Genomic DNA, 134,566 nt, shown 5'->3' with positions numbered 1-134,566 from the left:
GATATAGATAGATAGATAGATAGATGATAGAAAGATAGATAAATAAAGGGGGACCACCTACCTCTTGTGGTTGTAAGGATAAAAAGAAATAATATTTGCTAACCTTAAAGAACCATATAAATGTTTGCTAATACTACTACTACTTTTTTAAATATCAGTAAAATTATTTTATTGAATAAGAGTAATTAAAGACAAATCGAGTGCTAGACCTGAAGTCAGGAAGTCATTCATCTTCCTGAGTTTGAATCTGTTCACATAAAATTACTTAGCTGTATCACTGCTAATCACAGAACTTTAGTTACCTCAGTTACTCATCTGTAAAATAAACTAGAGAAGGAAATGGGAAACCACTCCAGTATCTTTGCCTAGAAACCTCAAACAGTCATGAAGTCGGACACAACTAAAAACAGATGCAATAAGCATTACATTATGTGTCAGAGATATAAAGAAAAATAAAAGACAGACCCTGCCCTCAAGAAGCTTAGATTCTAATAGGGAAGATGACATGTACCTAAGTAGGTATTTGGCAGATACATACAGAATAGATACATGATAACCTTAGAGAAAAAAATTCCTGTAAAAGGTGGCATTCAAGGAAGTCAGGGATTCAGGAAGGGAAAAGTAAAGAAGGCATGGGGGACCTCAGGAATGAGAGCATGAAGATGGAATATAGAATTTCTAGGGTATAATATGCCATAGTTGAACTATAGGTTGCTTGGAGGGGAGTAATTCATAAGAAGCTTGGAACAATAAGAAGGGTTGTAAAAATCTTCAAATATCAAACAGAAGAGTCTTTATTTGATTCCAGAGGTGACAGGGATGCCCTGGAGTTTATTGAATAAGTGAGACATGATCAGATTTACACCATAGAAAAATTTCTTTGGCATCTGTGTGGGTTGAAGAATTGAGTTGGGGAGTCCAATTAGGACCCTATTGTAACAGTTCTGGAGAGAGTGGTGAGGCTCTAATGAGGGTGATAACAATGAATGGAAAGAAGGAAACATTTATGAAAAAATTATGTAGATAGAAACTTGCAAATTTGGCTGCCATCACTGAGAGAAGAAATCCTGAGGAGAAGGGACCTACTTTCCTTGCCAACACCAAAACCTGTCATTGACCAAATGTCACAGAAGGAAGGAAAGAAGGATAATAAGAAGAAAGGAAGGGGGCATCTAGGTGGCACAGTGGCTAAAGCACTGGCCCTGGAGTCAGGAGTACCTGAGTTCAAATCCGGCCTCAGACACTTAATAATTACCTAGCTGTGTGGCCTTGGGCAAGCCACTTAACCCCATTTGCCTTGCAAAAACCTAAAAAAAAAAAAAAAAGGAAGGAAGGAATATCTCATAGCAAATATACATATTCAACAAAACAAATGTGAACATTGGACGTATTTAAAAAATGAATGTCTTGGGGCAGTTGGTGCCACTGTGTATAGAGTACTGGTCCTGGAGTCAAGAAAACCTGAGTTCAAATCCTGCCTCAGACACTTAATAATTGCCTAGCTGTGTGACCTTGGGCAAGTCACTTAACCTCATTGCCTTAAATAAATAAAATTTTAAAAATTTAAAAAATGAGTATCTCATTCCTCATATAAAATCTGTCCCCTCACTGAAAGGAAGTAGAAATCTTCAGCCCTATAGTCTTGCAAAACTATTTTTCTTTATAATGCTGTTTTCATTATATACATTTATATATTATAGAAATTAAATCCTTTATGTGATAAATGATATATTTTGTATATTACAAATTACATATAATTTTAACATATAAATTATTTTCCTAGTTCTCATTTTATTCTACATCAGTTTATCAAGGTCCTCCCAGTTTTCTCTGAAACTACCCATTTTGCTATTTCTAATTTCTTATAATGCAAAAAAACCCCTTTTACAATCATATACCAATATTTTTAATCATTCCTCAATAAGCAGACACCCCCTAAATGTCTAATACTTTGTCTGAATTTCCTTAAATATTTTTATACATATGAGTTTCCTTTCTTTGATCTCTTTAGGGTATGAGCCCAATAGTGGTGTCACTGAGACAAAAGATTTTCACAGTTTGCTTTCAAGTTGTTTTCACAATAGCTGAACCAATTCATACTTCTAATGCAGAGAATTAGTAGAGAATTATGAATGTAGCAAGAAACAAAATCTGTAATCTTTTAATACTGTTAATATCAGGGTGTGGGAAGGTCTTCTCTCTTGAATATAAATTGACTACCATTGTTTCATGTAAAATTTGTGTCCTGTCTCCTCATTCTCAACCCCCAGCCATCTGAAAATCTGGTCCCTTAAGGGGGACCTTTGCCCTCAGTGCCTAGATAAGGGGCAGGGCTATAAAACCTGAGGTGGACCTCTACTCAGGTCCATTCCTTTCTCTCTGGCCCAGTCAAATCTGCTTGACTGTTCTTTATCTTTGTCTCTCTTTACCTATCTCCCTCTCTCTGTCTCACTCTCTACCAGGTAAACACAATTAACCTTTTTTTGTCTTAAGTGCTTGCTGACCCTTTGGGAGGCAAAGTTTTTTTATAATCTGTTTATTTTGCTATATTCAAAATAAAATTCTGAGATGTTTTAACATCCCAGAAAGAGCATGCAAATTCATTTGCTTTTTCAAGTGGCTCCCAAATGCCTATGCTTATCTGGTGATCCCAGATCCCAGCAGCAACACTTCTACCAAGAGTGTATTAATGTGTCTGTTTTTCCATCACCCCTCAAAAATTGATATTTTCTTTTTTTTCCATCTCTACCAGTTTGATGGGCATGAGAAAGAACTCAGAATTGCATTACTTTGCATTTTTCTAATTATTAGTGATTTAGAGCATTTTTGAATTGGTTGTTGATAATTTGGATTTCCTTCTTTAAAAATTGTCTGTTCATAACATATGACCACAGTTATATTTTAGATATGAAATATCTTGGATATGAAACTTTTCATATCTATTTCATAGAAACTTATTACAAAGATTTTTACTAATTACTATTTTCCTCCTAATTTTACTAGTCTGATTTTGTTTATGCAATTTTTTCCTTGTTCCTCTCATTTGATTGTGATATCACCATTTATGTTTAAGATTTGCATTCACATAGAATTTATCTTGGGTGGCTAGATGGTGCAATGGATAGAGAACGGGCACTGGAGTCAGGAGTACCTGAGCTCAAATCCAGCCTCAGACACTTAATAATTACCTAGCTGTGTGGCCTTGGGCAAGCCACTTAACCCCATTGCATTGCAAAGAAAAAAAATAAATAAATAAACAAAAAAAACCACGTAGAATTTATCTTGTAATACAAAAATAACAAAAATGAAATCATAGTAGCTTGCGTTTACATAGTGCTTTGTATGCAAAGTGTTGTACAAATGAATTCAATTTATCCTAGTGGAAACCTATGGTGGGAAGGGCAAGTGTAGTCATTGTCCTCTTTTTGAAGATGAGAAAGCAGAAATTTAGGAGGGTTAAGTGATTTGCCTAGCTAATAACAATAATAATAATAATAATAATAAGCTAATGTGTCAGAGGCTGAATTTGAATGCTATATCTTCTATATACAATTTTTGTCAAACTGTTTTCTAGTTTTCCCAGAATAATTTAATAATTTTTGTAATATAATAAGTCCTTACTCCAGGAACTGGGTTCTTTGTTTCTGTGCTCATTTGTTTATATATAGTAACCTAAACTTTTCCACTGGTGGATCTTTCTGCTTTTTGACTATTACTAAATAATTTTACAGATTACTGCTTTGCCACACAATTTGATATCTGCTACTGATGGACCTCTTTCTTATTTTATTTCATTACTCCCCTTAAGATTCTTGAACTTTTCACTCTTCTATATAAATTTGTTATTTTTCAAGATTTTAAAAGTACAGAATTTAAAAACTAAGTTAATAGTTGGTATTGTTGGGAGGAGGGAAGGCAAATAGGCGGCACAGTGGAACAGAACACTAGGCCTGGTGTTAGAAAAACTAGAGTTTAAATGTGATCTCAGACATTAACTAGTTGTGTGACCCTAGGTGAGTCACTTAACCCCTGACTGTATAAAACCTAGAGAAGGAAATGACAAACCATTCCACTGTCTTTGCCAAGAAGAGCCCTTGGACATTGGTTCATGAAGAGTCAGTTTTATAGTTGATTCTTATAGTTCTTTCGTATATTCTATTTAGCATAGATATCAATTGCCCCCCCATCTCTCTCTCTGTCTCTGTCTCTCTCTCTCTCTCTGTCTCTCTCTGTCTCTGTCTCTCTCTCTGTCTCTCTCTGTCTCTCTTTCTCTGTCTCTCTGTCTCTCTCTCTCTGTCTCTCTCTGTCTCTGTCTGTCTCTCTCTCTCCTTTCCAAAATAGAAAACATTCTCTTAGCTTTTTCCTCTAGCCAGGGAGAGGGTGTGCTTCCTGCTCTTCAGTCTTAGCTCTTGGAAAAAGATTACACTCCTCCAGATGGCTTGACCAAGGTAGTTTTTCTATGCCTTTTTTCTTCATAGCATCCTCATTGCCATAATGCCAGAAGTCCTGTGAACTTTGAGTAAACACCTCCTCTGTTGCCATAGCTACTTCAGATATCCTGAGTTTCCTTGGAAATGTTGGCTATAATGGCAACTAGGGCTGCATATGAATACTTGTTTTTCTTCAACAGAGAGAACTCCTTGATATCAAGAATTGTTGGGGTGGAGGAGGGGGGATGTCTTTATATTCCCAACACAGCACATGCTTGGCTTTTAACTTATACGCTGATTGATTAATTGATCTTAAGAGTTTATTAAATACGTACTTTGTGCCAAGCATTTGTGCTAAGATAAAGGATATAAAGAAAAATGGTAGTACCTGCCCTCAAATATTTACTTTAGTCATACACCCATGAAAAAAAATGAGAGCATATAGTCTAACCACTCAAACACCAATCAATTAGGAAGCAGCTAAACTCTTTGATAATATCATTAACCAACAGCTTTTTAGGATGAGCTCTAAGATCCTAATTCTTTTGTATCCTTCAGCCTAACCTAATGCCTAACACTTATCAACTGTTTAATAAATGTTTAGTTGGTTAATTGACATGCATTACCTACAAAAATTTTTATAGACCTTTCCCTGAGCAGTTGGGAGTCAGTGAGTTGTGTCATGTGATTTGCTCCCTGAGTTCATCCCACATATTTCTGTAATGAAAACTCACTTCTTTGTCTACTTGCTGATGTCCTGCCTCTGATGGTTTCTTCCAGTCCTCTAGTACTAGGGAATTCCCATGGCAAATTTCTCTTCCACTTTAGAAGCTAAAAAGCCAATGCTCACATAAAATTTACTGTCACCACATGATTGTCCTCTTGTCTGCCTCTGTACAGGTTGCCTGGGTGTACTGATTTTTCTGACTTGGAGGCAATATTATGCTTATATCTTGAATAGATTGAAATTTTTTTTCAAATAGGACTGGCACTTCATTGACAACATGCAGTGGTTTATATTCATCAGAGCCTGGATGTCTATTGTCTGGTTAACATAAGCATTTTCTTTGGAAAATTTCAAGGTCATTTTGATGCATGAAAAATATGAGTAAATTTTATTATTCATTCTTCTAAGACCAAATCCTTCTAGAGAAAGAATTCTTAACTTGAAAACATATATACTCAGATACATAGACACATATATTGTTACAGAGATACATAGATAGATAACCACGTTTCATTTTAATTAACATTCTTGGCAGTCTTCTTTATTTTAATTTATTTTATTCATTTAAAAATCTTTTTTGAAGGAATGGTCCATAAATTTCAGTAGATCATCAAAAGTGACCCTCCCAAAAAATATTGTAAAAACCTTTTCTAGAATCTGTAAAGGAACTTTCTTCAAATGTCTTACATTAAATGACCAGAACATGATGATCATATGCTTCTGTCTCTCTTTTTTCTCCTGTTGGTGATATTCATTAGTTCATTTGGCTTGATCTCTTCTCCTTTATCCTATTTCCTTTCCAGGTGAAATGGGTTTACCCCTGGGTTCACTCAACAGATATTTTTGCATGTTCCTTCAGTTGATTCTGCATCTGCAGGGTTGTTTCCCTGATTAGTTTCCTCGGAACATACTTGAGCAAATGTTCCCAAGGTAGGTGGAGTTGCTTGTCTCTGAAAGAGGGCTTCTTAATGGGCTATATCTATTAGTTTATGTAATTCCATATGGTTTTTGATGTCACAGGTTCATGGTCCATGATATGTTCTGACTTCAGTAAATTGAGTTGACAAAGGGGCTAAGTCAGATGACCCAATGTGAGGAATGTAGGGTGTGTGTCTTCACAGGGTGTGGGGGGGGCCCTTAGGGAATCCATTACAAAGGAGGAATGGCTTAGCCAATCACAAAACTGGGAGAGTTTTCCTAATCCCATTCCAGAGATGGCAAAGCCAAGACTTGGATCTTGGCCTAATGCAACTGAGTTTGCACAATTAGGTAATTGAATATTATCCCACACACCCTCTGTGATGATTGGGATTCAGCAGCATATCATGTGTTGTATGATGTTGGTGGGGAGAATCATATTAGGGGCATGTCATGGAATGGGTGGACCTCTTAGACTGTAACTCAAACTCTGAGAGCCTATGAAAATCCAAGAGGGAGGGGAAAGAGTTTCTAAAGACCATAAATTACCTGTTCCAATGCTACCTTGTACTTCATATCCTGCTGAATTCATGAATAAAAATCTACAATTTTCTCTCACTCTAGCAGGTTTTTCTTTCATTCATTTATAACACCCAACATAAACATATTAGAAGGATGGAGGTGTACTGTGCAGAATGTAGACCTTGTTCTTTGAAAGACACCCTGTCTAAAGTGAGTCTTTCAAGGGTTTTTAAAGATGGCCTACTAAATCTAACAAGACATGAATGAGAAACTAAGTCATCCAGAAGGATTAAGAGAGAATAGGAAAGATTAGCAGCTAGCCCAGTGGATGGAGCACCTGTTCTGGAGTCAGGACCTGAGTTCAAATTTGATTTTAGATAGTGTGACCCTAGTTAAGTCACTTAACTTTGATAGCCTCAATAAATAAAAATAATTTTAAAAAAGAAGATTAAGAAGGAATTTCTTTAGTTACTAAATCTTAGGGTAATATTTAACAAGATTTTCCTTAGAATCTCCAAGAAAAAGGAGAAAGTAAAAACTGAAAGAAATTGAAATAGCTAAGTTAATTTGTTTTGAATTTCTAACTAATAATTCATCAGATTATAGATTTACAACTGAACAAAGGACCTTGAAGATCTTCTAGTCTAACCCATTTCATTTTACAAATGATGAAATTGGACCTTAAAGAAATACATTCATAAACAAGTCATACAGGTAATAATCACCAGTATTTGAGCCCAGATCCTATGACTGCAAATTCATCTATTTTCACCCCATCACCACCTCTCCTTTTTTCACAGCCTTCACTAAGGTCTTTCTCATGTGTTTCCTTTTGGTGTATAGCTTTCAAGAGCTAGCTCAGCATGAGCACAGATCTCTGGCAGGTCCAAATAAGCTCTGAAGTCAGGTTCAGCTTCTATCTGTGTCTGTGACCCAGAGACCAACCTTGCTAAGTACAGGGAGGTTCATCACCAAATTATGGGGTTTTTTTTATTTTAATTTTCCCCCAATACATTGTAAAAACTAATTTTGGCACTGAGTTCCGAATTCTCTCCCTTTTTCCCACCTTACCCTCCCTTGTTAAGAAAGCAAGTAATTTGATATAGGTTAAAAATGTGTGGTTACGCAAAACATTTCCCAATCAGTCATGTTGTAAAAGAGAACATAGACCCCCTCCAAAAAAAAAGAAACCTCAAGAAAAATAAAGTAAAAAAAAAGTATGCTCCAAACTGTATTCAGATACCATCAGCTCTCTCTCTGATGGGATAAATAGTATGCTTTATCATAAGTCCTTCAGACATGAGCACTGCTGAGAAAAGCTAAAACATTCACAGCTGAACATACTACAATATTGCTGTTACTTTGCATACAGAGCATTTCAATTTTCAATTTTCAATTTCCAAGTCTCACTGAGAGCATCCTACTCATTATTTCTTATAGCAAAGAATAGTATTCCATCACAATCATATACCACAACTTGTTAAATCATCACCCAACTGACAAAGAATGAATTTCTCTGACCCAATAACTGATAAAAAAAAAAAGTCTATTAAGATATTAGAATTTTGGGGCAGCTAGGAGGAGCAGTGGATAGACCACCAGCCCTGGAGTCAGGAGTACCTGAGTTCAAATCCAGCTTCAGACACTTAATAATTACCTGGCTGTGTGGCCTTGGGCAAGCCACTTAACCCCATTGCCTTGCAAAAATAAAAAATAAAAAAAGATATTAGAATTTGTATTGGTGGAGAAACATTGAAATGTTGAAAATAAGAGTTAATTTGTTAAGTAGCCCCCCTCATGGGTAGCTAGATTTGACCTTGAACTGGAGGCTCTGAGTTTTCATTGATGCCAGTGAAAAGAAATAGAAAGATCTGGGTTTCAATCCCAGTTCTAAAAAGGCTGATAAGTCTGATAAGTCACTCCTCTAGGGTTTAGTTCCCTTATTTTTAAATAGAGGTAGACTTTGCCTTTCTTTTTATTCTCATGATTTAGTGTAGTGCCTAGCACATGTTTAATCTTTAATTAATGTTTGTTGACTGACTGACTAAAGGACTTCTAAGTCCCCTATCAGTTCTATATTCATGCTGTTATGAATTCTGTTTTTTAGAATCCCATGTATCTTATCTTTCCTACCGTAGTTGGAGCTTCGAGACAGGTTTTTTTTTAAAGGTAACTTTTGAATATCTTAAATGTCTGCCTTCAAAGTAAGCTTCCTTTCAAATAAAAGTAAATTTATAAATATTTAGACTGTGCTAAATACTGAGGATTCAAAGAAAGGTTAAAATAGTCCTTGCCTTCAAGCAGGTCACATTCTAAACACACAAATAACATATGTAAATTACGATATAATGTTGTTCTTGTTATTGGTCTTTTCTTTTCAAAGGGACCCTTTGGATTTAAGTGAGTCAGAGCTATACAAAGCCATCAACCTCACTCTCTCAGAGTGATGGAAGTCCAGTGACAGGACAAAAGTCAAGAAGTCTTTTTTGTGTGGATGACCCTGGCATCTTTGATATCTGAGCAAGCTCCCCATAGTGCCTGTTTTAGCTGTTTTCATGGTCACTGAAATTGTTCTCATCTGTCCATTCCAATGGGAAGCCTTTACATGCTTAGGATAAACATCCACCTAACTTAGCACAGGCTTAAGGCCTCTTAGTTACTCTCAACCTGCAGACAGGGTTTACCAGGTTGTGGTCATTGTACATGCTACAGCTTCCTGAAGCAATAGATGAGAATCAGATGAAAGGTGGACATAAAGGTGGATCAGTAGCCCTAAGAGGGACTTGGCAAGCTCCCATATCAGAAATTCTAGTCTTCCTGAAACACCCCATACACCCCAAATACATGATCTATTCAGAATGCGGAAGAAAGGTAATCTGGTAGGATGAGGTGCTAGAAGGTGGGAGAAGTGGGAAAGGCCTCCACAGAAAGTGGAACTCAAACTGAGACTTGAAGGAAATTGAAGAAACTAAGAAGGAAAAAGATGATGAGAAAAAGCATTACAGACATGGGGGCAAGAACCAATGCAAAAGCACCAGCCTGAAACCATGTTCAAGTAAAAGCACATAGGTCAGGATAGTTAAATCAAAGAGTACATGAAAGAGCAGCATTTAAGATTATTGGTAAGGTACCATGGAATCATGGTACAAAAAATTCAAATGTGAAGCAATGGACCTTAATCAAAGTGTACCAAAAGTCTTATTGCCACCTTGAACTCTAATAAGCTTAAAACTGCCCTAATTCTTTTGAGACACCCTACCAAAGACTAGAGGGCTAGAGTTTGTCTACAACCTCTTCCCAATCAGGGAGCCATATTTTATTGGTTTCACTTATTGCCACTAGATGGAGCAAGAAGCTCATTCTTTCAATTTTTGGTCTTCTCAAATTAACCATGGTGCCCTGGCAATCTGGAAAACCCTCATAAAAACTTTTGGCCCTCCCTTTGTACTAGAGAAGTTTGAATTTTTCTTTTTTCAATTTATGAGATGCTTACAATACATTATTATAAAATTTGGGTTAAGTATTTGATTATAGGCTCTATGTCGTCTGCTAGCTTTCATATGTCTGTGGCTTTGCCAAAATTCCATAATAATTCCAATTTAATTTCTCATGCTGACCTACAATATATCAAAACAAAAATGGAGAAAGTTGTGATGTGTAAGGGATAACTGCACTTTATTCCAGATCCCCTGACCTCTGAGGGATCTTTGAAGGTATCAGAAGGTAGGTCTGTCTGAGCCAGGGATCCTGTTAGCAATCCTCTCCACCTAAATTTGGCCTATGGAAGATTAAAGCTTGAAAAACCATTGCCTGCCCCAGTCATCTTCTACTTGTATTATGTGGTGTCAACCATGACCTGGGGCAACAAATTCAGTGTGGTAGAGTGAAAAAAGCCCTGGACTGAAAATCAGGACACAAGGATTCAAACTATTTACTAGCCAGGTGACTGGGAAGTTATTTAACTTCTCCAGGCTTCAGTTTCCTCATCTGTAAAATGAGGGGATTGGACTAGAAGATCATTGAGGTCCCTTCCAGCTCTGGAGTTTTCATCAGAACTGACAGGTAAGAACTTCAGTTTCCTCATTTGTCAAATAAGAAAACTGAACTTGCTCTGATATTCTGCTTAGACATTCAGACATTTCAGAGCTCTGCTATTCTATCTTCTTTGATAAATAGTTTAGAAGAGAAGAAGCATTGTCAAGGAAACACCAAGAGTCTACTTCCTCCACTACACTGTGAATAAAGGAAGTAAAGCTTAAAATATGATCTCTTCCCTCCTAAAGTTTGCCTTTGAAGAGAGGCTTAAGACACAAACACAAAAATCTATAATATACAATATTATCAATTGATCAACAAATATTGATTAAATACATACTTTGTAGCTGTTCTCATACAGTTATTAAAGAGATATAGAAAAAAGTAATGTGAGATCTAACTGGGAAGTTGTCACAGCAGGAGTATGCTGGAACCAACTGGATAAGATAAGATCCCTTAGACAGAGAGTTCATTGTTAAATTTTCAGTGTGAATACTTACCCTTCAGAAATCAGTCAACATTCAAATGAGGGTTGGTCTACTTTTTTGTTGATTGTCTAGACTTAAAAAAGTGATGGAGAAAATGTTAATAAGCTAGATTAAAGTTAAAAGTGCATCTGGTTGTTAAATGTTGACCAGCATACACAGCTAGGATCTCAGGAAAGAATTGTAGATTTCAGAGAAGAACTGGACCTTAGGTCTTATCAAATGGACCCTACTCATTTACAGGTGGAGATTTGGACAGGAAAATCTAATAAAGATAAAGGGATGATGTCGTTGTTTGGAACCCTGATTATTATCTCCAGAGAAAGATGAGAAGGGTTTTGGTAAATGTTTAATAACCAGTACTCCAGATATATGTATGAATGTTTGTGTGTGTGTGTGTGTGTGTGTGTGTGTGTGTGTATCCAAAATATGTTTAATATTTAATAACTTAATATTAATATTATTCCTCATTATTAATATTTTCCTCATGATTTTATTAAGTTTCCATCACTTTTTTAAGTCTGGGCCATCAAGAAATTGTATGGGACAAATGTAACCACTTAAATAAATTTTGGAGATTTCTCAAGGTATGAAGAGAAAAAGCTTTATTCAGTTCTTGAGAAGTGGACCCTATTCAGCCTTAAAGACAGAGAATGAGGCAAAGGGACCAAAGACCCTAAGGGTCATATATCCTAACATGATCCCCCCTCTTCACACATGCACACATACACACACTGACCTATGCTCATTAGGAGGAACACGGTCTTCACAATCTAAATGCATAAACTAATCTAAAGAAAAAAGCATATAATTCAAACAGAGACAGGATTACCCCTTCAACCCCAAGGATATCCCAGAAGTTGCTTATCAGGGGAGGAGGGGCAGAAGAGATATAACACACACACACACACAGTTCAACTATTTTGAATCTATAATATTCTACTGAAGAAATCTCACTCAATCCCTCCTCTTTATTTTGATGAGATTTCTTCAAATTTCTGTAATATAAACTCACATTGTTAGTCCATCTGGTCATCATCTTTATTAGTTATGTTGTTAAGAGGAATCCATCCCTGTCCCTTTACAATCAACATTTTTGTCTGATTGGGAATGATTGTCACCATTTTATTAAGACTATCCTGAGCCACTTGTGTTATCAATTGAATTAAACAGGGCAGATAAATTGGCAGTAAGATAATTCCACTAAGTTCGATTAAGGCGAACAAAAGAATCTACTTCCACCAACTCCCATTAAACCAGGACCACCAAGAATTACTAAAGGGAGAGTTCCAAGTTTGCACAGCAACATGGGCTAACTTCCTAATGTCTTTAGTGATCTCTTTAAGCAATTATCCATTATCATCAGCATGTGGATAGATTCAATCTTCAACTAATAAGTAATCCAGTACCTATCTGTGTTGTAAGACTGCCTCTCTGGTTTGGGTGGCTTGATCAGTCAAAAGATCTAGGGCCCTAGTTGTTGGATTAGTAATAATTTTGACAACTGCCTGGAGCCTAATTATTCTGTTCAGCATTTAGATAGGGGTCCTATATCACCAGCTTCCATCCTGTGTCCAGGCAGTAGGCCCTTAAGTCTAGATAACAACATCCTGATCAACCCTATGACCAACTCTTTAGACAACTGGGTGTAGGTAGTAATCCTAGAAATCCAATAATGTCCCTCTAGTGCTGATTGGTCTTCCAGTAATATAGTTTCCAACAAATGGATAATACTGATCCTCCTTACTTCCAAGGGACCCTCTTAAATAGGCCATATAATCATCATAATAATAGGTACATTTCCAAAGTTGCTGTACCTCCTTCCACTGCAAGTTTTTATACCAATGTCTTTAGAAAGGTCTTCCTAGCTCCAAAACTGATCAAAATAAATTCCTGATTTTGTGCCATTGGACCAACCCCAAGAATAGCTAATATACATAGTGATATTCCTTAAACTATTTTTCTTTCAAATGGTCATTCCTACATTTTCCTTGCAAGTCCACATTAGCTTGTAATCATAGTTTCCCTTAACAAGTCCCCAGTTTGTGCATCTTTACAAGGGATCCAGGTACCATCATCAATCTAACATGAGTCTGAGGCCACCTATCTCTAAGTTGTACAGTCCAGAATATATGTAGCCTGCTTATGGACATGTCTAGACATTTGCTACTCCCCAGGCAAATATCCTGGCCAGTCGGTTATAAACAATAATCACCGTACTGAGTCAGTCATATGCTGCTGGTGTTTCTCTCCTCTGGATCAGAATCCTGTGGCACAGTGCACCTCTAACCAGGGACTGAGAATCTAGGCCCCTGGGGTACTGCCATCCATTAATCTCCCTCTTTCTCTCTCAATGGAGAACATTTTCACCCTACCTTCTTTCCTCCTTTCCATAAGGAGAAGTGCATAAGTAGGGGTGTCACACAGAGTCAAGGGGAACTTACAGATAAACAATGTATACATAAGTGAGAAAGGTGGAGATAATTGGTCCAATGTCTCTCTTCTCTTTTCTTCTCCCCTGGAGACATCTAATGTCCTTCTGTATCTTCTGAATCTGTTCCAAAAAGTCCTCTCCAGCTCTAGTGACTAGTTGAGACCTTGTCTTCTGGTAAAGAAACTGCTTAACATCTTATTCAGGTCAAAATACATGTTTCCATCACAAAACAATAAGATTATGGAATTTATTACAATTTATCAATTTGCCTTATTTTCATATTGATACTCATACTTCACTTTTAACACAATAAACTTACATTAGTATTTTACTACATGAGCAAACTCTCAATGAGAACTATCACATTGACTCAAGCTTGTAACATATACCTTCAATAGTCATCTTTGTTCTTTTTGGGGTTTTTTTTTCCCTTGGCAAGGCAATGGGGTAAAGTGGCTTGTCCAAGGCTACACAACTAGGTAATTTGAACTCAGATACTCCTAAGGGCTGGTGCTCTATCCACTGTGCCACCTGGCCACCCTAGTCATCTTTGCTCTAAGAGTACCCAGCATCTGGTTTAAAATAAAACAATTTTAACCTTTGCTCTCATTACAAACATCCTTAACTAAAATGATTTTTTTCCAAAATATTTCCAATTTTTCTTTTCCCTGTATACTTATCTAACTCACATTCCTTTCCTTAAATTAGACCTTGAAACAGTAATTGTCCTGAAAATTTCCCATTCTTCTTTTACTTAAATATCCCTTCTAAATAAAAAAATTAAGGAAACTTACTTTCTATCTTAACATGTAGCTGACAGCAGATGTCAGAGTCAGACACCTAACCTATCTCTGGCTATTAGATCCAATTCACCTAAAACTTCTTTTTCTAGTTGCTTAGTAACTATAAAGATCCAGGACATTAAAGGAAAATTCCTTTACATTGAATGTCGGTGTCCAAGCAGAGGTCATGTGGGTAAGTCAAATGTCTTAGGCCACACAGCTAGGTAATCACTAAGTGTCTGAGGCCCCATTTGAACTCAGGTCTCCTGATTCCAGGGCCTAGTGCTCTATCCTCTGCACCACCTAGCTGTCCCCTAACATACAAATTACTTTTCAGAATTCTTTAAAACCATTAGATCATCTTAAGTAGCTTTAAATTTCCAACGTGCGTTATTAATTTCAATATAACAGAAGAGGAATAAGAGTAACACACAAATTACTAGATTGTACAAAGCAATCCTTCCATTATTAACATAATAACACTTTCCTTTAACGCAAAGGTGTTACAATAAAATTTAAAATTCCAAACCATTTAACTCCTTGCAATGATTACAATAGTATTAAAATAGTTTATAATACCAAACTAATTTAACAATCTAGGTTAATTCCTCCCATTCTTTACAAATTTTGTCTTTTCAAAATCCTTCCCAAAACTCTAGTTCAGAAACTTTAAAAACAATGAGAGTCATCACTCAGGCCACAGTGGCCAGAGCAGATATTCATTAAATGTGATTTTCTTTCAATAAACATGTCTCCTAACCCCTAGATTTTATATTTTTTCTTTACCAATCACATATCCCACCTGTGGAGGGGTCTCTTTCCCTTTAAGGCTTAAGTACTTGAAGTCTCCTGTCCCCCCCACCCACCCTGTTCCCCCCACCCACTCTCAGTCCTCTCAGGTGGACTCAGTCTAGAGTTCAAGTCTTAATAAGATGGTGGACGGAGATGGAGACCACCACATGTCTAATCCACCACCCCCTTCCCCCAATCCAGTGAGAAAGCTTGGGATCTTTCCCATATACTCAGAAGGTTAAGAAATCTTCTCTCCTATAACTTCTCAATCTTTCCCTTAAATGTTCTTTCTCTCTTAAACTCTTCTAAACTCTCCCCAAACCACAGCCTTTTCTCTTTAAGAATCCCTCTCCCCTTTTCCTCTTTACCTCTACACACCAGCATCACTACCACCGACTTCGTGAGGGAGGGACTGATTTCCATGTGGGGGCCACTGCATACCTACTTCCTTCTCCCCCACCTTCTGAAACTCCTCGGTCCAACTCCCAGTTTCCCCAGTTGAAAACTTAAGCTGAGTCCTAAGACCCAGAAATACTCAACACAGATATTTATGCAAGACAGAACATAGAACAAGCACAAACATTTCTTTGGAGTCCCCAACCCCCAGGTTTCCCAGGAGATCTTGGTTGGGCTTGAGGAACAAGAGCCCCTGATTTTCCTAGTCCTCTTCCTCAAAGGTCATGAGGGGCATGATCTGTGTCTCCTTCTCCAACTCAGGGCATTCCCTTTAAAATGTCCTGCTCTATCACATTTAAAACATTCATTCCATTCACTCCTCCCTTTCCCTTGTGAAGAGGACATTTAAGATTGACATTAATTCTCCCCATGTGAAGAAAGAAGTTAGGGCCTAAGAATGGTTCCAGTTGGTCAGATAGTTCTAGTGGATCCTTTACTAATGATTTCATCTCTTTTTTGAATGCCCTTACTTCCAATGTACTCATAACCTATTCCCCCTCCCTGTCCTCCTATTGGCACCTCTCATAATGGAAACAAGGACAAAGACTTTTGATCAGTTAATAAAGGGAGATTCTCTATATCTCTTTTGCATTACTCCAACTCCTTCCTTAATTTAGAAAATATTTCTTTTTCTCCTTTCTCCAAATTTACCCTTTTCTCTTGGGCTCTAGAGTCAGGGGGTGGGGTGTAGGGCAGAAGCAATATTGCCAGGGGATCCCACCTATGTTTCTTATCTCTAAGTTACTTAGAAATAATTTAGTATACCCAATTATCCAGCATGCTGCATATTCCACCTCCTCTTTGTTTAAAGGTACCTTGTTCACAAAAATATTTAATTTACTCTTCCTATAGGGAAGGGTTTCTTCCTTCCCTCCCTTAGTCTTATTCTCTTGATTCAAAAACATCTTTTCCCCAGGAAGCCATAAACTGGCATATACTACTTCCTCCAGGTGAATAGGTTTTTTTTTCCAATGACAAATATGTTCAAATTTTGATGCACCCACTCTTCAACAGTGTCATAAAGAGGCCAAATATTTCCTTCTCCTATAACCTTATTTCCCCACACAAGACAACAATACTTAGTCATTTTCTTCTTACTTTTCCCTTTATATTTTGGTAACTTATTCCAATCATTTAATCTTCTCCCTAAGGGACAATCTACCAGTACCTCAATCTTCTTATTCACCTTATCTACCTTCGGGGAAGGCTTAGGACAGGGCCCTTCCCATTTTAAATATTGACAGAGACCTCCCAGGATCAAGTGCCTTTAGATCCAAGTCTCTTACCCCCAAACTGGCAGGGATCACCCCCAACCTTCAGTCATCCAAATGGTCCTGACCCTCCAGGAATCTAGTGCCTTCAAATTCCAAGGTCTTACCTCTTTGGACCCTATTCACAGAAGTTGCCAACTGTTCATCCTCACTAACCAGTCAGGATTTTGCCTCAGATCTGCTTTTCTCTTCCTACAGAGTCTCTCCAATTTGGGTCACTTGCACAGAGGAGAAACCAAGACTCCCAGACAATGGGAAACTGCTGAATTTGGGCAGGGGCGCCTTCGCCTTTTGCCAAATTCTGAGAGGCCACAGCCCCCGATGGGCATGCAATCACAAGACGAGCCCCCAACTGCATGGGAGATTTCTCAAAGTATGAAGAGAAAAAGCTTTATTCAATTCTCGAGAAGTGGACCCTACTCAGCCTTAAAGATGGAGAATGAGACAAAAGGACAAAAGACCCTAAGGGTCATATATCCTAACACGATTTCTCCCCCCCCACACACACACACACACTGACCCATCCTCATTAGTGGGGAATGTGGTCTTCACAATCTAAATACGTAAACTAATCTAAAGGAAAAAAGCACATTAATTCAAACAGAGACAGGATTACCCCTCCAGTCCCAAGGAATGTCTGAATTTCAACAGATAAGCCAGGATCAGTTGAATCTTTACATTTCAGTCATGATACCCCAAAAATTGCTTGTCAGGGGAGGGGGGGCAGAAGAGATATAACACACAGTTCAACTATTTCTAATCTATAATACTCTACTGAAGAAATCTTAGGCCTTAGCTCACTCAAAATAAACAGATTGCTCACACTGAAAGATTAATAGTACGCCTGGTTAGATCTGGTTCCAGCATATCCCTGCCAAGAGATGTTTTTGGAGTTAAATGGTACTTGCAGAACTTACAGGGCTTAACCAAAAATTGTATTGATTGACAATAATCTGGTTGGAGTCCTTGGTGTTGCTTTGCATTTGTTGTGAAGTGTAATATGGTTCAATTCTGTTATTGTTATGGGGTTCCAGCAGAGGAACTGGGGCACTGGAGACTGATATAAGAACTATATTTTGGAATTCCCAGAATAAAATCTTGATGTGGAAAAAAATAAGTAAAAGAGGAAGATATGGGAATTAACCCTCTCCCAACATTAAAATTAGCCCATAAAACTGAGAAATCAATGTGCTGAACTATTGCATATGTGCAGATATCTGAGAAAATTGAGACCCAGAAAGTCGAAGCAACATATTTGAAGTTACTTAGGTAGAAAGCAGGGAAGACATTACTGACAGCCTGGGGTTTCCTTCACAACTTCCATACAGTAGCAGATGCCAGATTTGACATATCAACATCATAAACAGTCATATTAATATAAAAATCTTTTCTGGGGATTTGAGTCAATTTAACTGCTGCTAACTAGCTATGATCTTTCAGATGCCTGGTTCCTTTTCCATTGTAGTCAATGGCTACTTGAGTTCAGTTCTGCCTATGAGGAATCATTATTCAGATTCAGAAAAGCATGGGCAGAAATAAAACAAAAATGTATTAAAAAGGTTACAAGACATAGGAGAGAGAGAGAGAGAGAGAGAGAGAGAGAGAGAGATAAAAGAGCAGCCAAACAGTGTTGTCTGGACCATTGTCAGAGAAGACTGAGTTGGCTCTGAACTGGAGTCCAGCTCAGGTTTTTATATCTTGCCTCTCATCCAGAGGGCAAAAGGTGAACTCCCTTTCTCTTACTAGACCCAGAATTAGGTAGTGCCAAGTGCCTTGGCCTAGTGCCTTCAAATTCCAAGGTCTTACCTCTTTGGACCCTATTCACAGAAGTTGCCAACTGTTCATCCTCACTAACCAGTCAGGATTTTGCCTCAGTGCCAAGGAGATCAGGATACAAATTTTACATTAAACAATGAATCAATGGTACTTTAAGAATGGAGAGTGTCTCCACCCAAGATTACAATGGTTTTTGTTACAATCATATTACTCTACTTCAAGTCAATTTACATGCCACCTAAATTTTATCTGTTTCATTCAAATTCTCTTCATCTTTTTCCTACATCATCACAATCTCAGAAAATCTAATCCTGGAAGACTCATAAAAAAGAGGACTTTTCTCAAATTAGAAAGTATTCCTATAAAGAAACCTTTTTCTATAAATGTTCCTATGAAGAAATTTTTGCAGACAGGAATGCTGAACCAAGACCCTTTTGTTGCTGACAGTTATGTATAATAACAATAAGAATGTATAATAAAAGGAGAGATTAATAGCCTTGCTGTCTTTACCTGTTCTTGCTCTCAAATTGATATATATACACATATATATATATGTATATATATATATATATATATATATATATATATATATATATTACTATGGCTTTATCTTATCTATTTCTCATCTTTCCCTTTAAGTATCTAGATACTCTACTATTAGGTTGATAGGTATTAAGTATTGATGTTGATTCATTATTATGCTTTTAAGGATTATATAATTTCTCTGCTTATCTCTTTTTATCTTTTTTTATATTTTCTGTAGACTTATTTGAAACCATTATTTCTACTTGAAATTTTTTTAAATTGAAATATTTTATTTTGCTCTGAGGGCTGATTTTCACCCTATGTTAACCTTTGTGTTCAAGTTTATTTCATAAACAATATGGACAGATTCTACTTTCTAATACATTCTACTGTCCTCTTTTATTTTCTAATGGAGTTCTTTCCTTTTTTTTTAAGGTTTTTGCAAGGTAAATGGGGTTAAGTGGCTTGCCCAAGGCCACACAGCTAGGTAATTATTAAATGTCTAAGACCGAATTTGAACCCAGGTACTCCTGACTCCAGGGCCAGTGCTCTATCCACTGCACCACCTAGCTGCCCCATAATTGAGTTCTTTCTGATCACATTTAAAGCTATGGTTGTTAATTGTTCATTTTACTCCATCCTTGTCCTCTTGCACTTTTTCCTTTCTGTTATCATCTTTCTCTTTACAAATAAGAAAGTCTGTCAGGTCCTCCTAAGTACAGGGCTGTTGCTTCATCCGCTACCTGAGTGGCCTGTTCTTAAATTAAGCTCCTTAATTAAATGATGTGGGCAGGGCCAGGCTGGTCCTCAATATAGTAACCCAGACTAGGTTTAAAAAGTATCAGTGCTTCTAGTAACTTGTCACAGAGTTTTAGGACCTAGCACTGCTGTAGGCTCTGCCTAAGATCTTTCTCATCCCTTGCTGCTATCCTCAGAAGTTTGAATTCCCACCACAGACTTCAGGGATGACTTTTGCCAAGGGCTTTTCTCCTTCAGGGATTCTTGTCACTAGTTTCCAGCAGGACTCTTCCAAGAACACTTAAAGCTGCTTTTGGCCACTCACCCTAGAATTGGTTGCAGTCACAGGTTCACGAAAGGCTTATATTGAGTTTGCCCTAAAGTCTCTGGGGATTGCTTGTACCTTCTACCCTCTGACCTCAATCCTAATCGATCACAAGATTTCTACTGGATTCTGCGAATTCCTGGTTTCTTTCTATTGCTTATAAAAGTGGTATATGTCTGAGTCCCAGTAGACAATATTTGCAACTTGATACTATATCAGAATCTATACCCTAGAATAATTGTCATTTTTTTTCATAATTTCTCCCTGGGACCCAGAGTTCCACACAGAGAATTAAAGTTTCCTGGAAGAAGTGATTTTTGAATGAGGAGGTACAGAAATTCAATTAAGATGCAGTATGTAGGGTGGCTAGGTGGTGCAGTAGATAGAGCACTGGCCCTGGAGTCAGGAGTACCTGAGTTCAAATCGGGCCTCAGACACTTAATAATTTCCTAGCTGTGTGGCCTTGGGCAAGCCACTTAACCCCATTTACCTTTCAAAAGCCTAAAAAAAAAAAAAAGATGTAGTATGCACAATGAGAAACATAACATCCTGTTTCATAGGGCACCTCTGAATCTTCCTTTTCATTAACTTGCTCTGAGCCTTCATTTAAAGAATAAAACAGAGCAGGGAAATTCATGCAGGGAATATCCAAATGACCATGATCTTTCCAAATAGAAGAAAACGTTAGCATGATCCAGATGGGGAAACAAAATTCCATGGAAGCTAAATGACTTACTAAAAATCATATATATAATAGGAAATGTCAGAGCCAGAATTAAAATTTAGATTTTCTACCACACTGTTCACACTGTATGGGGTCTTCCTCTGAATGAGGAGTATGAAGTAGAATGTTGGTTTAGTAGCTGGAGTATATTTAACTGGCTCTCTGAGAGGAAAAAAAAAAACGAAGCAAGATATACTTTTAAATTTTAATCTGCATTCTTCCTATTTTTCATCCTTTTCTCAAGTCAATAAGTCAACAAAGTAATAAATCACTGTAGTTTTACCAAAAATGTAATAATCATCCTGTTTGAGCTGACCCCAGAACATCACAGGTTACTGGTAACTTGCCACTTTCTCCAAGTGAATACAGTTATTATCAATGGCACAGAGATATTTCTTTAAAAGACTGAGACGTATTACAATTGTTTGAACAAACAGGTACCATGGTGACATACTTCTATGGAGTTCACTCCAACATCTCACCTAAAATCATTCCTTTTCTTTGTAAAGGACCAACCTAAAATGACAAATATCTCATTGCAATGGAGACTAGACTGGGTGCTAAAAAATCAAATCCACAGCATAGGAATTCCAGCAAAAGGGTCTAGTACTCCAAGTGAAGCAACATAGCATTAATGATTTTGGATGGTTTTGTCTGAGGTTGCACATAAGAGGGCGCCTTATACAGAGAAATAACCAAAAAACGATGACCAATACCATAAGCAATTTCCAACAGAAGAGGACTCAAAGAGGAAGAGCATTCATTAATTCTGCAACATTTATTAAGCCCCAGGTACAATAATAATGCAATATTGTCCAATAATAAAAATATTGTAGCCATAGAAATACAGCTGTAGACTTTTTTTTTTAAAGACAACTTTTTTAATTAATTCAAACATTGCTGCCTGTACAAACAAATCTGCATATTTATGATTGGACTTTTCTCAACCAGTGACCAGATTCTTAATCTCTGGAAAGCTTAGGCATTAATTCCTTTATATTCAAAGGTTATGGCAGGATATTATTCAACAAGGTACAAGGAAAAGCTTTAGAGATTGGAATTCAAGGGACCTGGGTCCAAATCCTAGTTGTAGGAATTGGGCAGATCACTTAACTTTCTGGACTTAGTTTCTCATCAGTGAAAAGAGGGTTGGACTCAATGGCTTCTGCTACTCATCCAGTTCTAAATCTATGAAGCTTTTAGTTCAGAAAAAAAAGATAAATTTCTTTTGTCTGAAAGGAAAAAACATCCACAAAAATTAATGTTATAATATGAATAATATTGTATTGTAAATATAAATCTTATCCCTTACTAAATTGTAAGTACTACAAGGGCAGGGGCTGTATTTTATCTAAATTCTATCTCTCTAGTGCTAAGCAGAGTGCTTTGAACACAAGTGATACCTAAAAATATTTAATCTCAGGAAAAATTATCTATGTGACACTTATTGTGTGACCCTAAGCAAGTCATTAACCATAGATGCCTCCATTTCCTCTTCTGTAACCTGAGTTGGAGAAGGAAATAGCAAGCTACTCCAGTATCTGCCAAAAAAAAAAATACCTAAAACAGACACTTCAGAAACAATGGAACAATAGTATACAGAGTACTGTGCTAGGTCCTGAAGGAAATATAAAATCTATCAAGGACATAATGTCCCTGACCTCATGGAGTTAATAGCCTAATAGGGAAATAGGAAATAAATAGAAAGAACTATAATAATACCTCACATTTAAAAAGATAATATCCTAAACCTCAGTTTTCTCATCTATAAGACAGGGATAATAATATGGATACTAAGTTCCTGTGAAGAAAATGCTTTAGAAATTTGAGTTATTATTATTATTGATATCAATATTATTACTGATATTGATATTAAGATATTATTGATATTGATATTGTTATTGGTTTTGAGATATTATTATTGATATATATTGATATTCTTCACAATGGTGAAGGCCTAATCTTTTATTATTCTTATCTATGAACTTTTATAAATCTTTTTGAAACTTTTCTCTGGGCTGTTTCCCCAGCACTGAAAGCCTGGTACCCCAAAAAGGTTAGGGGAAACTGTGGGACTTCACTCCTAATTGTATAGCTCATTAGTTCCTTCTCATATGCTTCCCATTAGTAATCAGTCAATAGACTCAATTAACTTATGAAAGGCATTTATTTAAATGGCATAACAAAAATAGTAATTACAAAACATTCCTCCTAAACCTGGAACACTTTCCTCCAAATACATAAAAGCATACTGAGAAGAGTAGGTTCTGGAACTTCTAGCCAGGACGGCTGCCTAGAATCAAATAGCAGAAAGAGACATGCATCTGACATTTTTTTTATTGTTATTGGGGTTTGTTTGGTTTTTTTGGTTTTTGTAAGGCAACGTGGTTAAGTGACTTGCCCAAGGTCACACAGATATGCAATTATTAAGTGTCTGAATTTAGATTTCAACTCAGGTCCTCTTGACTCCAGGACTGGTGCTCTATCTACTTCACAACCTAACTGCCCCCACTGATGTTGTTTGATTTGTTTTCTGTGACTGATTATTTTTTGCAAAAGAGTTTAATTTTCTGTTTTTAATTGGGATGGGGAATAATCCACTACTTTACTCTCCACTGCCAGGAGTCATAATCCTTGAAATCATTTTATTCCCTTTGTATCTTTTCTAAATTAAATTTTCTTTTTTTTTTAATGAACAGAAATCCAATTTGTTTTCCTCCCATCCCTCATTCCATTGAAAAAAAAAAAGAAAATGTTTATATCCCTATCTGTCTAGGGTGTGTAGATAGCAGTATCTCCTTCTGGTTCAGTGGATTAAATAGCATGGACAATCAGGGGAGGAGGAAAGAAAATCTCCTGTCTTGCTGACCAACCCCTGTTATAGGCACAGAGGTGTGTTCTATCCTTATATCTCAGCTATTCTGCACTAAAACTCATCTCACCCAGGGCTCAACTATTAACATCCCAGAGGCACTACTCTGCTGTTGAATCAAATTATTCCTTTATTGACCCAATGGGAGACAAATTTGTAACTAATAAAAGAATCAGAACATACCTATATCTCTATAGGTCATCTACTGCATCCTGGGTCATCATCAGTCATCCTGACTTTAATCTTGCCAATAGACTTCAATGATTCTGAAAGATAAGGACAAGGCTGATATCTTTGTACAATTCTACCTCATTTAAATTCAGTTTATAGGCAAATAAATATATCATCCTGTAATGGCACTGGTCCTCTTTGAAAAAAAAAAACCCAACAAACAAAGGGCAAACAATAACCTCACAGTTTGCCCAAAAGGGGGAGCAGAAAAGTACTCAAAATATAAGGACAAATCATGAACAGGACAGCTATTTCCCATTTATTTCCAATATGGTATTTTATTTCCCATTTATTTCCATTCATTTCCATTTTTCCCATTTATTTCCATTTTTCCAATTTATTTCCAATTTATTCCAATTTCCAATGTGGTATTTTAAGTCTTTCTTAATGCATGCTTATGAGTTTCTCTAGTTAGAAGTTCTTTTCCTGAAGTCCACGAACTATTATCATTTTTATATATACATGTATATATGTATTTCAAAAAGGGATCCATAGAATTTTTTTTTTAAAAAAGCGGTCAAGGGGACAGTTAGGTGGTGCAGTGAACAGAGCACCAGCCCTGGAGTCAGGAGAACTTGAGTTCAAATCTACCCTCAGATACTTAATAATTAATTACCTAGCTGTGTGACCCTTGAGCAAGTCCATTTTCAACCATTGCCTTGCAAAAAACCCCCTAACAAAAATAGATGTTAAGTTTGTTTATTTCACAGATAGCCATTAGGATCCCCATAATACATGCTCAGGTCCTTTACCATAATTCACATCCTTGATGATATCTTTAAAAATCACTTCAACTCCTCAATCCATAGGCTTTTTAAAAAATACTTTTATCATTTTTTTAGATCATTTTCATTTCCAAATATATCCTTATCTACTTTTTTCATCACAGATATCCTTTATTTAAAAAAAAGAATAGAAAAAGGAGGGAAAAGAGAAAAAAAAAGGATGAGGTTCTTCAAAAAAATCTAACCAATATATTGAGTTTGATTCCTGTATTTCACCTCTGCAAAGAAAGGAGGGAAGTTTATTTTCTCTTTTCTTTGTTTTTTGATTTTTTTATTCATTTTGAACTTAAATACAAAAAAAAGAAAAAAAAAGCATTTCCATGTATAAAGCTCAAAGCAAAAGATTCAATATGAAACCATGAAACCCCATTTCAAAATGTTTCCTTTTTTGAAAACTGTGTAATAAATATCATGCTTCATTTTCTTTTCCCCCCTTTATTTCAAAGTGTCTTAATACAAGTATAGTTACATTTAATCCATCGAATACATTTAAATTATTAAAGGATAAAAATGTACATCTTGACTATCAATACAATATAATTAAAATATTTGGTTTTTATAGTTAACATGAGCCCAATTAAAGCACTGTGTTGCTTATTTCTTTATATATGCACTGCTGTTGTCACAGTATAAAAATAAATATTACAAAAACTTTAACCCATCAATAATGAAAATGACACTATACTTCCCTTTCCCCTATGACATAGAAATAGACTTCAAACACTAGAAATGTTTCTTTGGGAAAAGTTCACAATATTAGAATTCTAAAAAAGACAATCAATTTAAGGTAGGATACTGAAATCTCTATGCAGTCCTAATCTTAAAAATAGAAAATGAAATACATTTTCAAAACTACCCTGCTTTTCTGTGCTTACTTCTGTTTTCTTTTGTTTTCTACTGTGCACTTTTTATTTTAATCTTTTTCCTCACTCATTTTACTTCCTCCAACCCCCTACCCACACTTGAGAAGGCCATATTAAATATACTTTTATATATCAGTTCTTTCTCTGAAGGTGATAACATTTTCCTTCATAAGGTTCTTTGTAATTGATTTGAGTATTTATAATACTTCGGTATTCATAGTTGTCCTTTGAACAATATTATTGTTATTGAATGCAACATTCTCTTGGTTCTGCTCATTTCTCCTCTTTGGGACAAACTGGATCATTATTATTGCACAAAATTCTGTGTCAGGGTTTTTTATTGCCATTGTTCTTACCATTTCCATTATTGTCATTATTGTGTGTGTTGTATTAAAGGGTCTATAAGTCTTCTGCTTTTCTGTCTTCTCCATATTCATTGATTCTAATAGAGCACTAATGATTTTGCTATTATTCTGTGATTTCATCTGTGTCCAACTCTCCATGACCTCATTTGTGGTTTTCTTGGCAAAGATACTGGAGTGGTTTCCCATTTTCTTCTCCAAGCAATGGTTTATGTACTATCAATAAATTTTATTAAGTAGCTCTATGTCAATCAACAAGTACTTATTAGCCAAGCATTGTGTTAGGTGCTAAATATTCTTCTGGTTTTTAAATTATCATACTGAAACTTACTTACACTCTCTCCACTGCCTTTGGATAAGCATCTCTCCACTGTTTTTGGATAAGAAATTCTCTGTGCTTCTTGGGAAAGATGACCACTAGGAGGAAGATGAGGCTAACTTCTAGTTTGGCTTACTAGGAAACCTTGAGAAAGAATGAAGGTAAAATGTGAAGTGCCAGTTCTACAAACTGTTTTATATTTTTATGATTTCAAGTCTCAACTTCCTGGGAGAATTTCATAATACCAATAGTTATTGTATGCTATTTTGTTTTTATTAATGCAGACTTGTAAATTTCTTATATTAAACTTTCTTTTTAAAAGCAATAAATTTAATTTTTTAAATTATATGTAAAGATAATTTTCAGCATCATTTATGCAAAGTTTTCTCCTTTCAACTGCTAACTCCAGGATAGCAAGTAATCTGATATAAATTATTCATGTACAATCATGTTACACATATTTCCATATTGGTCACACTGTTAAAGGAGAATCAAAACAAAGGAAAAAACCACAAGACTGAAAAAATAAAAAACAAATTTAAAATAGTGAAAACAGTATGCTTTGATCTGCATTAAGAATCCTTAGATCTTTTTCTGGATTTGGATAGCATTCTCCATTTTTGATCATCGTATTACTGAGGACTAAGTCTATCATAGTTGATCATCGCATTATGTTGTTAAGGTGTACAGTGTTTTCCTGGTCCTGCTCACTTCACTCAGTATCAATTCATGTGAGTCTTTCCAGATTTTTCTGAAATATGCCTGCTCATCATTCCTTACAAAATAATAATATTCCTTTACATTCATATATCACAACTTATTCAGTCATTTCTCAAATAATGAGCATCTCCTCAATTTCCAATTCTTTGCTACCATAAAAAGAACTGCAATAATTGTCATGTGTATATGAATCTTTTTTCCCTTTTTTATGATCTTTATGGGATACAGACCTAAAGGTGTTATTGCTGGATCAAAAAGTATGCACAATTTTATTGCTCTTTGGACATAGTTCCAAATTGCTCTCCAGAATGGGGATCATTCCTTTGTGTCCCAGTTTTCCCACATTCCCTCCAACATTTATCATTTCCCTTTTCTATCTTATTAACCAGGAAAAAAAATAGCTCTTCTATTCATTATTTTCTTTTTTATTTTTTTCTATCCCTTTTTGGGAAGACCCTAAACATAAGACAAACCTAAGTTCTAGGTAATTTTTTCCCTTGGGCTCTGGATTAAGGTCTATGGTCTATGGTCTCTTTGGGACCAGTTTCCTTCCCTCCTCACCAAATTGAACTTTGCTTCATTTGTGGATCCAGAATTTAGAGAATCAGTTGGTGTAGAGGAGAAGGGCATGTGTCCCAGGCCTAATGGGTCCATTAGTTGTTATTATTGCTATAATAACATATAACATAATCAGAAGAATACTGACATTAAAAAAAGATTTGCTTTGGCAATAGGAAGCAGTTTGATTTCATTGAAAGTACTGAATAATATTCCCAATGCAATCTAGCCCACTCTCTTCCTCTTAATTCGATTCTGAGTTCAGTTCATTGTCCATCTGCAATTCTTGCCCCAGAGAGAGACACTGATGGACTAGCTTAGGGGACCATCCATCCAATTACATCTCATAATCAGGAAAATGTGCAAGCTTCATCTACTTGGGTTTTTACTGTGCTGATTGCTAGACCATTTTCTTTTAAGTCTTGGTTATTAATGAGGAAACTGCAGGATCCTGAGTTTTCATATAATAGGGTATCCACAAACAGGAAAGATCACTAATGACAGCTGAAATTAGCACTGTCTGCTAAGGTTTGCAAAGCACATCATATATGCAATCTCTTGACCCTTGACACAGTTAGGAAATGTCAGAGTTGAAATTTGAACCCAGATTACTCCCAATTGTGAAGTTCAGTGTCTCTCTCCATTATACCATGCTTTTTCTCACTCACCAAAGGGGATTCTTCTTCCATTTGGACTTTTCTACTTTCCTAGGGGATATCCGGCTCAAATGTCTTTGGCCCCTATTTTTCTCCCTGTTTTATAACTTGCTTTATATTGATAACCTGGGGATCATTGAATGAAGTCAGATTTACAATGACACCTATCAAAAAAATCCTCTACGATTTTAACCTATGCATAGGAGACCCTTTGTTGTTAAGGAGAATGTTTCCATCTTTATTTTACCATAGTGAAACAAATGAACATATTGTTATGGATATAGATTTTCAGAGGGTAAAAGTTGAGTTGGAACCAAGCAAGAAGAACTAGAAACACATTGGAAATGGCAATTTTAAATAAAATATCATGTACCTATGTGAGAGCATATTTACTAAAAACCAGGGCTGATAGACAGTAAATGAAATTTATCGGTGAGGTGGTGAACTCACGAATAAAACCAAGTGGCCTTCCAAATGACAAAACTGAGATTCAGAGAATAGACTGATTTAAGGTCATGCAGGTAATAATTCTGGCAGGGCCCAGATTTGATCTTAGGGCCTCTTGTCTCAAATTTAACACTTCACTACTTTTCCCACCATACCACAGAGCCTGAATTAGTGTCAGAACTGGTCCAAGTCTTTGAGTCCAAGGCCAATCTTCCTTTGACTATATTACCAGGTTTATTTAGTCTACAAAATTATTTGGTCTCAAAATTTTGTTTTCCTTGGACATAGGTAATGTAAGTCTTAAGGTAATGTAAGACTTAAGTCACATATTGCCTCATATAAAATTCATGGAAACTAATTTTTCACATAGTGAATAAACAAATGGCATTCACTAGTCTTCATTTAAGCTACAGGGACTGATAAAACTTAGCATCTCTCTATCTGCCAGTCAGTTTTTGCTGTAGAAATGACCTTGCTCTGTTATTCCCTTTCTTGTGTTTGCTTGGGGAATCTAGGAACATCTGGATAGCCCTAAGCTCATGAATACTTGTCTCTGTCAGTTAAGAAGCCTCTGCCCAGAACCTCATTAACTTGAGTTAAGTAGCATTTTCTTATCCTTTTAGTTTACACATTTTGTTGAAATCACTATTGGATGTAGAGTCAGTAGAAATTGAGTTTCAATTTCCATCCCTGTTTAAGGGATGGAATTTACCATCCCCATCCCTGAAGCCATGTGTTCCTCCAAATATCTATCATTTGCCAAATAGGGATGGTAATATCTGGGCTTCTTACCTCACAGGAAGGTTTTGAGGAAAGCACTGTGTGAATTTTCAAAGGCTCAAACTTTGAGTTGTCTCATTACTATCAAAAGAATGATTTGTCTGAAGTACTGAGAAACAGGACAAGGAAATGAGTAGAAGAGTAGAAAGTAATCTGATAGAGAGCTAAGAGATAGTAGAATGCCTAAGAAGAAAGGGCTAAGGTTGAGAGAAATTTTCCTTCAATGTGGTTCTTTTCATTATTCATGTCATAACCTTCATTTCCTGTAAATTTTTACTTTAGAGCTTAATATTCTCATAGTCTGACAAGAACAAGGCCATCTCCAGTTATCCTGATCTTTATTTTGCTATTAGACCCAGATGATAACAGAGGAGAGGGGCTGGTGACTTTGCAAAGTCCTCACTTGCTTAAATCCAAAGCACTTTCAAGTCATGATATCACCTTCCTAATGTCCTTGTCAAGATCAAAGGATAAACCACACTCTGTGAATAGTAGTAGCAGTGGGCCTCAACCAACCAATTCCAGTTGGGCAACACAACTTTTTTTTCCTTCCTTCCTCCTTCCCTCCTTTCCTCCCACCCTTCCTCCTACCCTTTCTCCCTCCTTCCCTTCCTTCCTAACTTCCTTCCTACTTTCCTTCCTTCGTTTCTTCCTCCCTTTTCCCTCTTTCCTGTCTTTTCCCTCCCTTGGTCCACAAAGGGAATCATATCTTGTTGGTGCTCTGTCCAAAAGAATACAAATTTGATCACTGAAACTCCCAAGATATCTTGGAGCTTACAGGCTAGATTTCTTTCCTAAGGATCACTCCTTAAACCCAAATCACTGGCTCTCATTGACTGGCCAATAACAGCTTCAAGTACAAGCCTCACTTGGCCATTGTTTGGGCTCTGATGTCTCAGAGTAAGTGTAAATTAAAGTTATTTCTGTTTTGGCCAGAAACCCTGAAGTCTTCCCCCCATCCCCAAGATTGATTTTTTTTAACTAGTTAAAGGAGAACATTCTTTGCTTCATTTCTTTTTCACCTGGTCATTGCCTCTCAAACAGACCTTGGAAAGACCTTAAAAAAGGCCAGAGTCTCCCACTGCATCCAGGGTCACCTCCATTTGTCCTGATCTCTATCTTGCCACTGGACTCCAAAGACTTTGACAAGAAAAAATAAGTCTGGTAACTTTGCATAACTCTCCCTCACTTAAATCTAATTCATTGGCATCATCCCTTTCCTGATCAGTCTTCTTCAAGAATAAAGAACAAGCAATGAACAAATCAACAAGAGACACAGAAAGAAAATCTTATTGTGTCAGTCTAGACTAGAGTACTAATGCAGTGACTCCTACAAGTTCAGTAGCTCCAGTGAAATGGATAGTTGACAAGGGAAAGAGAGAAGATACTTTCCCCTGCCTTGCTGCCTTTTGATATAGGTGCAGAGTTATGAAACATGTATCATCAACTCTGGAATTCTCAAACTTACCCAGGGCTCAACCGTTGTCTCTCCTAGAGACATGGCTAAACTGCCTGCTCAATCAGTTGTGTTGTTCTCTTATTGATCCAGTCCAGGAAGAATCCATGGATCTTGTATTTGCCCTACATCACAATCAATTATGTCATTGTTAAGGTGTGATCTGCTATAGAGAAACATCTGAGAAAGGTTGCTTGTTCCCTTCTCATGTTTCCTCAAAGACATCTTCAGTGTACGTATGGGCCAGTTCAAAGATTTTACATATGTAAAAAGTAGGCATAGGGATCAATAGTTACTAATATCTTCTTGGTTATCCACCTTTGTTAACAATATCATGTGTGAAATTTTCCTATGTTTTTAGAATTCTTTGCAGTATTCTAAAAATCAGTTATTGATGAATGAGAAATGACTAAACTAATTAGTTGTATATCAATGTCATGTGATATTACTGTGCCTTTAAAACATAACAAATATGGCAAATTTGGAAACTCAGTGGAAAATTTATAAGAACTAATTCAAAATGAAGTGAGCAGAGCCAGGGAAAGAATATACAAAATAACTACAGAAATATAGAGAGAAAGAATAAGAAAGAAAAATTGAATTCTACATGATGATAATGACCAAACTTGATTCCAGAAATGAGAAAATTCATCTCCTTTCTCTCTTTATAAATACTGGGGAGAAAGTGGAGCAAGAAAAAGGGTGAGAAGGATAGTTCCTATGGATATGAAATATATTATGTGTATTGTCAAAAAAAAGTTGATATGTATTAGTACAAAAGATATCTGAAAAGAAAAATTAAGATGATACCTCCACAGCATTACTTCCAAAATCAGTGTTAAAACAGGATAGCAGATCTAAAATGTCATGATTCCCTGAGGGTAGTTTTGAAACTCATTGTGAGCAGAAGCTATATCTTATATTTCTTCTCCCCTTCTTCAGTCTCTTGTACATATTAAAATGCTCAGTACCATTTAAAATGCTTCATAATGCTTTAAAAAACTATTATTTCCCAATACATAGAACTTTCTCTTGTAGCAATCAAAACAAATAGATACGTTGACCAGATCTGGAAACAGATGCTCTGTTCAGATCCTTCCATTCAAGAGGATATCATGTTTAATCATCAGTTCTCTAGAATCAAGATTGGTCATTTCTTCAGTCTGAGTCCTGACATCTTTCAGAGTTGTTTTCTTTGTAGTTCTCTTATGGCTGTTTACTTTATTCTGTCTCAGTTCATATGTCTTCCCAAGTTTCTCTGAAATCTTCATTTTCCTCATTTCTTATGGTCAATAATATTATCCTAAATTTGTATATCACTATTTATCCAGTCATACTCTGATCATTGGAATATACTTTGTCTCTAGTTTTTTGAAATGTTTACTACCACAAAGAATATTGCTGATTAGTTTTATTAATTATAGGATCTTTCTGTTATCAACTTCACTGGGGTATAGTTATGTCAGTAGTGGAAATCTTTGAGTCAGAGTATAAAGAGCTTAATAACTTATTTCCCATAAATATTTGATAGTGAATTTCATTCTTCTACCCAAGTACTCTTGAATGTAATGAGAACTAAGTGGCTCATTGTAGCATGGAGTTGACTCCAACTATTAAAGGCTATGTCAGTCCAAGAGCAGGTTCTGGTATTTTCAGCTAATCAAACTAAAAATGTATTGAGTATGAGTCACATGGTAAGTGGTATGTGCCTGAATCTAAAGACCAGCCTAGCTAAGTATAGAGAGGAACATCTATCGATAGAGACTGGCTGCTAGGTACTTATTTTCTTTGACCTGGCACCTCATGAAATCACCCACCAAGGCTTAGTCTTAAAGGGCTACCCACACTGATGAAATTTCAGACCTTTGTAGTAAGGTTGATTGATTAATCATTGGGCTAGACAAATCTTTACTTCCCAATAGCCTTGGGGAAGTTTTATCTATTGCTCATCTGTTGTCATGATGTCACCCATGGATGTACCTAAGAATAAGATTATTCTCCTACTGTCCTTACCCAGTCCTTAGGGAATGGGTGGCTGGCAAATCATCTCTCAGTTTAGCAGTACATCCAGGAAATTCCTTCTTACTTAGGACTCATCTCTTTGAGTCCATAGGAGAGAGCTTGAGACCTGGCAAGAGATTTCATTTCAATCAAGGGAGGTTCTCTCTTCTTGAGACATTGTTATTGTGAGCCTCTCAAGTAATGGGTCCAAGTCTGAGGAGGAGTCTCAGAACAGCTGCAGATTTCTGAGTCTACCCTAATCATAGGATCTCATAGGTGACTCTGTGACTCACCACCAATATAACTTTGGGCAAGTCACCCCCCCCCAAAACTCAATTTCTTCATTTGAAAATGAAAGGGTTGAATGAAATGATCTTCAATGTCTCTTAAAGCATGAAAGCCTAATAACTATGTATCAAAGAAGGAATCTAGTCTAACCTGTAAGTCAACAGGAATTCCTTCTACAAGGGGTCAGCTATGCTCTCCTCAAGAATCATCAGTAATGGGACACTCTCTAACCTTACAAAGCAGGCAATTCTGCTTTTGGATAGCTTAATTTTCAATAAACTTTCTTTACATCAACTTCAAATTTAATTCTGGGTTATCAATCAGGGAAACCCAGCAGTGTGAACTGTAATGCATCTAAGGCACCTGCTAGTCCTCTACTATAGATTCACTGTGTGGACTTGGGTCAGTCCCTTCCTGATTCTGTGACTCAATTTACCCATCTGTAGAAGAGCATGCACCAACATATGCTTATTATTCTCATAAATACATTGTGAAAGTTCTTTGGTATATGTCTCTGAGAACTGAGAAATACTAGAATAGATACCTTTTTTTTTAACCAAGTCTGTCAATTCAGCCTTCAAAATATCTCTCAGACTATAACCTCCTCTCCATTCCTGCTTCCAATATTCCAGGCCCTCATCACACAAAACTTGCAGCAAGTTTTCTTCCAGGTCTTTCTACCTCCATAAGTTCCCCTACCTATGTAACTTATGTAAACTTCTTACTGCTACCATCAGCAGATCAAAATTATGTATATACATCTGAGAGGCAATGTGACATAATGGATAATGCTGAATTCAGACTTGGCCCACCCCATTACCTCCATCATGATAATCATGATTTCCATTCATAAACTGAGTCCCACAGGGATTAAATGAATCTTCCAGAGTTCCCCATTTTTTGGCAGGATTTGAATCCAAGTTCTCTAACTTCAAATTTTACATGCCTTCTACCACATTTATGTTATCTTAGGAGTCATATTCATATCTGCTTATGCCTTCTCCCCTCTAGATTAGAACATCAAGAGTACAAGACTGTGTTATACCTCAATTCTATAATTTTTCCAGTGCCTAGCATGGGATGCTCTTCACATACTGCATAATTATTTGTTAGATTATGTTGTCTTTTCCATCTCAGAGAGGACATTTGAAGTAAAGCAAGATCTTTTGGAAGCAATGACATTCAACAAATGTTTGTGAAGTAGATGTCCATCAATGGGAAATAGATGAGTAAATTGTGGACATGAATGTAATGGGTTACCATGCTATAAGAAATGATGTGTGTAATGCATACAGAGAAACATGGAAAGATCTACATGAACTAATGCAGAAGAAAGGAAGCAGAACCAATATAAACAGTAACTACAACAATGTAAATGAAAATAAATCAAAAGCAAATATAAAAAATTCTAAAGATAATAGGACTCAAAGAAAGAGTTATGATGAAAAGACATCCCTAATCCACTCCTTTGTGGAGATGGTATGTTCACATGTTTTTACACATTGCACAAGTTTCAGACTTTTTCAAACTATTGATCAGTTATTCTGACCTTTTTTTCCCCCTCTTTAAAAATTACTATTTGTTCTATGGGATGGCTTTGTGGAGAAAGAATGCTTGAGATAAATATGGTGATCAAATAAACAAAAATATCATTGAAAATATATTTTAAAACCAAACATTTAATAAGAGTTTAGAGTGTGCAGAGCATAGGGTCAGGCTCTAGAGAAGCTAAGACTTTGTCCTGACTCCAGTGTATCTTAGAGTCTAAGTTAGGAGAAGCAAGGAAAGAATGAGAGAGGGAGAGGATGGGAGGTCTGAACTACATAAAAATAATTATAATGGTAAGTGTGTTAAAGAGTTGCAAACAAAGTCTCATGTCAGGTCCAAAGTGGGGAAGGTCATTCCCAACTAGGGGAATCAAAGAAGATTTCCTGGAAAAGGTGGTTTTTGAGAGGATGAGTAGGAAATCACTGAGCAAAGAAGATAAGAGAGTGCATTCTAGGCATAAGGAAGCAAGATCATGAAGGCAGAAGAGCAGAGGACATGGCTAGGGGTCAGAGACATTATTAGTGACAACTTGTGGAGGGCTTAGATGCCACGTAAAAGTGTCTGCATTGTTCTCATTAGGAAATAAGGAACCATTGTTGGGTTGTGAGCAGTGGAGTGATATGACCAGGTGACATGATGACAGGTATGAAGGTTGGATTGGCGGGGGAGAGATTGGAGGTGGATGACATGTTAGAAGGCAATTGCAATCGTTCAGGTGGGTGGAGTAATGAAGGCCTTTACTGGGGTGGTGATCGTGGGAATGAATGAAAGAATTGAATGAATGAGGTGAGTGAATAAGTGATGCATCTATCTGGAGAGAATTGCTGTTTGAAGTAGAGCAGCTAAGCAACTTTGGTTTTATGGGCCATTTTACAACCAGTAGATGGCAGAAAAGGCTGTTATTTAGTCCCACTAAATAACAATGTGTTTTTTAACAACTTTTTCCCCCTCTAAGGACATCTGACTTGGCAAAGGAAATGATGCATAGCACCTTCCAGGGGGTGCAAGGGGAAGGGGAGGAAAATGGACCTGAGAAAATCCAAGAATCATGGCAAACCTTGGAAAAGTCCTTTAGCATTTCTGAGTCTCAGTTTCCTATAAAATGACTGGAATTTGAGGAACAGGTTGAACTAAAAAATATTTACAGTTTCATACACATCTAATTATTATGATTTTTAAATTCATTCTTTTTTCACTCATTTTTCTACATCACTATTATTTCTGAATATATCCCTACCTTTCATCTATCCAAGTCTTCCCTTGAAACAGAGATTTAAAAGGAAAGAGAAAATAACAACCAAAATAAAATTGAACCAAGATATCAGTCATGGCTAATATAACATGAAATTACCATGATTTCTAAGTCATCTAATCTCATTGAGCCTTAGTTTTCCTATCTACATAGCCTCTGGCTTTTTTATCCCCTTCTCCCAACTTGACTCTCACAAGTTTACAAAATGGATTGCTGCTATGAGTAGGAGTGAGTTGGACCACAAATTTCTGGGTTGAGAGGGACCTCTAGTGTTGTCAAAATACAATCCAAAGGCGTGCAGAAGAAGATTCAGATCATATTGGGATTCTCAGATTGGACCAGATGTCCATCTCCATTCCCAAGGCTGCCAAAGATGTCAGAAGAAAAGGGGGTCCCAGGGATACCCTAAACCTGATCCTAATAAGTTGGTCAGAACTGGGTCAACGTCAGTGTATGGCCCATTAAGTTTGTGACGCCAACATCCTGTGGTAATAGCTGTAAGGCACACCAAGGACAAAGGGGGAACCCCCAGGTGGCTCCTGTCTCTGTCTAAGTATGGCATCCCTATATTCTCTGCACCACATTAACATCTGGGGAAGGAAGTGACTCACTACTAAACCCCAGGGGTTCCTAATATTGCCCACAAATTTGACTCACGGCTCCCTAAAGGACTTACCTTTTCTCTTTCCTCTAAGCAAGGAATTCTTTTCCTTCAAATAATAGAGAAATCTTAACCTCCTGGGCAGGGAATTGGGGAAAGGCAAGGGAAATAGATTTTACCTTGGGTAACCTGGATCAGGGCTAAGAATCAGAAGATGAAGATGAGAATGAGGGTCCTTTCTGGGTCACAGAACTTCCTCCCTTGCAAATTAAAGGGGTAGGACTAGAAGCTATCTCAAGTCCTACAGTTTTAGAATGAGCATCATTTACTGCAGATGCCCTAGTCATCTCTTTGCCAGAGTGTGTACACTCTGTGTATCATTCTCCTCTCCTCTTCTGCCAACCTGGACTCAGACATAGGGTCCCTGCATTCAGATAAATGAACTTTTGACTCATATTGCCAAGAATCAGACTTCCACTCCACTTCCCAACCATCTCCCCTGGCCAGGTCACCCAATTCCTCATTCCTTTTTTCAGTTCTCTTTTATGTATTGTGTTTACCCATTAAAAAGAGACAAACTGATTAAAGACTAAAACTGTCCTGCTTCCTTGCATTGATATCTCATGTCATTTAGCACAGTGCCAAGGCAAATAGTCATCACTTTATAAATGCTTCTCTCTCTCTCTCTCTCTCTCTCTCTCTCTCTCTCTCTCTCTCTCTCTTTCTCTCTCTCTCTTTGTCTCTTTGTCTCTCTCTGTCTCTGTCTCTGTCTGTTTGTCCCTCTCTGTCTCTGTCTGTCTCTCTCTCTCTCTCTCTCTCTCTCCATATATGTGATTTTGACAGAGTCACTTCTAATTTTTTAATTTTTTTTGTTTTTGCAAGGCAAATGGGGTTAAGTGGCTTGCCCAAGGCCACACAGCTAGGCAATTATTAAGTGTCTGAGACCAGATTTGAACCCAGGTATTCCTGACTCCAAGGCTGGTGCTTTACCCCTGCACCACCTAACCACCCCCAGAGTCACTTCTATATGAGCCTCAGCTTTCTCATTTTTAAAAGAAATGGGTTGAACTAATCTCCAAAGTCTTTTCAACAGTTACACACTATACATGCACACACTATACCCTTATATACATTGCAAAGACACCACAAACACACACGCACACACACACACATATTCCCAGATATACTACACAATATACACAAACATAGTGTATGCATACATGCACACTACACATAACACCACATATATAAATACCTACAAATTCCCAGTTTATCCATATATATCACAAGAACTATATCCTATAAATGTGCTACATACACAACACACATGCAAATATATATACCCGCACACACTCTTTACAATATCATATACATACTACATATGAACATTTGAACACAGTATTTATATGTAAACACATATTTATTTATACTATTTATATTTATATACCCATTCACATACAAATTCATACATTCCTACTTTGATGCTTTTTTTCCTTTTCCCCATCTGGAAACTTCCTTTTTAATACAACTCAACAAGCATTTATTATGTGCCTACTGTGATCCCACTAAACTAGACTCTGGAGATACAATGAGGAAGATTAAGCAGTCTCTGCATTCAGAAAACTTACATTCCCCTTGAGGAATTAGAACATATAAACAGATAAGCAAGTATCTCATAATTTGATGAAGCAAAGAACACTTAACAAGGGAGAGATGGAGAAAGGAATCATAAAAAGGCTTATTTTCACAGATATAGCATCTGAACTGAATATGAAAGAAAGCTAAGGATTCTAAGGAAGAGTTGAGAAGGGAATACTAGACATGATAGACAACTACTCCAAAGACAAGGAATGAGAGATGGAGGTCAAGGAAAAGTAAGGAGGCCAGTTTATATAGACTGTAGATTGGATGAAAGGAAATAATACTGAATAAGGATGGTAGATGGATGGAGTGGAACCAGATTGTGGAGGACTTTGGATGTCAAACCATCCCTACAGAAATACATAGGATTGTAGATTCAAGTCTGGATGGGACCCAAGAACTTATCTAATCCAATTGCCTCATTTTTTTTAATAAAGTGAGGAATTGAGGCAGAGACTGATTAAGTGTTTTGCCAAGCAGATAATAAATTGATAACCATGGATTTGAATTCTAATCTTATAATTTCAGATCCCAATTTTCTTCTCACTAAGTCTTACCATTCAAGGACCATTTCAAATCTCACCTCTTTCATGAAGTACTCCTTAACTACTTCAGGCCTCATTTATTTCTCTCTTCTCTAAATTTCTCTAAATTTCAAAGGATAATAGGATCATATCATCTAGGTCTGGAAAGAAACTTAGAAGCAATGGTGTGTTGGAGCCAATTTGACCCAGTTTACGAAAGCTGGTTATTAAATGTTTCAGTGTGAGCATTTACAAGTTGAAAATCAGTTAATTCTATAAATTAGGGCTTCATTTATTATTTTATTGATTGTCTAAATTTAAGAAAGTCATGATAAAAAAAAGTGTTAGTGATGTAATTTAAACTTAAAAACTTGTCAGACTTAGTTTTGAGAGAGAGAGGGAGAGAGAGAGAGAGAGAGAGAGAGAGAGAGAGAGAGAGAGAGAGAGCTGGTTGTTAAATATTCACCAGTACACCCTTGCTTACGTGTCTTATTATAATAATTATGGAGCTAGAAGGGCCTTCAGAGGCCATTGAATTTATTCATTTTACATAGAAGGAAAATGAAACCTTGGGAGAATAAGTGACTAGTGGGCATTTAGGCAGAATTTGAACAGGGGTCCTTTATCTGCAGAATCAGAGCTTTTCTCCTGTACATGCTTCCCCCCACTAGTCCAATCTCTTATATAAAAGGTGAGGCAACTGAGACTTAGGAAGATTAATTAACTTGGCCAGTATGGAAGGAGTAAATAGCACTTAGTTGATAGCATGTAGTACATTATATTTTTTGGTAACCCATTATTTAATACATACTTACAGAATAAAGTTTTTTTTTTTCTTATTGCTACTGAATTGCTAGATGAAGAGCATGGAACCCTGAAGAAGAGAAAGGAGGAAGAATGTGTCAGTTAAGTCAAAACATCACCATTACCACACTGACCACCATTTTCCCTTCAACCGTGATGGAAATGGCCCAGGACCCTAAGACCTAGAACCTGGGCAATAATAGTACCCCCAAATCAACAGATTTGCTCCAACTAAGCTCTCTACACCTTTCATCCAGGGAAGCAACTCCTGTGGAAACACAGCCTGGCAACTGTTCCTTTGCTATAGTTACAGCTAAAGACCCAGGAAAGAAAGATCTTGTCACCAAATTCCTTGGCATCAGAACTAAGAGGATTTTATCTGTGAAAATAGCATTAAAGAAGAGGAACTACCATTTGTTTGAACCCTAACGACCTTGGGGCATCCTCCATCTAACTTGTAGCTAAAACCTTCCATATGTGTTATCTTCCCCATTAGAAAACAAGCTCCTTGAAAACAGGAAATGTTTAACACAATGCTTTGTATATTGTAAGGGCTAATAAATGTTTTAATCTTTTTTGTTTCCTTTATCCCCTCAATGACATGAAAAGTGCCTTGATTCTGGAGCCACCAGAAACCTACTCAGAAATAAACCCATAGGAATCACTCAACAATACTTAATTGTGGATTGAGTCTCTAAGAAGAAGTTTGGAGGTTGTTGGGGAGGAAAATGAAGGCAGATGATAGAGAAGGTACAGTAGAAAGAGCACAAATTTCTTTTCCCTGCTACTCAGTTTTCTCTGCTTTTAAATGAGGTAGATGAGTCAGATTGTCTATCTCTAAGGTCCCTTACAGCTTGAAAGCCTAACATGAAAGAAATGAGCAGAGAAGACAACTTTTGCAGCAACACTAAGAGAAAAAGCTTGAAAAGATTGAAGCTACAATACAGAGGAAACTCCTGGGATAGACTGAAAGGTTTTTCAGCCTGTACACTCTCTGGCTAATTTTTGTATCTCTGATCAGCCCTGCAAGTCAACCTCCTATTCTCTTCTTTGTAACAGTTCCCCTCACATACACACACTCCTTTTTTTATTATTTATTATTTATTATTTTTTATTTATTAGATGACTGTCACCACTCACTTTTCTGCCTGAATTCTTCTCTTCTTCCCTGGTCAATCATATACCAAAACACCATTCTGAAATTTCTGTCCTTTTCTTCCTATTCCTATGCAAATAAGCAAATATTTCTGATGTTTTCTAAGGATTTTTTTAGTGTTAATAACCAGAGGGAACTGGATAAGCACAAGAAAGATATCAAGTTGTAGAAATGTTCAAATTGGAATATTCACTGGACTGGAGAGCAAGACATGAAACCTTATATAGTTCCCTTTACTCTCCTATTTTTCTGTTTCTTCTAGGTCCTTCTTTATCTCCTGGCTAGCATTTAATAGTTTTCGCTTCCTTTCAATAAGGAAACTCCTTCCCTGCTCCCTTTTCCCTTCTCCACCCTCTACCGTTTCATTGGCAAACTGTTAAGAGGGCTCAAGATTTGATTGTTAGTGAAGTGTAGATTTCATTTCAATGCCCACACGCTACTTAGTCATCTTAAGTGGCTTCTAACCTGAGAATACAAAAGTCAGAAAAGATGTTGCTGTAATTCTAGAAGAGAAAACCAGGCTCTGAATTAGAGGAAGAACCATAAAAATAGAAAGGAAGAAGTCAAATGTGGCATATTTCATAAAGATTAAAGGGACAAGATCTCATAGTGGTCTGGCTGGGTAAAGCCAAGAATGAGTCATGAAAAATGACTTTGAGGTTAATGATAAAGGGGTATTGCTCACCTTTGTAAAGAAGTTAGGAAAACTGAGGAGTGATGACATATCCAATTTCAGAGGTTTCTTTAGAGAATTGGATCTCAGAGGGAAAGTCCACTAAATCATAGAATGTCAGAGCTGGAAAGGACCTTATAGACTGTTAGAGTATGAAACATGGACTTGTAAGAACTGAGAACAATGGAATATTAAATGTTAACAGAGAGAACATAATATGAGAGCATAAGAGACCTTTCAAGATGAATATTTCTGAAGAATCCATCTGACCTTTCTACTCTCCCACCCAAGAAACGTCAGTGGCTCCCTAGGGTCTAAGAGATCAAATACAAATTCCTTTATTTGGCATTTAAAACTTTTCACAGTCAAGCCCCAGCCTACTTTTCCAAGCTGATTACATTTTAACTCCCTCTCAAGCCTTCTTATGCTTTGGTCTATTGTTCAGTCTTTTCTGGTTCTGTTAGTCTCTTTGTCATTATATTTGGGGGTTTCCTTGGCAAAGATACTTAAGTGGTTTGACATTTCTCATTCTCCAATTCATTTTATAGAAAGGAAACTGAGGAAAGTAAGTTTAAATGATTTGTTCAGAGTCACACAGCTATTAAGTGACTGAGCTTGGATTTGACCTCATAAAAGATGAGTCTTCCTGATCCCAAGCCCATTGCTTTATCCACTACATTACTTAGCTGTCCAAGTTTTAGTCAAACTGACCTATTTGCTGCTCTCCATTGGATCTGTCAACAGAAAGACCAGAGTTCAAATTCATCCTCAGACACTTATTAGCTGGTTGATTCTGGGCAAGTCCCTTATAATCCTGTTTGTCTCAATTTTCCCATCTATAAAATAAACTGGAGAAGGAAATCCCATTGCAGTATTTTTGCCAAGAAAACCCCAAAAGGAGTCACAGGGAGTCAGACACAATTGAAAACAATGGAATACCATAGGAAAACATCTAGTCTCCATCTCCAAGCTGTTCCTCAAGTCTGAGGTTCTCCATCACTTCTGCCTTCTGTAATGCCTAGTCCTTCAGGACTCAGCTCAGGTGATTCCTTCAAAGGGCCTTTTCTGATGACCCAATTGTTAGTCTGTCCCCAACCCATTATTATGAATTTGTTGTACATCTAGCTTATATTAACTTATTTATTAACATGTTCTATCTCAGTAGTGACCAATTGTATCACTAAACCAGGGTCACTAAACTATAAATGAGTGTCCCTGAAGCTGCCTACTGACTTAGAAAAATAGGTATTAATCTACATCCTATTGTATTTTTTATTCTGTTAAATATTCCTTAATTACATTGTACATTGGTTTTGTATTCTTATATTATTTTGTATTCTTATATTACTGGGGGGCAGAGCCAAGATGGCAACATGAAGGGATCGATTCTTAGGAGCTCTCTGATAAAAACTCATAAGCTAAGGACTCTAACTAAACTTTTGAGAGACAAAATCCACAAAGGCACCCAGTGAGGCAGTTCTCCTACTCAAGGTAACCTGGAAAAGAGCAGAAAGGCTCTGCTCCCCGGGGTCGGAGGGGTGGCCCACCAGAGCCAAAGAACTTCAGCCTCCCGGAGGCAGCCCCAGGGTGCTGGGAGCCGCGGCTCACAGCAGCGGGGGAGTCTCCTGAGCTGCACCCCGGGGAGCACTGGGCACAAAGTGGGGGAACAGCAGGGGAACCTCTGCAAAGTGAGCATGTGGAGCCCAGCCCTCAGGGCACACAGCAAGCAGCTTGGTCTTTCCGCAGCCTAGGCAGAAGCAGGTGGAGCTGGTAAGCAGGAGCCCCCAGGGCATGAGCCCATTGAGCTGAGGGAGGGGAGTAAAGAGAGAGAGACTGCCGAGCTCTTTCCTCTGCCTCTGGAACAAGACTCTGGGGCTCTGACCACATTCAGATCCTGATCCCAGTCTAGGCCCCCCCATAGAACAACAGGGCCCCCCCCCACCTCAGCCCCATGGCAGAAGGGGACGCTTATGTTCATTCACAGACCAGGAGGGAGGACAGAACCTCACACACTGAGACCCTTGTGGGAGTGTCCCAAAAGCTCAGGAAGCACCCCTAAAAAACAGGCTTAGGCTGGGAAAATGAACAAGCAAAGAAACAAGAGGAAGACCATTGAGAAATATTTTGCAAATGATCCCAAGAAGGATCAAAATACTCAGTCTGAAGATGAAGAAGCACAAGCTCCTGCATCTAAAGACTCCAAGAAAAAAACAGAAATTGGGCTCAGGCTATGATAGAGCTCAAAAAAGACTTTGAAAATCAAATGAGGGAGTTGGAAGAAAAATTGGGAAAAGAAAGGAGAGAGATGCAGGAAAAACATGAAAATGAAGTCAGCAGCTTAGTCAAGGAAATCCAAAAAAATGCTAAAGAAAATAGCATGCTAAAAAACAGCTTAGGTCAAATGGATAAAACAGTTCAAAAAGTTATTGAGGAGAAGAATGCTTTAAAAAGCAAAATTGGCCAGATGGAAAAAGAGATAAGAAAACTCTCTGAGGAGAACAAATCCTTCAGACAAAGAATAGAATTCAGGGAGATTGATGAATTTACCAGAAATCAGGAATCAATACTTCAAAACCAAAAAAAATAAAAATTAGAAGAAAATGTGAAATATCTCATTGAAAAAACAACTGATATGGAAAACAGACTTAGGAAAGATAATTTGAAAATTATTGGAATACCTGAAAGTCATGATCAGGAAAAGATCCTTGACATCATTTTCAAAGAATTACTACAGGAAAATTGCCCTGATATTCTAGAAGCAGAGGGCAAAATAGAAATGGAGAAAATCCACCAATCCCCCCCGAGAAAGAGATCCCCAAAAACCAACCCCCAGGAATATTATAGCCAAGTTGCAGAACTCCCAAGTCAAAGAAAAAATATTACAAGCAGCCAGGACACAGTTCAAATATCGTGGAGCTGCAGTCAGGATCACACAGGACTTAGTGGCAACTACATTGGAAGTTCGTAGGGCTTGGAATACAATATACTGGAAGGCAGCCAAGAATGAACTACCCAGCAAGGCTGAATGTCCTCTTCCAGGGAAAAAGATGGACTTTCAATGAACCAGGGGAATTTCAAAGGTTCCTTTTGGAATGGCCAGAGCTGAACAGAAGGTTTGATCTTCAGATACAGGACTCACTCAAGTGAAGCATGGAGATTGGAGGAAAGGGGGGAAATATGAGGGACTTAATGAGGATGAGAGAAATGATACTGACTTAATGAGGATGAGAGAAAAATGATACTGATAATATTCATATGAACCATCTCAGTTAATAGAGCAGGTAGAGGGAGCTTTTATAGTTGAAGCACAGGAGAAAGCTGAATTCGAAGATAAAATATGGTGTAAAAATGGAGTCAATGGGAAAAAAAGGGAAATGGAATGGTAGAAAGAAAAAGGAGAGGGGGAATAGTCCAAGATATTTCACATAATAAGATTTTTTTATTACAATGAGCTATTGCAATGATATGGAAGGCAAAGGGGAATGAGGGAGCCTTTGCTCTCATCAGAGATGGCTAGGAGAGGAAACAGCAAATATACTCAATGGGGTATAGACAACTGGAGTAAGAAGGAGGGGGGAGCAGGGGGAAGGGGTGGAGATGTGAATAAAGGAGGAGAGGATGGACCATGGGGGGACAGTGGTCAGATATAACACATTTTCTTTTTTACTTCTTGCAAGGGGCTGGGATTGTATGGCCTGCCCAGGACCATAGGGCCAGGTGGATTCTGGGCCTAAGGGGTGGTATGGGGGCTCAGGGCTTCTTGGCCCCAGGACCAGGGATCTGTCTGCTGCGCCACTCAGCGACCCTACAGCAGAGTCAGAGTGAAAGGAGAGAGAAAATATAGTACATGGTAGTGGAGAAATAAGAAAGGAGGGAGTTGCGATCAGCAATGGCAATGCTGGAAAAATATGGAAGTAACTTTTGTGATGGACTTTTCATAAAGAATGTGATCCACTCACGACAGAGTTGATGGTGTTGGAACAAAGACTGAAGCACATTTTTTGTTATTATCATTTGGGGGAGGGTGCAGGGCAAGTGGGGCTGGGTGGCCTGCCTGGGGCCACATAGCAGGGTGATCTTTGGGTGTCTGGGGCCGGATTCAGACCCAGGTGCTCCTGGCTCAAGGGCCAATGCTCGGTCTGCCACCCAGCCACCCCTACCATTATTACTATTTTATTTTATTTTGGGTCTTTTTTTTTCTTCTTTTTGGTTTTTGCAGGGCAGTGGGGATCAGGTGGCTTGCATGTTACATGGCTGGGTGATTATTGGGTTTACGAGGCTGGATATGGACTCGAGTACTCGTGGCTCCAGGGCTGGTGCTTTGTCCATTGCACCACCTGGCCATACCTACAACTATTACTATTTTTTTTTTATTTTAATTTTTTTTCTCTCCCCTTTACTTTTTCGCCCAAGCAAGTCTATCTATATTCATGTGGGGAGGGGTATTTTGTTTACTTGTAAACAAGTATATTTTATTATTTATTAATGTAAAAACATTTGTACAAAATGAGAATAAAAAATAAATTTAAAAAAATAAACTACAAAAAAAGATTATTACTGGCCTCATGTAATAAAGATTAAAAAAATTGTGTTGAATCTATTTTAAAATCCAATACTTCAAGGACTGATAACATAGATATAGACACTACATCTGTCTGTGTAGATGCAATACCCCATTAATCTAGGCATACCTTTAGAAGTGCTTGAGAAATTTCTCATCCTGCTTTTAAACAGTGATGACTTTCTAAAATTGACTAGGTAGGGACAGTTACATGGCACAGTGGATAGAGCACTGGCCCTGGAGTGAGGAGAACCTGAGTTCAAATCCTCCCTCAGACACTTAATAATTGCCTGCAAGTCACTTAATCCCATTTCCTTAATAAATAAAAAAAAAATTAATTGAATAGGTAGTCTTCAGGTGACAGAATAACAATCCAATTTAGGTTAATATTCAAAACTTTGCAACTTGGAAGGAATTGCTACTTTGAGCTCTACTGATATAACACTAATTTCAATTTTATAAATGTATCATTGGAATTTGAAGTAATAACTTATATCCCTTTAAATTTAATAACTTTTTTTTTAGGTTTTTGCAAGGCAATGGGGTTAAGTGACTTGCCCAAGGCCACACAAATAGGTAATTATTAAGTGTCTGAGGCTGCATTTGAACTCAGGTACTTCTGACTCCAGGGCTGGTGCTCTATCTGCTGCGCCACCTAGACACCCCCAAATTTAATAAAATTTTAACTAATATCTGCAAATAGTTAAAGTTTTAACTGTTATTTAAGAGAAGATATTAATGTTATGAATTGAGAGAAAATGTACAAAGAAAAAAGAAAAAACTAATTGGGATATTATTTTTGGTTTATTTATTTTGCTTAGGGTTTTTTTTTTATCCTGATAGAACTGTTTTAACTCTCACCTAATAAAGAAATAGGAGAATTCTTAAAGGAAAAAAAGAGTGTTGCTGGGGACAGCTAAGGGATGTAGGGGATAAATTACCAGCCCTGGAGACAAGAAGACCTGAGTTCAAATTTGACCACAGGAACTTGTTGGCTATGTGAAATCTCTTAACCCTGTTTGTCCCAGTTTCCTGGACTGTAAATTGAACTGGAGAAGGAAATAAAGCGGTATCTCTGCCAAAAATACACTGAATGGAGTCATGAAGTGTCTGATACCACTGAACATAACAATAGAACAAAAGAAGAGAGGACAGAAAGATCAGAAGATTAAAGATTTAGAACTGGAAGGAAACTTGAAAATTACAAATCCCAACCCCTTGTTGAAAAAATAGAGGCACAGCAAATTAATTAATTTGCCCAGTATCACATAATAATTATTTGCAGCGGAACCTGAACCCTTCCTTCCTGACTCCAAGTCCAATACTCTATCCCTGAGGCCACACTAGTCAGGGAAGCAATAAAGAAGAGCATAAACTGACCTCTAGGTATGAGCCAGAGAGTTGGGATATTAGGCAACCTGGCATCCCAAGGGTAGTTGCAGCTCCTAACAGTGTGGGCTGAGGAAATGTCAGTTTAATTAATCAGTCAATCAACATGCATTTATCAGGTAACTAGTATGTTTGGGGTATTCTACTAAGCACTAGAGATAAAAAGACAAAATTGAAATCAAAATCCTGTCCTCATGGAGAATAGGGGACACCTTCCAGGTACAGCCATGTACATACGTACATACCCTCTGAGCTACTCACTTCAGCTTGTGACTAGGGTGATGGCTTTGTGATCAGAGTCCAAGGGACTCCTTGAGAAGTACTATGGAGACAAAAATGACAAGATGTGGCAACTGATTGGATATGTGGGATGAGTGAGAATGAAGCATAGATGACACCTCTGTGGTGAAATGGAGTGACTGGAAGAATGGTGATGCCCTCGGCAGTAATGGGGAAGTTCAGAAAAGAAGTGGGTTTGAGGAGAAAGATGAGAAGTTCCTTTTTGGCCATGTTGAGTTTAAATGCCCATCAGACATCAATTTTGAATGGTCAGATGAGAAGTAGGTGATGTAGACTGGAGCTTAGAAGACATACTGGGAGAAGATAATAGATCTGGAAGTCATTTGTTTAGAGATGATAACTGAAATCATAGAAACTCATGAAGTCACAAAGAGGGAAGATGAAAGGAAGGGAATGAGTTTATATAGGTACCTGCTATGGGCTAGGTACCAGACTAAGGGCTTTACAAATATTTTCTCACTTGATTCAAGACCAAGAGTTTAGAGAGAAAAGAGAAGAGGTTTCAGGACAGAACACTGGGAAACAGCCACTCTTAGTGTGCATGGACTAAGTGGTGATTAAGCAAAGGAGACTGAGACCAATTCTGTCTAAATCTCCATCTAGATTGCCTTCTGTATTGCCAAGGGATCCAATACAGACATTTGTGTACTATCCTATGCTATAGTGTCCCATAGAGGAAATTTCATGCAGGATAGTGTGACTTCTCTATTTATGGACTTTTTTGAGACCTTTTTATATTTTTTATATTTTTATATTTTTATTATATTATTATTATATTATATTATTATATTTATTATATTATATATTTTTGTATTTTTGTATCTCTTTATGGGCTCTTAGATGCCTCTCTGTTGGGTCCCTACTTCATGGTTTAAGTAATTGCAGTGCATACTTATGAGCTGCTTATGTTTTAAGCAATTTTTCCTTGGTTGAGAAAATAAATAGCTTCCCTATATTTGACATCTACTTTATACATGGAGTAACTTTTAGGAACGTCATCACATCTGTTAATCTCTTTTGGAGGGACCTGCTTCTCACTTGCAAATATGAAAATCTGAAAGAAGGAAGACATGAAAAATTACAAGGACCATGGATATTCACCCCACCAGACACCTGGAGGGGGAGTGGGGAAAATGCACCTATCTCCCTGCCTCTCCTTTTTTGACCTAAATTAAATATAACTATTTCACACCTCTGCCCAAGTAGTTTTAATAATGTACTAAAGTCATTCCCTTCCCAAAAGCCTTCAGTGTTCCCCATTGCCTAATGAGTGAGCTATAACACTGATCCTAGCATTCAAATGCCTTTCCAGCTTGGTTCCTAACTTTCCATCCTTAGTTCATACTATTCCCCTTCATCAATTCTTCATTCCCACCAAATTGAGCTACTCTCTGTTCTCATCTGGCTTTAAATGGATTCATTCAAGTCCTTCCCTTCCTTTAAGGTCCAATTCAGGTCCTACTCCTTCCCTTACCCCATCATTTCTAACAGCAAGCTGTCTTTCCCTCAGATTTCTCTTTGCACTTGGTCTGGGTCTCTCCTTTGCTTACTATATATTATACTACATTTACTTACTCCTCTTAGTATCTCTTGATCCTTTTTTTGTTCTATCACATCAAAAGTAGAGCAGGGGCTATACCTGTATATCTTTAGTGCCTGTCTTGAACATACACTAAGCCTTAAATAGAATTCATAGAATTGAAGGAATCAATTGAACTAGAAAGTCCTTATCCAGTCAAGGATTCCAGGATTTGAAATTTTCTCTGTTTTTCCCCCAGGACCTAGGTATAATCCATCAGCCTATCTGTGCATCTTGGTTCTCTCTCTCTCTCTTTCTCTCTCTCTGTGTGTGTGTGTGTGTGTGTGTGTGTTTGTGTGTGTGTGTGTCTGTCTCTCTCTGTCTCTATCTCTCTGTCTATTTCTGTCTGTGTCTGTCTCTCTCTGTCTCTCTCTCTCTCTCTCTCCTCTTGTTTCTGTTTGTCTCTGTTTCGGTCTGTCTGTCCAATATTCTCCATATTCTCCAAGTGATTTTTAAAGACGCAAATGCCCAGAATTTGTTTAATGTGATGGTTAATCCAACACGTTTTTTACCTGCCTCTGAGGACAGTTTTTTAAAAAGGAATCTTTGCCTTTTTTACTTTTTTCACCCTCTTGCAGTTTGCACAATGCGTAATGTGGTTTGCTAAAATGATCCCTTCTTCATCCACCTATGAGTAATTCAGCAAGCATTTATTAAGTGCCAACTCTTTTTCAGGGACTTTACAAGGACAGAGGGGAGCTCTTTCTCTGAGCCCAGTGTGGAGATGGACCTGGACTCTCCAAGGTTATGTCAAAAGTAGCTTGGTCCCACTAACCTAGAAAGATTTCAAATATGGGTTTAGGTATTGAGTGTTTGTTATAAGGAACATAGTTGGGAGACAGTTTGTGATTTTAGTCTATAAAGGAAGTAGTTAACACTAACAAAATGGGTCCTTGAAGTACTGAGGTAAGAAGTTGAAATGCCTTCTTTTGGGGGTGGGGGGTAAATCAGCCCTTGCCACTCAGATTTCAGACTAGTTGAGCTAAAATCTGAACTCATCTTACCACTGGCTACTGACCATCCCTGAAGATTTCCCTAGAATTTCCTTTGGTTCAGCATGGAACACTTCCTGCCTGAAATTCCAGATTACCAGTTTCCCCCTAAATTCCTCAATCAGCTTCAGGTTAGAGATAAAGAAAACAAATACATTCATGACGACATGATAGTAAAGTCCCTATCTCTCCATCGCCTGCATGCCAATCAGCATTTTAGTCACCAAGGAAACTTCCCTAACAACTCCCCTCAATATTTAGACAACACAGGTTGGCCAGCTGCCTCATTCAGCAATAGTGCCAGCCTGAACACATCAGTAATGGGACAGAGGCAGGAGCTCAAAGACTCATCTGATCAGCTGCAGGGCAGGAAACTCAGCATCCAAGGAGGGAAGATCTAAGGATTCTGGAACCAATTCCAAGAATCTTTAGCAATACTATAATATAGCAAAAAGGACTAAATTTATCATCTGGAGAACTAGTTTCAGATCTGAACCCTGAAAAAGAATCTAGCTGTGATCATCATTTCTCTGGACTTCAGTTGCCTCCCCTCAAAAATGAGGACAATAATCTTTGCACATACAGAGTTATGGTGTTTTATAAAAGCTCTATAGAAATATGTATTGTAATTATTTAGAGAATTAGGTTCAAGGGGCTAAACATTTAGGGTTATTAAGAAAAATGTATTCAGTTTCTGTCTAATCATTCAGAAAACAAATTTCTTTCTTTTTGGTGAGGCAAGGTCACACAGTTAAGTAACTATCAAGTGTCTAAAATCATGTTTTGATTCCAGCTCCTTCTGACTCCAGGGTCAGTACTCTATCCACTGTACTACTTAGCTGCCCCAGATAACATATTTCTTATGCCCTGTTCATAGGCACTGTGATCAAGGTAGGAGAGCATAAATAGTACTGGATCTAGAATCCAAGAGCTTGGGTTCAAATCCTGACTCAGTCTCTTTTTACCTGAGTGTCCTTGGGCAAATTTTCCTAGGTCTAAGTTTCTTTATCTACAGAATGATGAGAAAGTGACCTATTAGATCACTTCCAATTCTCTATGTTCTTGAAACAAGAATGTAAGATATGGTCCTTGGTTTCATGGGATGCATAGGCTAGCTAGGGAGATGACTAACATTCATGAAAGATCCTTAAATACTAAATGTGGTATGCTGTCATTCTTCATTTTCAAAGTGTACCAATAACGTCACAGGGGATGTTTTGACTTGCCTATGAATTGGATGTAAATGAGGCAGTTGTACAGTCTAGTCCTCACTGATTTCAGGTTAGTTTCTCTAACTATCTTTGAAACTAGCCTGAGATCAGTGAAGGCTAGAAGACAGAGAGGGCTTCATTCAGGAAGGCAGGGTTTGAGTTGTTTGTAAAGGATGGCAGGCTAATATGATTCCACAATTAATAAATGATAGGACTTCTATTTGTAAAACTGGTTACTCCAGTCGAATAATTTTTTTTGCCAAAATTCCAGTAAAAGGATGGGTCACTAAAATCACCCAAAGGTCAAACGTACCCTCATCTAGTCATGTATCTATTCATGCTGGGGCTATCCCAATAGAGCTTATCCTGAATCTCAGGGCCTCGTGTTCATATCTGGCATAGTGGTATAACGGACTATAAGTGGACATGAGGTGGAAATTTAGCTCCAACACTGTTTAGTTACCTGACCATAAGCAAGTCACTGCCTACCTGAGCCTTGATTTCTATATTTGTACAATGGGGATGATTAACATTAGTGTAATTACCTCAGAGGGTAATGAAAGCACTTGGTACACTAGAAATATGAGATGCTATAGAAATAAGAAATGTGAGTTATTATTATCTATGAGTTATTATGATAAACCAGCAACTCATCTGTAGCTTAAAGACTGAAGAGAGTTATTAGAGGTACCAAGAGTTCCAAGAAGGGATACAAGAACCTAGGTCTTTCTACCTACAGGGTCTACCACTCAACATTATACTGTGCTGCTCCTCAGGATAATCGTCATCATTATTCTTTTCCCTAGCCAGCTATCCCTAGCCCAGCTCTTAGTTAGCACTTCCTGATCCTATGATCCTAAGAACTCTTCTGATCCCCCCAAAACAAAGGTGTAAGCTTCAGTGAATGTGAGCTGAGGAGTAGGTAGAAGCAGAGAGATTTAGAGCTGGAGGGGGGCCAGACAGGGGTGAGTAGGACTTGGAGGCCACCAGAAGTAGAGACAGAAACAAGGAAGTAAGGATGGGCAGGGCCAGTCAAGATCAGCTCCAGCAGGGTCTATACTTCCCCTGCCCCTGGCCAAAAAAACCACATAATCAAGTAAATCAAATAGGTGGGGACCGGAAAGAGGAGGTTTGGCCCTAGTTCCTTGTTCTTTAAAGAGCTTACTTCCTCTTAGGAAATTTTTTTTTATTCTGCTTACTACTACTACTAATAATAATAATAATACCTCACTTTTCTGTAGTGTTTTCTTTTTTAAATTTTTTTTATTTATTTAAGGAAATGGGATTAAATGACTTGCCCAAGGTCACACAGCTAAGTAATTATTAGGTGTCTGAGGTGGGATTTGAACTCAGGTCCTCCTGACTCCAGGGGGGTGCCCTATTCACTGCACCCCCTAGTTGCCCCCAGTAGTATTTTCTATAAATTATCTCACAACAACTTTATGAGGTAGGTAGAGTAAGTATTGAGTTCCAGAAGAAGAAACTTTTTACAGAGGAAGAAACTGAGACTCAGAAAAAGAAACATCATTCAGGTTGTGTAGATATTTATTTAAACTGTAAGAGCAACTAGATGGCACAGTGCTGGACCTGGAATCAGGAAGACTCAGCTTCCTGAGTTCAAATCTGGCCTCAGACACTTATAGACACAATGACCCTGGGCAAGTCATTTCATGATATTTGCCTCAGTTTCCTCATCTGGAATATGAGATGGAGAAGGAAATGACAAACTACTCCAATATCTTTGCCAAGAAAAAACAAAAATGGGGTCACAAAGAGTTGGATCACCTGAACAACAATGAAGCCTCAAAACCAGGTCTTCAGACTCAAAGTATAGTATTCTTTTCAGTGGAAATGCTTTTCCTTTATCCCTTTATTCTATGCACTTCTTCCTTGAACCTTAATTATTCTGAGCCAGACCAGTCTGTTTCTTGCTGTTATTTCCCAGCCTTCCACAACTCAGCCATATCATTGGAAACCACAATTTTAGTAGATCTGAGTCTGACTGCTACTTTCTACCTGTGTGATCTTGGGCAATTCACTTATTGACTGTGAGTGAGTCTCAGGTTCCTGATCTTTAAAATGAGTGGTTGAACTAGAACCAAATGGATGTCAAACAACATGAACCAACATCAACCACAGAGGTTGGACCCTTCTAGCTTTAGAGCTATGACTTCCATTGTTTCCCTTCTGTGTTACTCTAATTGTTCATGACAATAACTACCTGACCAACTTCCACAAATCCTCCAATTACACAGAAATGGCCATTACTCTTTTGCTTCCAGTCTATTACAGATTTTAGTGTTGGATTTTAGATTTGAAAGGAACCTTAAAGCTCATATAAAGTTCCTCACTTTTACAGAATAGGAAACTGAGCCTCAGAAGGCAAAGTGATGCCCCCCCCCCCAAGTACATACCAGGAATCTGGAGTAGAAATGAGTATTGAACTCAGGTCTCCCAAATCCAAATGAAGTTCTCTTTTCATTCCAACATGCTGCTTATAAGGCTATTGTTAGCTATCCCTGCAGAAATTGAGCAGAAATTCTGAGTGAGTAATTAGGTGGTCTAGGAAGCCACATATCTGCCATCTTGGCAGGTTCAGCTACCACAGTAATGGAGGAAGTTGGATGTGACCTTGTTTCATAGGGTTTTTTTTTAATTCCTTCCTTCTTGTTATCTCTCTCTTGAATTTAGTAGACTCTGTGGAGTTCCTTCTTCCATCTAATTTGAGGCATTTCTTTACTCTGGGCCTGACAACATACCTGATGAGATCATGAAATCATGTAAGAAAGAGAATAGAAAGTCTATATGGCTACATTGAATTCCTCTTCAACTTATGGAGCACTGATGAAATTTTACTAATTATTAAAGGTATCACTAGGCACCATGCCCTTCAACTGGAAGAATTAAGAAAAGTGACTATGGAATCTGCATATTTCTGTTCTCCATTGTTGCAATGAGTCTAAATAGATTTCTCTTAGATCAACCCTTCAAGAATTACAATCTGGACTGGTGACATCACAAGGAATTCTATTAGAATTCTATTAGAATTTTTCTCTGATTCTCAAGAACACCTCTGATAATATAAATAACCCAAGGTTCTAACCACCATTAGATAATTTGCCTCAAAAATACTGAAAAAATTCTCAGAATCTTTAAAATCTCCCTATATTTGTGTGGTTAGGACACCAAGCAGCAGGTATTCTGCCTTATCTCTTCCTCATCATGAATACAGAAAAAAAGAAAGAAAAGATAGGAGAGGATCAAAACCAGATAGAACCCTTGTATTCCAGCCCACAGAATAATTCCACGCCTACTCGATGACATCGTTTCAATCAGGTCTGTGAAATCAACAAGCTACCTATGAGTTCAAACATTTTGGTGGATTGGTGAGCTCATTTATTTGGATGTCTCTTCCAAAGCTGCAGGTCACAACCCATTCATTCCTGCCTATCCCATATGATTCTTGTCCATGTCCTCCCATAGGCTGGCCACAGGGATTCCTTTCAGGGTGTTAGAGGCCCTTCCTCTCCCAAGATTATGGATTATTGGAACACTCAAGTGGTCCACTTCATAGAGCTCTCACTATGACCAACCCCTCCTACATTTCCCCTGATGACCTCCAAGTTCCTTTGTGCAACCTGATCACACCCTCATGCATCTTTCTATTGCTTTTGATACTCATTTTTAATTCTTCAAGCAGAAAGAACACTGGCTCTGGAATCAGAAGATCCAAGTTCAAATCCCTCTTGGGACAAAATCTAGGGCAAGTAACTTAACATCTCAGGGGATTTTGTTTCTGTAACTGTAAAATGAGAGCATTAGATGAGATAATCTCTGAGGTTCCTTCTAACATAGGACCTCAAGAGCCCAGTGTTCCATTACTCATTCAAAACAGCATACAAATATTGGTATTAAAAAAAAATGAGTCTATGCTTCTGGGAAAAATGTAAGGCTCATTAAAGGAACTACATAATATCCTGAAAGGAATCAAGATCATTCTCTTCTTCCTGTTTAATTTAATTTTAAGCTTAATTCATTTTTTTGTACTGTCTGTCATGTGTATTTCATTATGAGCATTTTTATCACAGAAAATGACAGTTGTGTTCGTGCATACACACAAACATATTTCTCTGTAGGATATCCATGTGTGTACATTTGTTCAGATAGGTGTGCACACATGTGCATATATACATATACAAAATTCAGAACAAGACTGGGAAGTATTTTTGAGGGCCAAATTATAAGGACTTTAAACCTCTAAATTGAATTTTTTATTTGGTAATAGAGGAAATAGGGGAACTTTGAAATTTATTGAATTAAGGGTAAAATATGTATATACATATATATATATATATATATATATATATATATATCTCCTAAAAGTCTAAGTGAAAATTTAATCTATCAAAGCTTAAAACTGCATTAATATTTTATATATATATATATATATATATATATATATATGTATGTATATATCCTAAAAAGTCTAAGTGAAAATTTAATCTATCAAAGCTTAAAACTGCATTAATATTTTATATATATATATATATATATATATATATATATATATATATATATATATGTATGTATATATCCTAAAAAGTCTAAGTGAAAATTTAATCTATCAAAGCTTAAAACTGCATTAATATTTTTGGGACTCCTCAAAATGAATGGTTGTAAAATATAAAGACTCCCATTCCATCCTGTCATCAACTAGCATAGAAGACACTAGCTACTTCCAGGAAAATTTTGATGATATATGTGAGAAGTGTACAATGGACATTCTGTAATTGTTTTTTATTGACCTTTATCATCACTGGGAAAAGTCTTTTCCCCCCACTGGTTGCATTGTCAGAACTATTGACATCTTCAAAAGTACCTCCATCAGTTCCATCTGTCTCTTGACTGAATTCTCCTCTGGGAAAATAAGGTAATTCTTTTATTCACTATATCTGATGATGAGACAACCATGAGAGTAGCGTGCCTCAAATCTCCTTCAGAATGTTCTGCAATACTGTAAGGTTTGAAGCAGCCATTATTGATGTCATCAGAAAACAGGAATATCCTGAAGACTTCACCATCCATAAGGAATTCTTCTTCACTTTATTCTGAGCTGGATTTCCACCATGATAGTAGCAAAAACCTTTAGCAGAATATAACTTCCTGCTTCATGCCTCTCCTGGTAATGATGTTTGTCCTTCATTTTTGAAGAAGATCATGACATCCAGGGAGGTGATGCCACGACAAGTATATGATTTAGATTAGAGTGAAGGGGATGCTGTGCTAAGTCACCAACCTCACTTTCTCCTCCAGAGCCATCTGGGTCCAGTGACCAGATATGAATCAGGATGACTGGAGATGGGCCTGGATGTGAGGCAGTCAGTGTTAAATGACTTGCCCAAGGTCTCACAACTAGTAAGAGTCAAGTGTCTGAGGCCAGATTTGAACTCCCATCAGTCACTGCTCTATCTACTGCACCTTTCCTGGTATTCATGATCAGACAGTCATTAAAAAAAAAAAGGTTACTCTATTGTTATAGTTTTCAAAAAATTCTAAATAGCTGGAATTAAAGGATGAGAGTTTGTTCTGTCATTTCAAATATTTTTTTAAAAAATTAACAACAGACAATACATACAGTTGGATCTTATATTCTTAGTTGTATAATGGCAGAGTTAAATTCTACATCTTTTATCTGCTTTACTAATTCTCTTCTAATGCCTAATATTTAGGTTTCTATTTTTCACTATATCCACCTCAATCACCTAGTATTCCTGGTGCCATTTTAAATTATCTCTTGCCGAGCTAATGCAATAACCTCCTAATCGGCTTTCTCCTCACACAAATAATCTTACTTCTAGCCACAAAAAATGTTATTCCTAAAGCCTTTATTCAATAAACTCCATTGTTCCCCTATTTCTTCTAGGATCAAAATTTTCTCTTGGGCTTTAAAGTCTTTTACAATCTAACCCCCAAATGTCTTTCCAATCTTAATATGTATTTGTCTCCTTCCCACATTCCACTATCCAGAAAAACTTTCTTTCTGTTCTTTGCATACAAAACCACATTTCCCATCTCCAGCTATCCCCTAGATCTAGTATGCATTCCCTCTTTGCCTCCATTTCTTTGGATCTCTTGTTTCTTTCCAAAAACTGCACAAGTTTCATCTTCTACATGAACCTGTCCTAATCTGCACTGGGGTTACTGCTGACTCCCTTCCCAAATTACCTTGTTATTTTATTTTTACAAATTCTGTGTATATTTGTATGTGCCCATATTGTCACCTCTAATAGATTATCAGTTCCTTGTAAAAAAGAGATTATTTAATTTTTATCTTTTTATTCTCTGTGATGAGTTTGGTACATAGCAGGCACTTAAGAAATGATGACTGATTGATTGAAACCTGTTGAGGAGATGACTAACCAGAATACATGGCAGGGTCCAGGAGCAATATGCTCACAACCTGCTCACAGAAGGTTAAGGTCAATGTCATTTCATTCAGGGCACTCCCTGATCCCTATCAGAGCAGTTAAATCATGTCATAGTACACAGAAAGCCAGGTCTAGAATCAGGGAGACATGTCTTAGTGAGTTCAATCTGACATTAGATTCTGACTAGCAGTCAAGTCACTTCATAGCCTCAGTTTCTTCATCTGTAAAATGAGCAGGAGAGTGCTCTCTTCAGCAGCACATATACTAAAATTGGAATGATACAGAGAAGATTAGCATGGCCCCTGCGCAAGGATGACATGCAAATTCGTGAAGCGTTCCATATTTTTTTATAGACCTATTTCCCTGATGAATATAGATGCAAAAATCTTAAATAAAATCTTAGCAAAATGATTGCAATAAGTTATCACCAGGATAATACATTATGATCAAGTAGGATTTGTTCCAGGAATGCAGGGTTGGTTCAATATTAGGAAAACTGTTAGTATACTCAATTATATCAACAACAAACCTATCAGAAATCATGTGATCATATCAATAGATGCTGAAAAAGCTTTTGACAAAATACAACATCAATTCCTATTGAAAACACTAGAGAATGTAGGAATAAATGGACTGTTCCTTAGAATAATTAGCAGTATCTATCTGAAACCATCAACAAGCATTATATTCAATGGGGTGAGGCTAGAGGCATTCCCAATAAGATCAGGGTGAAACAAGGGTGCCCATTATCACCACTACTATTCAATATTGTATTAGAAATGTTAGTGTCAGCAATTAGAGAAGAAAAATAAATTGAAGGAATTAGAATTGGGAAGGAAGAGACAAAACTCTCACTCTTTGCAGATGACATGATGGTCTACCTAGAGAATCCCAAGAAATCATCCAAAAAACTACTGGAAACAAGCAGCAATTTTGCAAAGTTGCAGGATATAAAATAAACCCTCATAAATCCTCAACTTTTCTATATATGTCTAGCAAGATACAGCAGGAAGAGCCAGAAAAAGAAATCCCATTCAAAAGTAACCTCAGACAATGTAAAATACTTGGGAGTCTATTTGCCAAGACAGACTCAGAATTTTTTTTGAAAACATTTATAAAACACTTCTCACGCAAATTAAATCAGATTTAAATAACTTGGCAAATATCAACTGTTCATGGATAGGTAGAGCTAATATAATAAAAATGACAATTCCACCAAAACTAAACTATCTGTTTAGTGCCCTACCAATCAAAATTCCAAAAAATTACTTTAATGAGTTAGAAAAAAATTGTAAGTAAATTCATATGGAGAAATAAAAAAATCAAGAATTGCCAGGAGCTTAATGAAAAAAAGTACAAAAAGAAGGTGGCATAGCCCTACCTGATCTAAAATTATATTATAAAGCATCAGTCATCAAAACTGTTTGGTATTGGCTAAGAAATAGAGTGGTGGACCAGTGGAATAGACTAGGTGTAAAAGCAGGAGATGATTATAGTAATCTGCTGTTCGATAAACCCAAAGAATCCAGCCATTGGGATAAAAACTCCTTCTTTGATAAAAATTGCTGGGATAATTGGAAGTTAGTATGGAAGAAACTGAGATTAGACCAACACCTAACACCCTTTACCAAGATAAGATCCAAATAGTTACAGGACTTAGACATAAAAAACAATGCTATAAGCAAATTAGAAGATCGAGGACTAGTTTACCTGTCAGATCTATGGAAAGGGGAGCAGTTTATGACTAAGGAAGAGTTGGAGAAGATCACCAAAAACCAATTAGATGATTTTGATTACATTAAATTAAAAGGCTTTTGCACAGATAAAACCAATGTAACCAAGATAAAAAAGAAATGTAGTAAGTTGGGAAACAATCTTTACAACTAATGATTCTGACAAAGGACTCATTTCTGAAATATATAGAGAACTGAGTCATATTTTTAAAACAAAAAGCCATTCCCCCAGATGTGGAGATCAAAGCAATTCATAGCTATATGAAAAAATGCTCTAAATCATTAATTATTAGAGAAATCCAAATTAAAGCTTCTCTGAGGTGCCACCTCACCCCTCTCAGATTGGCCAATATGACCAGAAAGGATAATGATCATTGTTGGGAGGGATGTGGGAAATCTGGGACTCTATTACACTGTTGGTGGAGCTGTGAACTCATCCAACCTTTCTGGAGAGCTATTTGGAACTATGCCCAAAGGGCAACAAAAATGTGCATACCCTTTGACCCAGCAATACCACTACTGGGTCTATATCCTGAAGAGATGAAGAAAAAGGGTAAAAACATTACTTGTACAAAAATATTTACAGCAGCCCTGTTTGTGGTGGCAAAGAATTGGAAATCAAGTAAATGTCCTTCAATTGGGGAATGGCTTAGCAAACTGGTATATGTATGTCATGGAACACTATTGTTCTATTAGAAACCAAGAGGGATGGGAATTCAGGGAAGCCTGAAAGGATTTGCATGAACTGATGCTGAGTGAGATGAGCAGAACCAGAAAAACACTGTACACCCTAACAGCAACATGGGAGTGATGTTCAACCTTGAAGGACTTGCTCATTCCATCAGTGCAACAATGGGGAACAATTTGGGGCTGTCTGCAAAGGAGAGTGCCATCTGTATCCAGTTAAGGAGCTGTGGAGTTTGAACAAAGTTCAAGGACTATTCCCTTTAATTTAGAAAAAAACAGATATCTTATTGTCTGATCTTGTTACCTCTTAAAATTCTTGTCTCTTCTCTAAGGATATGATTTCTCTCTCATCACACCCAATTTGGATCAAGGTACAACATGGAAACAAAGTAAAGACTGACAGATTGCTTTCTGTGGGGGGGGGAGTAAGATTGAGGGGAAAATTGTAAAACTCAAATAATATCTTTAATAAAAAATTAATTTTAAAAAATGAGCAGGAGAAGGAAATGACAAACCACTCCAATGTCTTGGCCAAGAAAGCCCCAAAAGGGGTCATAAAGAATGGGACATAACTAAAACAACCAAATAACTGGTCCCAATAACTTAGAAGTTAAGAGCTGGGAGTCACTGGGCCAGACCTGAAAGTCTGGCTTGGTATAGAAGCTCATGGCAGGACTCAGATTTCAGAAGGATGATGGAGCCAATTCTAGTCAAGTGGCAGCTGATTGTTAAATTTTCAATATGAGCATTTTCATCTCATAAAATGGCAAACACTACAAATCTGGGCTTGATTTATTATTTTGTTCATTATTTAAACAGAAGAAAGTGATGGAGAAAATTTACTGAAACAGATTAAACTTTAAAGGGCATTCTTTTCTGAGAGTTAATTGTTAGACATTTACCAGAAAACGATTGCTCTAGAACAAGAAAAACCTCATAAAAAAAAAAAAACTTGGCATCAATTGTGACAAATGTCAACTATCCTTTATAGATCACTTACCCTAAATAGGTACATTATTTTATAAGATATAGTGAGTATTTGAGTATCAAGTCAAGTGTCTGACAACATACCAAATGCAGACATGGCTCCTTCCTTCAGGGCTCATGCTACGAATGGATGAAAGCAGAAATCTCAAGAAGAAATAGAGGAAAGGGCGACTAGGTGGCATAGTGGATAAAGCACCGGCCCTGGAGTCAGGAGTACCTGGGTTCAAATCCAGCCTCAGACAGTTAATAATTACCTAGCTGTGTGGCCTTGGGCAAGCCACTTCACCCCATTTGCCTTGCAAAAACCTTAAAAAAAAAGAGGAGAGTATACATGGATCAAATGAGATAATATGCAAAAAATACCTACCAGCAGACCCTAAAATGTTAATATAATATTAACTAATATAAGTATTTTGGAGTCAGAAGACCTTGATTCAAATACTGATTCTTCTATATAATCATGAACAAGTCATTCCTTTTCTCTAGGCCTCATTCTTCTCCTTTATAAAATAAAATAATGGGACCACATATTCTTTTCTCAATGATACTTCCCACCTACCATATACTGAGCATGTGTTCCACCATAAATCTCATTAGATTGACACTGAAGCACTTACATCCCCCTTATTTGATTCCCCTTGAATCCAAGGGAACCATTTGCAAATTGGTTTTCTGGGGCTAGAGGTACCATCTGTGACTCTCATAGGCCAAACTAACTGCCTCTCATAGTTTGAACTCCCTCCTTCAATCTCATTTGCCCAGCTCTCTGACAAATTGCATTAATAGAGCATGGGAAAAAGGGTAGGGACACTTGAGAAACAGCCAGCTGGGTCAGTCATAAGAATAGGGAAATTACAGGCAACTGAAAGAAGGCAATTTTCTCAAGCTCATTCCACACCAAGTTGTAAATATGTAAAGAAATGGACATAATGACTCATTCCTACCTTTATAGTTTATGCTGAGAAACATTCCCCCCTTTTTTTGTCAAAGATGACAATGATCAGCATTGAATTTTTTCAATTATTTCTCTTGTGAACCTTTCCTTGGAAGCAAGACAAACTGTAAGGGATAGTCTTGGGGGAATAATCATGGTACTTGAGTGCCAAAATGAAACTGCTCCTTTTAGATGAAGAATAGGTTATATTCTAACTGTCCCAGTGGTCCCATGAGAGAACCACCAAGGAAATAAAGTACATTATTCCTTCTACATCTCAACTTTCCCATCAAGGTCTTTACATATCTTGGATTAGTATAAGAAATTAGATGGGGGGAGTTGTGGAAAGAACACATAAAGACAAAACAAAACAGAACCTATGATAATCCATATTTTACAATAAGGAACTGTTAACAACTCATAAATTCACAACTCATAAAAGAAAAAGGGGAAAAATCCAATTTCTCTGAATCAAAGGAGGGCCAAAAATTTTTATATGAATTTTCCAGATTGCTAGGGACATTGTGCCCCTGAATCTCCATGGAAGGGATAATGCTAGATGTCCATCCATTGGGGAGTGACTGAACAAACTATGGTAAATCTTGCCTCTTTACCTACTCAGGAGCTCTCCAGCTAAGGGAACTTAGTGACTTGAGCCCTTGATTGGTGAGAATTCTCAATCATTAACTCAGCCTAAGTCTATCACATTTCCTCTTGTTCTCTGGACATTTTCATTTTTTTCTTCCCTCATCTTCATCTTCCACTTTTTCCATGTCTAGTTCTAAAACCAGTAATCAAATCAATATTATTTACCATTTCTGATAAAGGATATGTCAATAAAATTTTTGTGAGTCTGCTCACCATAAGATTTCTCCCTAACCTCCATTTGCCTGTATGTGCTATCTTCCCAAACTCAAATATACTCTTTATTTTTTTTAATAATAGTAATAATAACCAGTATCTAAATAGCACTTTAAGGTTTGTAAATGCTTTACAAGTATTTTACCAGTCTTTCATCACAATGTTCCTTAAAGATATTTGCTATTTTAATTTCCATTTTATGGATGAGGAAACTGATCTGCCCAGGGTTATACGGCTAGTAAGTAGTTTAGGCTGGATTTGAAAATAAGTCTTCCTGAATCTAGGGTCAACTCTCTATCCTCTGTGCCACCTAGTTCCCTGGTATTTTGAAATTAAGGACTAGCTTGATTTTTATATTAATACTCTCAGCATTTAGAACAGTGACTGGAACATAATAAACAAATAAATGCTTTCTTATTATTTCAATCATATGAACAAAATGGAATATTATTGCCCCATAAGAAAGAATAAATATGTGGAATTCAGGTAAAATATTTGAATGAAGCGATACAGAATAAAAATAGAGGAGACCAACATACAATATTATTGTTTTGGGGGTTTTTTTGTTTGTTTACAAGTTTTGTTTAGGGGGGGTTGTTGGTTTTTGTGTGGTTGTCTGTTGGTTTTTTAACTAGAGCACCAGCACTGAAGTCAGGAGGACCTGAGTTCAAAGTCATTTGATATTTCTTAGCTGTGTGACCTTGGGCAAGTCACTTAATCCTGATTGTTTCAAATCCAGGGCCATACCCAGTCATCTAGATCCACTGGACTTAGATGGCTTCAGGGAAGAAAGTAAGGCTGGTGACTTAGTACAGCACCCCCTCACTCAAATCCAATTCATTTGCTTATTATGGAATCATCTCCCAATGTCTTCTTCAGGAAGATAGAACAAACAAGAATAATACAAGTTTATCATAAGTTAACAAAAAGAACACTGAAATGAAGCCAAATGTTAAGCAATTGCCATGACCAAATTTGATCCTAGAGAAGAAATGAGGCAGGGGTGTAAAATATAACTTACAGTGTCAAATAAGGTCAGTGTCCATTGGCTTTGCTTAACTTTTTTTCTTTGTTATTAAAGAGCTCATTATGTTTATGGGGGGAGAGATTTGATAGCAATTACTGTGATGTTAAAAAAAGACATCAATAAAATTTAAAAAGGAAGGAAAATAGAGAAAGACTCCAGGGTCCTTTAGTTTAGGAGACTAGGCTCTTATGGAATGACACTTTAAATATAACTATTAGAACTACTCTGAGGTACCAGATGTCCTCAAGGAAACCTTGATAGAGGAAGCCCAAGAGAGTCACCAGGACCTTTCAGCTTCAAGGATTCAGTGCTGTTAAACTAAGATCTTCTGACTTTGAGACCAATTTCAGTCTCTGCTGAGTGGCTATAAACAGGCCCCAGCCTACCCTCTGCACAAAGAGCATAAACCTTTATCCCCTCATCTCACAGGGCTTTTATGAGGGAGGTGCAGTGAAGCTTTAAATCACTTTATAAGTGTGAACTATTATTAATAGCTTTGTTATTATTTCTGACTCATCCTGGCTTTCTGGCCAAAGACCCCTGGATTTAGAATCATGGGACCTGAGCTGGAGTCTTATATATGTACTATATATATATAACCTTAGCAAAGTCAATTCTCTTTGGGGGCCTCAGTTTCCTCATCCACAAAATAAGGGGATTGGATTTAATGATCAATAAGGTCCCTTTCAGCTCTAAATTTGCATTCTAATTATAAGCTGCCAAGGACTGAATTGGATTGCCAGGTAACAAAGGACCACTGTTTGGGGGAGGGGTGACTCCTGGATGATAGCAGGAAGCAGGCTAAGACCACAGGAGCTGAGAAGATGTCATGGTAACCACCACAAGAAAAGCCCCTGAGCCCCAGGCTGGCTTTCAGTTCTCCAAAACTATGCTCTGTATTTGGGAAAGCACCAAAGCCATGAGAAACAGGTTCTGCCGGCACTCTTGTTGTGCTGTTGCTATGTCCCTCTCTGATTAGCCAAGGCCCTATTCCTCATTACATGTTCTGACGGGAACTGTGCAAATCTGGAACTAGTTAAGCTCGGCCGCAGCATTCCAAAGGGTGTTACTCGGCAAGTTCCTCCTTGGCCCAAAGCGTGCTTGGTGATTGTTTCCTCCATCCCTCCCCCATGTTGGCCTGGGAGGAGGACAGAGGGAAGAACCTCATTTGCAAAGAGAGAAAGATTGTCACTAAGAGACTCAGAAGCAATGCTCTAATGGCTTGATGTTGGGAAATCTGATGTCTCGGTGGAACCCAATATGAGCTCAGCAGAGCACTGGGCCAAAAGAAATATTTGTTCCAAAGGCCCCTACATCTGGTATCACAGAAACTCAGAGCTAGGAGAGACCTCAGAAGTCATGGTATCTACATTGTAGCCAGAAAGGAATCCTTTCTACAATATCCTCAATAAGTCATCTTACAAATTCATAATGAAAGCCTCCAGTGATATGGCTTCCCAAAGAAACCTATCAGATTGTGGGATAATTTTAATTACTTATATGAAGTCCAAATATTCTTCTCTGCAATTACACACACACACACACACACACATTCTAGTTCTTCGGGACCAAGAAGAACTAATCCAAACCATCTTCCCCTTAATAGTCCTTCAAATAGGTAGGAATAACTACCATGTAATTCTTCACTTATTATGTACCTTTTGTGTACTTTCTAAGGCTCTAAGAATTGAGAGTTTGAAGGTACATCAGTGGTCATCTAGTCCAATCCATACACAAAGGAAATCCCCACAATCCCCATGACGAGTGGTCATTCAGACTTCACCTGATGACTTCCAAGGAGGGAAACCTATTTGAGGCAGTTCTTTCCACTATGGGACAGCCCTAATTGTAAGCTTTATCCTAACAACCTGCCACTGACTCCCTCCTCCATTTAATACTTGAAGAAAATTATCCTGTTGCTCTGAGTCTTCTCTATTTCCTTCAACTGTTCCCCACATGTCATCAACTCTCATCTCTTTATCATCCCATTTTCCCTTCTATGGACACATCAGTTTTTCAATGTCCTTCTTAAACTGTGGTATCCAGAACTGAACACCATACTCCCTATGTGAGGTCTGATGAGAGCAGAATACGATGTGATAATCACCTCCCTATTCTTGGAAACCAAGGATCTCTTAATGCAGTTTCCTTTTAATGTAGCCCAAGATCAAATATATTTTTTTGACTTCCTCATCACAGTGATGAATCACATTAAGCTAGTAGTCCACTACAACCCCTAGATTTTTCTGAACAACTTTGTCCCTCTGTCCCTCCATCCCACTGTCTTATACTTATGAAGTTGATTTTTTTGTACCTAAATGCAACTCAATTTCATCTTGTTAGATTTCAAAGCTCAAACCTGCCAAGAGTCTTTTAGATCCTGAATCTCATCTAGTGTATTAGCTCTCTCTCCCTGCTTTGTGTTGACTGTACAGTTAATGAGTATACTATCTTTGCCTTTATCTAAGCCATTGATAAAAATGTTCAACACCAGTGGGCTGAGCACATAACCCTGGGCAACTCCACTGAAGACTTTCTGCCACTTTGACATTGAACTATGAACAATTTTGTTCTGGCCTTCCAACACTTCTGAAACCATTTGATTATATTAGCTAGTCTTTATTTCTCTCCATCTTCCCACCAAAAAACCAGGAGATTCTTTATTGACAGTTTTGCTAAAATTTAAATACAAAGCATTTCCTTTATCTACTAGTTTTGTAATCCTATTACAAAAAGGGAAATGAGGATGGTCTGGTATGACCTGATCTTGATGAAATCATGTTACCTCTTTGTAATTACCACTTCCTTTTCTATGTTCTCCAACCATCTCTTCCCAGATCCATTCTAGACTTTTCCCAGGAATCAAAACCAAGCTTACTGACCTTAGACTACAGACTATTCTCTTGGTTTTGGGGGTTTTTTTGAAAAAGGAGATGAGGTAGTTAGGTAGGGCAATGGATAGAGCACTGACCCTCAAGTCAGAAGGACTTGATCTGGCCTCAAATACTTACTAGCTTACTAGTTGTGTGGTCCTGGACAAGTCACTTAACATTGTCATTGCCTCACAAAAAAAAGAGAAAAGTGAAACATCATTTGCTTTTCTTGAATCTATCCCATTTTCCATATTCTTTCAAATATCACTGATGTTGGTTCAGTAGTCACATATGATATTTCTTTTAATACTCAAGAATGTAATTCATCTGGGCCAGGTGACTTGAGTTCATCAAGGGTAGTGAGGCACTCTCATGCTATCTCCTAACTTTCTTGATTATTTTTCTTCTGTTACTTCCCATGTAAATATCATTCTTCTTTAAACAAAAAAATTAAGAAAAAAATGAGCAATTCTATCTCTGCTGTTGGTTAATACTGTCCCATTGACGCTGATATTTTTTTCTCCCAATCACCAAATTAACTAAATCACCAATTAACAAAAACCCAACCCTTTTGTGCTGATTATCCATTAACAATTCATGAAATAATAAATGTAAAACACTTTACAAATCTTAAAATGTTATAGAAATTTGTTATTATTGTTGTTGTGATCATCCACTAACTTGAACCCTCATCATACCTTTATTTGGCCTATTTGGTCCCTTGCACCTGTCTTACTAGTTCCCAGCTCGTTTTCTTCCTTCTCTTGCTTCCACCTTTTACTTTCATTTCAGATTGTCCTACCCCCTTCTCTCTACCAATTCATTTTCTCCTTCAGTTTCTAAATTCAGAACTCACCTTTCTGGCAGCTTTCCTTAGTTAGTCCTACTCTAAACACTTCATTATTCTACATTCCCACTGGTACTTATGTACCTCTCCCAATTAGTCCCCCTCCCCCAAAGGATATTAGAACATGCCTTTTTTTGCCTTCACTTATTTCTTTTCTTTCTTTCTTTCTTTCTTTCTTCCTTCCTTCCTTCCTTCCTTCCTTTCTTTTTTTTTTTGCAAGGCAATGGGGTTAAGTGTCACACTGCTAGGTAATTATTAAGTGTTTGAGGCTGAATTTGAACTCAGGTCCTTCTGATTCCAGGGCCAGTGCTCTAACCCTCACTTATTTCTGATGGAATGATTACCTCCCTGTTAATCTTTTAAACCACTGTAACAAAAAATTGCATACTTAGTTTTGTACCATCTTATCTTCCCTCATAATTATAAAACTCATATTGACATACTCATAACTGACATTTCCTTTTTAGATTTAAAAGCTCTCATCATAAATATTGCTTCATCTAATCCTTAAAATAACTCTCTGAGCTAGAAATAATTAAGCCCTTTTGTTATTAATAAGAAAACCTGGGCAGAGAAATGACTTGCCCAAAATCACCAACTAAAAAGGGGCAGAGCCAGGGCTCAAAATCAAGTAATAAAATCATCTGTTATCAGTGAGCAGAAATCATATTTACAAATATTCAAAATATTCAAAAAATAATCTTTCAATTTACCATTAAGGAAATTCACCTTCAGAGAGATTAGGTAAATTGTCCAAGGTTACCAGTGATTTTAGTGGCACAACTGAAATTTGACCCCAGGTCTCCTAAACTTCTTATCCAGAGTTTTTTTTTAATTCAGATCTGAATGTGATCCATGAAAACAAGGCAATTCTTACTTTTCCTATTTGTATTCCCAGCACTTAGAGTAAATGAACATTTCATTCATTCATTTATTTACTGATTCATGTGTAATTTTATTAATGCAGATGATTCCCACTGAGGAAAGAATATCAGGCTACCAAGAGGTTAAGTGACTTTCCTAGTGTCACACATCTAGATTATGTCAGGGGCAGGACATTAAAATGAACAGACTTCCTAACTTAAAAGGTAGGTCTCTTCCACTCAGGGATCTTACATTCATTAGGGGGGAGACTGTGCCACATTATCTCCTATCAGTGATTTTTTTTCACCACATCAAAGCTTCATCTTCACACAGAATTGTTTTACATTTATAGACCTTGGACTTCAAAATTCTCATTTCTGAAAATGAGTTCCTATTCTCATTCTTCTGTTTTGTTTAGTCATTTCCCGCCATGCCCACCTTTTCTTAAACCCTTTGGAGTTAACTGCAAAGACACTAAAGTAATTTGCCTTTTTCTTCACCAGTTCATTTTACAGATGAGGAAACAGAGACAAATAGGGTGAAATGACTTGGCCAGGGTCACAACGCTAGTAAGTGTCTGAGGCCCCATATGAACTCAGGTCTTCCTGACTCCAGGCCTAGTATTCTCTCCTCTGTATCACCTGTCTTCCCAATGTACCTCTCCTGCTACCTTATTCTTGTTGAATTTCACTTCATTTCATTTCACACTCATTTTAGCCTTCAATCTCTTGATCATCTATCATTATGTCCACCTATTTCTGGCTTCACTTCCCTACCACATTATTCTGGAGTTCATGGACAATCATTTCAACAAGGCTCTTGCTAATCATCACTCAAGTCATTTCTGTGTTCCCTTATCTTAATGACATATTTGCCTAAGGATCATGGAGCTTGAGTCAGAAAAGTCTTTAGAGAGACTGAATCCAATCCCCTCATTTGACAAATAAGAAAGTTGAGTTCCTTAAAGGTTAAGTAGGGCAGCTAAGTGGTGCAGTGGATAAAGCACTGGCCCTGGAGTCAGGAGTACCTGGGTTCAAATCTGGTCTCAGACACTTAATAATTACCTAGCTGTGTGGCCTTGGGCAAGCCACTTAACCCCATTTGCCTTGCAAAAAAAAAAAAAAAGGTTAAGTAACTTGCTTAGGGTAACACCCCAAATATGAGTTAAAATCATCCTCTTTTTTTCCTCCTGCTCCTATTCCTGGGATGGCTGAATAAAGCCTCAAAACTAAATCCATTCTTTCCACTACAAATGCTTTTTCTTGAACTTCAATGTCAGTTAGCAGACATTTTATTCATCTTTAGCAGATTTCCCTATTACTTTTTCCACACTGATGTTCAGACTTTAAATTCAAGACTCTTCCCACCATATCATAGCTGTGTTTTGTGAGATTATGTTTTATAATTATTCCTTAGCTATTCATGTTACATATACATGTGTGAATGAGTGTTCTTGGTCTCCACCAAATAGACTTTAAGACCCTCAAGGGCAGAGACTTTTTATTTTATCTAACCCCAACCCCAACACAGTAGAACCTAAGACAGTACAAAACCCCAAAAGTTCAGTATGGAATTTATTGAGAGACTGACCTAAATAAGAACAGAACTCTCCTACTTATTTGATTGACAGCCTTTGGCCAGCTGGAAGTATGAGCAGTGAAGACAGATGGTCACTCTGAAACCGAGAATCAAAGGGAATCATGTGAATGTGACCTAGACAGATGGATAGTAACCAAGAAACACCTGCAATTAGTAACATGCAAACTAGTAATAATAGTCAAGTTATTCATAGAGAGAGTCAGCATCAAGAGTATGGAAGATCCATGTTCTTATCTTGTTTCTGTTATATCCATTCCAATGCTGACATACTAGGATTTTGTCTTTGTGTATGGCTTTTTCTAGAGAAAAAAATCATATAGGATCTAACACATATTTTTTGAGTCTAAAAGACCTGTGTTCAAGTTCTGACTGTCCATTCTTCATCATATGACCCACAGCAAACTACTTAACCTCTATATGATTCAATCAACTCTAGGTCTTCTCTACTAAAGAAGGAAAGGGTGGGGGGCGGGGTAGTACTAACTAAGGGCCAGACATTATGCTAAGTGGTTTGCAGATACTGTTTTCTTTAATCTTCACAATAACCTCCAGGATGGAGGTAGAATGTGGGTGAGTAGAAGGGAGAGGATAGAAGAGAGTTCCCATATGGGAACCTGGTAAAATCACAGATCCTTCATGTACAAGCCTTCTTAAATGGCATCTTTGCACTGCCCACCTCCCCCTGTCTTTGGTCCTGATGCTAAGGAAGTCCATCCTCTTCATCTGGGTATATCATTCTTCAACAGCATCATGACTTGGGTTTGGTATCACTGAATCATAGAATTTGGAACTGAAAAGAAACTTCAGTGACCATGAAGACTGATCCCCTCATTCCATAGATATTAATAAGAAGGAAGAAATTAGTATTTATTTATCACCTACTTTGCACTAGGGACTGGGTTAAGTGCTTTAAAAATATCTCATTTAATCCTCACAACAACCTGGGAGATGGGTACCATTATCATCTTCATTCTACAGATAAAGAAACTGAGGCAAATAGAGGTTAAATGACTTGTTCAGATTTGCATAGATGTTAAGTTTCTCAATCTAGATTTTAAATCAAGTCTTCTTAACTTCAGGACCAAAAATTCATTCATTGCTCCACTTAGCTACCTAATAATATTTCACATTAACGTAAGAAAATTTCCTTACAATGATCAAAGGAGGAAAGGAATGCACCTATTATTTCCTCAATTTACAAATGAGGAAACTGGGGCCATAGGAAATCAATTGACTTGACCAGGGTCTCACTGGTAAATACATAGCAAAACCAGAATATTAACCCAAATGCTTTGATTCCATAGCTAGTATACTCTCTTTCTCCTCTGTGTATGTATGTGTCTCTTTGTCCCTTTTTTGGTCTCTTCTCTGTTTCTACACATGTGTCTCTCTCAAAGACTAAGGTTTATGTTGTCTCCTCACTCCCCCCTCACCCCCCCCCCCACAAAATAATATTTCAGCACAATCCTGCCAGAAACAATTTTATTAATGTATGCCCTCCAAAATCTTTATCATCACAAATCATTTTGAAGTTCCAAATAGAATATTTGAAAATAGAAAAGTTTCATGATATGATAAAACATAGATAGCTCAAAGTTAATATTTTGCTTCATCAAATAGAATCATAGATATTAGAAAATCATTTTTCTAAGGAGACTAGATTCTTCTATGACCACTTGCCTTAAGGTTTCTCCCTCCCCAGCCCTCCTCAGACTTTCCTTCTCTTATCCTAATCTCTTCAAGGCATAAAAGAAGAGGAAACTATTCTCAGATGGAGAAATCAAAAAGCTCCTTTCCCTGATCTGGTCCTAGTCCTAATAATTTTAAGGGAAGAATCATTCCTGGGTTGATGAGAGAAAGGGGGAGCAGGACACTGTTTCAGAACTGACAACTAAAGAAAAATCTAACAAGGGTTTCTCTTTCAGATTAGTCCAAAGGCTACAGACTCTTAAAATGTGTTCTTAATTTTTCTAAAGAAAGGAGGATGATGATTTTGATTGATCTGCTTCTACACTGCCCCCAAACTGCCCTCACTTCTGGTGATCTAGACAAGGCATGTGTTCTATCTCATATCATAGAGTATCCAGTCACTTAAGATCATAAAAAATGTCAATCCTACACCATATAGCAAATGTTACTTCTTCTTTAATAGACAGGATAGATTCTTTTTAAAGGAGACCTAAAGCTAGCAAAGTATTGATTGGTCACTTGGAAGATGGTCTTGGACCATTCTTCTCATCTGACTTTGTTTTCCTGGAGCCCTGAGGTCCAAACCTAAGCCAGATGGCAGAAAGCATGTCTTACAGATTCTCAGCTGTCAATGCCAGCTGTCAGTTAACTGCCCAAATTCCAGAAGCCCTTAATTTAGAACCATTTATATAGGAGTGAACCAGACTCCACCATAATAGCTTCACCCCACTTCCCCCCATGGCTCATGACCTCTGTGGTTAGCTAGGATGGAGGACAAGGAAGTTTTGGGTTGAGGGCTCAGACTCTGGAACTAAATACCTCCAGAGAAGTATTAAGATGCTTTTCTGATCTTTTAAAAATGTCTTTATTGAAGGTGCTAACAACTCCTAAATCAACTCACAAAATCTAGAGCTCTCCAATTAGTTCTAATAAGAACTCTGGCAATGAGATTGCAAGTTTCTCAAGAATAAAAACCTCTTTTTTGCCTCTTTTTGTATTTCCATTGCTTAATAAATGTTTATTGATTGATTGTTTGGTTGGTTGGTTGGTAACGAGAACCAGTAAGAAGGACAAGAGTTAATGAAAATTTTCCCATGTGTGTCTTGTTTGTTTAAAAACAATATTGATTAATGTCCATTAATAGTCCAGATGGTTACTGAATTTAGATTTTTTTATTCTAATAAACTGGTCCCCTCACAGAGGTGTGGGTCATTGACATCTGCCAATAAGGAGGATGTCCTTTTCCAATGGCCTTTAGGGCTTGGATTACATCTATTTAGAATATTCTTCTATCTTTAACATGAAGCATTTTTTTTGAGTATATGTGTAATCAAAAAAGAAAAGTAGATCATCAGTAAAAATGGGACACCAGAAAAATAGTTCAAGATATTTATTAGTATCTCTAATATATTATAATAATAGTAGTTTTAACCTGAACCTATAATTTTATTGATGTGGGGAATTCCTGTTATGAAAATTCTCCCCTCCCATATAGATCAGAAACTCGTCTTTAGTTTATTGTCTTATATAGGTATCTCTTAGTTTTTGTTGCATGTTGCTTATTCTCAATACCATATAACCTTCTTGCATTTTCAGAACCTGGAAAAGTGTCTGGCACATAATTATCACTTAGTAAATATTTGAGGAAGGAAGGAGGGAAGAAGGGAATTAATGAAGGAAGAAAAGGAGGGAGGAGAAAAAAGAGAAAAAGAAGGAAGGAAAGAAAGAAAGAGTGAAGAAAGGAGGAAGGGAGGGAAGGAAGGAAAGAAAGAAAGAAGGAGGGAGGAGGGAAGAAAAGGAAAGGGGAAAGAGAAGGAAGGAAGGAAGGAAGGAAGGAAGGAAGGAAGGAAGGAAGGAAGGAAGGAAGGAAGGAAGGAAGGAAGGAAGGAAGGAAGGAATAATTTATTAAATACCTACCATGGTTCCAGGCATATTTGCTAATTGCATTACAAATATCTTATTTAATGAAATAAATGAAATATCCATATGGGTCAGATATAAGGTTTCCCCCTTGTCCTTTGTGCCACCATAAGAACATAAATTTCTAGTGCTCTAGCTTGGAGGGAGAAGCCATGTCCTTAGCCCATAAATCTCTGTTACTCTCAGGGGAAATGGTGAACGTGGAGGAGTGAGATGAAAGAAGACGGTCAGTCATTAGGACCGATCTCTGAATGTTCTGTTCTGGGACCTTCGGTCACTGTGGGGAATGAAGGAGCCTGTACCAGGGTCTAAGAAGACCTGAGCATGATTGCAAGTCATTTGTTTAAATTCTTGTGCATAATTTGCTCATCTGAAAATGTGGACTTTCCCCCTGCCTTTTAGGATATAGGAAAGATCACATTAAATCAAGCCCTTATTCTCTGTAGATTGTAAAAACAAAACCAAACCTTAATCAAATCTATAATTTCCCTCTTCTTCCCTCTGGCCTATTTGACTTTTCACTTGGTAATAAATAGGGTAGGAGGAGGAATTATGAGTTTTGGGCTTTTTTTAAGCCTTTTAAATAAGTTAGTTTCACAATCCAACACTTCGATTTTGTTTATGATGGGAATTCCCCCCCTCAAACTTTTGACAGATTCTAGCTCTTTTCCTTGACCTCGTTTTGTGGATGTTCTCACTCGGCCTCCATCTCAACTTTGTGCCTTCCTTTGGGTCATGTGGGTCCCATAAGCCTGTCTTGGGCCCTCTCCCCTACTTCCTTCCTCAGCCTCAGCCTTGTTTCCCCAGCCCCTACTGACGTCCTCCTTCCCCAAGTGCCCTGCCCCCTCTCATTACTGGGGGCCTGCCAGCTCCCAGATGCCAATGCTGCCACCTGGCCCCAAAAGACTCCTGTGCCCAAGGTTTTGTTATGTTTGCAGTGTGCTCTTTGCCAGGGTTACTAGGGTATTCGGGTGACTAATTCAGTCTGAATTTTCAGTTTCAGCCACATGTGCTATTTTCTCCAGAATCTGGAATCTATTTACTGTACAGGGAGAAGCTGGCAGCCAAATGGAGGATACACCAAATTAGAGCAACACTTTTCCATCCCCCACCCCAACCTCAATCCTCCAGATCTTTTGTTCTGGGTTTAATGGGGAGATGGGTTCAGTCTATAGGGGGAGAAAGACAAAATGTTTCTCTCCACTTGACTACTGTGACCTTAATCAACCCAGACCACAACCTGGAAGGTCCAGGGAAGACACAGAATGGAGAAACAGAAACAGAAAAGGGCAGGACCATAAGTCAATGGGGTTGATTAAGGACCAGTAATGATTCTTACTTTGTAGGCCTTGATTTGCCAAGCATTTTCCTGCAGCAAACCTGTGGAGTCTTAGAGAGGTGGAGGAGCTGGTTACATCAAAGGAACATAGATTGAGAGGGTCTCCTTAGAGGTCACCTAGCTAGGAAGCCTCAGAGCTAGAACCTGGGCATTCAAAGCCAAGGGTATCTCAATGAATAGCGGACTTGTCCTCGAATCAGGAAAAAATAAACTCATGGAGGCAAATAGGAGATACAGTGGAGAGAGTGCTGGCTCTGGAGTCAAGATGACCTGAGTTCAAATTCAACCTCAGACACTTAGTTGAGTAACTGTGAACAAGTTGGAAGAAATGGCAAACCACTCTAGGATCTCTGCCAAGAAAACCGTCACACAGTTTTGACCTGCTGTGGTCCACAAGATCACAAAGAGTCTGACACAATGGAACAACAACACTCAAATCTAAGGCCAATAGCTTTCTAACACACCAGAGCTTATCACTTAAGTGTCAAGTTCTCTGTGTGTCTGTGCATGGAGACCCCATTTCTTGTACTGCCCCACCTCACCCTTGGTGCTGGCCTAAGTCTTGTCCATCTAAGCACTTCTGTTCCATGCCTTTGCTATCTCCACATTTGCCATAGCCCAGCTAGCCACCCTAAAGTTCACATATCCAGTAACTGGGGCCAGATGGAGTCCTTTTCTAATCTCCTAATTAATTCCTGAGTCCCTTCCTAAACTTTCTAAATACATTTTAGTTTTGAGCTGGTTCTGACTTTGGGTAGGCCTCAATTCAGTGCAGAAAACATTTAAGTATTGACTTGGTTCATATTATCATGGGCTCTTAAAGTCAGAAGAAAACTTTGACATCCTTATGATTTATAGGTGAAGAAATTGAGGCCCAGAGAGGATAAGGTATATGCTCAAGGTCATTTCAGGGAATAAATAGGACAGAGTGTGCTATAGTGAAGAATCAGAAGAAGGAGGTTAGAATTTAAGTTCAATTATAACCTGTGTGACCTTGGGCTAGTAACTTAATCATCTGGGTCCTGGTCTCATTTGCAAAATTTTGGACAAAATGACTCCTAAGTGCCTTTTTTACCAGTTCTAAATCTGTGATCAAATGACTTCAAATCCAGTATTTCTTCCTCTATTCCATACTATTTCATATGCTGGAGATATTGAGATAAGATTCAATACAGACCCTGTTCCCAAGGGACTGACAGTATAAAGGGATCAAGATTGTAGACATTTGCATTCTGGAATCCCATTTGTTTGGAAGTTCATACTTCCCTTATCCCCACCACAACATAAAAGACCACAGTCAGAAGGTCAGAAGGAGACTCACAACTAGAAACAGAAGTAAGTAGAGATCAGATTATTGGGGAAAGAACTTGGAACAGAGTCCTCAGGATCCCAGAGTTTTCTCTTTTGTCAGATACCCAGAGATATGAACCAAGGTAGTCTAATGAAAGTAGCACTACATTCACAATCACAGGCTCTGGGTTGACATCCCACCTCTCTTCCTAAATAGTTATGGGACCAAAGAGAATAAAAGAAGCAACTATCTCAGTGGGTTGTTACGAGAGTCAATCTTGGTAGCAATGTGTCAGTTATTAGAGAGAAGTCCCAATCCCTTTACCATCAACTATGTGAAAGGAATCTTCTAAATAACAGTACTTAGAGTGATTGAGAGTTGAGTTTGGGCAAAAATGATGCCTCTTCTCACTCTCCTCCCCTCTCCTCCAACCCTTATCCAGACCCAGGACCTTTTCTGATCCTAAAGCTATCATCCTCTTCCCCACTGCTAAGTCTTAAATCCTACAGACCTTAACAAAGTCCAGAAACTTTAAATTTTCTACTAACTAGGAGTAGGGAACAGGAGGATAGGAGACATCTCATTTTTAATCTCAGTTCCCTCCAAACACATTACAAACCCATGTGATTCAAGTTCTGACTTGCCTATTCCCCTTGGAGTGAAAACAAGTTTATTCCTGATAAACCCCAAACCCCAGAAGAGACAGACTCTGCCCAAGATCCTATTTGAAAGGTCATAGTCTAGCATTACAGACAACTAGATGGCTCAGTGTTGGGCCTGGAGTCAAGAAGACCTAAACTCGAATCTGGCCTCAGATATGATCTAGTCATGTGTTTCAGGGAAAGTCACCTAACCTCTATTTGCCTGAATCCACTGGAGAAGGAAATGCCAAACCACTCTAGTATCTTTGCCAAGAAAACCCCATGGACAGACGCAACTGAACAACAGTGCTAGCAAGTCATAGTCTTTTGCCATCAAAGATGGGACTAGACTGGAATGGTCACCCAAACTCAGTGATTTTTTTTTCCACCTCCCACTAGAAACTTTGAAGAGTGCCCAAAAACAACCATATCAGCAATGGGCAGCATCAATGAAAAGATTTCTAGTCTAGGGCAGACAAGCCCTGGATTAGTGACTCTTCTAGTACTGCTTTGCTATAAAGCCTCACCTTCAGTCTCATTCTCAGGGTCTAAAGTTTCCTGATTTTTAAAATGAGGGGATTGGGGTATGGTTCAATGGAAAGACTTCATTGTCTATGGTACCTTTTGGGAAGATATGGTTTCTTTCCTTATCTCTTTTAATGAGATCTATTTTTGCAGCTGCTTTGTCTGAGATAAGGACTGCACAGATTCTGCAGTTAGAGGAACTAGGTTCAAATCCTGCCTCTGATACTTACTACCTATGAGTAAATCATTTAACCTGCTTGGGTCTCAGTTTCTCTGTATGTAAAATGAGCCTCTGAGGATCTTTCCAGTTCTAGATATATGATCTTATGACTTATTATCTTTTAAGATCCCTTGTGAACTTGAACCTGTGATCCTATGGTCCTAATCACCAGGAATCCTCTGGGTCTCAGCTTTCTCACCTACAAATTGTGGGAGCTGATAAATAATGACCAAGGTTTCTTCCAATTCTGATGTTTTGTGATTTTTACTGAAACTAACCAAACTCTCTTTTGTTGTTCAGTTGTTTTTCAGAGGTGTCCGACTCTTCATGACCCATTTGGGAATTCCCTGGTAAAGATACCGGAATGATATGCTGTTTTCTTCTCCAAATCATTTCACAGATAAGGAAACTAAGGCAGAAAGGGTAAAGTAATTTGCCTAGAGTCACCAGCTAATCTGAGATCAGATTTGAACTCAGGGAGATGTCTTCCTGACTCCAATCCCAGTGCTCTAGCCACTGAACCATCTGGAAAGACTGAGGGATTTGATATTTGGTTGTGTTTTATTTGTAGAAGTGGCTATTCAAAAGAGAGAAGACTAATCAATATCATCAAGACTACCCATATATCACCAAGGAATCAGGAGAAATGGAGGAAAGCCTCCATCTCCCCCACCTCCCTACCCCAGGATAACAGGTGGATTTTTATGAAAATCTTCATGGAAGGATTTGAACAAGGACAACACAGGATGAACAGAGATAGGTAGATGAAGATCAGAGGGAACACTTTCAGAGGAAATTGAAACACCATTGGAATATTGGAGTATTTGTGAAAGGAATAACAATAATAATAATAGTTAATATTTATATAGCATTTGATGGCATACAAAACCATTATTATCTCATTTGATCCTGCAATTATCCCCATTTTACAGAAGAGGAAATGTAAGTAGGATCACCCAGTTAGCAAATATCTGAAGCCAAATTTGAACACAGGTCTTTCTGTCCTCAGGACCAGAGTTCTATCAACTGCATGGGGTTAATTTGCTTTTATAAACTACGTGGGAACAGAGTGTGTGTTTCTCATGAGGATTCCAGTCTTAGAGCCAAGAAGATGTGGTTCCAAGCCCCAACAGTACTTCTCTCTAGCTCTGTGACTTCAGGCAAGTGACTTACTCTCTCTGAAGTTCAGCTTCCTCATCTATAAAGTGGAATAGTTATACCTATCTTCCTTCCCATATAAAGATCATGTGGGATGATGAATGCAGCAGTGCTTTGAAGACTGGAAAAATGCTATATAAATATCAGCTGTAAGAGTAGGCTTAGACACCTCGTGAGTATTGACTGATCTGTTCTCTATAGTTCCCATTTCTAGAAGCCCCTTCCTTTTCCCACCCTCTGCTATCAGAAGTCTCTTAGCTTTTTCCCCTCAAATCAAACTGGTTACTTCAAATTATCTAAATATGTAAAAAAGTAATTATCTAAATATGAAGAATTAGTATTTTTTGTTACTGGGAGAACTAGTATAGAACAAGTTATAATTGGGTTTCAATAAGTTCTAAGTCCCAAAACTAGATGTACCATCTTCCCCTAGACAAACTGCCTGCTTAACTTTCCTTCTTATGCAGTTAGAAGACCACAGAATGATGTAACTGAGTGAATCCATTTGTCAGAAGAAGAAACCAAGGCTCAGAGAGGCAAAATAATCTTCTATAGTTGTGAAAGCAAGTTAATGATTGAGGTTGGACCCAGATGTTCTGATGTCAGCCCAGTGCTGATCTTCTTCCCTCCCCTTATACTCTTCCTTTCCCCACCCAGTCTACCTCCAAAAGGGTAATTAGCAACAGAATTATTCTGATGAGGCAGTCCTAAATTCCTAGAATGGGGAGGGAAGATGAGGGTGTATTATCTTCAAAGCATATTGATGGAAAGGAAGTGTGGAAGAGTGAGTGACTAGATCTGGAACAGGTTCCTTAGAATCTGGATTCAAATCCTACCTCTGAAATATACAATTGTGTGACCCTGGTTAAATCATCTAACCTTTGTGTGCCTTAGAGTCCTCGTCTATAAAATGAGGATAGCAATAGTAGCTATCTCCCAAGGTTGTGATGAGGAACAGATGAGAGCCAACGTTGTAGAGAGTTGCAAATCTTAAAGAGCTATATAAGTATTAGTAGTAGTAGTATATTAGTATTATTAATGACAACAATAATAACAAATTGCAGAGTAGGTGTCAATCAATCTGCACTGATAAAGGAACTCCCTCTCCTGATGAAATCATAAGTCATGTCCAAAATAAAAGGGGAGTGAAGGTGAATAGTAAGACTGGACCTCGGTCTTAGTATCTTTCTTGCTCCCTTCCTTAATGAGGACTCTGATAGTTACTAAGGCGGGGGGCAGGATAGGAGGGGGAAATTAATTATTTAAATGTGAAATATTAAAATTATTTTGTCATTGGGCCACATGAAAACATCAAATCAACCATTATTGGATTTCAGCAGAGCACCAAAAAAAAAAAATTCTCAGCTTGAAAATAAGATAAGGTCCTGTCTTGGCAATTCAGATCCTTCCAGTTGCTTTCAGTCATCAGTTCTTAAAAACATCCTCACAGATCTGTTTTCATATATTTGGAATTTGTTGTTTACCCAGTTTCCAGGTACTCAGTTTGCCCAGTTTGCCTTATCATCACCTTGTTCAAATAGTCTAATTTTACCAAGTGTCTCAGCAAGATGGACCAAGAAGGCAAGATACTTTAGCTATATCTGATGTCCAGAATCTAAAAAAAGATGACACTGACTGCCATAAGGGAGGACAGACAGGATGGGAGCTGGCAGAAGATAGGGCTCCCCTTGCTGCTGCCAAACCCAGGGGACAGATTGAGATTTAAATGATGACTAGCCATTACACATGCCAGGGAATCTACAAAGGGGAGAGATTTCCAAAGGAAAAGTCAATGATGGTGGGTAGGGGGAATGAATCTGCCCTTTTAAGACCTGCTGGGAATGGAGCCTGGGCCTGAGAAGGTAGGAGAGGAGAGGAGGAACCTGAGAAGGGGAAAGGGAAGGGGGGTCTAGGGAAGTGATAAAGGGTTTTGTGAGAATAGGTCTTCTGAGGACACATAGTATCAGAGGAAAACTAGATCCTGAGAAGGGAGACCCAACCCTGAGACAAGGGAAATGTGGTATAATCTGAGAGTCAATAGGCCTGAAGGTCCTCAGCATTGCACCAATTCTGTGGCTTTGGGCAAGTCACTACTTTGGCCTCAGTTTTCCCATTTTAGGGTCATACGATTTAGACTTGGAAGCAGCCTCAGAAATGATCTCATTCAAGCTCCTCATTTTACAAAGGGAACATTTAGTCACAGAGAGGGGAACCTTCCCTACCCTCCACCCCCAGTTCTCTCAGGTAGGCAGGGTTAAATAGGCTCAATGACAAACTAAGCCCCCTTGATACTAGCCAGTACTGCCCCTTAAGCAATCATTTGTAAAATGAGAGAATAGACTAGATAATCTCTAAGGTCATATATACTACAGATTTCTCTGAGTCTGTGATTATGTGAGCTAATTACTGTAATAAAGGGAAGCATTTCCACTTTAAACTCACTTTAGTGAAAGCATCACTATGCCACTTAAAATACATCAATTAACTGGACCCAAAAAGGGGGGAAGTGGGGGAGGGGAATGATGTAAGGAAACCTGGTATGGAACTCAAGAAATGTCCCTTTAGAACTAGGAAAAAAGAGTGTATTTCCTAGGTGACCTGTGGCCTTGAAATTTATTTGCATCCTTTCTCTTCCCATATCTCTTTTTTTTTTTACTTTTTTTAGGGTTTTTTTTTGCAAGGCAAACGGGGTTAAGTGGCTTGCCCAAGGCCACACAGCTAGGTAATTATTAAGTGTCAGAGACCGGATTTGAACCCAGGTACTCCTGACTCCAGGGTCAATACTTTATCTACTATGCCACCTAGCCGCCCCCCATATCTCTTTAAGGAAAGTAGTTCTCATAGGATCCTATTGCCATTTGTTTAGCTTCTCCTTAGCAGGCACACTACCCCAAGAGGAGCCAGCCAGTGGTAGGAGGTGTAGGCAGTTATGTAATATCACCAAAGAGCCCAAAAGGTCCTTCTGCCCTGCTAGCCTGCCAGGGAATCATTCCCACGAGGAAAGACATTGAAATCCATCCCTTGTTAAAGCATAGTTTTAAGGATTCACAGACTTTTAGAAGATAGATGAGGGAGACCCTAGAAGGCAAATTATTCCAGTATCTCTGCCAAGAAAATCCCAGATGGGGGTCACAAAAAGTCTACATGAATGAAAAACAGCCAAATGGCAAGGGAGATGAGAAATATTTGTCTATACATAAATATGCACACACACACACACACACACACACACACACAAATGCACAACTAATGTGGCAATCTGTTTTGCTTGACAGCACATATTTTTAATAGGTATTATATTTCTTGCTTTCACAATGAGTGGAATTTATATGAGAGAAATAATTTGATACTGAAAATAAAATAAAATTGCATTACAAAATTTTGAAGTATTATAAAGCCATCTACAAAGACTTATAATGGAAAAGATATCACAAGGAATAAAACCCTTAGTACTTAAATTAAAACTAGACAAATCCTACCTCTTATATGACCTTATTTAACACACATCAAACAACTCTATGTTCTGACTCCAAGACTTGAGGTTCTACTACCTTTGTCTTTGTATTCTCATCCCTAGGCTCTCCAAGTCTTTGCCAAGGAAGCTCAAGCTCTGACAGGTCCTGTTGGACTGGAAAAGCTTCAAAGATGGGCTCCAGGGTGGATTATACTCCAGAGTTGTTTTCCAAGGGCCTGCATCACCTAAAGCAGGAAGGTTCATCTCTAGAAAGTGGGCCACCAAGGAAGAAATTTTCTTAACCATACCAAGTCATGTAGCTCATCTATCAGGAGACAGCCTCGTGTAGTAAAGAAAGTACTCTGCCTAGTGTGTGACCAGAAGTCCAATCTTTTAGGATCCAAGTCTGAATCCTGACTGCCATTTAGTACTAGAATGTACATTTACTCTCCCAAAGCTCCCTTTTTTGGTCCATAAAATCAACTGATCTCTAAGGTCCCTTTCAGCTCTAAGATTCTATAATTTTTTAGTTTTCAGTCAATGGAGGGAAACTAAAGAAACTGAAGAAAGTGCATCATAGATCATAGCATTATAACTCTAGCCCTAGAAGGACCCACAGAGGCCAGTTAGTACAACCTCCTCATTTTACAAATGGGGAAATTGAGACCCAGAAAGGTTAAGTAACTTGCCCAAGGTTACACAAGTAGGGTGTCTCAGAGATCATAAATGCACCTAGGTTCTCTGGCTCCTTAGTCAGCATTCTTTCTACAATTCCATGCCACTTCCCCATAAATTATAGATAATAGCTCATTAAGTAGAGATCACAGGGGCTTAGATTTTGATTCAGAAGGGTCCTCAAAGATTATCTACTCTAAAGATGTCAATCACTCTGCTGGTAGGCCTAACTGGGGTCAGCAATACACCCAGGGCTTCCAGATCCAGATTAAAGTAGAAATGGAAAATATTTCACAAAATAAATGAAAAGACAAAAAATATAGATATTGTTAATCTGTGTTTTTCTAAATCAATTTTCCCCACACTTCAGTGACTCCCTTTCAATATGAGTTTCACACTTCGGCTCGATTCTAACCCTCTCATTTCTAAGAGATTAGCAAATAGAAACTCCAGGAAATAAAGCAAGGTCAAGGTTACATGGGTGAAAAAAGGTAGAAGCAAGATTTTCACTCAGGTCTTCCAATTCTAAATTCAGTTTTCTCCCCCAGAGAAGTTCTGGAAGGATAAAGGAGGACTCTTGAGTTTATGAAAAATCACCTTCAGCTCAATCTTTTGTCCCATTCCTAGAAAATATTAGGAAAGCCAAATGTAGTTAGCAGATCAGAACCAGTGACAGAATGTCTCCCCATGCTCCAAAGTCAACATGATGGTTTCTTCAGCCAATCACTCTGTATACATTCTTAGATCTTGGATAATTAGGTGAGTTCATCAGTCTGTCCCAGTTAAACTTGCAATATTCTTGTGGCTTCATGTTCATGATAGGAGAGGGTCAGTCTCCATTACCCCTTTATACATACATGTCTCTCCTCCCTAAACTGGAAGCTCTTGAGGGCAAGGACTATTTTTCCTTGTCTCTGCATCTTCTGTTTTCATAGAACTCAGTAGATGCTTAATAAATATTTGTTGATTGAAAAGTAAGAGTTCCTTCTTGGCCTTACCTGAGTGGTCCTCTGTCTTCTTCCTCTTGAAACATTTCTACAGACTCCTCAGGACCAAATCCCTAACTCCTTTCACAGTCTCTTCCCTATCCACATCGGAGTCCTGGAAACCCCTCAGAAAAGATGCCACTGCATCAGTCCCAGCCCTGATCCAAAATTGTCCAGGCAGTTAGAGTTAATCTCCCAGAATTGAGAAGCCAAGTGATCTGAGGAATCAGAGACCATTGTTCCATGCACTTTCCGCTGCCCTGGATCCTGAAAGAGGGGATTGTTTATAGGAGGGCAAAGCATACTCCATTGCAAAGACGGGTGGGAACCTGAAGGCCCCAGTCTGCCCTTCCTGCCTGTGGGTTGATGTTCCTCCCCCCCCACCTTTTTTTTTTCAGGGAAGCAATGACGTTACTACCTCAGGAAGGAACAACATGTTCCTGGAGGGAGTTGTATACATTCCATTCATAGCTAAGCCTGCATCCCGCACGTCCTTACCTCCTGAGCCCCCTTCCCTGTGGCTGACCCACTCTGGCCCATAGGACCATTCTCAGCAAGAGGTCTCAGGGGCATCTGATCTTACATTCCTTTTTCTTTTTTTTCTTTTTCTTTTTTTTAAATAATGAATCTCTAGATTTGGGACCTTCTTAGAAAAGGCAACAAAGCTGCAGACAATGGAATAACTCTAAGGTAAAATGCAGCCGGAGCCCTGAACTAGTTGCCAGTAGAGCTGGGTTCAGATCAAGATTTGTCCTATTTGGCCTTAGGCAAATTGATGCTCCTCTTAAGGCCTCAATTCTTTGCTCTACAAAACAAGAAATTTGAGCTACATTCTAATCAATCTCTCTTCCATCTCTAATGCAGATTCTATGAGATGAGGATACCCAGATGAGGACATTAGAAAAAGAAGAGAATTTAGGGCTAGAAAAGTATGAAAACAAATTTATTTCAAGTGCCTTCATTTTACAAAGGAGGAAACTGAGACTCAGAGAAATGAAGTGATTTGCCTAAGCTCACAGAAGTACTAATTAATAAGTGACAGAACTGGGATTCAAACCCAGTGCTTTTCCCATATATAACATGTTTCATCAATCAAGAGAATAATAACTAAAAAGATACAAGAGGATAGAAAGAAACAAAAAATAATTCATGTTCATTCATCTGGAAAACAAGGTCTAAAGAAGAATATAGATAGGGAAAGTATAGTTAGGGTGAGTATGACCTGTTCAACAAATGCTAGAAGTAAATTATTATCCCCTTGAACAAGATAGAACCATATAATGACCAAGCTAGCAGGGTATTTGGAGCTCCTTTATCCCAATCCACTCAATTTATAAATGTCTAATCAATACAATGATCCAATACGATTTCAAAGAACCCATAAGGAAAAATACTATTCACCATTAGAGATGACCTCTGAGTACAGATTATAGTATAAATTTTTTCCACTTTATTTTTTTGCTTTTTTTCCTAGAATATAGCTAATGTGGAAATAAATGTGTGTTATAAGACTTCATATTTATGACTATCATATTTCTTGCCTTCTCTTTGGGTGAGGGAAGTGATGAGGGGGAGAAAATAACTAAGGAAAAAAAGTTTTAAACAGGGTTTCTTAAATCTAGGGTCCATGGATCCCTCTTCTCCCCACCAAGGAATCTGTGAACAGATTTCATGAGACTCATGAACTTGAATGGGAGAAAAATTAAATTTCTATTTCAACATAATTTGTTCCTTTTTGTACTCCTATATATTTTCTTCTCTGCTTTTAAAAACATTATCCTAAGAAGAAGTCCATGGACTTCACTAGACTGACAGAGGGAACCATGACATAAAAAGTTTAAGAACCCCTTCTTTAAAAGGAGTTACACTACCCTATTTCATTCTCTCTTCCCACATCTTGAGCCTGTCAGGATTCTTCAAGTTCCCCTTAACACTTCCAGCAAAATAAGTCTGAAGAGAGAGTGGAATATAGACAGAATAGGGAAGGAAGAGGATCCTTCTTCTTTAAAAGATGATGCTTCCCAGGTCAGTGGACAATCCTCTGTAGATCAGCTCCCTGGTACCAAAAGTGGTTCTTATATTAATTCAAAATTGAGCCAGCATATGCTTCTCCATATGGTATATGGGACACCTTATCCTTTACAGGTCCATCCTTACACATGCTCCATCGAACTTCCTCCTCCACAATACTCCTCCATCTCCATCACACAAATGGTTATGCTATTTTTGCAGAATCATTTTTCAAGAAACCTTCACACACACACACACACACACACACACACACACACACACACACACATCAAATCATCCCTGGTAATTGTGAAAAATCTAAGTAAAACAAATCACATTGGGCAGTATGTGCAGGATTCCCCATCCATCGTCTCCCACTACCCTCCATCAAGGAGAAGATTGAACACTTCCTCCACTTTTCTCTAGGACTGGGATTGGTCGTTACATATATGTATACAGAGACATGCTATAATTTGTTCAGTCATTCCCCAATAGTTGGACAGCTACTTTTTTTCTCAAGTTCTATAACCACAAAGACTGAGCTATGAAATTTTTTTAATATATTAGACATTTACTTTTGTTAATGATATAGTTAGGGTATGTACCCAATAGTAGAACTTCAAAGTCAAATGGTATATGCAGTCTAGTGATTTTTCTTGCATAATTTCAGATTGTTCCCAGAATGGTTCAACCAATTCACACCTTCAACAGTAGTCTGTACACCTATTTTAAATATAAACGAACTGAAGTCCGCACTTGGGGGAAATGACTTGTCCAAAGTCGTCGTAAATTCGTGCTAGCTCCAAAGCTAGATATTTTTATCCTGAAGTCAATGTTCTTTCTACTATACCACAGTGTACTGCTTTCAGCCAGGGCAAAGCACACATCTAGGTCATGGAACAAGGGTGGGCTTGGTTCCATATGATATCATGGAAAATGCCCTGGACGCAGTCAGAAAAACTGGCTCCAAGTCTCAGCTCTGCTACCTACTAATAATCTAGGTACCAAAATTAGGACCACACACAAGTGGAATAAGGGCTTTGTGAGTTTGAGTTTACAAAGGAGAAGGAGACAATCCACTTTTCTTCTCATTTCAACTCCTGCATTTGGTGACCAGTGGCTCTCCAAATGAATACTAATAAAATAACCCTGTGTCTACATCAGAGAGAGAAAGGAAAAGGCCTAAACACAGAATTTACATGTCCTTGATTTTCTTAACATAAATATGTTAAGCACAAATGTACAAGTACAACTTTTACCAGACTGTTCACTGCCATGGGAAGGGGAGAGGGTAGGGAGGGTGATTGAAAAATGTGTAACTTATAAATTTGCAAATGAATGAATGTTGAAAAACTGCCAAAGCATGTAACTGGATAAATAAAATATCAATTAAAAAAATAAAAAGGATGAATTTACCACCAATAAAGATAAAATTAAAGTAATTTTTTTAAAAAAAGAATTAACATGTCCTAAAGGATATTCTTTACAGTTATTTAGAAAAAAGAATGAGATCAACATGATTAATATGGAAATATGTTTTGCATGGCTGCACACATAAAACCAATATCAAATTGCTTACTGTTTTAGGGAGAAGGGAGGGGAGGAAAGAAGGGAGGGGAATTGGAAGTCAAAAGTTTATTTAAAATGAATGCTAAAATGTCTTTCATGTAATTAGAACAAAACAAAATACCATGGATGCCCCTTCTCCCACCAAAGAATCTGTGAACAAATTTTATGGGACCCATGGACTCGAATGGGGGAAAAATTACATTTCTATTTCAACATAATTTATTCCTTTTTGTATTCCTATGTATTTTCTGCTTTAAAAAACATTGTCCTAAGAAAAGGTTCAGGCTTCACTAGACTAACAGAGGGAACCACGACGAGAGAGAGAGAGAGAGAGAGAGAGAGAGAGAGAGAGACAGAGACAGACAGAGACAGACAGAGACAGACAGAGACAGAGAGACAGAGACAGACAGAGACAGAGAGACAGAAGCAGATAGACAGACAGAAAGAGAGAGAGCCCATCTTCTTCTGTTTCCAAATCTTTCACCCATTCTTCATATAGTAGATCTTTTCGTCCTTAATCATTCTGACTCCCCTTCTCTCCCTAGAGAGAAAGCAAACATGCTCCAGTTTATAAATGTTCTTCCTAAAATGTGGCATCCCCAAGTGCATATAATACTCTAGACATAGTCTGACTACGCATTAAAGCATAGTTGGAGTCCTCAAAAAAAGAAAAAGTGAGCCATTTGTTCCATGCAAACAACTATGTATAAGCAAGCTATTTACAAGATAAATAGGAAGGAAACATAAAGGAAAGGAACTATCAGGAAGAGAATTGAGAAAGGTTTCCTGTAGAATGTGGGATTTTTACTAGGACTCAAAGGAAGTCAGAAAAGCCAGGAAGCAGAATTGAAGAGAAAGAGAATAGGGACAGCCAGAGAAATTCCTCAGAGCAGAGAGATGGAGTATCTTATTCAGAGAACAGCAAGGAGGCCACTGAGGTTGTACAAAGCCTTGAGGGGGAGGTTATGAAGAACTTCGAATATTTTGTATTTGATAGGGTGTCATTGGAGTTTATTGACTATGGAGGTAATGTGGTTGGAACCTGTTTTAGGAAGCTCATTTTGCAGTTAAGTGGAGGAGAGAGGGGAAGGGACTTTTGGGAGGCAGATCAACCTATAGGTTCTTGGAATAGTTCATTTTTGAGGTCATGAGGGCCTGCACCAAGGTGATGGTAAAGTATAGGAAACATTTCATTCCTGCTGTGTTAAAGAGGCTCCCTCCTTTTTAAGGAATCTCAGGATGGTGATTGGTGGGAAGGATAATTTTATTTGTTCCCTGTGTTTCCAACTCTCTGTTTTAACATATTTCAACTCAGTAATTGGTCAAAGAGAACACCAGCATGTTACTGAAATGCTTTCCAGTTTACTTAATGTGATCTAACCAGCAATATTTGCATGGTCTTCTCTGTGGTATCAGGTCCAGAGGGACTCTTAATTATTGAGTTATGATTGGGGAAAGAGGAGAAGATCTCAATTGGTTTTAAGGGTAAAAGTAAAGAAAGCAATTAACAATGAACAATCCTAATTAATTGATATGAAGTCTTTCCAAAGAGCTCAGGAGCATAGACTTGATATATTTTCATGAATAAGGATCATTATGGAGGTTTTTATAAAGGTTTATTTTCCTTGGAATTCTACATTTGAATGCCAATGTATTCCATAAGAAAGAGGAATATCTTTCACATATACAAAGATCCTAAGGCAAGAAAAAGGGGTTCTTAATTATTCATATGACTGTATGCATTTATATTTTATATAGTAAATGATTAATTCATTTACATTCCCCAGGAGAATAATTGTGCTTGCAATTACAAAATTCCAAAATGCAAACATATGCTTTATACATATGTAATGAATTGACCTATTGAGACCAGTCCTTGGAACATGCCCAGATATTTCCTGCCTGGTTCCACTTCTAAGTGACCATATGGAAACTTCTAGAAAGTGTAGAGGAAGCCTGTTTCTGGCCATATGGGACTGGGGAATTTATATTGCACAATGACAAAAGTCTTCTAAATGACTGCAAAGTCTTAAGATCTTAGGATTCTGGGATGAATTCAGATAGATTTCAGTAGATTTACAAAAAGTGTGATCTGCCTTTTTGTTGCTCTCTTTCCTTTGCTGCTACCAGGAGTCAGTACCATTTTGAGCTACCTCTGAAAACCAGGTGATGGGAAAGGTCCTGATCCTGATCCTGTTCTAGAAACACAACAAAGAATTATCCTTTAAACCCTATGAGTCACAGTTGCCTTTCTGAGGCTCTCAAACCACAAGTATAAGTCATAAATTGGACCAGTGGATGCAAAGAGAGTTGTTGCACCCATAATAAGAAACATCATAGGAACCACCAATCATAACTGTAAAACAGATTACAGCAATTACAGGTCCTGCAATAGTGATTTTGGAGAAGTCATTTCTTGCAGTCTTACTTTTCTTGTATGTTTTGGGGGATAGCAATGTTTGAACCCAAAGAATCTTGATGGTTAAATACGATAATGTAAATCTTTTTGAATTATAACATTATAAGCTAGTAAACTGTTAGTACTATTTTCATTCCTCAAGAAGTTTATAGATAGATTCAATAGCTGGGTCACTGTTTTCTACTTCATTTTATCCTTTGGAATTCAAAATACCTACCATATGTAAGTTACCTTCAGAAAGTAATAAGCTTTCTATCAGTAGAATTCTACAAGTCGAACTTGGATATCACTGAGTGGAGATACTATAGAGGAGATCCTTTTTCACATACATTTTAGAGTAAATAACATCTGAAGTCCTTTCCAGCTCTGAAATTCTATAATTCTATGGTTCTGGGTTCCTTTTTCTTCCTTGGCAAGATACACTAGAACTGGAATGTAGTTTGTATTTCAAGAAATCCAAACACAACTATTCCTTCCCCTCCCACTCCAAAGTGCCTCTTAGTTCCTATAGAGTGACTGTGAAATGAGTGATGGGTTTTTCTAGGAAGCCTAGGTACTCTATCCTTTCCACCCCTTCCCTATTTCCCTCTCCTTATCCTTAATCCACTTGCCAGGTGGTTTCTTTCCCCATTCACTGTTCCCTTGAAGTCAAAGAGAAAGTGGACATTTTTAACATGAAAAATTTCCACAGCCTTTCGGATGATCTATTGGTGCCAGAAATAAAGTGAGCAGTATTTGGGAGCCAGCCCAGACCTATTAAAAATAGCTCTGAGTGAACCTCTCAAAGTTCCCCATTTGGTCTCTGCTCCCAAAGCAGGATGGGGGCTCCCACATCCAGCAAGAACTAATGACAACTCTCCTATTTGACCCTGAATAGGCAAATGACCCTGAGGCAAAGAAACCCCCTTCTTTCATTTAAGACTGCCAGATTGATTGACCCCGGATGCTCTACTTCCCCAAGTGCTCTTTCCTCCTCCCCACTCTTTCACTGACTCCATTCTACCCCCATTTCACCCCTAACCTCCACCCCACCCCACACACAAGCATTCATGTTGTCTTTTGCATTCCATGGGCTTAAGGAATGTACAAGTGCCAGATGAGACTGCCACAGACCTAAGTGTGAGGGCTGATGACGTCAATGCTTTCCAGAGCTTGGAAGAGGAGCTATAAACAGAGGAATGAAGTGAAATTATAAAAAAGTCATTTGCTTGGGCTTTGCCATTAAGGAAACAGTGCTCCAGAGAGCACTGTCAGGAAGGGGATGGTTAGGGATGCAGGAGAAGAGTCAGCAGGGTCTAGAGAGGATGTGGAGGTGTCTCAGATTATAGAAGATCATAAAATGTTTAGAAAAAGTCTTAGAGAGCAGCTAGTCCACTGCCTTTACTATCCCCACCTACTCACTTTCCAGAAGAAACTGAGACACAGGTAAATTAAGTGATCTGCTCAAATCATATGGTAAATTATTCGTAAAAGTAAAAGCAGGGTTGAAAGTTGAAAGGGGTGGCTAGATGGTGCAGTGGATAAAGCACCCGCCCTGGAGTCAGGAGTACCTGAGTTCAAATCCAGATCAGACACTTAATAATTACCTAGCTGTGTGACCTTGACAAGCCACTTAATCCCATTGCCTTGCAAAAATTGAAAAAAAACCCAGTTTATCTAATGTCCTTGCTGCTATAGAATGACATCATGAACATTGTACATGGATTCAGGAAGATCTGGGTTCAAATTTTGCCCCTACTAGTCACTTAACCTCATTTGTGAAATTGGAATGATAATAATATTATCTATAGAATCTCCCTCCTGGAATTGATGGGTTGCTCCAGTGAGGCATAATGCCTGTAAAGTTCTTTTTTTAGCCAAAAATACCATATAAATGTTGTTTACTATACCATCTATATCCAGAGAGAGATCTATCAAATGGAATTATGAATAGAATGATTTTACATGTATATACATGTCTGTGTCTAATGGTAGCCATTGCTAGGGCAAAAGGGGGGAAGAGATGAAAAAAGAAATCTACCTGATTATTTTATATTAATAGCAAGTTAAAATGATAGATTTTTCAGGTTCATTTGCTATCATCTTTTATTCTACTATGTTATAGAAATGTTTGTTTTATTTCTTAAATTAAAAATAAAATCATTAAAATGAAATATAGATTATAGATACCTAGGTGCCAACTGCTGTCTGATCACATGCTTCTAGCATAAAGATGAAGATGGACACATTGACCATGAATGTGAAAATTGAAGTTTTGCTTTGTATTGGGCATTGTGGCTCCAGAGTAAAGCAGGTATCCTGGGGCACCCTGTCATGCTGAGGCTTCCACCAACAACAAAAGCCAATATAGATGATTTCCCTGGTGAGGCAAATCATGGAATTGGTGTTTTTTAGTTCTGACTGCCCTTTAAATAGAGGAGAGAAAAATAATGTGGTGAGGGCGAATGCACTACACAGAAACCACAGCACCCACAGTATTTACTACTACTAGACCCCCACTACCCTTCTTAGATGTGAAAGCAAGTAGAAATAGTCTTGAGTGGTCTGTGTTGGTCTGAGCTGCTCTAGAACTTATACTCAGCAGATTCCACAAAAAACCAGTGAGCAGGACAGTTGCCTATCTGAACAGTACCTGTTGATCTCATTTAATGACCCATCATTAGAGAAAAGAGCCTAGAAGCATGCATGGGATTTGTAATTCAATTAAAAGTTTAATACACAAATATGGATGTCTGCTAGGTCCAATGCTCCATGACAAGATCTGGGGATGGAAAGAAAACTGAATATGGTGTCAAAGACCTAGATACTAATCCTAATCTTTCCAATAACCATTTGTGTAATCTAGATTGATCTCCATGGCCTCAAAGGTCCCTTCCACACCTAAATCTATGAACCTGTGGTTCTAATAACAATAAGAAGAACAAAAAAATAAAAAACAGAAACCAGTCTCTTCCCTCAAGTTGCTTAACTGTATCAAGATGTAGTATTCTGTGGCCCAGCAATGATCTAGAAGAAAAGAGGAAATTTTAAGGGATTGGAGATAAGGGGCTAGAATTGTGATTTTACTGGCAGAGGGAAATCTTGGCTAAAGAAATTCCCTCTACCGATGTAGACTGGCATCTCATGAATTATACCAAAAGGAAACCTTATATGGAGAAGTTAATATTATACAGAGAAGTTGAACTCCTACTCAAATCCTTATTCTAGGATATGAACTATAGTCAAAGTTAAGAGAATTGTGTTGATTTGCCTGAGGTGCAAAGTCACTGAATCTTGGAAATGGAAGGGAATTCCCTGGTCATCTCATCTAGCTATTATCAAAACAAAAACCCCTTCTAGATGTACTCAACAAATGAGCATTGTTTGAAGAGTACTGATGAGAAGGACTTGTGAGGGATTCCCTCACAAAGCAGTCCATTCCATTTTTTAATAGCTCTAAGTTTGAGAAAGTCTTTTCTTACCACAAACCATTTTGCCCCTATTCCCTCCATCTGTCTCTTCTTCTTCCACATGGCAGCCATCATGCATTGTGAAGCTAACTATCGTGGGGTCTCCCTTCCACGCCAAGTCTTCTGGGTTTCTAGTTCTTTCAATCATTTTTCATATAGGATGAATTTTTGGCCCTTAATCATTCTGGTTGCCCTTCTCTCTGTGGAGAGAAAGAAAATATGCTCCAGTCTATGGATATTCTTCCTATTATGTGGTGCTGCAACTACATACAATATTCCAGATGTGGTCTAACCACACAGCCCTCAGAGAAGATTATAGAACTGACCCATTTGTCCATTCTAACAACAATAACTTCCAAGGCTATTCTGGTAATTAAAAATGTCTTTTTTTATATTCCAGAGATTGACCTAAAGATTATGGAATCCCATTGGGATCACATTACTTGACGTCCATGTTCTCCTGCTTTATATAAACTGATCAAATTTCTCCAGTCCCCTTCCACTGCTCCTTTGCCTTTTTTCATATCAAGGAAAGAGGGAATAATATTGGGAAGTTTACAAAGGGAGATGACATGGCTAGGTCAGTGTAGGAGAGGTAGTATGAAAAACTTCCTTGACTCAAACCATCACTACTTGAATCCTGAAAATCAGAGAGTCTGAGAAATGGCAGGGATCTTTGGGGCACAAACCATCAGAACCAAAAGGATCCTAGAACAGAGAATATTGGAGCTAGAAGGGATTGTTAGGACATAGAATATGAGAATTAAAAGATCTTAGAACATTAGGACTAGAAAGGATCTTGGAATAAAAAATATGCAAGGTGAGAGCTGCAAGGGGCACAGAATGAAAAAGGTGAGAACTGGGTGGGATATCATCCTTCATCAAGCTCAATAATCTCACTTTACAGATAAGGAACCTGAGGCCCAGAGAAAGTGTCTAATATAATACAGTAAATTACTTGTAGAAGAAAAGTCTCCCAACTCCCAGGCCTGGATTATGCCAGGACCAGCAATGTTTGGAAACACTGACTTACTCTCTTTCCACTTCTACTTCTAAACCATTGAGAGAACAACCAGGGCTTTTCCCCAGGCACCAGCAGCCTAAGGGTCATATTTCTTTTCCCATTGTTTTTTTTTTCATTAAGACCACTAGTTAGAACAGTGGAATAGATTAGGTACAAAAGAGACAACAGGAAATGATTATAGTAATCTACTGTTTGATAAATCCAGAGTTCATCTTCTGGAATAAGAACTCTTCAATAAAGGGGATTAAAAAAAACTGGGAAAACTGGAAGATAGTATGGCAGAAACTAAGATTAGACCAACATCTCACAAGATAAGATTAAAATGGGTGCAGGATTTAGACATATAGGACAATATTATAAGCAAATTAGGAGAAAAAGGAATAGTTTGCTTGTCAGATGTATAGAAAGGGGAGCAGTTTATGATCAAGGAAGAGATAGACAACAGTAAAAAACAAACTGAATAATTTTGATTACATTAAATTAAAAAGGGTTTTGCACCAAAAAAACCCCACTGTAATCAAGATCAAAAGAAATGTAGTAAATTGGGAAACAATTTTTTTACAAGTGTTTCTGACAAAGGGCTCACTTATAAAATATAGAGAGAACTAAGTCAAATTTAAAAAAAAATCATTCTGCAATTGACAAATAGTCAAAGGATATGCACAGGCAATTCTCAGATGAGGACATCAAAGCTATTTATAGTCATATGAAAAATTGCTCTAAACAATTACTGATTAGAGAAATGCAAACTAAGCATCACTGAGGTACCACATCACATTTCTCAGATAGGCCAATATGACCAGAAAGGACAATGATCAATGTTGGAGGGGATATGAGAAATCTGGGACACTAATGCATTGTTAGTGGAACTGTGAACTGATCCAGCCTTTCTGGAGAGCAATTTGGAATTATGCCCAAAGGGCAATAAAAATGTGCATACCCTTTGATCCAGCAATACTATTACTGGGGGTGTATACTGAAGAGATCATGAAAAATGGTAAAAATCCCACATGTACAAAAGTATTCATAGCAGCTCTGTTTGTAGTGGCAAAGAATTGGAAATTGAGGGAATGCCCATCAATTGGGGAATGGATGGACAAACTGAGATATATGTATGTGAAGGAACACAATTGTTCTATAAGAAATCATGAAGGATGGGATTTCAGAAAAGCCTGGAATGACTTACATGAACTGATGCTGAGTGAGATGAGCAGAACCAGAAGAACATTGTATACCTTAACAACAACATGGGGTGATGATCAACCTTGTTGGAATTGCTCACTCCATCACTGCAATAATCAGAGACGATTTTAGGGGATCTGTGATAGAGAATACCATCTATATCCAGAGAAGGAATTATGAAATTTAAATGAAAACCAAACATTATTAACATCAACTTTTAAAAATGTCATCTTATGTATTACATAATTTTGCTATCTCTAATGTTTTCTTTTTTCCTTATGGATCTGATTTTTTCTCTCAATGTTCAATTTTGATCCATGAATATCATGTAAACTAATGTAAAGACTATATCAGAATGTCTTCTGTTGGAGGGAGGGGGGGAGGGAAGAGAGGGAGGAGGAAAAAAATATAAAATTTAAAACCTTGAAAAAAAAAAGGATTAGAAGCTACCATTGTATGTAATTGGAAAACAAATAAAATATTTATATAATTTTTTAAAAAGAGTACCAGTTACTTAATTGACTTACTTCTTTTTTTTGGGGGGGGGGGGTTTGTAAGGCAAACAGGGTTAAGTGGCTTGCCCAAGGCCACACAGCTAGGTAATTACTAAATTGACTTACTTCTTAATTGAAGTCCAAGGGCTATCCTGACCTCCAAGGAATTATTGTCTTTTTCTTGAAAACAATACATCTCTTGATACCCTTTCTGAGGCATCTGCCCCTTTTCTCACACACAGAGTCAGAAATGAGTGTTGGCATGTTCATCACTCCCCAGCCCTACTTTCTTAGTAGTGCTGCCATCATCATTCAGCCACCACCTCTGCCTTTGCAGTCACCTCCATCCTGTCCAGATCTTTGTTTCTTTTATCTATGGATCCCAAGCCTACTTTCCCTTTGCCTCAATAAATTCAACATCTGGCTCCCAAGCCCAGATTTCTTAACACCCAGACCTTCCCAGTCCTCAGTTTTATTGATTTCAATTAACTATAAACTTTACTAGATTCTGCTTCAGTTATGTACCATAAGGGAATATCTTGGGCCCCAGGAACTGTATTCAACCAAATTTGTCCCAGGTGCTAAATTTGCTTTTTTTTCAACTCTGTCACATTGGCTTATGTCATCAGATTAGAGTATTATTAGAGTAGAAGTTTCAGTACTCTTCTGTGTCTATATTCATAACAGAATGTTACAAGCAAAGTTCCATCTTGCATCTGCAGCTCAGAAGCCAAAGTTTGGCTTGGAGCCTGGGAAGCTGACCATTTCAACTTAGATCTCTCTAGTTCACTACCCCTAATAGCTTGGGTTCCGTATGCTTGTTCATTCATGGAATTGCATTAATACTCTGGGCCTGGACCAATCTGGGGCTGCCACTTTAGACTGTCTCCCTGACTATCTATACAAATAGGCCTTCCCCTGAAAGGAGAACAAGACCCACCTAGCTGCTTTCCATCATTTGAACCCAAGAACTTTAAGTCTAAATCCATTGGGCCATACTTCTTCCCATACTTTTTATGTTATTACAGAGTAAGAGAGATGAAGATATGTGCATATGCTGTGTTATTGCTTCCCTCCCTCCCTTTCCCCACTCATGAGATGAGTGCATGCTTTCATTGCCTCATGGATTTAGAGGTAGAAGGAACCTTAGAAGATAGCTCATCCTACCTCCTCATTTTAGTGATGAATCCAAGATGGTAGATCCAAAATGAAGGAGAAAAGGAAGGGATTCCCTTGAGATCTTCCCAAAATCCCACCATACAACTTTAAATAATGCCTCAAAACAAATTCTGGAGCAGTAAAACCCTCAAAAGGACAGGATGAAACAATTTTCCAATCCAAGATATAACTTAGAAGGTCAGCAGAAAAGATCTGTTGCACCAGGCTGAGATGGGAACACAGTCAAAAAAATGATCAGAAGGGGATAATAGAGATCTCTTTGCTGGCATCAGAGACTATGTTGCACAGACTGTACTTAGATCTATGCTTCAGTCCTGGGTTGTAGTCATGACACAGTCCCAGGAAGAGGGGGGAGCACTAGCATAGCATAGCTTGCCACCACAGCTGGGTTCCAGTTCCAGTTTGGAAAAGAATGCTTATAGTAATTCACAGACCAGAACACAGGCTATGAGAGTAGTAAACAGCACTCCTGGATCATACCACCTCTGTCAGAATCCCAGAAAATAACTGCACCCAGAAACCTTAAGGCTTGGGACAGTGCTCCCTCCACTCCAAAAGCAGAGCCCCACTTTAGCTTAAATTTAAAAGTCAAGAAGTAGTCTGGAAAATTGGACAAACAGCAGAAAAAAATATTCTGACTATGGGAAATTACTATGGTGACAGGGAACCTCAAAACACAAACTCAGAAGAAGACAACAAAGTCATAACTGCTACATCCAAAGAAAATTAGGAATTGGTCTCAGGTCATGAAAGAGCTCAAAAAGGATGTTAAAAATCAAGTAAGAGAAATAGATGAAAAATTGGAAAGAGAAATGAGAGTTATGTAACAAAATCATGAAAAAAGAATCAATAGCTTGAAGGTAAAAGAGTACAGAAATATACTGAAGAAAACACCTTAAAAAAAGCAGAACAGGGACAGCTAGGTGGCACAGTGAATAGAGCACTCAGACACTTAATACTTAGCTGTGTGACCTTGAGTACATCACTTAACCTCATTGCCTTGCAAAAATTATATATATATATATATATATATATATATATATATATATGTAATAAGTCAAAGGTTTAAAAAGTCACAAAATCCAATGAAGAGAAGAATGCCTTGAGAAGAAACTGAGGGCAAATGATTTGTCTAAGATCACAAAGATAGTCAATGACCAAGACAAGATTTAAACCAAGACCCTATGACTCCAAAACCAGTGATATTTTCCCTGATATTATCAGACTGATTCTGTGTCTTTTTTAAATTGCTCCTATTTCAGGGGTGGCTAGGTGGCACAATGGGGCAACTAAGTGGTGCAGTGGATAAAGCACCAGCCCTGGAGTCAGGAGTACCTGGGTTCAAATCCAATCTCAGACACTTAATAATTACCTAGCTGTGTGGTCTTGGGCAAGCCACTTAACCCCATTTGCCTTGCAAAAAAAAAAAAAACCTAAAAAAAATTGCACCTATTTCAATTAAATGATTTTGTCCTATAACTGCCTAAGTCACAGTTGTTTACCTCTGAACTAAGTTCAGAATTCAATTGGCCTAGAATGAGTTAAGTTTAGAAATCTAGTTCTCTTGTTAAATATTATTCTGATCTTGTGCCAAGGAAATCTCTTACTCTTGAAGGAAGCAAGTGGATGCTAAGGAGTCTGGTTTAGTATCTTTATACCACCATGTTATCCTTCAAGGATATCTGGTTTGTTATCCAAAGAGGTCAGTTTTGCTATCTGTCTTTGCAGGTAGACTGAAATAATGAAAATTCCTTAGTCACAAAAGGAAAGGAAGGGGTTTCTGCTAGTCCTTCATTCCCAATTTTCAATTAATCATATTTCTCCCCCCCACCATGATGCTGTCTATTCTATAACCAATAACATTGTTATTTTCACCAGCTCTGTATTCATCAAAACTTATTAAGAGTGCTAAGCCCAATATTGGGATCTTTAGTAATTGAGTTAGGCCATTGACTCAAGTTATTGATTTGTTTAGTTGTTTTAGTCATGTCTAACTCTTCATGACCCTTTCTGGGATTTTCCTGAAAAAGATACCAGAGTGATTTGCCATTTCATTCTCCAGCTCATTTTACAGATGAGGAAACCAAGGCCAAAAGGGTATGTGACTTGTCCAGTGTCATATAACCAACAAGTGTCAGGTCAGATTTGAACTCAAGAAGGCCAGTCTTCCTGACTTCCTAGCACATCCTGCACTCTTGCCATTCTACCACCTAGGAGCCCTAATTTATTGATTAGCCCAGCCACTGTCTCTCAGTTTACCTTAAGTTTCAAACATAATATTCCTTTGTCCCTCTGCCTCTCAGCTATCTTCCTTTTGTCCCCAGCACCTAGGAGAGTACTTTGCACAGAGTCGGTGTTTTAACATTTCCTTAAATGAAGAAATGAGTGAATAACCATGGGAATAAAAGGCCCAGTTTGAACATCAACAGGGATGTAAGAGCTTGCTAAAGTCACTTAACTTCCTGGTCTCTTCATCTATGAAAAAGAAATCATAATCCTTGCCCATTCTATTTCATTGGGAAGGTCTCATGAAATACAGTAGCCTCATTGTTTATAAGGCAATTCACAGATGATAATAGTTTAAGGATAATTAATATCCTGAATTCTGGGTCCTTTTCCTATGTTGCTGGTTTTATTCCTGAGTCCTACCCTCTGCATTCACTGTAACTACTTCACTTTTGCCTCAGTTTCTCCCACCTTGAATGAAAGTTAATGAATATTGTAAGGCTTCTTGAAACAATATTTCTAAAATTGTTTTGAGCCCAAGGATCTTCATAATCAAAAGTTAAACTGGGGTATCAAAAGCCTAGTGAGGGGATTAGATGCAGACTATCCATTTCCCTAATAATAGCTGGATTTGAGCAACTGACCTTATCTCCCAGTCTGCATGTGATCTCTATCTATTCATCTATCCAGGTCAAGGGACAACATATATGATAAACATTGATAACCTTTAGATGGTGTTTAAGATTTACAAAGTGCCAAAAAACAACCAAAAAAGAACAAAAAGGGGCAGCTAGGTGGCACAGTGAATAGTGCACTGGTCCTGGAGTCAGGGGGACCTGAATTCAAATCCAGCCTCAGATATTTAATAATTACCTAGCTGTGTGACCTTGGGCAAGTCACTTAACCCCATTGCCTTGTAAAAACAAAAGAAAAACAAAGATTTACAAAGTGCCATCCATATACATACATCATCTCTCTGGATCTTCAGAAGGGCTTTTGAAAATAATTACTATTATCCTCATTTTACAGATAGGAAAACTAAGGTTCAGAAGGGCTGACTTGTTTATAGTCCAATACCCAGTCTGATTTAGAGGAGGCAAGATTTGAATCCATGTCTCCCTTGAATCCAAATTCATTGGTCTTTAAACTATACAAAAATGCCACCAAAAAAGCTATATCTAAGAAATGTTACACAACTGCTGACCTATACCAGAGGAACCCTGGGACTATATAGATGTCTAATCTCTGATGTTCTTGGAGTTCAATTCAAAGCAAGATTACCCTTCAACCACTCTAATTACATAATTCAGCTCTGGAAATAATATGACATCATCATCATCATCATAACAGTTAACATTTATATAATATTCAAAGGCTTGCAAAACCTTTGATCCTCACAACAATACTTGGGGATAGGTGCCATTATTATTTCTTTTACTGATAAGGAAACTAAGGCTGAGGCAAGTTAAAAGACTTGCCCAGAGGTACACAACTAGTAAGTGTCTTGCAACTTGGGTCTTTTCTGACTCCAATCCAATGCTCTATCCACTTAGTAGCCTACTGGAGGTAACCTGGAGGTGACTAGCCCCTCTTAAACTATGACTATAAGACACCCTGGGTCATTATATATGTTTCTAGATTATTATCAGGGATTTAGAACTCTATTGTTAGGTCAGGACCAGTGAATCATACAACCCTGCCAACTTTCCCATGAATCACTCCACTCCATCATCTCCACTCTAAATTATCTAGCATGGGGAATCCTTTTTCAGATCAAAAAGGAAAGAAAGGGGAGTTGAGAGGCTTGTGCCTAGAAACCAAGTAACAAAGGCAATTTTCCGGGGTGCCAGAATCTTATGAGGTCTCTGTCTATTCTGGCTTCCAGCTATACATCCTGGATCAAAAAGACTAAATCCAGGGTAAATCGGGTCATCACTGTATGTTGCTGGGAATTGTCCAAGGGGGATTTGGTATTGTGTAATGTGGAGCTAGTGGTGATGCAAGAAAGGCTTCATTTCCCACTCAGTCAGACCTTCCGGAAGTTTGTGATCTCCAGTACTAGGAAGAGAAGTCATCTCCACAAAATGAGCTATTTGAGCAAATCCCACAACTGGTCCTGACCAGGAAATTTGTGAAGCACCTTAGAAACCTCAACACAATTCATTTCAGGTGGGGGGCTACAAGTGGGAAGGATGCTCCATTATCAGTTGCTTGTGCTACAAGGGAGGACTCAGTTACAAAAGGGAGCATATAAGGAAATTATTGACATAAAAACAAAAGGCAACAGTACAAATTAGGTAGTTAGAAACTACCACCTCAAAAATAATAATAACAAAATATCATTTCATAGGAATGAGACAAGTGAGGAATGAAGAAAGGGATAAGGCTCTAGAGGGTTAGTGGGGACTAAAGACTAGTAAGGAAGTTGTATATGACTCAGCTCAACTTCCCTGAAAGGAAGGGCTTCTTCCCAAGAGCAGGCTGAGCACATCCCCAGGATGCCAAGAATGTGGATCACTTCATTGTTGCTCCCTTTTTTTACCCTCCCTGACCCAGGGAAGTACAGAGAGGGGGTTCCCTCATCATCATCACCACCAGGGACTGGCCAGTAGGAAAGAGTTATTTGTCTGAGGCTCTGGAGGCTGCTGTGGTCTGATGGATTGGGGAAAGGTGAAAGAAAAAGAAAAATTGAGAACACAGAAGGAACCAGAGGGTGGGAGTTGAAAGGTATGGTGCTCTGACAATCTTCAGGCAGTTCTACTTTAAGACTTCCCCTCTAAAATTGCTTTCTGCTTTTGTCTTTTAATTTGCCAGAGTCAGAGAAGAGAAGAGAAGGCAGATGTGGAGTCTTGGGATTATAGCGTGGATTTTGTCCTTTGAAAGCTGCCTGTCCATATCCTTTGACAACTTTGAAGTGGCCATAATTCTCATATAATTGAGTTAATTCCTTATATATCTTGGAGAAAGTAAGGCTGGTGACTTAGCACTGCACTCCCTCAATCAAATCTAGTCCATGTGCTTGTCATGGCAATACCTCCCTGATGGTCATGGTCTTTGAGAATCAAGGACAAAAAAAACCACATCATCCAACTCTACTCCAGGCTTCTCCTTCCTGTTGTCCACTGGAGGCAGTTAAGTAGCATAGCAATTAGAATGAGGGTCTGGAATCAGGAAGACCTGCATTCAACTCCAGTCTCAGACACTTGGCTGTATGATCCTGGGAAAGTTACTTAATCTCTGTTTGCCTCAGTTTTCTCATCTATAAAATGGGTATGATTAGCAACACTTATTCCCACAGCCAGTGTAAAGATCAAATGAAATAATAATTGTATCCAGCACAGTGTCTAGACCATATTCATTAATGTTAGCTTTTAAAATTATTCATCTATCTCCAGACAAAGTGCATTTTCATTAACTGACTCCTACTCCTGGAATGCTCTGCCTCCTTATCTCCACTCCTGACTTTTCTGTCTTTCTTCAAGTCTCAGTTCAAAATCTATTTTGTTAATGTTAATGCCTTTCCTTTGAAATTATCTCCAATGCATCTTGGATATATTTTATCTGAACAAAGTTGTCTACATGTTGTTTCCCCAGTTGAATTGTAAGCTCTTCATTGGCAGGGAATGTTTTGGACTTCTTTAAATCTGCCAAAGCTTCGCTCAACATTAGACAAAGGGTAGATTTGAAGTCATTATTTCCCTTTTAATTTTAATTGCCTTGGGTTTGTTTGTGCAAAAACTTGCAAATTTTACAAAATCAAAATGGTCCATTTTATCTTGTGTGTTTCTCTCTATCCTTTGTTTGGTCACAAACCCTTTCCTGAACCAAAGATCCCAAAGGTAAATTATTCCTTGCTCCTATTATCTATTATTGTCTAAGTCATCATAGTGTAGAAGGCTAGAAATATCTTTAAATATTTGTCAGTCATTCAGTTAACCAACCAATAAACATGTAATTATTAAATGTCTTCTGTATACAAGATACCATACTAGCTGCTGGGGCTACAAAGACAAAAAGAACTAGTCCTCCTCACAGTGAGCTCACATCCAGTTGGGGAAGGGAATAGAGAAGGGGGAAGCCACATAACATAGTAGTATATAGTAAATATATTTAGAATAAATAAACTCAAAATACAGCATAATTAAATGCAAAATAATTGAATTTTAGAAGGGACTTCAGGAAAGCCTTATGTAAAGGATAGCACTCAGCTGAGTGCTGAGAGAAGAGAAAGTTGTAATAGTCCAATGATCTTATTTAACAAATGGGGAAACTATGATCCAGAAAGATGATAAGGAATGTGCTTATATAAGTATATGTTACTTATATTGGTTAGGCTATTGCCTAGTCTTGGGAATAAAGTAAGCCAGGAATAGAATCCAGCTAGAGAATAAAGTGAGCAAGGAATAGAATCCATAACTAGGAAAATCAAATAGTCTTTCCATTACAGTAGGATCCATAGGGCATGATCTTTTGATGTGATTCCTTAGGACGGCACCCCCATCTGCAAGGGTTAGTTGAAAAGCTCAGTACTGACCCACAAATGGTCCTTGCCTCATTCCCATTCTCTATACCTACCCCCCCCATTTACAAAGCCAGCCCTCTGTGTTTTCATTTTGTCCTTTAGACTTATGGCTAAGCCTATACTTTTGCTCAATTCAACGGATTAATAAATGCCTATTTTATGCTAGGCCTAGAAGATGCTGGAGACAAAAATGAAATAGCACCTCAAAGAGCTAATATTCTACTGGACAAAACAACATGTAGTATAGTGTTGCTATTCAGTCATTCAGTTGTGTCAGACTCTTTACGATCCCATGAACCATAGCACATCATTCCAAAACCATCTTTTAGCATACAGTCCATGAGGTTTTCTTGCCATTTCCTTCTTAAGTGGATCATCTCTTGTCAGAACTCTCCACCATGACCTGAGTTATTCAATTCCTTCAGTTACAACAAGGCAGAGATCCAGAAGGTGGTATACTTATAGTGTATATATATATTATATGAGTAATATATATAAAATAAGCAAAGCTAATGCAAGGTGATTTGAGGGGAAACACTAGCAGCTGGATGGGACCAGGAAAGATCTTCTGAAGGAAGCTAGAAATTATTTGGGGAGTGGGGTAAAGGGAAAGGTGAGGACAAAGAGCATTCTTGGCATGGATATAGGCTTTGCAGAGATATGGAGATGGGAGATAGGAAGTCATATGTGAGGATCTTTGAGCATGTGAAGGGGAGTACCGTGATTGAATGAGTATATTGTGCCTGAAAAGAGGCTGGCAGGAGTGGATTCCTCCTCAGTCAAGTGTGTGCAATGAGTTGTCATTCAGTGTGTCACTCTGACCTTAACAAGGTGGGTCCTTCAAATGTACATGTTTTCTCAGACTGTTTGCTACCATAAGGAGAGGGGAGAAAGGGATGGTGGTAATAAAATTTGTAATTCAAATTCTCAAATGAAAAATTACCATTGCTTGTAATTGAAAAAATAAGATAAAATTTCAATTAAAAACACAAAATAAAAAAAAACAAGGGGAATCCTTGAAAAACAAATAGAATGTCTTTGAGTCCATACTCAGGATAGTATGGGGTATTGGAAAGTATTATGGAGTCAGAGAACTTAGCTTCAAATTCTGACTCTGTGACTCTCTTCCTTTAGTGATCTTAGGTATATCTTGTGACTTGAAGGCAGTCAGGTAGCATGTGGATAAATTGCTGAACCTGGGGCCAGGAAGACCTGAGTTTAAATCCAGTCTCAGATACTTACTGGTTGGTGACCCTGAACAAGAACTTTAGTCCTATCTGTCTTAATGACATCTGTAAAATGGGAAGCATAATAGATAGTTGTAGAGAGCTTTGCAAAAACTCTTCTCCAGGGTAGCTAGGTGACATAAAGGATAGAGTACCGACACTGGAGTCAGGAGGAACTGAATTCAAATCCAGACTCAGATGCTTAATAATTACCTATGTGACAATGGGCAAGTCACTTAACCCCATTGTCTTGCAAAAAAGAAACAAAGAAAAACCTTTCTCCATAATATTAAATGCAAGTTATTATTATGATAGTGTTCAGTTTCTCATCAGTAAGATCAATTGGTCTAAATGTTCTCCAAAATCCTTCCCAACCCTATATCAGTGACCTAGTCATTCAAAAGACTCCTGGGATATCTGGTTGGGATAGAGTACTGACTCTGGATTCAGGAGGACCTGAGTTCAATTCCAGTCTCAGATACTTGACTAGGTGTGTGATCCTAGGCAAGTCACTTAACCTTGACTGGCTTGCAAAAAAAAAAAAAAATAAGAAGAATATTTCCCATCATTGCAGTTCTACCAGAATTTTCACTCAACTGGCATAGTCTTTGAGATGGATTATCAGAAGGAAAAGAAGCATGGCATAGTAAAGAGAATGCCAGATTTGGAGTCTTGGATGACATGTATTCAAGTCCTGATTCAGACTCTGTAGTTGTGGGATGTTGGACAAGTCACTCAGCCTTTCCAAGCCATAGTTTTCTTATATACAAAATGAAAGCATTAAAATAGATGACTTCCAGCTCCAAATCTATGATAAATGAGCTTATAATTATAGCAGAAGTTCATTACAGATTCTTAAGTCTATAACAGTTGACTCATCTGCTCAGAAAGAGATGACCAGGAAACTCAATCCTTCAAGTATGAGATTAATTTAAATGGTATCTAGGGTCTCTTCTTGCTCTAAATCAATGATTCTATGACAATTTATTCATGCCTAGACTCTTGAGTGCTTTCTGATGATAAGCATAACCAGGTTAGTCCTAGGATAACAAACACACACTCTATTGTTGGTGTCTAAACCACATTTAACATTTTCCTCTATTGGTAAGACCTACCAGACCATGTCCTCTACTAGCAAGGATTTCAAGAAATTCTAGGGTCACCTCCAAGTCATAATGGAAGATAATAGGGGAACTTTAATGGATGGAAAAAAATATATATATGTGTGTGTGTGTGTACATATATACATATATATAGTGTGTGTGAGATATAAATATATATATATATATAATATATAATAAAGCATAAAAAGGAAAAGCTGTTGTACTCAGCTTTGCAGAGGTGGAAGAAGTATGAATAGCAAGAGAAACTAAGAATTGGATAAGTTAAGAACAAGAATTTAAGACAGTCCTTGTTTTCTCTAGGACCAAAAGAGCTGAGAGGGGTCTCTGGAAAGAATAGATATTGAAACACCATGAAATTTAGAAGGAAAACAGAATTCTTAGCCCTTGTTAGGGTTGAAAAGAAACCATATTGTAACCTCATATATATACACCAAAGTATTTCTTGCAACACTTTTTGTAATAATGAGCAAAGTGATGTCCATCAATTGAGAAATAGCTAAAAAAAAAAGTTGTTACATAAAAATAATAGAATATTATAGCTCCATTAAAAATAAAAAGAATTATTAGGAATGCAGTGAAGAATGGGAAAATACATAAACCAATGCACAACAAAATAAATATAACCAGGAAAACAATCTACTGTATTCCACTTAGTTTCCCTAAAATGTTTTCTTCATAATGACCCGATAAGATAGGTAGTTCAAATACTATTATCATTCCCATTTTATTATTGATGATGTAACTGAAACTCAGAGACATGAAGAAATGATCCATGATCACATAACTAACCTCCCTGGACTCAGTTTCTTCCTCTATAAAATGAGTATAATACTTGCACCACCTGCCTCAGGGTTATTTTTGGGAAAAACATCTTGGAACATTAAAACACTATTTTAGCTTATACACTGAGTTATTTCAAACTTTCAACAAAATTATTTCTTTCTTTTAACTGACTAGTCAAAAGTAATTTTGTTGATGAGAGGAATAGCTGCAAAAAGTTTCAGGCAAAAGCCTCATTCACAGAATTTTGATTTGACAATGAGCCCCTCCTCTCTGGTTTAGTAGTGACAAAAGGAATGACTAGTAGCAAATTTTGAGGTACTCCATCTATTGGAAAATTGCTAATGGAATCTTAGTGGCCATTTACGAAGTTATGACTATGAAGAATTTAGAGAAATGCTGGAAGATTTATATGAACTGATTTTTATCACTTTTTAGTGATAAAACCAGAAAACAACATATCTGATGATTATAACATTATAAATGAAAAGAATAACACCAACAATTACTACTAAATGCTACATAATTGCAAAGGTCAAGTTAGAACTCAAAGAAGAAAATTATGAGAATGCATCTCCCTCCCTTCTTTGTAGAGGTGGAAGACCATATGGATATAATAGTATATGTAATGTTGAATTTGGTTTATGAATTGGTTATTTTTGCTAAAGTATTCTTTTTTCTTTTTTTTTTCAATCTTTACTATAAGGATTGACTCTCTGGAAAGGGTAGGAAATGAGATATACTGGGAAATGAAGGTCATATAACAATTTAAAGGAGTGTGTATATTTAGATGATAGATAGATAGATAGATAGATAGATAGATAGATAGATAGATAGATAGATGTGTGTGTGTGTATCTAGTACTTTGCCATAAAACTACCTCAGGAAGTCACATTGTTAGGACCCAGGTGATCAGACCCTTTTCCCCTAAATTCTACTCTACCATCTCTTAGGTTTGATCTACTGCCCCCAGCAAGAAAGAGATTGGCTCTAACTCCATTACTAAATCTCTAGTTACTTCTCTTCTTACCTTAACCTTGAGATTCATTTCCAGGTTTATACCTCCTTAACCTGAGGACTAGTATACCTACCTGATCACCAAGCATCTTTCCTTTATTATCTATATTTATCTCCAAGGCACTCTAATTATGCTGTGGCATGTCCCAAGGGTATCAAAGTCACAGCTTAACCACCAATGTCAGCATCCAAAATAGGTACACTTTTCCTGAAACCGATATTGGACCACAACTTCAAAGGATCTGGACTGAACATTACTTACTTCTGACACAGTCTAAAAGAAGGATGTGATTGGCTGTGGTACATTCTATAATCAAGAGCTGAAAAGTATTCAATTATCCATCCTAGAGAGAAGTCAAAAGGCATGAATTTGATGGCCTCTAATGGCCCATATTCACCCTAACTCCCCTTCCAGTTGCTTAATCTTATAATACCTTTCACCTATATACTTTCTACTCACACAACCTCTCTCCCAATTTGAGTCTTATTGCCTTTTAGCTGAATAGCACTTTACACATAGAAAGCATTTAATAAGTCCTTAATGATTTGTCTTGAGTTAAGATAACCTCCCACTTACAGCCAAGATGGCAGAGAGAAGATAGACACAGTGGTAAATCTCCTGATCTTCCCTCATATATAATATGAAACAAACCTCTTAACAGAAATCTGTTCTACAAAACCCAGAAAGAGAAACTAGGAGAAGAAGATCTACTTCAAGGTTTGTACTTCAGGATTGTGGATGAGAAGGAGACAGGAAGATGGAAGAAACTGAATGGATTAAATCTCATCACATTAAGAGGTTCAAAAGACCTATTGTAATAGAGGGGAAGAAGGGAGGAACCGAGAACTACCTGAATCTTCCTCTCATCAGACTTGGCTTAAAGTTAACTTACACAAACACACAGTTAAGTTAAGAAACTTATCTTACCTTTCAAGTATTAAAAGGGGGAAAAGGGGAGGGAGGAGATGGGGAGGGGGGAGAAAAAGGGGAACAGAAGGAAGGGAGGGAAGAAGGGGAAAAGGGAAAGGGGAAAGAAGGGGAAGGGGGTTGATATAGGAGGGCAAACACACTGAAGGTGGAGGTATTCAGAAAATACTGGGGAATATGGATAAAGGAAAAAAGGGGGAAATATAAACAGAGGGAAGATAGCATGGAGGACAATAAAGAGTAATTATAACTTTGAATGTGAATGGAATGAACCTTCCCTTAAAACATAAGCAAATAGCAGAGTGGATTAAAAAACAGAATCCTATAACATGCTGCTTGCAAGAAACTCATTTGAAATAGAGAGATACATATAGAGTAAAGGTAAAAGGTTGGAGCAAAATATATTTTGCTTCAGCTGAAAAAGCAGGGGTAGCAATCCTTATCTGAGACAAAGCAGCTGCAAAAATAGATAGTGTTAAAAGAGATAAGGAAGGAAACAATATCCTCCCTAAAGGTACCATAGACAATAAAGTAATATCAATACTAAATATGTATGCACACAATGGTATAGCATCCAGATTCTTAGAGGAGAAGTTGAAAGAGCTACAGGAAGACATAGATAGCAAAACTCTACTAATGAGATACCTCAACCTCCCACTCTCAGATTTAGATAAATCTAACCATAAAATAAACAAGAAGTTAAAGAGATAAATAGATTGTTAGAAAAACCTAGATATGATAGACTTATGGAGGAAACTGAATGGGGATATAAAGGAATATACTTTTTATGCAGTACATGGCACTTACATAAAAATTGACCATGTACTAGGGCATAAAAACCTAATGATTCACTATGAAATAGTGAATACATCTTTCTCAGATCATAATGCAATAAAAATCATATGCAATACTGGACCAGGAAGATACAGACCCAAAACTAATTGGAAACTAAATAACCTCATTTTTAAAAATGAGTGGATCAAACAACAAATTATAGAAAGAATTATTTCATCCAAGATAATGACAATAATGAAACAAGATAACAAACCTATGGGATTCACTCAAGGTAGCTATCAGAGGATATATTATACCTTTAAATGCTTACATGAATAAATTAGAGAAAGAGGAAATCATTGAACTAAATATGCAACTAAAAAAATTAGAGAAAGAATAAATTTAAAAATCCCCAATTAAATACCAAATTAGAAATTATAAAAATTAAAGGAGAAATTAACAAAATCGAAAGCAAAAAAAATAATTATTGAATTAATAAATAAAACCAAGAGTTGGTTTTATGAAAAAAAACAATAAAATTGATAAACCTCTGGTCAATTTGATTTAAAAAAAGAAAAAGAAAGAAGAGGGGCAGCTAGGTGGCACAGTGGATAGAGTACCAGCCCGGGAGTCAGGAGTACCTGAGTTCAAATCCAACCTCAGACACTTAGTAATTACCTAGCTGTGTGACCTTGGACAAGCCACTTAACCCCACTGCCTTGCAAGAAAGAAAGAAAGAAAGAAAAAAGAAAGAAAGAAAGAAAGAAAACCAAATTGCTAGTATCATAAATGAAAAAAGTGAACATAGCACCAATGAGGAGGAAATTAAAGTAATAGTTGGAAATTATTTTGCCTAACTCTATGCAAATAAATTTGATGATCTAAGTGAAATGGATGAATATTTACAAAAATATAAGTTGCCCAGGTTAAATGAAGAGGAAATTAAATACCTAAACAACCCTATCTCACAAGTGAATTCTAGCAAACATTTAAGGAACAACTGGTTCCAATTCTATATAAACTCTTTAGAAAAATAGGTGAAGATGGAACTCTGCCTAACTCTTTCTATGACACAAATATGGTGCTGATACCTAAACCAGGAAGAGGTAAAACAGAGAAAGAAAATTATAGACCTATCTCCCTGATGAATATGGATGTAAAAAATCTTAAATAAAATCTTAGCAAAATGATTAAAAGTTATCACTAGGATAATACACTATGAACAAGTCCAGTTTATTCCAGGGATGCAGGGTTGGTTCAATATTAGGAAAACTGCTTGTATAATTAATTATATCAATAACAAACCAATCAGAAATCATATGATTATATCAAAAGATACTGAAAAAGCTTTTGACAAAATACAGTGCCCATTCCTACTAAATACAAGAGAGTATAGGAATAAATGGCTTATTCCTTAGAATAACAAGCAGTATCTATTCAAAACCATTAACAAACATTATATGCAACAGGGATAGTCTAGAGGCATTCCCAATAAGATTGGGGTGGAACAAGGATGCCCATTATCACCACTACTATTCAATATTGCATTAGAAATGTTAGCCTCAGCAATAAGAGAAGAAAAAGAAATTGAAGGAATTAGAATTGGGAAGGAAGAGACAAAACTCTCACTCTTTGCAGATGACATGATGGTATCTAGAGAATCCCAAAAAATCATCTAAAAAAATTACTAGAAATAATTAGCAACTTTAGCAAAGTCACAGGATATAAAACAAACCTTCATAAATCCCCATTTCTATATATTACTAGCAAGATATAGCAAAAAGTACTAGAAAGAGAAATCCCATTCAAAGTTACCTCAGACAATATAAAATACTTGGGAATCTATCTGCTAAGGCAGACCCAAAAACTTTTTGAAAACAATTACAAAACACTTCTCACACAAATTAAATCAGATTTAGGGGCCATTAGGTGGCTCAGTGGGTAGAGCACTGGCCCTGGAGTCAGGAGTACCTGAGTTCAAATCCAGCCTCAGAGACTTAATGATTACCTAGCTATGTGGCCTTGGGAAGCCACTTAATGTCCATTGCCTTGCAAAAACAAAACAAAACCAAAAAACAAATAAAATCAGATTTAAATAACTGAGCAAATATCAACTGCTCACGGATAGGCCGAGGTAATATAATAAAAATGACAATTCTACCAAAATTAAACTACTTGTTTAGTGCCCTACCAATCAAAATTCCAACAAATTACTTTGAGTTAGAAAAATTTGTAAGTAAATTCATATGGAGAAATAAAAAGTCAAGAATTTCCAGGGATTCAATGGGAAAAAGTGTAAAAGAAGGTGGCTTAGCCTTACCAGATCTAAAGTTATATTATAAAGCATCAGTATTGGCCAAGAAATAGAGTGGTGGATCAGTGGAATAGATTAGGGGCAATAGCAGGAAATGATTATAGTAATCTGCTGTTTGATAAACCCAAAGAATCCAGCTATTAGGATAAAAACTCTCTCTTTGATAAAAACTATTGGGAAAATTGGAGGTTATTATGGAAGAAGCTTAAATTAGACCAACATCTCACACCCTATACCAAGATAAGATCAAAATGGATACAGGATTTAGAAATAAAAAACAATATTATAAGCAAATTAGAAGATCAAGGAGTAGTTTACCTGTCATATCTATGGAAAGGGAAGCAGTTTATGGCCAAGAAAGAAATGGAGAACATCATTAAAAATAAACTAGATAATTTCAATTGCATTAAAAAGCTTTTGCACACATAAAACCACTGTAACCAAGATCAAAAGAAATGTATCAAAATTGGGAAACAATTTTTACAACTAGTATTTCTGACAAAGGACTCATTTCTAAAATATACAGAGAACTGAGTCAAATTTTCAAAAAAAAACCATTCCCCAATTGACAAATGGTCAAAAGACATGCAAAGACAATTTACAGATGAGGAAATCAAAGCAATCCATAGTCATATGAAAAATTGCTCTAAATCATTATTTATTAGAGAAATGAAAATTAAAGCATCTCTGAGATACCACCTCACACCTCTCAGACTGGCCAATGTGACCAGAAAAGACAATGATCAACGTTGGAAGGGATGTGGGAAATCTGGGACACTAATGCATTGTTGGTGGAGCTGTGAACTCGTCCAACCTTTCTGGAGAGCAGTTTGGAGTTATACCCAAAGGGCAACAAAAATGTGCATACCCTTTTTGAGCCAGCAATACTACTACTGGGTCTATACCCTGAAGATATTATGAAAAATGGTAAAAACATCACTTGTACAAAAATATTCATAGCAGCCCTGTTTGTGGGGGCAAAGAATTGGAAATTAAGTAAATGTCCTTCAATTGGAGAATGGCTTAACAAACTATGGTATATGTATGTCATGCAATACTATTGTTCTATTAGAAACCAGGAGGGATGGGAATTCAGGGAAGCCTAGAAGCATTTGCATGAACTGATGCTGAGCAAAATGAGCAGAACAAGAAGAACATTGTACACCCTAACAGCAACATGGGAGTGATGACCAACCTTGATGGACTTGCTCAATCAGACACAGTTTGAGGGTATCTGTGATGGAGAATACAATCTGTATCCAGAGAAAGAATTGTGGAGTTTGAACAAAGACCAAAGACTATTACCTTTAATGTAGGGGGAAAAAAACCATTATCTTATAATGTAATTCTGCTAACTCTTATACTTTATTTTTCTCCCTTAAGGATATGATTTCTCTCTCATCACATTCAACTTAGATCAATGTATAGTATGGAAACAATGTAAAGACGAACAGACTGCCTTCTGTGGGTGGGGGGGAGAGGAAAGGAAGATTAGGAGAAAAATTGTAAAACTCAAAAATAAATAAAATCTTAAAGGAAAAAAAAGATAACCTCCTAATTGGTCTCCCTGTCTCTAATGTGTCTCTTCTCAAATTTATCCTTGATGCAACTGACAAATTGACATTATCAAAAAAAATAAATCTGACCATGTTTTCCCTGTACACACCACTCAAAAATCTTCAGTGGCTTACTCCTACTTCTAAAATAAAACACCCAGACTGGCATTTAAAAGCCTCCCCAAAATCTAGCTCCTATCTACTCTGTTCCAGTCAAATTGGCCAGCCAGGTAGCTGTTCCCAATAAAGCATATTCCATCTCCTGAGTCCTTGCCTTTATATAAGTTGTTCATCCTGTGCTAAGCCCACTCTCTTCAAGTTTCCTTCAAAGCATAACTCCAGGATTGTTCCCTGTAGACAGACAGCCTTTACTAATTCTTTTGTTGTGAGTTCCTTTTTTCACTTGAATTTTTTTCTTATTTTTTGAAAACATATCAGTGTACATATTTGTATATTGCATCTTCCTTTGCCTTATGTGCAAAAATTAATCTTTTTCTCTGTCTCTAGTACAGTGACCAGCATATAGTAGATATTTAATTATTGAAATAATTTGATACCAGTTAAAAATAGCAGTTGATCAATCAATAAGTGTTTGATAGGTTCCTACTATGTATTAGGCATTGGAAACAAAGAAAGGTAAAAGACAATTCTTGCTCTCAAAAAGTTCATACAGTGGGGAGAAGAGAGCACAAAAGCAACTACAGCACATTAGAAATATATGTGATAAGGGGTGGCTAAGTGGCACAGTGGATAGAGCACCAGCCCTGGAGTCAGGAGTATCTGAGTTCAAATCCGACCTCAGACATTTAATAATTACCTAGCTGTGTGACCTTGGGCAAGTCACTTAACCCCATTTGCCTTGCAAAAAAACCCTGAAAAAACCCTAAAAAAAAAAGAAATATATGTGATAAGTTAGAGATCTTTGACAAAAGGAAGCTATTAACATTAAGGGATCATGGAATAGATTAGGTTTACAACATACCAAAGCTATTAAACATGGTAGCATTGTGTTTGATAAACTCAAAGACCCAGTCCTGGGGTAAGAACTCACTATTTGGCAAAAATTGCTCAGAAAACTGGAAAACTGTTTCATAGAAATTGGGGAAAGACCACCATCTCAAATTGTAAACCAAGATAAACTCCTAATGGATATATATGACTTAGACATAAATATTGATATTATAATTAAATTAAGAGGATCAAGGAAGAAATTAACTTTCAGACTTACAGACAGGGAAAGAATTCAGAGTTACAAGAGCAATAGAAAGATTCTAGAAAACAAAATGGACAATTTTGATTTTATAAAATTGAAAAGTTTTTATACAAATATAAAATAGATAAAATTGGAAGGGAAACACAACTGAAAAAATTGAAAATAAGCATACTATTTAATTGATGGGTTCTAAATTTCCCTAGTCATTCTGGAAAGCACTGTGGAACTATATTACAAAAGTTATTAAACTGCACACATTCCTTGACTCATCTATACCACCAAGTCACTACTTCAAAGAGATTTTATACCCATATGTACAAAATTTTTATTGTAGCTCTTTTCTAAGAATTCCAAATTGGAAACTAAAGAAGTGCCCGCCTATTGGGTATTCTTATACTGTCATGCCAGCAAACAACATTGAATGAAAAATTTCAGAGTAAATAGGCAGATTGCTGTGAACTGATGCAAAGAAGAGTAGAATTTTTAACATAGAACAATTAACATTGTAACAACATAACAGAAAGACAACTTTGAAAGTCTTTAGAACTCTAACAAATGGAATGATAAAACATGAGTCCAGAGTACTAAAGATGAGATCTGCATATCCGGACAAGGCCAACATGGAAATTTATTTTGCTAGATTATGTATATTTATTGTGAGAATTTTTGTCTTTGCTTTTAATTGTTGGGAGGGAAGGATAGAAGGGAGGATAAATGCTTAAAACAAGAAATTCTTAAATCTTTTTAAAAATAAAAAAAAAACTTGGGGCAGCTAGGTGGCATAGTGGATAGAGCACCGGCCCTGGAGTCAGGAGTACCTGAGTTCAAATCAGGCCTCAGACACTTAATTGCCTAGCTGTCTGGCCTTGGGCAAGCTACTTAACCCCATTGCCAAGCAAAAACCAAAAGAATAAAAATAAAAATAAAAAACTTAGATGAATATTCATAGTACATATATATGTTTGTATTTGTTGAATTGAAACAAATTAAAATGTGTTTTATCACCTTATAAGAACCTTTGAGTTTTCTATCTGACTAGCAGTTAAAACTTTCTGTAAGTGTTGTCTCTATTAGAATGTGAGTTCCTTGAGATTAGAGCTTCTCTAACTTTTCTATTTTTATCTCCAGCACTTAGCACAGTGTCTTCTCTAAATGGTAGGAGTGCCAAAGAGGAAGGATTGATCCCAGGACTTGATATACAGGGTCTTCCAGGATTCTGGGATCTTCAAGAATGTGGCTATGGACCCCATCTAGGAAGATTAAAGGCACCTCTATCCATCTCAGGAGGACTTATATGGGGAAGTGATGTTGAACCAGAATTAGAGAAACCTGATCTGCCCGGAATTTTTACTTTCAAATCAGATGTAATCTACTAGTTAGAACAAAGATAAACACTGAGCATACCAAAGGGAAGTATCCTAAGAATCCAGGAGTAAAGGAGAAGATAGAATGGGTCTCCTTGAAGGAGACGCCAAGAATGGTTTCACCAAGCATCAGCAGGAGGAAATTCATTGTCACACTCTGCATTCCAGACAGACCAACTTGCCTGCTCTTCCCTGAACAAGACATTCCAACTTTCATCTCTATACCTTTGTACAGGATATCCTCAGACCAGAATGCACTCCTGCCTTGCTTCTGCCTCAGAAACCCTGACCTCCTTCAGAGGAAATGCCATTTCCTATAGAAAGCCAATATTGATTTCTCAGTTGCTAGCACCCTGATCCCTGGATAACCTATTTTGTGTTTAATTCATCTGTGTACATGTCCTTTCCCCAGTATCTTGAAGGTAGAGATTATTAATTTGTAGTTTTCTTTCTTCAGAAACAAATATAGTTTCTGAAACTTAAGGAACGTACAGTTCCTTTGAAGACCTTTATTATTGTGCCACTTATATAAAGCCTTTCCTGACCCCTATTGACTCCCCTCAAGGTTGCTTCATAATCTGCATGAATTTATGCATGTTCATGTTATCTTCCCTTTTTCACTGGAGTAGAGGATCCCTATGAGCACTTCTAGTGGCATTTTGGTTGGTTCTTGTCCTTCATTATTGAAGAAGACCAAAATGACATCACGGCTTTAGAGGCAAATTATAGTGTCTCCAACTGTGACTGATCAAACCACTACAAGCTTGGAATGCTCTGCCACAAGTCAGGCACAAATAGTCCATGTGAACCCCTGGGGTATTTACTCTAAACTTACATATGTCACATTTCCTTTGAGCAGCTTCATTCTGCCTCTCTGATAAGGGCATGCCATGCTGGACAGTCCCATAACAGTGTCTCCCATGCTGCCCAATCAATTCCAAAGTTCTTTTTTTAATTGATACTTTATTTTTCCTATTATATGTTGTGAAAGTTTTTCAACATTCATCCACATGCATATGCATATTTTAAGTTACACAATTTCCTTCTACCCTCCCTTCCCACACCCTTCCCCTCATCAGCAGCAGTCTGATGACTATTGTACAGAAGCAATTATGTTTACATGTCCACAGATCAGTCATTTTCTGTATAAGGAATTAGGATTAAAGGAAAAGAAAAAGATAAGAGACATTTTTACAAAGTGAATATAGTGTTCACTCAAATTCTGTAGGTGAGTTTTGTTTCTTTTCATCTGGATAGCCTTGTCCATAGCAGGTCTCCTAGGGTTGTCCTAATTGTCTGAACTGCTGAGAACTGCATCCATCAAAGGTGATTAATCCACAATGTTGTTACTAACGTGTACAATGTTCTCTTGGTTCTGCTCCCTTCACTCAGTAATTCAGCTCATACTTCTCTAGAGTCACTCATTCATGGTCTCTCCATAACATTCATATACCATATTCTCCAATTGATGGGCCTCTGCTCAGTTTCCAATTCTTTGCCACTACAAAATAGAGCAGCTATGAATATTTTGTATCATATGGAATTTTTCCCATTTTTTATGATTTCTTCTGGATATAGACCTGGAATTGATATTGCTGGGTCAAAAGGGTATGATTAGAGATTTGCTCTTTGGGTACAGTTTCATATTGGCTTGCATTAATCATCCACCAACAATGCATAAATGTCCCTATCCTCCCAAAAACCTTTCCTACATTGATCATTTTCCCTTTTTGTCATCTTAGCCAATATGATAGGTATGAGGTAGAATCTCATAATTGTTTTAATTTGCATTTCTCTAATCAATAATAATTTGGAGCCTCTTTTCATATGATTACATATAACTTTAATTTCTTCATTTGAAAATTGTTCACATTCTTTGACCATTTATCAATTGGAGAATGATTTGTAACTTATAAATTTGATGCAAAATTCCAAAGTTCATAAGAGAGACCTTCATAGTGTTGTGATATCACTTCTTCTGACCTCCCTGAGAACACTTGCCCTATGTGAGTTCTCCAAAAAACAGTCTTTTTGGCACACATACTTCTGGTATTTGAACAACTTGTCCAGCCCATCATAGATGTGTTTACTGTAGTAATGTTTGAATGCTTGGCAGTTTAGCTCAAGAAAGGAGCTCAATGTTTGATCTTTTGCCAGGTGATCCTAAGACAATTTCAATGGAAGTGATTCCTTTTCCTGGAATGGCATTGATAGACTGTCCAGGTTTCACAGGCATACAGCAATGAGGGTCAGCCTAACAGCTCTGTAGACCTTCAGTTTATGGTCAGTCTAATTCCTCTTCTCTCCCATACTTTCCTTTAGAGCCTCCCATATACTGAGCTAGCTCTGGAAATGTTTGTGTCAACCTCATTGCCAATGTGTACCTCCCTGGAAAGTATATTGCCAAGATAAGTGAACTTATCCACAGTTATCAAAACCTTTCCATTTACTGTAACCAATGGTTCCACATATGGATGGTGTGGTGCTGGCTGATGGATCATCTGTGTTTTATCGGTGTTCATTTTTAGACCAAAACTAGCACAAATAGCAGAGAATCAGTCCTTACTGTGTTGCATCTCAGCCTCAGAGTCTGTACTGAGGGCAAATCATCTGCAAACAGAAAATCATGCACCAACACTCCCTCCACTTTGGTTTATAGCCTTTTCAAGTTGAAGAATTTACCAGCAACTGTGTTTTCTGACCTTGAAGCCATGTTCACCATCAGTGAAGGCATCTGATAACATGGCTGAAAATATCATGCTAAAAAACATGGGAGCAAGGACATTGTCTTGTTTTTGGTGGCCAGAAAATCTCCAGAGAATTGTCCACTATCCAGAACCTGGGCCAGTGTATCATCATGAAATTGATGTACAATACTGATGAACTTCTCCAGGGAACCAAATCTTGACATAATTTTCTATAAACCCTTATGACTAACAGTATCAAAGGCCCAGGTCATATCTACAAATGTTCTAACCAGACCTTTAGTCTGCTCCTGGAATTTTTTCTAAAGAAGTTGAACAGCATACGCTGTATCAACTGTTCCTCAACTCTTTCTGAAGTCACACTGTCCCTCAGGGAGATGTTCAGCTTCCAGATGAAGGATCTGCCTATTGAGGAAGCATCTGGCAGGAATATTACTAGCAAAGACTAAAAGAGAAATATCCTGTGATTATCACAGGACAACCTATTCCATTTACCTTTATAGAGATGGACAATGGAGGCATCCTTGAATTCCTGGGAAGTAATCTCTTTATGTCTTATAATCTGGAAAATTTCAGTGAACTTTTTCATGAGCCTTGGACCTCCCCACCTTGTAATTCGCATCTGGAATAGAATCAGCACCAGGTGCTTTGCCATACAAAAGGATCCTAATGCTGTTCAAAACCTCTTCTTCAGTTGGAACTTCAGCTAGGAGCTGATTGACTTCAACTTGAGGTAAATGATCAGTGGCTTCTGCATTGATTGATGATAATCTGTTAAGAACATGATGGAACTGTTCAGTCCATCTCTCCAGGATCTTGATTCTATCACTAATCAACATGGCTCCATCAACACTGAGTGGTTGAGATGCATCATATATATTTGTTCCATAAATAGCCTTTGGTGCATCTTAAAAGCACTTTGGGTGTTACTATCTGGACAAAACTGAATTTCATCTGCCTTCAAGATTCCTGAATATCTCTAAACTTCACTTGTACTTTAATTTTGGTGGAATTAAATTCTGCCTTCTTAGAAATGAATTGATAAAACCTGTGGAGTTCTTATTTTTCATTTTCCAGCTTCTGGATTTCCTCATCATTTTCATCAAACCAGTCTTGAAATTTTGAGTATTCTGACCCAGTTTATCAAATGCAGTGCTGTACACCAGATCTCTGAAGGTTGCCCACTTCTTCTCTTCTCCACTCTTGTCAACTGTGTGTTGGCTCAGCTTTCACTTCAAGTTAGCAACAAACTGTTTCCACTCAGAAAGACATTCTAATCTGTTGACGTTAATTCTTGTGGTGGTCCCTTTGCCTTGGGGACTCTGCTTTGGTTGAATGTGAATATTTAGCTTGGAGAGGATGAGTTTGTGATCAGTCCAGCATTCTGTACCACATGTTGCCTTTACCACTCTCACATCCTGTCTGTCTCTTCTCCTTAAAATCACATAGTCTATTAGGTGCCAATATTTGCTACAAGGGTGCATCCAGGAAGTTGTATTGCCTTCAAGTAAGTGGAAGAGAGTGTTTAGGACGAGGTCATGAGATGTTAAAGTCTTTAGTAGTAGATGACCATAGCTGATGCTGTTTCCAACTCCATCTGGAAAGCAAGCTACTGCAAGCTTCAATGAGCTAGAAAGGATTAGAGGACAGATCTGGTCATTTAGGTCTGTTCTTGAAGAAAAATTTGGAGAGACAGAGAATCCAGTTGACTGTAGAGGGTGATGAATTTTTAGGCCACAGCAACCCTCAAAGACTGCCTACAATATTCTAGTGGTATTGTATTCTGTGCCTATAACTCTCTGAAATACTACCAACATCTAAAAATCACAAAAAAATAATATTTGTTAATATAAACAAATTACTCTCTTCACAATTTGATGGGGTAAATATTTTACAAATCAGGAAATTAAAGCTCAGAGAGGTCAAGGACTTTGCAAGGACCAAGTGACAAAGGAAGGATCTGAATATGTATCCAGAGGGTTAAGTTCAGCACTTTTTCCATAATTTCACTAATTCTTTTGGTTGAATTCAATAAAATGACCTTCCATAGGGTAATAGATGTCAACAAAAGAAAAGGAGTTTTCATTTAGACAAGATTTTTATTCTTTTCTCTATTTTTTTTTGTTCTGCCTTAGGAAGATTTGGCCTAGGACACTGGGAAATTCCCCATAGGTGGTTTACATGGGAGAGTACAAAACCCTTTGCACACCTGCTTTCAGAAATGCTGAGTCAGTAAAAAAAGCAGAAGCTGCCTCTCTCCTTGGGAATGACTTCAGGTCTGTCTATCCAGCTTGGCTGGACCCAGGGCACATAGATGCCTGCGGTCAGGGTAGCGGGGGAAGGGAGCCAAATCTAGCCACTCACTAGCAGCAATTCAGCAAACTAAAGGAGAGACGGTTCCTGATTTTTTCACCTTTCTGACGGGCCTGTCCCTATTGTTTGCCCCAGTGTGTACTAGTAACGAGGGAAGCAGCGCCAGCATTTTTGAGCAACGACATCCCCCCTCCCCCAGCCTTTTTTTAATCACTTAACAACAAACTGATTTGTCAGCAACAGGAAGCATCATTACTGCCTTCCTCACAAAAGGGAAACTCCTAGGGGTTGCTATGGGGATATATGCAACTGTATAATTACAGATTTATATAATCTTAAAGGCATACACTCGACTAGATGAACAAATGAAGGAGGTTAAGCTCTGGGAGACAGATGTCCAGCTTGTACTTTCTAAGAGCAATGTGACGACAGGCTCAAACTTAGAAGATAGCCTCAGAAACTGCAACAAAGTAAGGAGGGAGACAAATATGCATTTAGGCATTCTCAAGCCCTGAAACCACTTCAGCAACTTCAGCTAGGAGAGAAAACTTTCCTGACTCCAGTTTCTGCTTTCAGAATGTGTGATCCAATTTTCCACCAAAAAAGGACACTCGTTCCCTTAATGCAACTTGAGTATTCTCTTCACCAGAAAACACTGGTTTTCCTCCAAAAGCACTTAAGGAAAAAAAAAAAAGAAAATTGACTTTATGCTCTCTCTGACATTTTCTGAAGTGACAGGAAAAAAAAATCAAAAGTTAGTCAATAAATATTTGTTAAACAATCAGGGTTAAGTGATTTGCTCAATCACACAACTAGTAGGTGTGAGAGGTCAAATATGAACTCAGGCCCCCTTGTCTCCAGGGCCTGTGCTCAGGACACTTGATGCTTACTAGCTATATCACCTTGGGCAAGTCATTTATCCCTGCTTACCACACACGGGGCCATCTCCAGTCATCCTGATTTGTATCTGGCCACTGGACTCAGGTAGCTTCAGGGGAGAAAGTGAGGATGGTGACCCATGTCACAGTTGTTAATTAGCTAGAGATGCAAAGAAAGACAAATAATAGTCCCTGCCCTTAAGAAGCTCACAAAAGGGAAACTGCTAGAAGTCTAAAGGGGGAGACAATAAGCAAACAAATGAGCACAAATAAGCTATATATAATATAAACAGGAAATCATTAAAAGGGGGAGTACAAGAATTAAGAGGGGGTAAGCAAGGTTTCCTGGAATTTTAGTTGGGACTTAAAGGCAGCCAGGGAAGCCAGTAGGAAGAGATGAAGAGGGAGAACTTTCCAGGCATGGGGGGACAGCTAGATTAAGGGGGGGGGGGGGAATGAGGTAGGTTCCCCCAAAAGATAATGAATCATTTTCAAAAGCAAAGATGCAGTCAGAAAATATTAGAGGAAAAGTACCTCAAATCCACAAGAGTTAAAGGCAATAAAATAAAAACAATCCTGAAGGATATACCCTCCTCTCACCCCCCCCCAATCATCAAAATGCAAAGATGACAAAAGATGAAAATGGGAGATGTTGGAGGGACTAGGGAAAAATCAGCATTGTGATATATTGTTGATAGAGCTATGAATTGGCCAGCTGTTCTGGAAGATAATAAGTAGTTATGCAAGGGAAGTCACCAAACTGTTCTTATTCTTGGATCTTGATTCCCACAATCAGTCATAAACTCCAGGAAGGTCAATGACAGGAAAGGAAGTCCATGACAGAAAGTAGGTCTAACTTATACCAAAATATTCATAGAAGCATTTTGAAATGGAAAAACTAGGAGCAAAATGGGTGCCCATCAAGTAGGGAGAACTGGGGGAAAAAATTATAATATGTGAATGTAAAATAATATCATGGCTTTTATGGAGACCAGAGAAAAGGGTCTGGGAAAGAGGGAGTTTAAGGATGGAGCTGGAGAAATGGGTTTCAGGGAAGGTGATTAAGAATAGATGTAATTTCATTTTGTGAAGAATTCAGCCATCTCTCTGATTTAGGAGGGAAAGAAAGGCTTAAACTTTAATTCACAGGTTACTGCAAAAGTTCACAGGTTACTACAAAAAGTTCACAAGTTGGGGGAAGCTAGGTGGCAGCGAAGTGAATACAGCACCAGCCCTGGAGTCAAGAGTACCTGAGTTCAAATCTGACTTCAGATAATAATTGCCTAGCTGTGTGGCCTTGGGCAAGCCATTTAACCCCAATGCCTTTTCAAAATCTAAAAAAAAAAATGGTTCACAAGTTAACTACAAACACAAGTCAGGTTCTTTGGAGAAGCAACAAAATAGTGAATTTCACTAGTAGTAGAGTTCAGTAAAGAAGCAGCCACAAATTGGGCTGGTGAGAACATCAAGGACTACTAAGAGAAGGAAAGAGTGTGAAAGGTTATTTGGGGATCATACTCCCCAAGAGTGGGTTGTCTTCACAGGAAGACAAGCAATCAGGGAATAAGTAGTAGAGAAGAGCAAAGGGAGAGGGGAACACCCTACCCCCTAGAGCAGGTTATCCTCTAAAGGTAGAGGAGCAACAAGTGAGCTTTTAAGGAGGTTGTAGGGAGAGGTAGGTAGGGGCAGGTAGCTCAGAAAGGAGATGAAGTAATCAAGGTACCTAGATAAGGGGTGGTAGATCAAAGACTTAATCCTTTCAAGTTGTTTTGTTGATAGAGGCTTGTTTTGTGCCTGGGGGAGAGAGAGTAGGAATTTATGGAGTCCTTTCCAAGGTTAGGACAAGGTACTTTACTAAAAGTTCATTGATCTCATCTCATAGCTTGGGACCATGTAATGCAAGTGAGGGGGAAGATACGTGGTAAGTAAAAAGGGTACAGATTAATAACTATAAAACATCTTTCTCTTTCCAATATTTCCCCTTCTTCAGTATCATGAAGAAAATGGCCAATAGGAAAAATTTCAAGGTCCATGGTAAGACTTGTATAAACTTATCCGGAATGAAGCAGTACCCAAAAAACAATATATCTTGATAATTCAAATTAAATATAAGAATCAGTTCTGATACTAGAGGACTGCTGGTATCAGTAGATAGATACTTTGAAAGTGGAATATTACAGAAACTGCCCATCACAGTGCGTCAGTTGGTTTTCTTTTATTTTGTTATAATAGGAGGTGAGGAGATATTAGGAAGTGATATATAAAGAACAGTCATCCACAAACCTTTTTAAAAAAAAGCAATTTGTGTTCAAAAAAAAAAAGTTAGGAGAGAGCAAGGACTCAGCCTCTCCTGGAGTGATGAGAGGTAGAATCAGCTTGAACTATGATAAATGACTGAGCCCTTTTCACCAATTGGTCCATTAGGCAGTGTCTGTACTGTTCCACTCCATAGAGCACTTTGAAGATTAATTTTAGCTCAGCTATTGCTTGCCAAGCAGAAAGAGATGGTATTGAGTCCACAGGGATAGCTGACAGAAGGCAAAGGCCATAGGAGAGATGTCACTGGTGCATTTCTGTCCAAAGGTACTAGCTAGTTTCTAGGGCTTGGCAGAACAATGTGCAACTGTCTTGTTTTAAAGGCCCTAATTCAAATACCTTTCCAATCCAGAACTCCTTTATAGGATGAAAACTGACAGGCCAAGGTAAGCAGTTAGGACACAGGGCTCTTTTGATCCTTTTCAACACTGCCCATCAGCGTTCGCTTACTGTTCAGAAACTTGAACTTGTAGAGTCAGGGGCAGCTCTATGAAGTATTCCACCTGTTCAAATGATACTCACAAATGTACATTTGTGACACTGTATGGGTTCATTCAAGGACACTCTTCCTATCAAATAATGTCAAAAGGTTTTATCTTCCAAATTCATTGTCTCAAACTCATTGCCCCCCAGTATCTTAGATTGGCTTATCCAGCAACAAGAGAGAATGGCAACAAGATTATCTTGTGTTCAAGTGGAACTGACATGACAGATGAAATAAGCTACAACGAACTTCTTGGAAAAAGGTAGGTGGCAACTAGACTGATGATTGCTTGACCCAAGTATAGTTCTTTCTTTGCTGCTGTGTGATTTTACCCAAGTCCCAAATCTGGACTTTAAGTTGCTCAAATAAGAGAACTAGCATCTAGGAAGGAGGGCAAACATTTATTAGTGCCTATAATGTACCAGACTAAGCACTTTACAAATATTATTTCCCTTGAACTTTACATCATGGGAAGAAAGTACTATTATCCCTATTTTATAGATGAGGGAACTGAGGCAAAGATTAAGTGACTTGCCCAGGGTCATACACAGCTGGTATCTAGAGCAGGATTAGGTCTTCCTGATTCCACCTTACTAAATGCCTGGCTGGTTGTACTCTGGAGCCCCTACCAACTCTAATATTCTATGCTCCCAACCTGTTTAACATGGGGGAAAATATATATTTTTACTATTATTGACTCTCAACAGTTTATCATGTTTTAATGAAAACTATACTGAATTTGAAGTCAAGAGAGACCTGAGTTTAAATTCTGCCTCTAAAACTTACAAACTAGTTACTAACTGAAGTTAAGACCCAATAACTTAACCTTATTAAATATAAATTTCTCTATGCTATTCCATATTTGAGGACATGAACTTTCATGTCCTTTTCAGCTCTACACATGTGGTCCTGTGGTTTCATATGTTAACCTTACCTCTGCAACCAGATTGTAAAAACGTATCATAGGCTTGTGACATTTTTTTTTTAGGTTTTTGCAAGGCAATGGGGTTAAGTGACTTGCCCAAGGTCACACAGCTAGGTAATTATTGTTTGAGGCCCAATTTGAACTCAGATACTCCTGACTCCAGGGCCAGTGCTCTATCCACTGCACCACCTAGTTGCCCAGCTCATGACATTTTAAAGACCTTAGGGTCTATGTAGTCCAGCATTCTCATTTTGCAGATTCAGGAAATGAGCTCCAAAGATTGTGAAATGAATTACCCAAAGTAACAGATAGGAAATGACAGAGTCAAGACTCCAAGATCATTGCTCTTTTCAGTATACTACTGTTCCCAAAAATAAGGCAGTCTTCCTTAGGGTACTTGACTGGGCTACCATAAAGGATTTTAGAGTTCAGGAAGAGATTTTCTAATAATGTTTGTCCTTCATTGTTGAAGAAGACTACAGCTTCAGGGAGATGATGCCATGACTGGTACATGAAATGAATTTGAGGGGGATTTGACTGTGGTCAAACCTTACCTTTAAGGGGTAAGATTGTCTAGTCAGGTCTGACTCTTCATGACCCTATTTGGAGTTTTCTTGGCAATGATACTAAAGTAGTTGGCCATTTCCTTCTCCAGTTCTTTTGACAGATGAAGAAACTGAAGCAGAGTGAAGTGACTTGCCTAGGGTCACCAACTAAATTTGAGGCCAAATTTGAGCTCAGGAAGATGACTCCTGACTCACTCTTAGCCATAAGGCTTATAAAAGAGGCAGAGCCAAGATTTAATTGGAGGTCCTAGAACTTCTAACTTAAAAATTTATCATTCTTCACATTATATTACAATGCTGGAGCCTCCTTTCCCACACCTCCATTTCACTGATGAGAAAAGAGATTCAAGTTCACTCAGATACTAGATAACAGCTGTAGTTTAAGCACAGGTCTAAATCCAAAACCAATGCAATAACTTCTTATCCCTTTTTCTAAATCCTTCAAGTAGCATTTGAATTTGATAAACTGAGTACAGTATTGTATTGACAAATCACCATGAAACAACTGCTTCATGTGCAGCATCTGGTTTTCCAGGGTGATTCTCATTTTCTATTTCATTTGTGACATATTTTGGGGGTTTTTTGGTTTGTTTTTTGCAAGGCAATAGAGTTAAGTGACTTGCCCAATCACACAGCTAGGTGATTAAGTGTCTGAGGCCACATTTGAACTCAGGTCCCCTTGACTCCTGGGCTGATTTGCTCTATCTACTGTGCCACCTAGCTGCTCCTCATTTGTGACATGTTAAACAAAATTTTCCCCCACACAATTTAGCCCTCTTCCCCCAAAGAAATAACTTCCAGGGCTGGTAACTGCTGTTTTTTCTGTGTCATATTTCACTGGGGATTGTGGGGAGAGGGAAGTTAGAGCAAGGAGGAAAGGGAAACAAAAGAGTTAAGAGCAGAGTTAAATTTCAATAGAAATGTCATAATTTATTCTGCTTGTATAAAAAAGTCATCGTTATGTAACAAAATGTCTTCTTTAAAGAAGAAATATATTATTTCAGGTCATAAATAATCAGCAAACATACAACCAACTTGGCAACTCAAAAAAAAAAAAGCACTCTTGCCTGGTGCTTTTCCGTCAGTGCTAAGAGAACAAATGTTTAAGGATGTATTTACAGGATTACAGTACTCCAACAAAAAAAAATTGAGGTATTTGGTTTTTCTAGAAGTGGAATCTGAGGTTTGTGAAAGCTGAACACATCTACACAAATAAATAATGGGAACTTTCACACTGTATGTGTGTATGTGTGTGTGTATATAATATATATATATATATATATGTATAAATATATATATATATAAATGTCAAAGGGGAACAGCCTCTTCTGCTGGCTAAGTGTCCAGAAATGGTAATACTGGTAGGTTTGTCAAGCATAAAGAATAAAGTTCTAAGAAGAGAGGCCATTAGGAGCCCACAAAGAGAACTATTTTTTTTTTTTTGCTTCTCTTCATCACAGGAACCTGATGTACCAACTAGACATTGGTCCAAGACACACTTCAGAACTGAGCACAAATGAACCTTAGAGTCAATTCAGTCCAGTTCACCCATGTTGTTCTCAAGTGTGAAGTTCAGCAGAGATGAACCCAGATGACATTATAGCAAAGCTGAGACATTATCCCCCAGAGTTATTGCACTTTGTTTTAGACAGGAGCCTCAAGTTCCTTATGTGGTTCTCAAGTGACTTCCCTGAGTCTCTCAGCAGCTTGGGGAAGTGGTCATTGGGCTCTGAAGGTAGTTCAAAGCATTAGAGGAAGAATGAACAGGGATGGAGACAGGAAAATTAAAGACTGTGGTCGTGGAAGTCCCTCTGTCAAGCACAGCCATGGCAGGACTCCCTGCTTCTGCTGAACAGTGAGGAGCTAGGACTTGGGATTCGAACTGTAATAACTGACCCATAAAACTGAAGTTGGGAGAGATGATGCTTCTTCTTTGCTTCACAAACTCAAAGGCCTCATCCAGTTTGACCCGATTGGTCCTCATGAGGTAAGCTAGGCAGATGGTGGCTGATCGGGAGATACCAGCCTGACAATGAACGAACACCCTTCCTCCTGCATTCTTTATAGAGTCTGGAATACATACAATGAACAACTGTTTACCCAAAAATTAGTATCATTTTTACACTGGTTTTTCTTCCCAGCGTAACCCAAACCCAAGGTATGGAATCAACATTCATAACGATTATTTACCTATGAAGTCAATGGCTTCATTGAACCAGGAGCTTATATCAGCCTTGTGATTGTCCTCCACGGGGATGCTTTTGTACTGGTAGTGATCTTCAAAATGGTTGGGGCAATTTGCAGAGACATTGATCAAGGCTGTGATTCCTAGAGCATCCAGCATATCCTTCCTGGATGCGTGATAAGCACTGCCCAAGTAAAGAAAAGGTAGGATCTCCACTGGACCACCCTGAAATGCAAGAAATTTTTTGAATGCTCATGCATAGTCCCAAATTATAACATGTGAAATATATATGCAAAATATTCCAATCCTTCTGGTCCCTGATTTTCTTGATAAGTTATTTACTGAGGAAGAGGAATTCACTAAGTATAATTACTGAAGGAAAAATGAGCTAATTTTGCCACAAAATAGTGGCACTGGATGGGGGGGTAGGAGATGACATGATTAATTAATTAATCATTTGGTGTCACTATAAAACTGAATTATTTGTATTGTCCTTAGAGGGCGACCAACATCTTGAATACCTAAAGCCCTACCCTCCTCAATCCACTTAACTCTAAAGGGGAAAAAAATAAGAATTCTATGCCCCCTTCTCACTACTATTGGAGCTCTGTGCCGGCTGCCTTCCTCCCTCAGCCATTTATACTGACCTGGTCATAGAGAGGTGTGCCACAGGAGCTGCACCCTGATTCTGCGCTGCCGGGGACGCTGGCGCTCAGAGGCAGGCTCAGACCCACGGGTGTAGACTGCTTGCTGCACAGTTCGGAGCAGGCAGAGGAGAAAGCTTCGTATCCTCCTGAAAACACAAAACAGACACGTTCTCCCATTACCTCCGAGGACCGCGCATTCCATTCCGCTCCTGGCCTTTCTCCCCCACCCGAAGGGAAGTTTAACGGGAGAGGAAGGCAAAGTGATGCCTAATTTGCCTCTTTTAGGATGGGCTTGGGACACTGCCGAGCAGTCTGTCCTCAGAGGTTTTTGCTCACGGGCTCCCAGCGGTGCGGAGGGTAAGGGCCGGGAGTGCTTGAGACAAAAGGCTCCGGAGCCCCTCGGGGCGCCTCCCCACCTCGGGACGGCGGCGGGAGGCGGGTACCTTTGAGGAAGCAGATGCGCGCGGCGCGAGCCTCCCTGCACAGGGCGCTGGCGGCCAGCACCAGGGTGCTGTCCCTCTTGGACAACTCCAGCTCCGGGCTGCGCTCGTCCAGGAGCACCACGGCCTGGTAGAGGCCGGCCAGCAGGCGGCCGCGCAGCTCCTCGTTGGGCACGATGTGCTCCAGCCCCATGGCGCCCTTGGCGCGCCTCTTGACGATGGTGCTGAAGCGCACGTTGAAGGAGCCCAGGATGTGCGAGGAGTTGAAGGAGAAGAAGGAGCGGCAGTCCAGCACCAGGCACTGCGCCGCCCGCTCCTGCAGCAGCGCTCTCAGCCCCTCGCAGTCCAGGGCGCAGACGTCCATGTTGACCATCGCTCGCGGGAGCCCCCCCAGCCTGACAGAGAAAGGGGGCACAGCGAGGGGCGGGGCGCGCCCACAGAAGAGGGGCTCCGTCCGGCCCGAAGCCCCTGCTCGCCCGGGTGGCCAAGGGGGAAGAATGGAAGCCCCCGGGCTGGGCTGGCGCCAAGTTCTTTGTTTCTCTCCCACAGGGGCCGGCGCCTGTCTTGTTTTTGTTTTTCTTATATTCCTAGAGAAAAGCCAGAATGTCCACGCGCAGAGTCTGCGGCGCCAAGCAAGCTTCCTTAAGACTTGTGCACTCGAAGAAAGTCAAAGAGGAGAAAAGCGTCCGAGCCGAGTCTCCTTCCTTTCTCTCTCTCTCTCTCTCTGTCTTTCTTCTTCCTTCCCTGGGTCCTGCGCTCCCCACCACTCCGCGGAACCGGCCGGCTGCGCCCTCGCAGCGCCTTCTGCTAGGCGCACGCCGGCCACCCGCCTTATATAGTCCAGCCCGGAACTTTCCCCCCCGCCCCGCTCGCTGTGAGTGTGTTTGTTTGTTTGAATGGGGCCGGGTCACGTGGTCTGGGGTGACGTCACCGCCCAGGCCCGAGCGCGGCCCTCCCGGTGCCAGAAGCGAAGACGTCATCGACCCCGCGGCAGAGACGACTCCGGGCGAACGCGGCGCCGCAGCACCAGCCGGGCCTCCCCGCCCCCTTCCCCTCCCCCCATCCGCCCCGGCCCGCTCCCTGGGCAGGGACCCAGGTCCCGGAGCCAGCAGCTGCGCCCCGGAGGGGGAGGGGAGGGGAGGGGCGGGGGAGCGGGGCCGCTACCCCAGGGCGGGAGACGTGCCTGCGGGGGGCGGAGGGAAGAGCCTTGGATTCGGAAACCCCCCTAGCCCCGACCGCCGCGGTGCCAGCGAGCGAGATGCCCCCTCCCCGTGCCCTCGGTTCCCAAGCTGTAAAAAGTGGGGTGCGAGAACCAGCTTGACCCGAAGCCGCCCGCTGACACCCCACGACTGCACCCTCGGGGAGCCCTTCGGAATATGGCTACAACAGAACGGGGGAGGCCGGGGCTCCATAGGAAAAACACACTATTTTGCCGTCAGAAAACCCATTCACATGAAAAGTGAGCCCTCCATCCCTTGGGCCTGGCTCCCGAACCAACCCGCGGGTCCGGAGAGCTGCTTTTTTGGAATGGGATCGGGCTGGAAGCCTCATGGTGCGAGAGCCGCCTCCGGGACCCGGGAGGACCGCCGGGCCTCTCTCTCATTGGACGCCGGAGGGCGGGTGGTTTTTTTAAACAAGCCTTCCCAGTCTTTTAGCCCAACGGACTCGGGGGCCCGCTTCCTAGGGACACACAGATCCTCTAGTAATCGAAAGTGGGTTGTGTATTCAGGCTTTTAAAAAAATAAAATGTGGCACAAGGTGATGAGTATTTCTCAAATTCCCTTTAACTTTGTCATTTCTCTTTTTAGAAAATTGCAACTAGTCCGTCCCTCTCCCCTCCCCATACCCTTCTACTTCCATTTTGATTATAGGTACATACTTCTGCAATTTGTATTACTGGACTTGGTCAGTATGTAAATATTACAACATTATGTTTCTGAGTGTCCAGGACTTGAAGAACTTTTTGTGGTTTCTTCCCCCCACTGTTCTTTGGGGATTTCACAAACAAGCCACTGTGTCAGTAAATGCTGGATCATCAGGATACAACTTCTTATGTCAGCCCGAGTTCAGATGTGCCTACACAGATTGAAACTCCTAGATGGGTTTTTTTTTTCTAAAGAACCAGGGTGCAAATCTCAGGTTGGAATTTTCGCAAATTTATTTTCAGTCCAGTTATTGCTCATATAAAATCAGAAAAGTCCTCAATGCCAAGTTAGCAATACTTGGAAAGAAAAGAAAAAACTCTTGAGAAATCATTGTTTATGACTTGTTACACATAGCTTGTTATATACCATATAAGTTCATGGTTTCATAGCATCTTATGGATATTGTGTAGCAGACATCTGTATCATTATAAAAAGCTTTTATGTGTCCATGTCCAGAAGCCATCCCTCCCTACTTTGAATTCTTAAAGACCAAGATAATCTTTAAGAGGTATACAAAGCTCTGTTTTGTATAATTCTATGTGGATTTATCCCCTCTAGAAGACTGGGTAGGTTCCTTGAGGATAAACATTGTGGATATTCAGGAAATATTTGCTGAAATTAATTCACAGTTGTTCTATGATAAATGACAATGACAAAAGGGTTCTCTATACACTAAAAATTCTTAGGATCAGTTGAACCAAATGGTCAAAACTTCTGTTGTTCAGACCAGGTCATAGCTTAAAGACAGGAACAAGTGCAAATATTTTCATTCTTTCAACATGATTGTGAGTTAACAGCAGCCTAGAAGAGCAATTCCTTTGGCCCTAAGGGCAGAAGAAAGAACTAGGACCTGGCATTGAATTTTGGCTTAGCTAATATTTTGACATGGAAGATATGAAGTGACTTTACTTAATTATAAAACTTTATTTAAAAAAACACTAGAAATTTCTAAGATGTGACAAAGTGGTCCAGGGAACTCCTAGTGATTCAGAAACTTGGAAGCCTTATCCGCCTCCAGCTCCAGTAACTCTTCTGCAATTTTTGGTTTTAGAAAGTTGCTTGGGTCATACACCAAGTAGGAGTCAAAGGCAGGGCTTGAAAACTAGATAATACAGATTAAGTTTTAGGCATTCTTTCTAGCATAATCATTAGAACATACTTTTCATGTGTTTCCTTCTGTAATATAAGAAAATATTTAGTAAATTCTCTGAAACACTTAGTTTTTCCCCCCATATATCATGTTAAAAGAACCCAAAAAGGTTGGATTAGGTTTCTGAAACCCCCACATGTTAGTATCTCAAGAACAGAGATTATCTTTTACCTTTTGTATCCTCGTCAATAGCATAATATTTGGTCCAGAGAAGAGGCTTCATAAATCACTGACCCATATAGCATCATACCCTCAAACTCTTCTATTACTTATGATGCTTGACTGGTTGTGAAGCTAACTCACTCTAGGAGAGCCTGATTCCCCAAACTCTCCCACCTTCTTATTTGTATTGAAATTCACTATCCTGGTGTGGCTAGGTGGTGCCCTGGATAAAGCACGGGCCCTGGAGTCAGGAGTACCTGGGTTCAAATCCGGTTTCAGACACTTAATAGTTACCTAGCTGTGTGGCCTTGGGCAAGCCACTTAACCCCATTTTCCTTGCAAAAACCTAAAAAAAAAAAATCACTATCTTGTTGCTTCCTTCTCCAAAGAACCTAATCTGTAAACTTTTTGTTGTAACTTAAATTTTTGTAATTTATAAACTCTTTGAGCAAACTATGAATTAAAGTCTAAACCTTTCTTACCTCCCTGAGTCAGAAATAATTATGAATTCTTCATAAAATAATGTCCCATAGATAGGTCTTTAAGCCCCCTTTCTTCCGGTCTTCAGAACCACCTTCTGTGTGCTTAGCAATCCAACGTTAATGGCCTGTTCTGTTCACAAAACATCATTCTCAGTGCATTTTCTCTGCATGTCCAGCATGCCTGGAATTCTCTTCCTTCTTATTCCCATATCTCCTGGCTTCCCAGGCTTTCTTTTCCAACTTCTGTCAGAGGAGCTTTCAGATCTCTTTACTTGCTGGTGCCTTCCCTCTGAGACTAATTTACATTTACATTATACAGTCAATTTTTATCATTTGATTTAGTTATGTTCTATTAAATTGTTGCACACTCTGAATTAGTGAATTTTGAACCATTGCTCCTAGGGGGGAAATAAGTTGCAAGCCTTTGTTCACAACATTATTTTAGTACTTTCCAGAAGCCTCACATATAGATCAGTGAATTTTTTCTTTTTTTCCCAGATGTTCCATATTGTTGAATCTTTAACATTGAACTCATAGCCAAAGGTACTTTATAACTCTTGCTTGAATGAAACTTATCTAAAAAACATTTTCTCTTTGAGTTACATCACTACCTTCCTGGGAATATGAGACAGACCTTCAGCGTTATGGTGTTGGATCCAGGCCTGGGTTTCACTCTTGCCCAGGTGAGCCTGACAGAGTATCATTTCCTGAGAAAATGAATCTTAACCTCCAACAATTCTCAATCTCCGGGGAGATCCCAAACAATCTACA

General features: G+C 38.2%; 1 protein-coding gene, 1 long non-coding RNA gene and 1 other non-coding gene across 5 annotated transcripts; 1 reads left to right on the top strand and 2 right to left on the bottom strand.

Moving 5' to 3' along the window:
• Positions 1 to 20,711: 20,711 nt before the first annotated feature.
• On the bottom strand, positions 20,712 to 87,611 carry LOC141506020 (uncharacterized). 3 transcript variants are annotated; one of them, XR_012473754.1, is made up of 4 exons: positions 53,924 to 55,788; positions 39,660 to 39,718; positions 23,996 to 24,078; positions 20,712 to 22,172 (listed from the first exon to the last, which is right to left on the bottom strand). It is a non-coding gene; the product is annotated as an uncharacterized LOC141506020 (long non-coding RNA). The 3 variants fall into 3 exon arrangements; XR_012473755.1 differs by lacking the exons at positions 20,712 to 22,172; positions 53,924 to 55,788 and adding an exon at positions 84,260 to 87,611 and having other exon boundaries at positions 22,834 to 24,078; XR_012473753.1 differs by lacking the exon at positions 20,712 to 22,172 and having other exon boundaries at positions 22,834 to 24,078.
• On the top strand, positions 58,178 to 58,284 carry LOC141510323 (U6 spliceosomal RNA). The gene has a single exon (XR_012474822.1). It is a non-coding gene; the product is annotated as a U6 spliceosomal RNA (small nuclear RNA).
• A 23,148-nt stretch (positions 87,612 to 110,759) lies between the features above and the next one.
• Positions 110,760 to 130,870, bottom strand: DUSP1 (dual specificity phosphatase 1). The gene is made up of 4 exons (XM_074212406.1): positions 130,080 to 130,870; positions 129,637 to 129,782; positions 128,995 to 129,214; positions 110,760 to 128,874 (listed from the first exon to the last, which is right to left on the bottom strand). Exons 1-4 carry the CDS (start codon positions 130,447 to 130,449, stop codon positions 128,504 to 128,506), a joined length of 1,107 nt encoding a protein of 368 aa, XP_074068507.1. The 5' UTR covers positions 130,450 to 130,870; the 3' UTR covers positions 110,760 to 128,503.
• Between the last annotated feature and the right edge of the window lie 3,696 nt (positions 130,871 to 134,566).

Source organism: Macrotis lagotis, chromosome 1 (genome assembly GCF_037893015.1).
Source record: "Macrotis lagotis isolate mMagLag1 chromosome 1, bilby.v1.9.chrom.fasta, whole genome shotgun sequence".
NCBI classification, from domain to species: domain Eukaryota; kingdom Metazoa; phylum Chordata; class Mammalia; order Peramelemorphia; family Peramelidae; genus Macrotis; species Macrotis lagotis.
The sequence above is the reverse complement of the archived record's forward strand: the minus strand, read 5'-3'. Positions and strand labels throughout refer to the sequence as shown.

What these genes read in the sequence shown, in the direction of transcription:
- DUSP1 (XM_074212406.1), bottom strand. Translation starts at nt 130,449, where the DNA reads ATGGTCAACATGGACGTCTGCGCCCTGGACTGCGAGGGGCTGAGAGCG. An exon ending in GCGCATCTGCTTCCTCAAAG is followed by an intron (nt 129,783 to 130,079) that starts GTACCCGCCTCC and finishes TTGTGTTTTCAG; the next exon opens with GAGGATACGAAGCTTTCTCC. An exon ending in GCACACCTCTCTATGACCAG is followed by an intron (nt 129,215 to 129,636) that starts GTCAGTATAAAT and finishes CTTGCATTTCAG; the next exon opens with GGTGGTCCAGTGGAGATCCT.